The sequence below is a fragment of the Chelmon rostratus genome, chromosome 16, assembly GCF_017976325.1.
Source record: "Chelmon rostratus isolate fCheRos1 chromosome 16, fCheRos1.pri, whole genome shotgun sequence".
Lineage (NCBI taxonomy): Eukaryota > Metazoa > Chordata > Actinopteri > Chaetodontiformes > Chaetodontidae > Chelmon > Chelmon rostratus.
Genome location: NC_055673.1, coordinates 1,972,581 through 2,116,759, shown reverse-complemented (window position 1 = coordinate 2,116,759; position 144,179 = coordinate 1,972,581). Strand labels below are relative to the sequence as shown.

Here is a 144,179-nt window from a genome sequence, read left to right as displayed (position 1 = left end):
CAAACACAGAGCGGCCGGGGGATGGTGCCTGTTTAACGTGTTACACTGAATTAAGAAGCTGCAGCGTTCTGCAGATTTGTCAGCTGATCACAGAAAAACTTCCTCTTCCTGTCAAAGTCCAGAACTCACATCCGTCCTCTTCAGTGCATCATCCTATTCAACATTTAAGAACAGGTTTTACAGACAGCAGGACTCTGGTGTTGAGCGAGGTTCTCATACAGGGTTCTTGTTTTAGGCCTAGATTTAGAAACTAAACTGGATTTGGTTTTGGTTTGACTCTTTGTGGGGATCTGCAGTAAAACCCGGAGCGGACTGTTCAGTTGTCTTTCTCTTTATGGTTGTGAACTGGATTGAATTAAGCTGTTTTTGGGGTTATGGGGAAGTGGATTGAACTCTGGACTGTGACACACACACACACACTTTCCTGTCTCTCTCTCATTTCACTTCCATTTCTCTTCTGACTTTGTGACGCTTTACATTCAAACAGAAATATTTCATGAGTGATTGAGTTGTTTGTCAAACCGTGTCGGCACTGTAACTAAAGACAAACAGGGATAACAGTGATAATGTGGGTCATGGAGGCTCTTTTGAACAGGTGTGCATCCAGGTGTGGCTTGTGGATGTGATGAAATCATTCAAACCAGTCTGAACTCTCTCCACAGTGACGTCACAGCTTTGATAATAACGACTTTTATGATATTCGTGTGTCACAAATGATTCTGTAGCATCATTAACGTGATGATGAACTACTTTTCATGAATGAACTCATCGTTCCTGTTTCAGCAGAATTTGATGTGCAGCTTTAAAAATGCATTAAGTTACTGGTTGTAGCTCACCTCAGCCCCCTGTTGTGTCGTCCCACTGGTTCATTAATGACACTGACCCTGATTCTCGGGTTTATTTGTTCATTTACAAGTATGACACACCACTTCCTGCATATTGACCTAATTGGATGTGTCTCATAACAGAAGAGCTGACTGTTGATGCTTCCAGGAAGTGTTCGAAGCAGAATTAAATCCAAACGAAGCGGTCTGCAACTGAGCGAGCCCCACATTTCACAGTATACAGCAATTATAACCCCCCAACATACAGTGAAGCCAGCCTAAACACTGTGGGACACTGGTGGGTGTCTTCTTCACTCTGAAACATGTCCAGGCAGGTCAGAGAGAAGGTGTGATGAGCATAGTTATCACAGTCTGCTGCTCATCAGACAGCTTCAGCTGTATTACTGCCCCCCTGTGGCCTGGAGAAGGACCACCCCTCTCTGTGCAGCCATGCAGGAACTGCATGCATGTGGTTGTGTGTAAAGGGAAGCGTGTAACATCACATCTGGATTTTATTTGGATTTGAGACACTTGAAATAACAGTCAATGGATTAAGAGCCTCTGAGCTGGTTTTAAACAGGAAGTCAAGCCTGCAGTAGAACAGATTGTGATTTGTCGGCAGGTGTTTGTTTAAATCCAGTCACCAGAATAACACCTGTGCAAACCGCAGACATGTTGAAGTGTTTATTAATGTTAAACTTTCCGTTTCCTCCTGTTTCAGTTTTCAGTTCTGTGTTGTGACAGCGCCATGGTTCAGCTGCGGTGAGGTTTAGGCACAAAGCCGCTTAGAGTGAGGAAAAGATCATGTTTTGGCTTGAAAATCTCGGGTTTTCACCTGGAAAATGTCCAGACGTCTCGTTAAAAACACCCGGTTTTGTTGGAGCGGGCTCAAACAGTGGGGTCACACCGCCGTCTGAGAAGCTCAGCTCATGTTCCGCTAATCTGAACGACATCACTTTGACGCCTGTTGTACAAACATTGATATGACACATGTGAGACACACAAATTCCACGATGGGCTCTGCGATGTTCAATTGCGATTGTCCAATAGGAGCAGAGAGTCCTCTTCAACTGTAAACATGGAGAAGTGACAGAGGAATGATGTTGGCGCTGCGAGGCGGCCATCTAAAACAAAAACACGTCTGAACCCAGCGTAACGGGTTTAACAAGCACCTGTCAGCTTTTATCCTGGAGGTCTGACCCCATCCGGCTGTACGACACTTTACATCTGTCCCTCTTTAACTCTCCCTGCATCTGTCTCCAGGGCCCGACTGGTCCAGTTGGTGACACAGGTGTACCCGGACCTCAGGGACCCCAAGGACCACAGGGACCCAGTGGACGCACCATCATAGGACCCCCAGTAAGACCCACACACACTGAATGATTCTACTCACCACTCCTCAGTCTCACGATAGAGCTCAAGTCCACATCACTGACGGAATAATTCTGATCTGCCAAAGAAAGAAACCGAACGTTCCTTCACATGCCGACACGTTCAGCACATTCCTCTTAAAGAACGTGTTCCAGAAAATAACACCTACCATCACGTTTTTTTCGTATTCGCATGCAAGTGCATGAAATTTAGCAAGTATATTCCATGTTACATTACTGAGATGCATCCGAACAGAAAGTCATTTGTCTCTGCAGGGTCCTCCAGGAGAGAGAGGACAGAAAGGTGACGCCGGACAGCAAGGAGCTCAGGTAAAAAACACAACGTGTTGATTTGATGTCAGTACCGCGGCGTTCGCTCTGCATGGTCAACGTCTGAGTGTGCATGTGAATACTGTACATTTTGTTCATATTAAACTGTGTTCTCAGTCAGCTGATTATTTGATTTTCACCTTGTTTGGGTCGATGATGGGTGTGAAGTCCTTTGCAGGACTACATTTTTCAGTGTGTTTGTCAGAGATACAAATGAATGAACATGTTGGGCAGCGTGCCGTAAAAAGAGCCTCACGCCATTAATTACTGCCCTGCTCTAAATTACCAGGAGTAATACGACCTTTTGGAAGCAAATGGTTGGCAGATTTTGAATAATGGTGGCATTTGCAAAAGGCTGATTTCTGTGGTTGAAATGACCCTGAGCTTGTGACAGCGCAGCAGAGTTTGTGCAACAACAGCCACACGTTGTCTGTTTTTTGCTGTTACTGGACAGTTGACAGGAAGCGGAGACGTGGTAGTTACATGAAAATATGTGCTGTGCTGACTGCATGTGAATAATGTCTGTGTTAGTAGTGAAAAATACAAATAAAAACACTGAATACACAAAGAAAGAAAGCAGTGATGACTCTTATACTGTACACACACACATACTACAATCTGAGCTTCTGTTTAGTTTCACCAGTTTCACCTTTTGGTTCTTGACATGTGTCGCTTGCTCGCTCGCTGGCTCGGTCTGTGAAGGTTGACCTGCAGTGACCTCCGCTCTCTTGGTGTTTCAGGGAGTTCCTGGCCGAGCTGGAGCTCAGGGCAGAGAAGGACCTACAGGACCCAGAGTGAGTCGCCTCAGAAATATTACCCGTACTGGTTCCACTCTAACGCTGCAGCCGCTGCTAACACTGCACATGCTGATGCTGTTAAGACAAACACGGCTGATGCCGCAGGTGACGCAGATGAACGAGGTTTGGAATGATCCACCACAGTGCGGTCAGATGGTTCAGAGGACCCCTCCACAGCTCCTTTCTTTGTAAAATCCTCTTTACAAACGAACAAAACTCTGAACCAGCAGAAAGACACAAAGAACCTCTGAGCAGCACTGAAAGAAGAAAATAAGAGTAAATAATAAAATGTGAATAATACCATTATGACTAATTCTGCTTTTACTATTATTACTTCTGCTGCTATGATGAGAACTCCAAAACCTACGACGACTGTTAAATCTCCTCTCTCGCTTCACGAGCGCTGCTTTAACTTGCCGTAGCTGAGCTTAGACAGCCTGAAGCCGGCTGGTGAAGTGACTCCTTGACTTCGGGAGGAGGACCGATGGACAGAGGGCTGCATCTGTCCTCAGTCAGACAGCTGCTGTCCACAGTCAGCGCTCTGCAGAGGGACATGAAGTCAGGTTCATACAGGAGATAGTAGCAGATAATAACTTGCTCCGTTGCTCAGCTGAATAATCAACCTCAGGCGTGTTTCTCATGAGGTGGCAAAGTTGGCATTTATCTGCTGAGAAGAGGCCATTTAACTGGATATATTCCATTAGAGGAGCTATACAGACCCCACCACCACCTCTGCTCCTGTCAGTGCTCCCACCACGGCCTCCTCCACTTTAACTACAGCTGCTTCCAAAAAAAGCCAGGATGCTGTTTTAAACAGTGTGAGTGTTTGCTCATCCTGTCTGACATAAACTCGATTAAACAAGCAGCCCGTATCTAATGTTTGACCTCATCAGCTTCATTGGTTTTTGGAAATATCTGCATTTTGGAACATAAAACAGCAAACTGAACAAACTGCTCAGTCCAGTAGGCCAGTGCATGATGGGAAATGTGGGCCGTGGCCACAACCAAAGGCGTGCATCCTGTAGATGTGGTAGCGGAGGATGCTAACGCTGGACTGGAGCTCTGTGGTTACGACAGCTGCAGACGGTGGAAACACGGAGGATCTGTGCTACAGAAACATCACAGACGCATCTGTTCACGCTCGCCGCACAATTTCTTACACTTTATTAACAGCACCAGAAACATCACAGCCGCTAACCTGCAGCGCCCCACAATGGTCAGAGGATGCCATCACACAAGCACGAGTTCATGTTGTTCTCACATGTTGTGTTGTTTCATACTGGAACTTTAATTCCTTGTGAAGTCTTTGCTGCATTTAAAAGGTTTACACTTGAGTCAAGCCTGATGTCCCACACAGCTTATTGATCAAGCACAGCTGTCAGATCACTACTCTTTATGGGCAGATATCCAAATTCATAGCATTTATTTTACCCCCACAGTTGCTGCTACTCTCCTACACGTAATTCTAGTTTTCATTGAACAAAATGTGTTGATCAAATCAAATACGTGTGCATCAAACACATTAGAAGCTGTAGAAGCATCGTGATGGAGCATTTTTCTCTTCATGCACTCAAACACCAGAGTTTCAATATGTGCATCTGCTTCCCTCCACAGGGGCTGCCAGGCAAAGACGGCCCGCCGGGCAGACAGGGTAACTCGGGAACAATCGTAAGTGATCATTACATTTTGACGTTGTTTAGCTGATGTGTGTGTTCGTTGAAGGAGAAATGGAGCCGTGACTGATCCAAGTGACGTTCCTCATATGTGTCAACTTACACGGCCAATTGATCGATTGAGACATCGATTGATTCTGATATCTGTCTGTGTCTGTTCAGGGGACTCCAGGAGCCCCCGGGGCCCCAGGCAGCACAGGCCCTCCAGGAAAGCAGGGAGAACTGGGACCACCGGTGAGTCAGGATGACACTGTAGAGCCCAGTCTGTGTTTTCTGTTCCCATCACCTTTGTGACGAAAGCTGCTGCAGGAATGTGTAAATCTCCACAACACTTAGGCAGAGAGCAGTTTTCATGTTGACACCTGAGGAGACCAGTTTGAGGGGAAAAAAACTCCCTCCCTTTTTGACTCACATCACCCACTGGAACACAAACTAGGTGTTATCAGAACTCTACAACACAGAGCTGATAATGTTCCAACCAGCCAACAGGCAAGGGACAAGGAACACAAACACCTGAGAGGGGCCCTCAAAACCTGTGGTTATCCCAGCTGGTCTTTTGTGAAAAGTTCAGCTGCTTCCAGAAAGAACAGGGTGACAGAGGAAGAAAAGAGGGACAGACGACATAACATCGTCATTCCATATGTGTCTGGTGTATCAGAGAAGCTCAGGCGAATTTTCAACAAACACAACATCCCGGTACATTTCAAACCCGGGAACACTCTCAGACAAAGGCTGGTGCACCCTAAAGACCGGACGCCTCACACTCAGAAGAACAACCTGGTGTATGCAGTCCAGTGCAGTGAGGACCTGGATGAATGAGAATATTCACAGGCATGCCTCTTTAAAGATTTAAAGATTCACAGTCAGTGCACTAAACTGCTAAATGAAGAGTCTGCAGGCTCGGAGCAGCAGCTGCCGGTTAAATCTCCCTCGCTGTGTTGTAGCATTTGCAGAAAACTACAGAAACATGTGCCGTTTAACAAAGCCAAGCTAAGCCCTCTTAGCCTTTAGCTTTACTGTGAAGCAAAGCATGACTGCTGCATTAATGTGCTGGAGATGTTTCAGGTTGAGCTCATTTGAACGACTTTATATACTGTTGGCTGGTTTAATCTACAACGATGCATCATATTCTATAAGATCTTCATATGTTGTAGCCTGACTGTCCTGTGAGAACCTCGTATCTCAGAAAAACAGCCTGTTTTCAGCTGTGTGACGATGCATTTTCAGCTGATCCAAGAGGCTTTTTAACAGTTTATTCAGCTGAAGAAGACATGAAGGAAAACTTCATCCTTCAGTTTATCAGAAACAGTCAACATCAACACATCTGGAGATACGAGCTTTTCACTAGACAGGAAGGGTATTAGAAATTGTAATCTGAAAAGTAACTACAGCTGTCAGACAGATGCAGTGGAGGAAAAAGTGCAGAGTAAAGTACAAGCACCTCAGATTTGTACTTAAGTGCAGTACTTGAGTAAATGTACTCAGTTACATTCCACCACGGTGACGTCAGGTTAATACATATATTCATAATATTCATATAAGACAACGGAAACTTTCAGATCATATTAATATAGGTCATGAATTTCCAACTTGATCTTTCTGTTGTTGTAAATTAAACATGACGTGTTTATTGTAGACGTAGAGCTGGACAGTGAATGTGTGTGTGTGTGTGTGTGTGTGTGTGTTGATGGTGGATAACAGTGTATTTAAACATGTGACCACTCTGCGCTTTGGCATTTATCGCTGATTAAATGAAATGTTCACAGACAGTAAATCACATTTGGACTGCGCCGCCAGAGAAGAAATGAGATTCTGTGGGAGGTGAAACAAACTGCTGACAAATTACTTTGCATCGCTGTGAAAAACTGTTGTCAAGCATGTAATTACAGAGACGTGGGCGGACTGCAAAGAGCCCTGCTTAACTAATTACCACGCTATTGTCAGTTGCAGTCCTTAATGTGAACCTACTGGAGGAAAATGCAGTTCGCTTTTTGGTAATGACGCCGTTTGCATAAAGATTGTTTTTCTAATGGCTGAAATGCGGCGTTACAGAGAGGTTTGTCAAGATAAAAGCTGCAATTTGTGACAGTTTTTTTTTTTAACCATCTGTTCTGTTTTATGAGCTTGCATTCTGTCTGATGAAGACAAAACATTTCTCATCGTCTCCGCTGAAGGTTGAATTCAGTGGCGTTGAATCCAGCCTTCGTCAGCGCTCCGCATGTGTTTTTCCAGAAGGCTGCAGTCCCCTCAGCTGAAGGTCGTCGTGGTTTTATTCCAGCAGCAGCGCTGTGGACTTCGACTGGCGTGAAGCCTGCGTGTTTTTCTTTATTTTTACATGACTGAAGCGTAAAAGCTTGTCAAATGTCAAGCAGCATGTCCAACCTGGACACTGCACAGTGATTCAGCACATGTGTGACAAGCCCGGAGGCACGAGGTTTTCAGGACTCAAAATGCAGACCACAGACAACTCAGCGAGGTTTCAAAATAAAGGAAATTTATTAACACAAAACGCTCAGGATAAATGACCAAAATGCAGACTGGGTAATGTGACAAAGTTCAACAGAAAACGCTAAGGATTATCTTAATTTGGTGAGGAACAAAAACAATCAACGGATCAAAAATAGCTAGGTAAAAAAGAAGCAAACAAAAGATTCAAGGCTGGACTAGTCACAAAAACTAGATAACAAAGTAGCAAACCAAAATACTAAGCTAGACTAATCACAAGACTTACAGGGAACAGGAGACAAGGATCATAGAACGCTAGATATCAAGGCAAGTACAGGACAAGAGACAATCTGGCACAGGACAAAGGGAGACGCGGACTATATATACATGAGGTAAGAATGAACAGGTGGAGATGATTAGGGCGGGGTAGACAGTCAGACAGGCGGGGAAACACACCGGGAAGTCAAGGGGCCTGAAACGAGAGGAGAGTTAGGTTTCACAATAAAACAGGAAGTGCAAGACAAGACATGACGCTCGTGAACAAAACACATTAACGAGACATGACAATGTGTGATTGACAGCTGCAGTCAAAGCCACAGGTCCCTCATCACAGAGCTCACAAAGTACCCCCAAACTACCCCAAACTAGCCCAAGTGGGTCCAGAAAAAGGAGAAACAAAATATTCCAGATCTGGATATTTTGGAGAATCCTTGTCGTCATCGTTCTTTCAGCCTGAGGAGCATGAAGTCTGAACACTGTGTGTCTTCTGTGTTGCAGGGTCCTCCTGGAACCAAAGGGGACAAAGGTGAACGGGTAAGTGTCCAGCATGTTGTGACTCCTTGTTAACAGAACGTGACTGACAACGTTTCGCTGCCTGCAGACCTGTGAGCTGACTGAACGCTGAATGTTTTACATCGTCTGTTAAAGGTTTGTTCGGATTAAACAAGCAAGTGAGATTTTCAAAGAATGCAAACATTGCATCATCCTGCAAACAGCTACAGACTCAGTCGAGCTGAGTCCGACTGAGAGGGTCCATCCGTTATTATTCATTTACTGTATGAGTAGGTTTAGACTTAAATCGGGGTCATTTTGGAGAAAATAACACACACACTCACACACCCTTCGTTATGTGTTGTAAGGCCTGTATGTGTCTCAGCTGCTGAGCTGTGAAGCTGTGAAACTTCATTCATGGAGGCAAATAAAAGGGTCATTAATATTTTGAGCTTGTGCAGCCGATAATCAGAAGAGAAGCAATAAAAAGAGTGCGGTTAATCAGAGAGATGAAATATTCCAGCGTCTTCCTGCCGCGGCTGAATTTAAATGACCTGAAGGTTTCAGTAAATGCTCATTTAACCACCGCAGCTGGAGGCAAATGGCTCTTTTATTCTTTTGTTTGAGGGGAAAACTCACAGCAGCAGTTAGCTGTGGTAGCGACAGCCCACCTGTGGGTCAAAGACGTGTGTTTGTGTGTGGGACAGGTGAGTTTTTTTTATGTAAATCTGCAGACAAACCGTGTGTATGTGATGGACATCATCAGCCGTGTGCAGGAGGACTCACGATGATGCATAAAAGCAACGCTTTAAGAAACATTCGGTCTCTGTTTTGTCATGAATTGACTCACTTCCTGTCTAAATGTCTGCTGTCGGTTAAATAAAGCGATCGGTTGTAGATCTGGTCATCAGGTGAGCCATGGACAGGAATCAAACATTAACCGTGCAGTGTGTCTGCAGGGCGACCTCCAGTCGACAGCATCGGTTCAGGCCATCGCCCGGCAGGTGTGTGAGCAGCTGATTCAGAGTGAGTACAAACACTTCCTGTTCATTTCTCACGTTAGCCTGTTTGAGGGCTAACGTGGCTTTAGGGCCGAGGTTTAGTGTTCGAGGCTGAAGGATGACGGTTCATGTCTCTCCTCCATGATGGTCCTGATCCATGATCCATGATCACCTGGGCTGTCTGTAGCTTTGAGACCTCTTAAGACTGTGAAACTCCTCCGGTTCAGTTCATCCCTTTCCCTGTTTTCAGGCCACATGGCACGCTACAACTCCATCCTGAACCACGCACCCAGTCCACCGATCTCCGTCCGCACTGTGCCAGGACCCCCGGGAGAGCCTGGCAGACAAGGACCTCCAGGGTCTCAGGGAGAACAGGGACCCCCGGGAAGACCCGGCTTCCCAGGCCAGAACGGACAGAACGGGCAGCCAGGAGAAAGAGGTGAAGAACAGGAGACACACAGGCTGATTCCCACCACGGCTGACTCTCCTGACAGGTGGAGGATCACAGCTACACCACCTGTGATCCTCCACCTGTCAGGAGAGTCAGCAGGTTTCACATGTTGATGTTCGAGGTGTGTGCCTGCAGCAGGAAGGCGCTCTGAGCTTTAACGCACAAAAAGGTTCAAATTCAAAGACTCATGTGGACCTCAGGTCGGGTCAGATCAGGTGTCCCACCAGCAGACCAGGAGAAACTTCCTGCTTCAAGGAGTTAAAACAGGAAGTGGGACAAAAAGACATATGACAACACTGCTGTTTGTGTGTGTGTGTGTGTGTGTGTGTGTGTGTGTGTGTGTGTGTGTGTTCAGGTCAACCAGGTGAAAAGGGTGAGAAAGGATCTCAAGGTGTTGGAGTCCAAGGCCCCAGAGGACCTTCAGGACCCCCTGGTAAATGAAACCATGCTAAGCCGTGTCACGCCATGCAACAAGGAGTTTACAATCTCCTCTTGCTGTTTCATTCCTTTTTACAAATTCCTCCCCCCAGGTGCTCAAGGGCAGGGAAGACCTGGCAGCCAGGGTCCCTCAGGGCGACCTGGAAATCCTGGCGCCCCTGGTCGGCCCGGGGTCCCTGGACCCGTGGGCTCCGCCGGGCCTCCGGGCTACTGTGACCAGAACGCCTGTGTGGGCTACAATGTTGGAGGTACGTCGGGGCTCTTAAATACGGCAGGAGGTTAAAACACTATGAACAATTGATTAGTCATCAGTATTATATATCAATAAGTGTTTGACAGTGACGGATCAGTGCGCAGTGACCGACGGTGTTTAATTCATCTTATCGTCAGCGGCTCTGCTGAACTAGCTGTTCGAACACAGAGAGACACCACAGACCAACCAACAGACTTTAAACTTTTCATATATAGAGATCCATTTATCTCCATCTTTCTGCTCATGTATTGAATTATGACACATCTGAATACGTGGCCGCTGTGAACTGTCTGACTGAGCATGAGAGCTTTTCACCGCTGAGTGCGTCTTTTGGATTGAAGGTCACGAAATGATGTTTAATTCATCTGGTTCCTTTTCGTGTTGAAAAGCTGCCGCTGAGTTGAACAGGCTGCATGTCAGTGAAGTCATCGTCGGGCGCTCAGGTGTATTTGAAGGTGAAGCACCTTGAAATACAGTCGCTGCTGGGATGCAGAGTTCTGCTTCAGTCTGTGTGTGTGCAGCTCGCGTCTCTGGAACAAGACGTTCAGACTCGTGTGATGTGATTTTGAAATTTTGTACGATTTCAAACATCATGTGATAGTTTGAGCTTGTTTTTGGTGGAAGGTGAATGCAAACATCCAAACAACAAGGTGTGCGCCTGAAAGTCACCACATTAAAGGGCCAGTTCACCCAAATCATTAAAAAGATCAGGGGCAAATATTTCTGGACAGACCCAGTGAGCAGACAGCGAAGCTTCCTTCATGCTGTAAAGGAATATTTCAACATCTTGCTAAATACGCTTTCTTGCGTCTCAAAGCTTGACGCTGCTGACTGTGTGTTGGCGAAGTCCTCGCCTCACCCCCCGAAACACACTCTCACAGCGGAGATGTTCCGGCTGCCATCCACACACACCAACACGACATGTCGCTGCGCTAGCTGCTACAGCCCACAAGCTAGATGTCAAGTGCAGCTTCATGATTAAGTTAAATCAGTGAACACCTGAGAGATGTGTGGTTTTCATGCCACTGGGTCTTTAAGTGTCATTTCTGATGTATTTACTTACATCACAAATCATCTTAGTGACACGAAACCAGCGGTGAGGAAACCCGTTCATTATGATTTGGGTGAATCAGCCCTTTAAGTTGAATTGTCCTCCTGCAGGATCTCGCTGCACACATCCTCCAAGAATAAAAACAAATGACTGTGAAGTGAATTCTGCATCTCAGCATTTTATGACTTCTGTTGAATCACTCAGTGTTGTGAGCGTGGGTTCAGTCGATCGCCAGGAAGACGCTGCATGCAGGGTTTTCTCCGACTGTTAAAGGATAACTTTCGTTTTTCACAACCTGGACCTTATTTGTAGCATTAAATACGACCATTTAGACACCCAGACAACTTTGGTGGCATTTGGAGTCGTTTTGAAGAAATTAGCCCCAGAGGAGCGGCGCGTATATCCGTATAATGCGAGTACTCGGGGCATCCATGCGCAGCCTCTATATAACGCATAATCTGCAGAAACTCGTTCATATTCCAATATTTTGTTCTGATATGCTGGTGCTATTCCCCTCTGAGCCCGTGGTGGCATGTTATCAACATCCGGCATCTCTAGACAACTACCTCTGACGTGGATGATGTCATTACCGAACTTCGGGCGCTGCGAGCAGCCAGCCACAACACGGCTGACTCTGCGGCGGTCGGCTACGAATACGCAACAATGAACCATAGCTGTGCCAAACTACAGCTAAACTAGCCGACCGCCGGCTCAGAGGGGAATAGCACCAGCATATCAGAACTAAATATTGGAATATGAACGAGTTTCTGCAGATTATGCGTTATATAGAGGCTGCGCATGGATGCCCCGAGTACTCGCATTATACGGATATACGCGCCGCTCCTCTGGGGCTAATTTCTTCAAAACGACTCCAAATGCCACCAAAGTTGTCTGGGTGAGTAAATGGTCGTATTTAATGCTACAAATAAGGTCCAGGTTGTAAAAAACAAAAGTTATCCTTTAAATACACAAGAACTCAGCGAAAGTGCAACAAATCACTTGTTTCACAATTCACATAAAAGCTGCAGGTGATGAGTCCGAGCTGGCAGTTTTTGTTTCTGCTGCGCGTTAATTTGATCTCCGGCGTCCAAACAGCTCAACTGTTTCCTGCCCGTCACAGGAAAAAAGGCACGTTATAGTTAGCGGCTTTTGATCTAGTTCATTGTGTCGCTGGTGTTCCTGGAGAAAGCCCTGCATGAGCCATCCTCACCCCTTTAACGCATGTTAACCCCTGACGTGTGCTGAGGTCAAAGGTCACACAGCAGCCTGAAAGGTGCGGCCTGCAGGGTCGTCATGTGAGTAACGTCTGCATGTCGTAATCACTCCTCTGTCTCTGTCTCTGTGTTTGTGTCTCCTTCTCTGCCTGTCTGTCTGTCTGTCCTCGCCTCGCCTGTGCATCTTTTCCTCTTCCTGACTCTCAGCGCAGTATTTCAGTGACTACTGAGCCTCGGCCACACGCTCGGGATTCATAGCTTTAGCTGCTGCAGAGGCTGCAGTGCTGTAGGTGCTGGACGTGGTGTCCCTGCATCAGCTGACCAGCTTCAAGCCTGGCTCGCGTTACCGTCACCTGATGTAGCATAACATCGCTGGAAAGTGATGCACAGAAACAGGAATGTCAGAGTCTAAACTGGATTTTCACCAAAACGAAGCGGACGAACAGACTTCCTGTTTTTCTTTATAGTGGATCAAACCAATCACGTAGCTTTACTTTTTTAGGCTTTTCTCAGACCTTGAACAGTCGTGCTGTCCTCCAGTCATCTCTTTCACAATAAAGCTTTATAGTTCTTAATATATTTTTTAATGAACATCTGAAAGGGTAAGGCTGCCGTTATTCCATATTTTCCTGATTGAGAGGAAATCCCATGAAAAGACCAAAACCAACAAAGTGTCCAAGTCTTCCCACTGAAGACATAAACCTTTCAAACACAGTTTAAAAGCTTCAGGAGTTTCCTCAAACAGCTGCTCGCTGTACTTTCTATCACACAAACAGGAGGAAATAGAGCATTTGTTGGGGACTATTTTCAGCGGCGGATGAATTTGTGTGTTTGTGATCTCTCAGGCTGCGATTCACGCTGAACTCTTTCGGTTTTGGTCTTTTCATGGGAAAAATGTGGTCTATCATCAGACTTACCTTTTCGTTGGATGAACAGGACCGAGTGCAGACGTTTCATGAACTCTCACTGACTCGTTCGTCCTCTCCTGACTTTTCTTTCTAGACTACGATCATCCGGTGCCTCTTTTTTAAACCACAGGCTTCACTGACTTAACATAAAATCCTGTAACACCAGAAAACTCCTCTGAGGCCGTTAAAGCTGCACGACAACCTCTGAGCAGAAAATTTGCACGTTGTTTTAACATTAAGTTTGTAGAAAATACCACTCGAAACCCTCAAACGGCTCAAATGGTGACAGTTTGAATGTGAATGAATAGAAACGAATCTCCTGGTTAATCTTAGACAGTTTTGCACAAAGTTTCTCTAATAAAACTCAAACTTTGCTTATTTTAACTTTGCATTTGTGGTCATTAATCCTAAATTTATCCTCCCCTCTAACTCTGCCTTCAATCCGTAATCTTGGTAACCCTGATTCAGTAACCCTTGGTAACCCACGGCAACCCTTGGTAACCTTGGTAACCCTTGTTCCTCTGTGTCTCTTGCTCCTTCCTTCTTCTCCCGCCCCCTCTTCCTGTCTCGCTAACCCAATCAAAACCCAACAAACCAATCCAAAACCCTTGCTTCCTGTGGTGGTGGGGTCGGCCATCTTTGTTTTGGGCTCTCACTGACTGTCTGCCTATGTGACCGGCGCGCTGGCTTGGCTCGCTGCCTGGTTGGTTGGCAACGCAGAGGGTGAGGATGTCATTGACGCCGCCGCTGTCCCCGCAGTCCAACTGCCACCCAACGTCTTCCAGAACTATGGCGAGGTGGAAGAGGACGATCCGTACCGCTACTACCAGCCAAACTACCCGGCCCCGCGGCCCGTGGCCCCTGACGACCCCGCGTTCGGCCTGGATGACTTGAGTTCCCACCGCGGCGCCCGGAGCCTGAAGGGAGAGGAGGAGACGGTCGGGCCGAAGAGGAGACTAAAGAGAGGAGCGAAGACGCTGTCAGAACTAATTAAATGAGAGGAAACGATTGGAGGACGGAGGGCCGCTCGCTGTTTCTGATTGGGCGGCGTGGAGCCGTTACAGACTAATCAACAAGTGCCTGATGTAGAGGATTTCTTATGGACATCGTAGAGGGGGCGGGTTGGGGGAATGGGGTCGGGACTACTTTAACTCATCTATGCTATTGAATTAATTTACGGAGGTTCGTGTCGATCGATCAGTTTTTGTTGCGTTTGTCTCAGAAGAGACAATTGATTAAAAATGGACGCTCGCAGCTGGAGGTCGTATTTCACAGCTTGCTTTCAGTCCCGTGACGTCTCTCCGTTCACAGCTTAACCGTTTCTCTCATCAAATTCAAGTTTCTCTAATGTTTTGTCATCAGATCGAGCAGAGAAACGTCGCCGGTCCCGTTTCGCTGTTTGTTATTTACCTGGTTGGTTAAGTGCCTCCTAACTGTCTCGCTAGAAAACAAGCCGTGCAGCAAAGCATTTATCCGCAGAGACACCTGCAGGTTACAGCAAACTGCCGAGCAACGCAGCCCCTCTTCGTCTTCTTCACTTTAGCCTTCAGATTTATGACTGCAGAGGTCTCAGCGAACATCGTGATGCGCGAAAACATCGAGCGGCGTCGGTTAACAGCGTGTGATCGGCTCGGCCCTGAGGTGTGAATCCACAGCGGGGCTGTTCACGCGACGATCAGAAACCAGCTGTGGGATCAGCGGTGTGAACAGCAGCAAGTCTGCATCGAACGATGAGACTTCATTAGTTAAATAATCTGAGAAAAACAACCACAATCTCACAGTTACGGCTCCGTTTTCTTCTCTTTACCGCTCGTTACCGTCAATCACTCAAATGTTTGCATATCTCACGCTTTAGCGCCTGTTTTACACGTCCTGTCATTCACACACTTCACCTCCGGTGCTAACAGGTAACGTTAGCGTCCTAGCCCAACGGTTGCCTCACATTAAACGGCCGCGTCCTCTCGGCCGGGCACAGGAAGTAAAGTGTGTGCGCCCGCTCTGCAGAAACCGCTGACTCGTTCAGATTTTAACGTGCCTCTATCACCTCCGCTCGTTTGTTTTAAAGGCTCCCAAACTCTGCAACCAGGTCGTGTCCAGACAAACAGTAATTTATGTAAAGTTTTGCATGTTTTTGTTCATTTACCGTGTGATGTATCATTTAGTTTAACCTCATAGAGCCATAGACACATTTTACTGTTAGATAAAAGATGATCGTCACATGCAGTTATTGTAACAGTATTAAGCTCAAACTGATGTTGCTCTGTATTTGAGAAGGTTGATAAAAAGAAATGATAATTATAGCAGCTAATGTAAGACAGGTATTATATGAGCACATGTCTTCTGGTTTGGTCGTGGTTCTGGATCTTGTGGTGACGGACAGAAGCTGTCGAGGGACGAGCTGCAGTTTAAAAAATGAATGTTGTTTTTCAGGCTGACAGCTGTTTTTTCTCTCGTGTTTGGTTTGATCTGCCTCCATCTGCAACACTTATCATGAAGCTAAGCTCAACTGGTCGCCATCTGTTCCAGGACGAACCTCTTTTTGTGTCTCCGTTCATTTTGTGCATCTTGTCCATCTGAAGTTGAAATGTCTTAAATCAGATCAGTCATGTAAAGGGAAGTTCAGTAATTGGAAATCGAGTGTGCCAAGTGTTTAGCTAAACTTCAAGCACGCACACGTTAAACTTTCCCGATTATCTTGTAACCTTTTTCAGTTCAGTGTTTCTGAGGCCTTCAGGTCCACGAGGAGAAAACGGTAAAAACAGGCCACAGTGTTTGAGACTTCCTCTGCACCTCTGACCCAGATACGTTTGAAAAATAAAACCAAGGAAGTAATTTATTTTTTACTTGGAATTGATTTTCTCAGAACAATAAAACTGAAGTACAACCGTCGCTGTCGTCCAGATGTGTTGAATGTTTGTGATGTTTTTCGTGCTCTTATAGAATATGATGCATCGCTGCAGATTAAACCAGCCAACAGGATATAAAGTAGCTCAACCTGAAACATCTACAGCAGTAAAATGCAGCAGGAATATTAATCCACAAACATCAGATATGATGAGAAACACTGACAGCAACATTTTACTGCCGCATCAACACTTTAAATACTTTTTGCTGATGATACTTTTTACTCACGGAGGGTTTTGAATGCACTCGTGCATACGTACACACAGCCGAGTATCAAAAGAATAAACGTTAATTGTTGGTTCATCAGCAGTTTCCTTCAGCTCAGCATCGCTGTCAGTGGTCTCAGGTGATGTTGTGTTCAGGGGATCAGACGAAACCCTGGATTTTATGACTCTACTCAAGAGTTTCTGGCTTAAAATGATGCTTTTGCTCCACTAGTGAGCAAAAAAAATAAATAAATAAATAGAGAGAAAACATGAATGAGCTGCCGATGTTTACTAAAGTCTGATTTAATGTTTGTGCTGTCGATGATATTTTGAATTTATAGTGACTCCAACACCGGTCTTTTTCTTTTTTATACGGAAGGATTTCTCTTTTAATCCTTCAGCCCACAAACAGCTAATGTGAGTCATCCTCCTCATCGTCGTGATTGAAGAAAACATGATGAAGTGGAGTCGAGCAGCTTATACCTGATCTTTAATATATCCTGAAACAGGGCAATGACTATGACTACATTTCCCATCATGCTTTGGGGCTTCTCCAGTTCATTAATATGAGATTGAGTTTACACTGAACATGTTGAAGGAATCTCTTCTGGACACGCTGGATGTAAATGCAGCTTCACTGGTTGATGGAGGAAAATAAGATGTTGAGTTTGATTTATGTGTCATTTCTGTGTGTTTTTATTGAAATGTGAAGGATGAAGAGGTTAAAATGAGATGATGGAGGAGGAAGATCTAATCAGAGGAAGGAGGAGAAGAGCTGAGAGAGGAGCTCCGGCAAATCTCCTTTTAGGACTAATAAATGATTATTAATTCATTCGTCCACTGAGGACGCTGTTTAAGAGTTAAAAGAAGATTCCTCCTCAGTTTAATCCCCCCCCCCCCCCCCCGTGAAACAAAACTCCCTGCAGCTCCGTCGCTGACTCCTCTTCTCCTCCTCTTCTCCTCCTCTGATGTTTGTGGAGCCGCAAAACAGCCGAACACGATGTGTGATCAGCATCAGCGTCGCAGCAGGAGACTGAACAGCAGCTCAGAGTCTGAGCAGAGCGCGCGCACACACACACACACACACACATACACACACATACAGAGAGAGAGAGACACACACACACACATGCAGAGAGAGAGAGACACACACACACAGACACACATAGAGAGAGAGAGGGAGACACACACACACATACAGAGAGAGAGAGAGACACACACACACAAACACATACAGAGAGAGAGAGATGGACATACACACACAGAGAGACAAACAGAGAGAGACACACACACACTCGTTTTTCTCACCTTCTCTCCTCTTCAGGATGAAGATAATTTAATTTATCACCTCCTATAACAGGAGAATTCATAAAGTAAAGATTTGTTGCATTAAACGCTCTTAATTAAAAACTCCGCACACCACAAACACCAGTTTGAACTAAAGTAAAGACAGCGAGGAGGGAAAAGCTCTTCCTCTCGTTTCACCTCCTCGTGTGACACTGAGGGGACGTTTTCAGGTTTGGTTTTTTGGGCTTGAAGTTGATGAAACTCCACAGACTGTTTTTCTATGAACAGAGTTTAACGAGCTGCAGGAAACTCCTCATTCGCGGAGCTCAAATCAGTTCACTTCATGTCAGAGTGCACTGATGCAACCAGAGCACACAGCGGGAGCTCGGTGTCCTCTGCAGGTATGTCCGCACACCCAGCATCAAAGAGGGACATGTGAGCACGGGGACGGTGCCGTTAACCGTCCACCTCCACGGTGGAAATAATTCCTCTGTGTGGTTGAGGAAAGGAGAGTCAGCTGGAGGGGAAGAGACGCCGTACGTTTAAAAACACGGACGCCGCTGCACCTTGACGCCACGGCGGGCGGCAGCTGCTGGTGGAGCGCTGCCGCCGTCCTGGTTTGTGTGGAGGACACTGCAGAGATATCCTGTCATCATCATAAGAGCTCAGAGTGCTTAAACACAGTAATTACAGCTCTTTAGTCCTGATGAGGTTGATTATAATTACCTCGACAGTGAAATTACAATGTGGGCTGAAGATGCTGGTGTTCTTTGTTTGGATGTGATGAGCTTTACTGGAATCGGTCTGTTCTGAGAACTGATATCAGATCTGCTCATGTTTGTCTTTTCCTCTCGTCTTTATTTTCTGTCTCACGGAGAGACTTTGTCAAAACATCCGCTGAGAAGACGTTCAGAGGGTTTTACCCTCATCTGACCTCCCGCTTCTCCTTCCAGTGACCTTTGACCTCTCCTGTAAGCAAAGCTGTATGATAAACTGACTGGAGTCAAACCTCCTGTCGCAGCACTCTGCTTCTACACTGATGAAATGCTGCCCTCATGTGGTGAAGATGATGTATAACAGTGAAATCTGATGGAAGCAGCATCTTTGTGAGTCTTTATTGACTCTGGAGATATTTCAGATATTTAATCTCACAGCATTTTGAATGGAGCATTTCCTCCTCTGTTTACTCTCCTGATATTATTATACTTTCCTTTTCATGAGTCTCTATGAAGCTACATGTTTGCACGTCAATATATTCTGATAAAATGATGATGCCTTAGTATGAATTAATCAAAGTATCTTATGGAGGAGACAGCTGGAAGCATCTCAGTAAAGGCAGCTTGTGTTTTTGTTGCTTCTACACGTCAGATCAAACTTTATCTACAGCTGCGGTTATAAAATGTTCCAGGAAAGATTTGAAAACCAGCTTTTCCGGGTTTTTGCAGCTGCTGATCTCCAGCGGTTTAACTCTTCGCTGCTGTGAGGTTGAAGTGCACTCAGGTGGTGTCAGTACACTGTGACATCACTGTGGTTACAGGTGCAGTGGAGAGCTGACTGCTCTTTAAAGCGTCTCACAGGCCTCTTAATACATTTGACACAGTAAAAAATGACAGAAGTTCAAGCTCGAGGTAAGTAGGAGCTAATGTAAAATACACAAAGCAGCAACATAAAAAACGTTAAACTACATTTCCCATCAGCCCCATTGTTTCCACTTCTCTGAACACGATCTGTGCTTTTATTATTATTATTTAGTTTTTTACTTCAAACTATCGTTCCTCCTCAGGAAGCTGGACAGGCTTCAGGTGTCAGTATTTACATGTTTTATGTTCTTCTGATTGTAGAATCATTATCCTCTGATCCTGATTTAATTTTTTCAACCTTTATTTATAGAGGGAAGTTCTGCAGGAGCCTCCCGATCACTCTCTTACCTGGAAGCTGCCCAGTACAACCCGTCTGGCCTGCTGGCCACTGAGCAGCTCCACTGGTGCAGTTAGTGTTCAGGGTTTGGGTTAACAGGCACTCAAGCTGCTTTTGATCTTCTTGTGATCATTACATAAATATAATGATTAGAAAGTAATTCTAATATCTGTACATTTATGTTAATGAATGATGATAAGAAGCAGTGATCTGTGCAGCCATCTGAGCGACCACAGGTGAGATCCACCTGGACGAACCCTGAGAATTCACCTTCAGCTGCTGCACGTCTCTGCACTAATGCCACAAAGACAGTTTCCTGTGCATTCATGCATCGAGCAGGAGCGAAGGTGATGACTGTGACTCCTGAATCAGACGGCATGTGTGATATTTAGAGGCAGAGAAATCATCTTTAATCTGACACATGTGGTTCATATTTGAGTCCAAATCTGCCAAATCAAATTACATTAGATCAGATTCAGCGTGAAATGAAATCCGTGTGACTGAAGCTGCCGAGCGTCACCGAGAGTAAAGACAGAGCTGAGCCGCGTCAGGCCGACAAACACGGCACAGTGGATGTCGTGTCATGTGAACTCGAGGGTGGACGGTTCAGAACAGACCTCTGTTGTTATATTAGACTCTGAGTTATAATATGAGCTGATGGCTGAACGTCCACAGAGAGGAGAGGAGGCTCGGTGCCACGTTCTGTTCGTCAGATCACAGGGACGGCGGATCAAACGTCACTTTAAACACCCTTCTTCATAAACAACGACCACACAAACATCAAGTCTGCGTAGGAAAGGGTGGAGGAAGAAGAGGCGATATCTGCGACGCCCACCTGCCGACCGCAGGGCTCCGCAGGTCAGACCGCCGCAGCTGAATCCACGTTTTAGCCAAAAACCAGTGGCGTACACAGACTTTTTGAAGGGCAGGGGCGAAATGACTTCACTTGAGCACGCGTTTTGGTTCCCAAGAGGGCACTTCAGCACACGTTTTGGCGTCCAAGAGGGCACTTTAGCGCACGTTTTGGCGCCCAAGAAGGCACTTTAGCGCACGTTTTGGCATCCAAGAGGGCACTTTAGCGCACGTTTTGGCATCCAAGAGGGCACTTTAGCGCACGTTTTGGCATCCAAGAGGGCACTTTAGCGCGCATTTTTCAACAATTTGGCCACGAGGGGGAGCGGTCACCACCCCTGCCCCCCCCTTGTGCATGCCACTGCCAAAAACAGAAGAATTACTAACAGAGATTTTGGTGTCTGTGTCAAAGAGGCTGTCCGGAGTTTGGTTTTACATAAGGTACAAAGAAGAGGATCCCCTGGATCACAGAATGAACACGATCAATACATGATCAATACATTTATTTTGCAGCGTCACCTTGAAAACAGCAGTTCTGGAGCTTTCCGTCCCGTCGCATGATCTTCATCAGGCAGGTGGTCAAATTTATCCACCAGCGATTCTAAGTTGATCAAAGTCCACATGGACAAAAAGGGGCAAATTTCATCACTGATGAAGATCATGCCTGTGAATATTCTCATTCATCCAGGTCATTGTAAGCTTTAGGGCATTCAATCGTTCGCAACTGGACCTCGTCATTTTGTCTTAGAAGACTTTTCGCCTCTCATCCGAGCAGGCTTCATCAGTTCGTACGCAACCAGACTAGATAGGACAGCTCTAGTCCAATGCGATCATGTGATGCGACTGAAAGCTCCAGAACAGCTAAAGGTGATGCTGTCTGGTTGGTTATTGTGATTACCTCGTATTGATGTTTCAAGGTGGGCTCAACGTGTTTCACACACAACAAACTGCAGGAATCCAGCCTGGGGGAGAGGAGGACCAGTTTTTCAGCGTCTGACTGGGACGAGTTTGGTAAGTGTGGCGTAGCCCTGAGCCTGAAGCAGAGGTGCAGACCACAGAGGTCGGGCACGATCAGATACAAACAGGTGTCTGATAAGAAAAGGTGTGGATAGACTCACGTAGTGGAGTCGCCCGACGCTCTCACGCTCTGTGGCAACGCGACTCCAGGAAGTAATGTGTGCTGGATGATGTTCAGTAAACTGTTTCATCAGCCGACACCCCGAGAAACCACACGCTGTTTTTTTACATTTCCAATTTAACAGAATAAACAAACGAGACACAGCGTCTCAGTTAGCGTCCTTCAAACCTGCAGTAGCTCTGCAGTGACTCGCGTTGTCCACCGACACGTCTTCACCTTTTAAAGGTGTGCAGGAGTCAGCGTCACTTTGAATACGCTGCCTCTCCTCTTCTTCTCCTGCAGGTTCTACCTAGACAGACAGACAGACAGATAGATAGATAGATATAAGCCTCTGTCTGATTAGCAGGTCATCTATGGGATGTGAAATGTTGAGCATCCTTCTAATTGCCACAACAGGCTGGTTCCTGCCTCCTAAACATATAGTTTGCTCTGTGGCTTCCTGTAAGAGCCTCAGAGTTACACTTCCAGTCCAGTCTGTTGTCAAGGTGAACTTCTCTCCACGACCTTCACCTCTTCTCCCAGGATGGAAATGGTGCTGAAATGACCCCCGGTCCTCCTCAAGTCCACAACCACCTCCTTTGTTTTGGTCACATGTAGAAGGAGGTGCAAAGCAGTCCACCAGTTCTCTGTCCTCGGCATCGTCTCCACCACTGAGTGATCCCGGAGGTCTGAGGCGTCCAGTGGAAAGAGGACAGGTGAGAGTCCGTCATGCTGCTCCTGTTCTCTCACGGCAGCAGCATAGGCCAGACTGTGTTGAAGGTACCAGAGAAATCAAAGAGCGTGACCCTCGCAGTGCTGCCAGCTTCGTCCAGGTGAGTGTGGACCTGCCGAAGCAGGTGGATGATCAACACCGACCTCAGCGTGGGTCCAGGGAGGCTGCACCTGAAGTCTGAGACGAGCCAAACCCAGTTTGTCCAGGACCTTCATGATGTTAGATGTTAGGCATCCAGTGTGTAATCACTGAGAGCAGGTGGAGAAGAGTCCACATCCCTGAAACCTTCCCCGGGCTCAGCTCGAACAGGTCCTGTAGAACCCCACATACGTGGTCTGCACAGGCCTTCAGGACCCACCTGCTTAGCTCTTCCTCTTTGGTGCTCATCAGTAAGCCACCTGCCTCACCCTGCCGCTCCTCCTTGATAGTTTATTCATCACGAGGGCGAAGACGAGAGCGACGCGCTGTCTGGACACATCTACATTCAAATGAACTGAGGGTTCATTATTAATGCACACACACACACACGCACACACACACACACACACACACACACACACACTCCCGGTCCTCTGCTGCAGAGAGCGTCAATAATTACAAACATCAGCACAGAAACATGTTAATTCAGTGTGTGTGTGTGTGTGTGTGTGTGTGTGTGAGTGAGCAGGAGTTTATCCGATTTTGATCGTCCTGACTTGTTTACACACTCGCCTCCTTGCGAGCTGACGATGCCGAGGCGGGGGTGGTGGTGGTGGTGGTGTGTGGGGGGGGGTTCTGCTCGGCTGCCTTGCCTCTGTTTTGGTGTTTGTTCAGATTCAGAGGAGAAGCTGAGCTGCTTCACCTGCTCTGCATAATAACAGCCAACTCAAACCTTTGGGCTCATTTACACACAGATGAGTGTTTACAAAGCTACGGCGCAGGTACGCGGAGGTGAGCGCGAGAGGTCGGCTCGAGGAGGCTGGAGGAATCTGTGCGAGTCTGGGTGTGAAATCTAATAACTCAATAATGTTGTGCACAGTCGCTCGGTTCTGACCACATTTCACTCGCCGGCGTCCTTGTAGAAGTTTGAGGATGCCGCACCATCACCAGAGGGTACAAGTCCGGTTTATTTAAAGCAGAGGCGATCAATATTTATCAGGAATGTATCAGAAGATGACGTGAAAACAATATGACGACGTGAAAGAGGTCGATCAAAGTGACGACGCTCCGGAGGATCATCAGCTGAGTCGGCTTTACGGAGCTTTGCAGCAGCTTTCGGCTCATTGTTTAACTGTCCTGAGAAAAACCTTTAACAATCCTCTGTGCTGCCTGCTGCATGGTGCAGCATTCAGAGCTAAAGGGCCCTCAGGAGCAGGAGGAGACCAAAAACAGAGCTAAAAGAGGGAGACTGTGGATGATTGTGTTGCTCTGTAACTGCAGAGAGTGGAAATAAATTCAATATATCAACTTAAAGCTGCAGTGTGCAGGCTTTAGACCAGGCATCTCAAACCGGTTCCATAAAGGGCCGCGTGGCTGCAGGTTTTCATTCCAACCCAGGAGGAGCACATCAGGCCAACCAATCAACATCAAGGGATCACTTAGTTATCAGCTGAAGACTGAGATCAGCTGATTAATTGATTCCAGCCTGGTGTGCTCCTCCTTGGTTGGAATGAAAACTTGCAGCCACGCGGCCCTTTATGGAACCGGTTTGAGATGCCTGCTTTAGACGGATCCATCGGCAGAAATGTAGTGAGTTATGTTTTCATTAGTGTAGAATCTCCTGACAGTGAGTCTGTACCTTAGAATGACACAAACCAAACCTGTCTGAAAGAAAAGCTGGTTTTAAAGGATAACTTTTGTTTTTTACAACCTGGACCTTATTTGTAGCATTAAATACGACCATTTACTCCCCCAGACAACTTTGGTGGCATTTGGAGTCGTTTTGAAGAAATTAGCCCCAGAGGAGCGGCGCGTATATCCGTATAATGCGAGTACTCGGGGCATCCATGCGCAGCCTCTATATAACGCATAATCTGCAGAAACTCGTTCATATTCCAATATTTAGTTCTGATATGCTGGTGCTATTCCCCTCTGAGCCGGCGGTGGCATGTTATCAACATCCGGCGTCTCTAGACAACTACCTCTGACGTGGATGATGTCATTACCGAACGCCGCACGCTGCGAGCAGCCAGCCACAACACGGCTGACTCTGCGGCGGTCGGCTACAAATACGCAATAATGAACCATAGCTGTGCCAAACTACAGCTAAACTAGCCGACCGCCGACCAAAGTTATCCTTTCACTTCTGACATTTCACCTGTTGGCTGTTGTAGCACCAATAACTGAACATGTATATTTTAAGGCCATAATGTGTTTTAATAACTGCTTCAACGTCCTTTCACTCACTTTGTGGGAAGGACGGGTACAGCTGATCTGAATACAACACTCGCCATGAAGTCTCTCTGATTTTGTCTGCCGTCTCTTAGATTTGAGAGAAAACTGTTAAAAAATCAGAGCCCGTCCTTTAAGTTTTGTGCTCTTTCATTTGCTTCGTGAGCGACGCTCGCAGCGAGCTGACCGCTCGCAGGGCTTCCTCCAGGAAGTTGGTTATCAGAGTCTGTTTTCATGTTCTGCTCTGATTAACTGCAGCACACACGGGACGTACAGACAGAAGTAGAGACGGTACGGTGGCTGGGAGGGGCCAATCTGTCAACGCTCTGGAAGACTGATGTCACCTGTAGGAAATAAGACATGAGGACAGTAACTGACGCAGGAAACGAGTATGATCCCTTTAACCATGATGCACACGTCTGATTGGACGTACGAGGTTTCAATCCAAATGAAAAGCAAATTTTATTTACAGAAAATCTGCGAAAACAAAATGTCAACGAGCATTTCCATCCTGCTGTTCAGACGCCAACTTTTCCTTCTCAGCAAAGCGTAAAGAGAGATTCGAAGTTTGTGGATGGAAGCGCAGCTACTGATGGAATATAATACTCAACAACTGTCATCACGTGAGCTGAGTCTGATCCTGATGCAGCTCCTCTCCTCCTCACTTCTGTTACTAGAAGACGATCCTAACTGTTGTCTCACATCCATAATCGTGTCATTAAAAGCAGAGAGTCCGCTCGGAGAGACAGGAAGTGTGTGTTTTAATAATGATGCACGACGCACAGCGCGCGTTGTTCGCTGACAGGAGGTGACTTTGAACGCCTCAGTCTGGAGCTTGTGTTCACTGTTAGTAAAACAAAGACTCTCAGTCATTTTGGCTCCGGTCATTTCCAAAGGTTTTGACTTTCTGGCTGAGACGCAGAGTCAGCAAAGACGATGCGAGCAGTGCAGCGCCGCCACGAAGGCCCGGAGCCAGAGCTCATAACCTCAATGTATACGAACAACAGTTCGCTCGGTGGATGCTGACCCGGCCGGAGGTCTCTACACTCTGCAGCTCTGCAGCTCTGCAGCTCTCTGCCTCTGAAACACTATGAGCTGTTTTTTGAGTGTGGCCACTCAGAACAGGTGTCGTATCACCTGCCTTCAAACATGGTCCGACCCAGTGGCGTGCACCCCCCCTCGTGGCCCAGTTTTTGAAAAACGCGTGCTAAAGTGCCACCTGGGAGCCAAAATGCGCGCTAAAGTGCCCTCTTGGGAGCCAAAACATGCGCTAAAGTGCCCTCTTGGACCCCAAAACACGTGCTAAAGTGCCACCTGGGAGCCAAAATGCACGCTAAGGTGCCCTCTTGGATGCCAAAGCGCGTGCTAAAGTGTCCCCTGGGAGCCAAAACGTGTGTTAAAGTGTCCTCTTGGGAGCCAAAAGACGAGCTAAAGTGCCCCCTGGGAGCCAAAATGTGCGCTAAAGTGCCCTCTTGGGAGCCAAAACGCGTGCTAAAGTGCCCCCTGTGAGCCAAAACGTGTGTTAAAGTGTCCTCTTGGGAGCCAAAAGACGCACTAAAGTGCCGCCTGGGAGCCAAAACGCGTGTTAAAGTGCCCTCTTGGAAGGCAAAACGCATGCTAAAGTGTCCCCTGGGAGCCAAAACGTGTGTTAAAGTGTCCTCTTGGGAGCCAAAAGACGAGCTAAAGTGCCCCCTGGGAGCCAAAATGTGCGCTAAAGTGCCCTCTTGGGAGCCAAAACGCGTGCTAAAGTGCCCTCTTGGGAGCCAAAACACGTGCTAAAGTGCCCCCTGTGAGCCAAAACGTGTGTTAAAGTGTCCTCTTGGGAGGCAAAATGTGTGCTAAAGTGCCCCCTGGGAGCCAAAACGTGTGTTAAAGTGTCCTCTTGGGAGCCAAAAGACGCACTAAAGTGCCGCCTGGGAGCCAAAACGCGTGTTAAAGTGCCCTCTTGGAAGGCAAAACGCATGCTAAAGTGCCCCCTGGGAGCCAAAACGCGTGCTTAAGTGCCCTCTTCAGTGGCAAGGACACGCTATATGTGCCCTTTTTTTCCTTTTCGCCCCTGCCCTTCAAAAAGTCTGTGCACGCCACTGGTCCGACATGTTCTACTTTTGAGCATCACGAACCCTTCACTTTGTTTATGTTCTTTTTAACCTTAACCCTGACCTTGACTCTAAACCCCGAATCCTGACCTGACCCTGACACTAACCCTAAACCGTTTAGTTCCAGAGGTTGTCGGATCTGGGGGTGTATTCTCAGCTGCACAGATGCTACTGAATGATCATAGAGATGTTGTAGGAACACTCCGGGCGGCAGTGTGTCGCACTAACCTGAGTCAGATACCTGCACCGTCTGCTCTGAGGGGATGGAGAGGGGAGGTGGCATCCACCTGCTCATAGCTACTGACCAACAGCTGCATCACACCACCGCTGATCCATTGGCTTAAATTGTTGGTGCTATAAACCCTCTTCATTGCCTTTTAACAGCTAATATCAGCTATTTTTGCAGCTCAGTCACTGTCACTGTTATCTAATGAAGCCTGATGCATCAAAAAGTCCCAGAATCTCCTGACTGACTTTAACATGAACATAAACTCTTCAAACCTTCTTATTTTATAGCACAGCGAACTAAATTAAACCCAGACGTGTTACACCGTCACAGCTTCTCAGACGTTTTGACTCTTAAACCTAAAAACCGGTGAGAAAGCCCCCCCGCGGCCCCTCGGCACAGACACCCCCGACACAGCGTGCTGAACTGTGACTCCAAATAATGACTTTGATTTTTTCTTCTTTTCAGGCGGCTTCATTTGATTAATTGTGGGAGGGAGGCCAGCGGCTGCAAACGCTCCTGTCACAAGACAAAAAAGGAAACCGCATGACTGCCGTCTGTTGTGCTGTTCTTACTTTTCAACGTGCAATTTGAAAGTTTACATCAGCAATATTAGAACTTTTATGACCGCTGTGTGACTGAAAGCCTGCTAAAAAGCCTCTTTATATTGCTGATATTCCTTTTTACAGGTGCAAGATTTTATTTTTTATTTTTTTGCATAACCACGGTGATATGCAAATTCTCTCCCAGGGTGTGTCACTAATTCTCCTGTGCTGTTGTGGGCCACAAAATTCAAATGGCCACCTGATTAATGAGTGAATGTGCATGAAAACAATAAGAGATTCCCGCTGTTTCACTCAGCCGCTTCCAGTTTTTTAAGTTCCGAGCCGCCACTTTTCTCATTTCGCTGTGTGAAAGTTTTTTAAACGGACCCTGGTGGATCGCTGCTGGGTCGGAGCCTCGGTCTGGAGGGAAGTCGTCGTTGCTCTTGGGTTCTGGGTGTCTTGCTCCCGTGCAGGAGGAGCAGGGGGCCTTTTACATGCCGGTGTCCGCGGGCCCATTGTTCTGTAATCCATTCATTGTCTTAGAGGTAAACATTTAATTATTAATTCAGCTACAGTCCACTTCTACAACAAGAATCCTTTTTGTCGGGGCGGGAGACAAACTTTTCTTTTTCTTCTGTTTTTCAGGAGGCCAATTCTTGCCTCCGAGGCTTTTTATCTGCAGACATTTGTGACACTGTCGGCTCTTGATTACTATTTTAAAGACTATTTTAAGCCTTGAGTGGTTCAGTTTTTAACTTTTGTTGCTAAGCAATGTTGGCCAAAACTCTGCTTATTGGCTAGAGCTGGCACTTTTGCCTGGCAACATTACCTGATTGTGTATTCTGGAGACACTGGCAAGAGCTTCCAGTTGCAGACAACTCTTCTGCAAAGATGGCTCTGGCTGTTTCTGTTTGGACGGCCCTGTATTATTTTCCTCAGCTTGTCCCTAAATGAACCGCATCTGAGCATAAAGACGGCGTGTTTTGTGATGTTATAAAATAAGCAGTTCACTTAATAAGCCATTTCCTGAGAATACTTGACTCTTTTGAAGGCCTCTGGTTCGAGGATGAAAACCTGCCGCAGGAGGAGGGTCAATTAAGAAGCTGGCTGGCACACCACATTTTAACAAGGGGGAAATCCTGGTCCAGACCACGACAAGTTGTGATTCTTTAACAAGAGACAATCGGAAACCACCTGGAAAGCTGCCTGCTCTTCTGCTCAAGCTCAGAGGTTCAATTTACTTGTCCATTAAAACACGGAAATTACAGCGCTCCCGTCCTAATTAACCGACACTGATTACCAAAACACCCGAAAATAATATCCACAAAATAAAGGCAAATAAAAACAACATAAAGCTTTGGTTGGTTTGCTGAGGAGAGAAGTCGTCTTTTGACCTGGATATTTATAACAAATCAAATCCATCAATCAATCACATTTTCATACAGGTGAGAAGTGTTTTACAGGTGACTGCTTGAGACTAAAGTACATAATTAGAGATAGATTAAAAGAGATAAGAGTCAGTAAAACAAACTAATCAGTGGACTGCTGCTGATTTAGACTTCTGATCATGTAGAGCATTTTGATTATTTACTTGTAGCAATTAATGATTTTTTTTTAAACTAATGACTAGCAATTTCATAATTTGTTGAAACTGTCACAATCTCATCAGAATTTTGGAAATGGTATGTTTAAGTGACTTGGTAAAGGCCAAAAAGTGGATGATCGGTCGCAGAATTGATCTCAGGAAGTTTAACGCTCATCCTGTCGTGAATACACACATTTCACCGCAGATTTCAAAGGTCACTGACGCAGCAAGAAGTTCTGCCCTGATCTTGAAATGACTCGTGAACTGAACTCACACACCATACAGCATCACAGGCAGGCTGCAGCTCTCAGAGCCTCCTGTAGGTGTCGCTCTCTGTCACACTTTCACAGAGCTGCGTGGAGATGTTTCTACATTTATTGCATCTGATCGGCTACAGCAAGCCCATTTATATATTTAAAAAGAAAATACACGGGCCTGATTAAATGCCGACGGCTGTGTGGCGAACGGGGAAACTGAACTTCCACTCCCACACCTCTCTCCCCTCACAGCCGCCCCACGGCTCCTCAGATGCTGGTCGGAGGGTGTGATGCTGCTGCACCAGAGCAGGCTGCTGTTTGTGAGGTCAGCTCTGGATCAAACAGGTGTTCTAACAAAAAGAACACACTGACATTTTTATGTGCTTTATCGCCACACCGCGCATTTATTTGCATTTACAGGAATGTGAGCAGACGTTTGATTTTGACTGGAACAAGAGTCAGGAAAATTAATCAAAGTTAGATATTGTAAAACAAACAAACAAACAATAAAAAAACAGGATACTGTATATAAAACTATAAGTTCCGTGAGAGGTGGTGCAGAGGCAGCGTGCTGATAGCTGATAGCACGCAGATAAAAGTGGCTTTGCTTTAAAAAAAAAAAAAGTCCTTATAAACTGGATATAGAGCACCGCATTCGTGCTTTAAGCCCCCACAGGAATGTATAGAGAGGTTGGGCTGATGGTTAGAACAGCCGCCCATGCCGTAAGTCCTGAATCGGCACACCGGTGCAGATCAGGGCTGCAGGAGGGGGACAGGGGTGCGTGGCTGCAGCATGCCTGCGCCTCTCCACCGCAACCCGACCAGCCGTGCCAGCGTCCGGCTCCGCCATAATCAAACTTTTCTGTACATTTTCACGTCACCTGGACGCGAAACATAAATTTGGCATCCTATGCAAATATATGCTGACGTAAAAGATCATGTGGTTTTTGTCGTCGATCCCCCCTATGAGCAACGAGGAGGTTTTTTTTTCTCCTCTCTACTGTTGTCTTTAGGTTAGCTATGCTACAATCTTTACTGTACCCAGCGCTAGCTATATGCGCCCCGCACCGCACCACTCTGGATATCTGGGAATAATCAACTTCCAGGCTGTCGCACCCTGCACCAAGAGACTACACACAGGTAGGACACAAGGGAAACTTCTTATTTATTTAACTCCTGGAGAGAAATTTTGACCAAAGTGACCGCAAAAGTGAAGTTATTAAAGCGGCTTGGTTGCAGCCAGACTAGCCGCCTGGCGGGCTGGCTGTCTCTGCCCAGGCTGCTGCTGCTAGCGACCGTCCCCTCCATCACAGGCTCTCAGAGTGGGAATCACCTTGCTATCACCCAGCAAACCTCCACGGCAGCCAAACTAGAATTAAAACAGTTAGACACCTGGCTGTCAGGCAACTTTAGTTGCCGTGCGACCGCTCTCGGATTATATTTGAGGATAGTTGTCTGACAAGTGAATGTCATCCGGTTCGCGTTGTTTTTTTGTGGTAGCCAACTTTTGCCGTGCCCCCTCCACCCCCGGTGAAAGTGCACATAATAAATTTATTAGCCAGCGGAGCTAGCCGCTAGCCAGTTAGCCCCTGCCAATGACGGGCAACCCGGTGGAGCTAAGTGCTTTAGCTTTAGCCTTTCCCCGCACACAGCAGCGCGAAACGTGGCTGCCCGTCTCTGGATGTTATGCTTTCATGTCGGGAAATGCGTTTGTTTTGGCTGGCTCCGTCTCCCCTTCTTCCCCGCGAGTTAGCGCTACTCCGGCGAGCCAAGTAGAAAATGGTCCCGGTGTATTTTACCGTGGCACGGTACCGACAGAGCGAGTGACAGCTCGGTCCGTAGCGTCGGTTAAGTGTTGTTATTGCCCGCTGTATGTGAGGTTCAAACGGGGCTAGCTAGCAGACAGCCAGTCTGGCTGGTTGGGTCATCTGAGGTGAAGCCGCCGTCAGCGGGCTGTATAGAAACACTGGCTGCTAACGGCACACTGCTTTTTAACTGGTTTTGTAGAGACACGAAGCAGCAGATAATGTGGTTGTTGGTATTTAAACTGGTTTATACGTTTAAAGGAGCTGTCTTTAACGCTGCAGTCGCTTTTTTCCGCCTGTTTTGTGTAGATACGGACCGTAGGTGTCCATACTGTAACGTTACTGTTGACACGAACTGCCGACGACTTTGATATTAAACAGTTTCATATGGAAACGGGCCGCTTCTTTAGGATTTCTACACCTTTAACTCTTTCACACGGAGACAAATAAGTCGATTAAGTTTGTTAAATGATGTTGTTTTATTCGTTTAATGTTATATACAAACTGTCGGTCTGGTTCAGAGGACTGGCTGCCTGTTTGGTGAACAGACGTTGACTCTATGCCAGTTAATGGCAGACTGGTTTTCTACTGGTTTATATAAGAAGCAGACTGTCCGTGTGCACAGTATTCTGGATTTAAACTGTTTTATATAAGAAACAAACTGTCAGTGTGCACAGTATTCTGGATTTAAACTGGTTTATATAAGAAACAGACTGTCAGTGTGGACAGTATTCTGGATTTAAACTGGTTTATATAAGAAATAAACTGTCAGTGTGCACAGTATTCTGGATTTAAACTGGTTTATATAAGAAACAGACTGTCAGTGTGGACAGTATTCTGGATTTAAACTGGTTTATATAAGAAATAAACTGTCAGTGTGCACAGTATTCTGGATTTAAACTGGTTTATATAGGAAATAGACTGTCAGTGTGCGCAGTATTCTGGATTTAAACTGGTTTATATAAGAAATAAACTGTCAGTGTGCGCAGTATTCTGGATTTAAACTGGTTTATATAGGAAATAGACTGTCAGTGTGCACAGTATTCTGGATTTAAACTGTTTTATGTAAGAAATAAACTGTCAGTGTGCTCAGTATTCTGGATTTAAACTGTTTTATGTAAGAAATAAACTGTCAGTGTGCACAGTATTCTGGATTTAAACTGGTTTATATAAGAAGCAGACTGTCAGTGTGCACAGTATTCTGGATTTAAACTGGTTTATGTAAGAAACAAACTGTCAGTGTGCACAGTATTCTGGATTTAAACTGGTTTATATAAGAACTTGGCGTCAGTGTGTGTGGCAGTCTGGTTTCTAACTGTAAAGAAACTGACTGTCACCTTAATGTTGGACTGGTTTAAACTGGTTTGTATGGAAACCAGTGTGTATTTAGGCTGATTTGAATGCATTGCTGGGTATTAATTGTATTTAAAGCAGTTTTTTTACACATAATTTTTCCAGAAACTGGCTGGTTGTATGAGGACAGACTGGTTTATGTGGTGTGTTCACTCAGATCGTGCAGAAGCAAGCGTGTTTCCGTATTGTCTGTGTGCAGACGAGCGTTGGTGCTTTATAATATCTGAGTTTTCTCACATTTCGGCTCAAGATCAAACTTCTCTCTTTTCCAAGTTCATCCAGTTCCCTCTCACTATGTTCTCCGACCTAATTTTCTACCCAAATCTTGTTACATAAAATCATGAATAATTAGGTGTGCCTTGCAAGCCGGTTCAGGCCATACGCAGTGGAATGGTGGCGCACGAAAAACCTGTTGACCTACGACCCCCGTCAGGAGAGCATTCCCAACAGAAACCCCTTTGTTTTTGTGCTTTCCTGGCTGTCCTCGCTTGACTCCGTACAGTTTGATTGGAGTTTGAAGGACGTACAGAGGGGAGATTTCCGTCAGGCTCAGAAGAACAGGTGTGTAAACTGAATTTGGGCAGGTTTTAGCCTCCACCACATCCCTGACAGTGTGACTGAAGTGTGTCTTGGCTCTTGGAAAACACTGGAGAGGCTCGTATTTGGCAGCAGCTCCTCCTCTTCCTCTTGCCTCTATACTGCCCGGTGACAGCGTTAACATTCACCTCCTCCCAGCTGCTGCACTGTATGGCTCTTTTTGAAAGTGTGTCAGATTTTTTAATATTATCTCCCTCTCTGTTCTGGTTCATAATCACATTTCCTTTCCCATTGACCGACTTTTTTTGTCTCATATTTTGCCTCTATTGTATCGCAGCCGTGTCAGGCTTTTTAATCCTATGATATGGATGCAGGGATCAGTCAGTCATGCTGCCAGTCTCCGAATCAGAGCGCGCTCGCTTGCTCTCTGGCTGCTATTTATTTGTCACAAACGCCAACACACACACACACACACATCGCACAGCTCTCGTGCGCTTTCCCTTCCTCGCTCGGAGACTTCCACACATACCCTCACATCGCACACACACTCTCGCTTTTCCTCTTCCTGCTCTGACACGCTGCTATTTCTTTGACACACACTCACACACATTTTGCCAGTTCCTAGGAAGTGCAGCTGTGATTTTCTGTTGCCACCTGACCTGTCACCCCAATCCACCCCCCCCAACACACACACACATGCACACACGCTGCAGCAGCAGCGAGCTTTTATTTCACCGTTTAGACTGTTCACATCAGTGGTTTTTATCGCTGAAAATTGCCGCTCAACGCATGTTTTTTTATTATTTGCGGCGATTGAAATGGACCCCATTCCGGGTTTCTGTTGCCCTCGATGGCATTCAGTCATGAGGGTTTATGACAGCTATACGAGCTGGAACAAACACACACACACACACACTCACACACACACTATGCGACATCACACACACTCTTTGTTGCTCTGTCAAACTGCTATTTATTTCACACATGCACACGCACACACATGCAGAAAGCATGCTTGACAGCTGCGTCTTGCGCACACACACACACACACACATATTCAGACCTTTTTTTTTCCTCCCCCCACTCGCTCGGTCTTGCTTTTATTTCACACACACACACATATTTTCAGTGCTATTGGTGCTTTATGAAATAGTGAGAGGCTGTGTGTGTGGGTGTGTGTTTGGGAAAGAGAGTACGAGCGTGCCAGGTTGTGTGTGAGTGAGTGAAGTGCCGGTGATTTCGTGCATGTGGTGAGTCACTGGAGAGCATGGGCTAGTCACTGTGTGTGTGTGTGTGTGTGTGTGTGTGTGCGCGCGCGCGTCCACCCTGCCTCTCTGCTGGAGCTCTTCATGGGGAAACTTGACACACACACACACGCTGCACGGCGCTGCTGTTGGACCAAACCCACCTTCCACGTCGACTCGGAGGGTTTGGGGCGAAGTTCCCCCAGACGTGAAAGGAGCTCTGGTTTTGGTGCTGGATCAGCTTTAACGATCTGCGCTCGTCGCTGCTGAATGTGACGTCTGTCTGAAGGACATTGTGTAGCTCATGATTTCTTTCTGTATTTGGAAATCTGCAGAAATGAATATGCTTTTTTTTTATTTTCCAGCACTCATGTAGAAGCTTTCACGACAGACCATGAAATCTAATTTTTTTTAAGTTATGTGCAAATAATCTGCACCAATATTTGTTCATGCTGCGAAAGGCTTTTACCCATGTACGGTGATTTTTGACTTGGACTCCAAAGCTTTCATATCTTCCTCTGAACTCTTGGTTATTTGTTTCTAATACTATAATATTTCCTGTTACATCATATTCTGCAAAAATGTCAGTTTTATCCTTCCTAACGGCAAACCTCTGGACGCCCAAATAATCACAAAGCAGTGTGTAAAAGCAGATATTAAAACTACACGTTGCTGTAGTCGGTAGAGTCAGATCAGAGGTGACCAAACCTTCCTCTGTGGAGCGCCAAAACTGAAGCTGATGATGAGCCATGGGCCACCTGTTATGTTGTATCGTATTGTTAAGATGCAGAATGGTTCTAGGATCTACTAAGATCCCTTAATAGACTCACTTACTTTTTAAAGTGTCTTTCTGCCCGCCGTGCTCAGATTATGAAAAGTAATTAATAATTATGGATTCGACATATTTAAAGAGCTTTTTACCTCACAAAAAAACAAAAAACAATAGCATGAACAGTCATTTCTGTTATGTTTCTGTACATTGAATTTTTCCTTTTTTTGTTCACTAGAAATATGTGGCGGCCTAAATGAAACCTTATGGCGGACCATCTTTGGACCGTGGGCCTCACTTTGGGCCGCCTTGAGCTAACCTGTCTCAGCTGATACAACAGCTGATCTGAGCTCACTGCAGATGTGTCGTATCTTCAGTTTTCTCCAGCACAGACTGAGCTGCTTTTTCAGCTGGATGTGAGATATTTTAACTGTAAAATGTCAAATGTGTTTATGTAAAAAAGTATTTTTTCCAAACTTAATATCAGTATTAGCCTTAGAAATAGTCGTTATTAATACATCTGGACTGCTGCAGCCCGACCAATCGGTAGCGGATGACGTCTCTGTCCCGCTGTAGCCGTTTCCGGTCACACAGAATCTGCGGTCGCTATCAGCAGCGATTTTCACAACAGTCGACAAGTTTTAAAGCGGCTTCGCGACGAGCGCCGAATCCAGGGAAGCTCAAAGTGGACCGGTCACAGAAATGAAAGCATCCTTCAGGCTCGGTACAACAAGTCGGCGTCATTACACCGCTGACCTCCGCTGTCTTTACGGAGCACCGAGTGTATAATCTGTTTCCATCAGCGCCCGCTGAAGGCCCTGTGAGGTTCAAACCGGCCTCTCGACTAAATAAAGAACGTTCCTCTTTGTTCTGCCTGAAAGTGCCTGAAGAACATTTTTTCTTCTGTAACCAGTTGAGGAAACATGTTGTTTTAAGAGTTTTTACTCTGTAAACTCGCTCACAGTAATCTGCACTGCTGCGTCCGTCCCCGTCGTGCTTTTTGGAACGTTTGGAGCCGTTTTCTGTATTTTTCTAGCCTAGCACAGAAAGATGACATCCTCATTATTAATCCCGCCTAAGCTCTGATTGCTTTTTTGCTTGAGGAAACAGGCATCAGTGAGCACAACACCAGACTTCTTTGAATCACTCAAACAATCTGAGATGTGGTCAGTGATTCAGAAGACTGGGAGGGGGGGGGTATGATTTATCACCCAGCCCCAAAGATCTGAGTATGTTAACATGAAGCTCAACATACATCTGCTAATAATAATCCTCCACAAACCCGTTTTCATCAACAGGACAACTCTGACATTCTCCTTCTGGAGCTCAGAGATCCAGCGTGGAGCTCAGAGACCCAGCCTGGAGCTCAGAGATCCAGCCTGGAGCTCAGAGATCCAGCCTGGAGCTCAGAGATCCAGCGTGAAGCTCAGAGATCCAGCCTGGAGCTCAGAGACCCAGCCTGGAGCTCAGAGACCCAGCCTGGAGCTCAGAGATCCAGCCTGGAGCTCAGAGATCCAGCCTGGAGCTCAGAGATCCAGCGTGGAGCTCAGAGACCCAGCCTGGAGCTCAGAGATCCAGCCTGGAGCTCAGAGATCCAGCCTGGAGCTCAGAGACCCAGCCTGGAGCTCAGAGATCCAGCCTGGAGCTCAGAGATCCAGCGTGGAGCTCAGAGATCCAGCGTGGAGCTCAGAGACCCAGCCTGGAGCTCAGAGATCCAGCCTGGAGCTCAGAGATCCAGCCTGGAGCTCAGAGACCCAGCGTGGAGCTCAGAGATCCAGCGTGGAGCTCAGAGATCCAGCCTGGAGCTCAGAGATCCAGCCTGGAGCTCAGAGATCCAGCGTGGAGCTCAGACACATGAGGCGGTGACGGCCAGCGAAACACTTTTCACTCACTCAGAACCTGTTCATTCATTCGTCTCGTCCGTTTTGCCTCAGAGCATCTGGATCGGTCGTTAAAAAGCAGATATCATGACGTGACCCCCTCCACACGGCCTCTGTGGCATCGTTAATCTATATGATCCAGTTTGTCCCAATGATCAAATAGTGATCCTGATTGTGGAATAAAAGCTCTAACAGCAGAAATATCGATGGTTAATATGGTTTGAGAGTCCTGTGGCCTGCGTGCTGCTTCAGAGGCTTTTCCACACTGCCAAGAATAACTGGGGGAAACACTGAATACTCATAATTGTTTGAAATGTTTTGGCAGGAGGAGGCTAAATTGTAGGATATTGAATACTGGCACAAAACAGCAGATTGAGTCCAAAAATATCAGCGTTGACTCGTTCGCTTCAAAACCTGCACGGGTCAAACCGGAAAACCGAGAGGATGATTTCGGTTAACTGCGCGTCCAGTCGACTGCTCCTGGAAATCAAATGTGCGCAGGAATGAAATCAAACTTAAATGCAATGACAGAAAATTAAAAAAAATCGAATGCAAATGAGTTATTTTTGCAGATGAGATAAAACGAGCTCAGCTGTGGCTGCGTGCTTGTCAGCTGAGAGCTCTGTAGAGTAATTAATATTAATGCAACGTGCAAATAAAGCAGCCAGACATCACTCCTGTCGTCTGCAGGAGGAGCGCTATAGAAAGCCGGTGTTCATCCAGCGCCGCAGGAGGCCGCGCGGCTGACGAACATGTCGTCCTCCGCACGGTGAAGCGTCTGTCTGGACCGACTGTCTTGTTTTTGAGCAGCGGCCGTCGTTTCCCCTCCGGGCCAATCAGCTCAACATCGATCTGTGGTTCAGTCCCGCCCACAGCTCCGTCGGCGGGGACAAACGGCACAGAGGGAGGTCACATGATGTCACAGTCACATGTCGACACAACACAAAGCCGCATTTGTAGAGTAAAATGTACGTACAGCCAGTGTTTGAGCTGCGGTCGGCGGGGAAACGGGCCCGGCGGCATGTTTCTGTGGGTCTCTGCTCCGTTCACTGTGAGAGCTGAATCCACTGAAATGATCCCAGAATTTATATCACACTCATATAATTCATTTAGATATCAGAGTCTTTAAGATGCTACAATCAGCGATCAGTGAAACATCGGTCCATGAAAACACATCTCGTCCTTTAACGGTTCTACTCACAAATATTTTAATCAGCGTTTTTCTTCGAGGTCAGTCTGGAAGAACTTCATTTGCATTTCATTTGTATGTAGAAAAACAGATGTACCGTATCTGCTCTGCGGCGAGATTAAAGACAGACGACGCTGAGATATTTACCATCATGTAAATAAGAGACTCGTGAGCTGACAGTTATTTCTGTTTTCAGTTTATAATTTATAATTTGGTGACAGTTTTCCTGGAGCTCACTTCACTTTCAGGTAGAACAGTTAGATCAGAACAGTTCCTGATGAATTTTCTGATCATGGAATAATTATTTAATCTCTAATTACGTTAAAAAAAGGTCATTATTTAGCGGTAGCTGCTTATTGTAATAATGATGCACATGCTGCTCACGTCTGACGGTAAAAGCTGAAGGCTCGCTCAGGTATTTGGCAGCGCTACGTTAGCGATGCTGCTAATTTAAATGACCACCTCCTGAAAACGAGGCATTATAAATACTGTTAATTATCTGCCAGCGTTAGACGTGTGCAGCTGCGATGCGTGTGGAGCTAGAAGATGCTAATGCTACACTCTACATGAAAGTCAGCACTCTGTTTTGTCCGTCTTGTGATGCAGCGTTAGCACGAAACAGCCAAACGCTTTGCAGTAACGTTAACTGAAGCTAACGAGTGTTTTAATAAATGATTGTTTTTTCTAAAATGTCAGAAAATGGTGAAACACGTGTGTGACCGCACAAGATTTCTATTAGCATAATGATCACGTCTAAGAGCTCGAGGTGACGTCTGAACAACACGAAGTGATTCAGTTTTACATCATGTATGAGGAAGAAAAGGATGGAAGCAGACGGTTAAAAACGACGATTAATCGGCTGTCACAGTCGATTCTGATTCATTTTCTCTCAGTTTAACATTAACAGCATTGATTCTGCTGTTGATTTAGGGCCCAGCCTTCCAAAACTGTGTCTGAAATGACACGCCCATTGACCCTCTGATTGGCTGGGTAGATGATTAGGGTTACAAAACAAAGGCTCAGAGCCAATCAGAGGCAGAGGAGCAGAATACGTACAGTGCTGGGCGGCAGGGGGGCGCAGAGACACGACGTGTTTTAAAGAGGTCGCTGTTGTAACGGTGCTCAACCGAAACGCTGCTGATCTTTTCTGCAGGAGGAAAATAATCTCCTGAATTTCCGTCCTGAAAGACACGCAGCCCCGTCGCTGAAAGTGTCGTTTTGACACAATTTACTGAATGTCCTTTAAAAAAACGGCCCAGATTGTGTCTGTTTTATGCCATCAATCATCGGCTGAAAGCAGGTGTTTTTCTGCAGATATCTTGTATCTGAAAAGCAGACTGTGTTTGTTATCACTGCTTATATTATTTAGATTTTTCCCCTTAAATCTCAGAGAAGTCATTTTTATTCATGAAGAGAGAAAACAACGTTATTTTCTCATTAAAGTCTGTTTCTCAATTACTCAACACATGAGTGACCAGCAGCACTGATGGGCTCATCAGACTAAACAATGTCTTAGATTACCCCCCCCCACTCACACACACACTCACACACACACACACACACACCACCCGGACCGTGATTTGTCGAGGAACCCCCTCCCCTCGTGTCTGGATCGTTAATTTGAACCTTGTTCCAAACCCTCATTTATCCAGAAAAAGCTTCCTGAGTGCGGTCCCCCCCCTTTTCATCAGCTCCCTCATTGATATTCATATGTTTCCTCCCGTTCACACCTGGGGGCCGCCCGCCAACACCGCGGGCCCGTCTCGGAGGGGACGCCGCCTTGCTCAAGAGAACTTCAGATGTGTGCTTTCAAGGCAGAAGAGGTGATTCTCATTCACGTTTTGCAGCGTTTCCAGATCCCGCCGGCTGGTCCGCACTCTGCAGGCGGGGGGGGGGCTGTTTGTCTGAATTGGCCCATTTTCTGCGTCTGTTTGACAGCGGCTCCTCAGCTGAGCTGCTTCTCGCCGCAGAGACTGAGTGGAAAACTCAGCTGCTGCCGCTAATGAACAGGTTAACGGTGTGGCGAGAGAAACAAATGGCTTTCCCAGATTCTCTGCCGGGCTCGCCGTGGATGTACGGTGAGAGCGTCGGTGCTGTCGGTGCTTCTCCGCTCAGTCTGTAGCTCGTCTTTTCTATTAGATTTATCAGTCTGGCTGTATTTTTGAAGCAAGCACATTGCCTCCAAACAGCTTCAGTCAGTATATCAGCAGCATCATTTCATTAAAATGTTGGATCAACCTGTAGAGTTTGCTGTGCTGAAACACTCCAACGCGATGGTTTTGTGATTGTTTAAATGTGATTGCGTCGCCGGTGGAGTATCTTTGACTCTTGGCCGACCAAAACAAAGTATCCTGACTTAAAACGAGCGACGGCATCGTTGAAAAAGACTTGTTATTTGCAGTTATTATTAGCATCGTTGCGTCAGGATTTCAGCTGAATGTAGTTTCTGAACTCGGCGCTTGGCTTCGCCTGGTTCACATGATGCCAGATCTCAGGCTGCAAATAGTCACATTTTTCATTTTCGGTTTAATAATTTGAATTATTGAGAAGTTCATTCATTTCCTTGTCGGTCCAGTAACTGTCAGTCTTTCAGCTGTCAGGATAAAGGACTGCTGCCCTTCACATTTCCAAAACCCAAAGAGATCCTCAGATTACGACTGAGCCAAGTGTTCATTTCATAATTATATGGAATTCAAAGAAATAGCACTCACTTCTCCTTTATAGAGCATTATCCAGCAAATATTTGGCTTTTTTATTACCTGATGAACAGTAATGAATGAATTACCTGTGGGACGCGTTCATCTTTCTGCCGCGGTTTCCGTCTTGGCTGCCAGGTCGCTGCGGGTCAACTGGCACTCGATACGGTTTTTATTTCCCAGCCCGGTTTTGGCAAAAGCTGGTGGGAATTAGAAATGAACCCTAGATAATAATAAGAAATGGCCCGCGCACGACACATTTTATCACATTCGACTTGAATTTGAGGCGAATGGGACTGCAGAGCACAGTCTGGACGCCGTCCTCGCAATATGCGAGCTATTACTGCAATAGCATTATAATTACATATCATTACTCAACTAACCAGGTTAGATTGAATTATGTGATACACGGTGTACCAAAACATCAGCAGCAGCTGTTCTTTGTGTGACACAGAGAGAAACAGGTGAGCAGATGTGTTTTATTTACTCTGCCTCCAAAGACGATTTTATACCAAATGATCAAAGTGTGAGAGATGGAGGTAAATTTTACCTGGGGAAGGACATTTTCTTTAGAATATAACTTCTGGTCACACTCGAGTATTAACTCCTTGTCGTTTGGTTTCTATTTTCATCGTGAACGGGTTGAATTCGCCTCATCCTGCCGTCTTACTGCTCTCCAAAGAATCTGGAGCTCACACACACACACACACACACACACACACACACACACACACACACACACACACTCTCTCAGTGTAAATAGGAAATAGTTTCTTGGCAGCGCCACTCTGAGATACAAAAAAAGCTCTGTTTCCAGCCCAGGGAAGGTTTCTGTTTAGGCGGCATTTCGAAGAATCCAAACGTAGCTGTCGTCTCCTTCAGGTAGGACGCATGGGAGGAAGGAAGCGTGCGGTGGTTTCACAGGCGGAGTAGGAACGCCCACAATACATTGCAACAACATCACCGAATGACAAGGGGACTCCCTAAAAATGTGCTCCTGCAGGACGCAGCAGCGCACGCCGTGGCGAACTGCGGGGCGTGCACATTCGTCGGTTTTCAGTGATGGAGGGGGAGTTATGTCTGTTTTGTACAGTGATGTAGGTCACTGCTTACTGATGTGGAACTCCACACTGAATGACACACAGAGAGCAGGTACGGCCTGTGACCACGCCCACATCAATGATGTCACAACAGGTTTTAATTAGTTCTTAATCACGCTTGAAAAAACAGTTTCCAACGCTGTAACGTGAAGCTCTGATTGGATGACGGAGAAAACACTACACCTTCAGTGAGGAGATCAGTGTTCGCTTATTTTAACATTTTTCTGCCATTTTTAAATATCCCATAATTATCACCGGGGAAGCAAGAACAAACGTGTCGTGTGTTGATCACGTTGCAAACTTCACCCAGAGGAGGAGGAGGAGGAGGAGGAGAAGAAGAGCAGCCAGATTCTCTGAATGTGAACGTCTTCAGGACGCCGGAGATGAATCCGTCCGTGATGCACTTTCCTTTAAAACCTGCACAAACTAACACGACGGCGTTCTGCCCCCCGTGTTACCCCGGCTCCTACCGCTGTAACTGAAAGAGCCATCATCAGACATTACTCACACCGTCCCCTCACTCTGAACAAACCCCCGCTGCTCCCGAGGCCACCGTCACACCAAACGTGCCGAATGTGATACTCCCCGACGGAGGCTCATTCATCTCTAATGAAAGAATCCGTTTCACACGCAGGCGCCGAAGACGTTCCTCCGCTTTCCAAACCGTCCCGTTTTGGAAAGGAAGTCGTCGCGAAGGCTAAAATAATATCAGGGGGATCAAAGGCGGGGGTGAAAACCGACGCCGCAGTTCCACGATCGATCACGTAACCCGATCACTTTCATCTGAGTGCATCGGCGCAGCAGGATTCCTGAGCCGGGCTCTGTCCGCCAACAGAGAACGTGCCGCTGGTTTGAATCCCTGAGCCAGCAGGAAGTCTGCAGAGAGGACACTGACGACCTCCAGCGCCTGAAATCTGCTGTCAAAGCTCAGAAAGTAAAGATCTGACTCGTAAACCGGGTTTTATTTAAAACTGCGTCTGTGTGCGAACCGTGTTTTCTCTCAGGATCTTAGGATGGTCTTCATCAGCTCTTCATCACGCTGCTGGAGTTCATCAGAATCAGCTTCATCGGCTGGTATTTTGGATCTGAATCTAAATTGCCGTTTTTTCAATGAGAGTTTTGAATAGCTGAGCTCACTTCTGCAGCACGGTTGAGGTTGGTGTCAGTCCCACGACGTGGCTTTTGATTGACAGCCCGGCGGCAGGTTTCACCTGTTGAAATCACAGTGAACAGGTGTGTCGTGCACGATCAGGCCGCGCTGCGCTGTCACGTCTTTCACTGGAGAATCTGTATTTACAGCCTCTGAACCTCATCGTGAACACGAGCCTTTCCTGCGCCGCCGGCGTCTTTATGTCGCCTCGTTTAGAAACGGAGAGCGCCGTTTGTGTCGAACGCGGCGCTGAAAAGGAGAAGATAATTGAGCCGGCGTTAAGTGTGCCGTCAAGGTGGGAGAGTGCGCGAGGAGGATGGACGAAGGTGGTTTTGTTAAACAACCCGCTGCATTTCACTCCCATTTATTTTGGATGAAAAACGCTTTTTTGTGCGACTTTGAGTGTCGTTAATACAAAGTGATTATTACACGAGCAGGAGCCGGCTCTTTGTCTGCGCGTCGAGCCGCGTTTGAAGCCAGCAGAGTATTTTTCTTTTCCCGGCTCCCGCCCTGCAGAGCCGTACCGTATGCAGGTCGCCGTACTGCCGGTATTTGTCATAGTGACCTCTTTCTCTGTCTGCAGAGCCGCCGTTACAGAAATGCGAACAGACAGACCCGGGGCGTGCGTGGAGAGGAGGGCCCCCGCTGTTTGCTACCTAACATCCACATTAATATTTCACACTGGGTTTGTGCACGTTCGGAGTGTGTGAGCGGGGATGAAAAGCAATTAAAGCACACCGGTTTTCTCACTTTACGTCAGAGAGGGACGCTGTCAGCTCGTGTCCGTCAAAGGAAGTGAATGCTCTTCAAAATAAGAGTTTTTATCATTGAAAACATCTAAAATCCTCACGTTTTTCTTACATAGTGTAAAATCTCAACACAATGGCCTAAAACTGCCTCATGTGCCACCTTTTGAAGTAAGTTTTAAATACTCTTTTTGATGACATTGATGATACACGCAGTGGAGATGGAGCAGGTAAAGTTAAGCTTCAAACAACTTGAACACAGAGGTGCTTTTGCTGCTTTTCTTTGTTAGTTTTACAGCGTTTCTGCTTCATTAGGCAGTGTGTCTGCAGCGGAAAGGACACAGGGGGAGCAAAATGTAAACTTGGAAAGAAAAGCCGTCCAACGCAAACACAAAGACGTCGTCCACCTTTGCTGCCTTTTGTCCCCGTGCTCTCTGTTGCATGTGTGCTCTCGTCAGACAGTTTACAGAGACACGGGGAGGTATAAACTGAGGCAAAGAGCAGCCAAACTCGGGCTCGTTAGTTTCCCACTTAACGTTTTAATGTGGTAGAAAGTTCCTCGTTTTGGTGAGGTGTAGACAAGGCGTAAACCACAGGGGCTATTTTTAGGCGTTGGCGGCACAGGGCTTGCGCCATCCTGCCATTTCTCTGCCTGACTCATCACCACGGAGGGAAATGAAGCGCTGCCTTTCTCCACCAGTCGCAGCAGCAGATGGTTTTCCAAATTCAGCAGCCACTCCTTGCTCTTTTACTAGCCAAATTAATTTGATGTACGCGGAGTCTCGGAGTGGTTGGTTTCTAGCCAAAATGACAGAATCACCAGTGAAGCAGAGAAAGCTACCAGATGTTACCAAACTGAACCACTTTTGGCTGGTGGGACATCACTTCCTGCTCATTTGCATCAAAAACCAAGTACACTCTGATTATAATGTTCAGATGGACCATTGGCTGCTTATTTTTAGCCGTTGAGTCGAAGATAAAAAGGAGGCTTTCAGTTCACGTCTGGTCAGATTGCAGCCGCCTGGCGCTGGATTCTTGACGCCGATGTCTGTAGTTAAGAGTCTGTGAGGCTCTACTTCGGCACGGCCATGCTTTAGCTAAATGCTAACAATGTTAGCAGGTATGACGTTTATCATGTTTGCAGGCTAAAATTTGCTAATCACTGAACACATTTGGATAAATTCACCTTTTCACCTGCTGAGAGGAGTTATTACAAGTCATGCTGAGGGAACACGAATGTTTCAGAGACCTCACGGCAATCTAAAAATATAATCAGCTAATTATTGATTATAGTTTGCGTCACCTTTCGAGCAAATATGGCCAAAAATCTCTGGTTGCAGTGTCTTTTTCGCTGTTTTTCTTCGTCTTCTGTGATGCTGAACTGAGCATCTTCGGCTTTTGTTTGGATGAGGATGAGGATCTCACCTCTGGCAATTTATATGCATATATATTATGATAAATTCTGTATTTTCTGATGTTTCATAGACTCAATAATGTGAGGATAAATTGGTCATTTTTACTGCATATCTCGGGGGTTTTGAGTCACTGGTCAAATAAAATAAAGCTTCACTTTTTACAGTATTTTCTGACGTGTTTTGGACAAACCTGTTGATGAAAAGTCGTGACACCGTCCCCTGTAAAGTCTTTGTGATGGCTCGTCATTACCTTGAACACTGCCTGCACTGTTGCCTGTGTGACCCCCCCAGCGTCTCTGTGAGGGGACAGACCGGCCGCTAACGGAACACCTTCTCCAGTTTGTCTCGGCTTTGGTAGAAAATGAAATTGCAGAGACCGACCGGAGCCTTATCTCCGTCTGCGAGCGGCTTATGAAACTTGACTTTTTCTTCATCAGTGTGCCCCGGTCCTCCCCTCCTCTTCCTCCTGCCTCCTCGGAACTGAAACGACCTTCCCTCTCCAGGCGGAACAGCGCAGTCACTCTGAGTGTCAGAGGCTGAAAACTCATCTGTTCAAGAAGTACCTCGCGTCCTCGTCTTGTTCCTCCTCAATCATCCTCCCTTCTCCAGTTTCTCCCCGCTCTCCTCCATCCTGCGACAAAAATAAAAAACCTCCTCTCCTCAGCGCCGATGCTTCTTTCTTTCCTTCGCTTCTCTCTTCCTCGCCAGATTCTCGCTCGTTCAACAATACGGAGAGGACGCTATGACCTTGACCTTTGACCTTTCTAATGCCTCTTCGGGACTGTTTCTTGTGCTGTGTTCTTAGTTCACAGATCCTTCTAGAAAACCGGATCAGGATCTGAAAGAGATCTCCTGCAGTGACTCAGACGGACATCAGACGCACTGACAAACGCTCTCAGTAATCAATCCCTGCGGACTACTTTACCCATAACACCCCTCTGCACATGCTGAGCCGACTCCATCCTGTCTCAGGTTTTAATCATGTGACCTGGCTCCACAGCAGCTGGAGTCCTGTGAAAGTTTGATTAAAAACCAAGAATCGACTGATTGTAAGAAACGGGAACGTTGAAAGCGAACTAAGCGTCGGGGAAAGAAAGTTTTAGCTGAACGTTGGAAGGTTTTGAAAAGAGATCTGACTGATTTTACTCTGTGATGGCGAGACTCTGCCTTCTGATTCGTGTTTTCCTCTGTGGCGTTCATTTCTGCCTGGCTACCTTTCCCTGAGGTTTTCAAACATGCATGTTCGTGCCACTGCTGCCCCCCCCGTGCCTGTCGGCCCCCTCCCCTCCGCCCCTCCTCCTTAGTTTCCCACAGTTCCCTGCTTCACCTATTGAACCCAGTCGCCAGCCCAGGAATGGAGCAGGGAGAACGGCAGGAATGTGGATCCCAGTCCGAGCCAAAACACAAAACAAGGAAGGCAGAACTCAAACCCCCCGCCTCCCGGGAGCCAGAACCACGCTGTCATTGGCTGCCTGCTGTAGGCTGACCGCTGATTCTTTGTCCCCATTGGCTGCTTTTCCATCTTCACTCCCTGCTGCTCTCTGGCCTATCAGAGCGCTCTCATGCTGTTAAAGTATGTGTGTGTGTGTGTGTGTGTGTGTGTGTGTGTGTGTGTGTGTGTGTGTGTGTGTTTGGCATCACTCTGATCCTTACCGACAGCACCGTCTTGAGTCTTGCCCGGTTTCACCAACAGCATTGTGGGATAATTATTGTGGCGCTCAGGACGTTGCTCTGTATTAGCTCTTGTTAGCTTCTGTGCAGCCATGCTAAAGCTGTCACACACACGTTGATGTCGCTCTGCAGAAAAGCTGCGTTAAAGTGCACGAGGCAGGAAACGCGCTTATTGTGATGCCTTTTGTTCCGCCGTTCTGTGCAGTGCGGCATCGAAACCAGGCCGAATGTGTGGCTATAGGCCAAGTTTCTACAGCGCTATTATTAGACCCCACTTCATCCTACAGGGGGGAATGATAAAGATAAGTCAGGTCAGTCGGCTGCGTCATCTGGGACGCTGGCTGCTTTTTAATGTCGCAAAGCAGGGAAGAGTGAGCTGGAAAACCAAATTCAACAAGTAACCATGACGAGAGGGGGTCAGAGGTTAGAGGGAGGGGGGGTTTGTTCGAGGAAGGCTGGGCTGACTCTTCCAATTTAAACGCCAGTTTAAATTCCAGTTCATTTATTGCATGAAAACAGAAATTACAGACAGGTTATTTGCAAGATGTTTCTCAACAACGCAATCCCTGAAGCATTGTGGAGGATATAAAGGCCTGGATCGGAATCAGATGGTCTATAACCTTTGTAATGAAAACCATCTGGGAGACGAGTATCACATTTTCTTCACATGTAGGAATCTGAGTGTTGTGGATAAGAGGAAGAGCTCTGGCCCGTTCAGAGCACCACTCAAAGTCGACTTAAACGGTTTGTTTCTGTCACGTTGTGTTTGTAGTTTGTGCTTCGTGTAACGTGAGTGGAATCACATCATCAGTTTTTAATAACGTCCAACAGCGAGGCAGAACAGATGTAAAAGTTTGCCAAAGTCGACAGCTTTCACTGCATCTTCACCCCAAACTGAAAAGGCCTGAAGTGTCAGAGCGCGTCCGTTCAGCGTGACGGACACAAAGCACGCTTTTCATGCTGATGAGTGTCACACTGTTCCTGTCGCGGAGCTTCGTGGAACACTTTGCGAGTCAACAGTTGTTCTGACCGGCGCCACTTAACCCACTTTCAGGCCGTCTCTCCTGGAAGACGCTCATCACGCCGCACTCGGTCGCTCACGTGAAAAAGGGACAGAAGCAGTTCTGTAAAGAAGGAAAGAAGAGAAGCTTGAACCCTGAGGCTGATGACCAATCACGGCGCGTTGCGGGTGTGAATATCTGATACAGGAAGTGGTCACACATCGTCGGGGCACCCTGGCCCTTATAATGCTGTTGTGTTAAAGTCGCCCGGATTCGTCGTTTCTGTCGTTGTCGGCTTCCTTCGTCATGAAATGAATCAGCGTCTTCCTCTAACCTGCGTCACTGGTTGTGATCAGTTTAACCAGAGTCATTCTCGCTTGTTTTCAGGCTGAATGAGCGTCTGAAAAAGTCATTTCCGAACCTGTTTTCAGATTTATCTTTGCCAGCAGGACTTCAGTTCCTTCTGGAACGTGCGCAGACATCCTGGTGGCGCATGCCGCTGCAGCCCGAGCCGGCGTGACTCGCTGTTTCGATCGTGAGCGCGCGCCAGTTTTGTTTTTGTTTCGAGCAAATGTCCATTTTGAGCCGTAGTGGTTGCGGAGGAAAGACTCCACCCTCCTGATCTGCTGTCAGATCCGTCCCGGCGGATCATCGCGTGCAGGCGGAGGAGAGGCGGGCGGAGGCTGGCGCTCTCGCCGCTGATGGTTTTATCGTATTAATTTCTCGAGGTGAAAGCGCCGATGATTAAACGGTGTGAAAACGTTACATATTCTGTATTTAAACAGCCGCACTCTTTGCCTCCTCTTAGCGCCAGGAGGCGTTTTGTCAGAGGAGGCGGCCCCCCAGCACCTTCATTAATTGTGTTTATTTAACTAATGTGATTTGGAGAAACAAGCTGTCGGAACGGCGAGGAGTCGCCGGACCTCCAGACTGCAGGGCCGGGCTCGGCTGCAGTCCGGAGGCTCCTGTCAGGTTTCTTTCTGCTGGTGAGGGGGGAGGTATTTGGTTGGAGCCTGGCTCCTCCACTCATCTGCATCTTATTTGAATTTCCTGCTTGCATAATTCCTCGGCTAATGGGGAACTGCTCGGCACCGCCACAGCTGTTTTGCCTTTCCTGCCTGGCAAGAGCGGCGCTCGCACGGCGAGAGGAGGGAGCGGGGGGAGGAAAAATGTTTAAAAAGAAAAAATCTGCAAGTCATGTGGTGCAGAAATACAGTACAAACAACGTGTGATCCCCCGAGGACGGAGGAAGAGGAGCGGAGTCAAACACCCACCCACTCCCTGCTTCGCCCCCCCCTCCTCTCTGCATGTACACACACACACTCTAACAGCACCACACCCCCTTCACCAGCGGCGCACTGAGCATGTGCAGCGACGAGCCCTTCCCCCTCTCCCCCTCCTCACCCGGTCCTCAGCTCTGCCATGCTTGTCCTGTAATTGGTTGGTAACAGGCTCGAGCAGCACCACGCTGCACCGGGCGGACTTCAACCAGCCGCATTAGTCTGTTTACGCATTCGCGGCCCTATTAGAGGCTGTTTGTCCGCTCATTAGCAAACCCGAGCTGGAGTTTGAACCCTGCCACAGCCGCTTTAATCACCGAAAACACGGCGAACGCGCAGGAATGCGCCGCGCTGACGTCGGCATCCAGGCGCGTTGACAGCTGATGAACTGAGACCTGTGGGACACGTTGTCCCGCGGCTCTGAAGACGTCTCACGCTGTTTAAGCTTAAAGCCCGAGTGAGCGCTGTAGCACTTCCTGGATTCAGCTGTTGAATGTGTGTTAGCGGTACAGTCCGTCCTGTCTCAAACACAGCGGGGACGTATTACTCCTCGAATAATTAACTCCCTCCTCTTATTTTTCTCATTTTCAGTCAGACATCGACTGCTTTCCACTGATTGGCTGATGACACTGAAACTGTCTTACCAAGGTTTGGCCTTTTAGGCCGCTAAGTCGTTGGATTTAACAGAAAATTTAAATCTTTTGATAATTTGTTAATTATTAATCATTAATCAGTAAAATGGTGAAACATTCTCTGGTTTCAGCTCGTGTGAGGATTGATTTAGTTTTTCTGTTTGTTTCTTTTCATTATAATTTGAATATCTTCAGGTTTTTGGACTTCTGTGAAAAACTGACTGCTGTTTTCTGTTCTTTTCTGTAACACATTCATCAAAAATGTTGTTAATAGATTAATTGATATGAGAAGATAATAGTCTGCTGTGAATGGCCTGGTGATCGTGTAAGATTAAAGCTGCATTAGCTGATCTTTATTGGCCACTTGGGGGCAGCAGAAGGCTGCAAACACAACACTGACATATTATCAGCTTTTAAAGCTGAAATGGCGAAGCTGATGACAGAAGATGCTAAAAATCTGCAGAGAGCTGAGAGGAACTGCAGAGCCAGGTGATGATCCTCACCATGAGCGCCTCCTGTCACATGATGCATTGTTAATATCAGATGATTGATTATTGCATGCATCAGGGCTGTAGATCCGTTCTGCTGGGTCTCCAGACTGGACCAGCGAGCCTGAATCTGCTCACTGAACCGTTGACTCTCAGCGGCGTCAGCAAACACTTTGACAGGAAAATGTTTGTATTCGGAGTTGTAGTAAAGTGTAGATGCCGTTTAAAGACACTCTCCCTGATTTTGTGACCACGGACGTCTACAAACTGTCGCCGCGTGGCCGCTGATTTGGCTCGTTCATCAACACGGTCAGCAGTTGGAGCTGCAGCGGTGCGGTGGTGATTATGGTACTTTAAAACCCCTCAGCGCCTGATTGCTGCAATTTGCATTGAAAATCCTCCTTCGACCGAACACGCAGCCATGATACGCATCTTTTCAGGTTCACTGTCACGTGCGCAGTCTGAGGATATCGCCATCCGCGAGTTATCCTGTGACAATAGCTAATAACTGCTAATAGCTAATTCAGCACGGTGACATGCAGCGAAGGGGCTCAGGCCGGAATCGAACACGGCCGCTGTGCCTCGATAAAAGATGCCAGGGTGCCCACAAACAGACGCTTCAAAGCATGTTCAAGATGTGACTGTGGACATTTGAAGATGAAGCACTCCTCTTCATCATTACGCCGTCTCTCTGATTGTTATTGTGACAAATATTGGTATTGGGTTTATGAATTCATGAACAACAGAAACAGGATGTTGACAGGACTGCAGAATCCGAGCTGAGCTCTGATCAGCACCGAGAGGATCTGCTCGTAGTGTGTGTGCGTGTGTGTGTTTTTGCGTGTGTGTGTGTGACAGAGAGAGAGAGAGAGAGAGAGAGAGAGCTTTTGCACACTTCCACAGCCTTAATACAATCAATGAAATCTTATTAGATGTTTTTACTCTCACTTTCATTTTTTTGCTCTGTGTGTGTATGTGTGTGTGTGTGTGTGAGTGAGTGTGAGTGTGTGTGTGTGTGTGTGTAAACCTGATGTTTCCAGATCAGTCACAGCTGTTGTGTCTGTTTTTATTACTTTCTCGGCAGGTGGGGGAGTTTTTTTTTTCTTTCCAATCTTTATTCAGCTCCTCGCCTCTTTGTCCCGCCCGTTATTAGCTGCTCGAGCGCTGGTCATCCTGACATATTGAGTCCTCACCAACACGAGGCTTCTGGTGTCCTGCACCAATAACTGGGCGGGAGTTGGCCGCTGTCCGGGTCATAATGAAATCTGCGCTGTCTTTGTTATTCGTCGTTCTGATCTGAGGTCAGAAAGTGCAGCTTGAGAAGCTCTAATCGCGGCTTCGTGCTCGTGAAGGACGTTGAAATGAGTTCCACGTTTGTTGATCTTTGCATTCAGGTGAAACAAACCTTCGCAGACGGCTCCAAAAATTGGATTTGTCCTCGATTTTTAACTTTAGTTTTGGAGTTTGCTTCATTTCAGCTCCTCAAATCATAACCGTGTCACACTGTCACAAGGACACTCTGGTTCTGTGGGGGGGTCTGGTGTGTTAATACAAAGCAATTGATCGTTGATTAGTCGATCAGCAGAGAGGTAATCTGCAGCTGTTTAAAATTATGGTTCCGACTTTTCAAATGTGAGGATTTACTGCTTTCCTTCATATTAAATCGTAGAAAACTGAATATATAATTTAGACAAATCAAGCAATATGAAATATGACTGAACGGAACAGAAATAATTGTTCCCATCGTAACAAATGTGACATCACCCGTGTCGTTAAGAGCTTTGTCTGTTCTGAGGAATTTAATGACGTTTTGAGGAAATGTGTTGAGTTTGAGTTCGTATTTTAAGTTGTGGATTTATTCTTCACTTCAACATGATGCTATATGAGACTCTTCTCAGCGTGTCATATCAGCCCATGTGCACGTCAACATGTCCAGCCTGCATGGGACGCCAGAAGCTGGGACCAGAGTGCAGCATCCACATTGACATAATTCATAAATCACTTCCTGCAGTATGTAGGACTGGAAGGATCTGAATGGATACCAGTTTAATGCTCTTTTCCAGGCGTTCGAGACGAAGTCAGCATCTGTACAGCAGAATACTTCAGTGTTTAGTTGAGCCGCTTCCTTCCAGCGGCATCACATGTGGCTGAAAGCTGCCGGCCGGAAGACGCCGTGGACGAGCCGGCCCTGAAGACGTTGTGAAAGCGCTCTGATGACGTTAACCTGCAAAGGAAGAAGAGCGAAGGAGTTTCATCACACGAGGCCACATACACTGTGGTGTGTTACCTCGACCGACCACATGAGCTTACTGTTAAAACCCCTCTAACATCAGCCACAAAGTCTTAAAGTCCAAACACCTCAAAACCTTTTACTCATTCTGAGGCGCTTGCAGTTAATTCCCGTGACTGTGCAGACAAGCTCCTCTGTGTTTGACAGATATTAGGCTGAAAGACAGATTGTCGTTGGAGGTGGTTACGTTACTGTAATAAAATGAGAAGCTGTCCATCAGCGGCAGTGAAAAGCGTTCCTGCTGTCGCCTGCTTCGTGTTGGTGGTCGGCCCTGAAGCCCGAGCGGCAGCCTCCGACTCAAACAGGAAGACGCGTTCTGCCACGCAGCTGCTCTTGAGCAAGGCAGGAGGTGCTCCCCCGGCTTTGCGCGGATTTGATTGGCCGGGGCCTCGCCGGCCTTCCTGTCGGCCTGCCTCTGCAGCATCGGTCTCGCTCGGCTTTCACTCATAAATTTGAGCTCGTTGTCTCTGCGTGTCGCGTGTTGCCGGGGAGTGGAAATCCCCACAGTTCCCGTAATGTGTTGTCATTAAGCCACAAACAGACACGCACACTTTCTCAGTTCCTTCACATTTGATTCTGGGCTTACACTTGACATTTTGTGTAAATTAAAAGGTAAAAATGACGTGTTAATCCTCCGCAGCTCTGACAGACTGTTGGTCAGAGTGGGTTTTAACTAAATGTGTCCTCTGAGCTCTGCGGCCAGTGTCCCTTCACTCAGCTACGACCCAAACAAAGCAGCAGCTGAACGCGTGAGATGTTTTATTTTAAAACCTAAAACTGTGTCTTAAAAGCACCAAGTGGCTCATCCGCTCGCGGCCTCTGAACGCCGTCTTTAGCCGTTAGCTGTTGGTCAACAATGGGCTGAAAAACAGCCAAACTAGCTGAGCTTGATAGTTGAAAACAGTAGATTCACCACTAAGATCTGGTTCTCGTCACACAGTCTTCCTCAGCAGATGGAGTTGTCCCGGTTGTCCTGGAATTGAATGAAAAATGAACATAAAATCTCATCTTTTAAGGCAACATGGACAAGAAATCCTCAAAGTGCTTTAAAAAATGGAGATTTCAGCATCAAGCCGTGACAGCTGGGCCAACTCCATCTGCTGAGGACGGTTGTGTGATTCAGTCAGAAGCTCCGGAGCAGCTAATACGTGGACCTTGTGGTGAGATTGTTTTTGTCAAGAGAGTTTTGGAAAACGCAGACAGACAAAGTGAACTTCAGAGAAACAGCAAACTGTCGGAGCGCCGGTCGCCGCGTCGCCACGGGAACAGAGCCCGCAGAGCAGAACAGGCTCGCCGGGAAATCCTGCTCGCACTTGAGTTGTTGAACACGTTGTGCAACACTCCATCAGTTGAAATATTTTGTTCTATTTATTCTTTTTAATTAGTTCGTCTCCCTCCAGGACCAAGCGGTCGTTCGGTTTCACCGTCCCGTCTCGTAATGTCGTGAAGGGTCATCTCTGAACCCCGAACCTATCCTCACTCTCTTTTTAGCTCTGTTTTTGGTCTCCACCAGCTCCTGAGAAAAAACCTCTGGCTCTTTAGCTGCTAAATGCTAAATGTTCGTCGCTAACAGTGTGTCTGCTGTTTGCTGCTGGGCGGTCAGTGAACGCATCCGAAACAGCCGGCGAGAATCCTCCCTGAGTTTACGACGAAGACGAGCGATTTAAAAAGTCATTCGATTCATTGTTCACATAAAGACGTGAACGAGTGGAGCTGTAACGGGAAAATAAAGGGAATTCAGAGTCAAAGCATCACAAAACGACGGAGAGAAATTGGAGGATATTGCTGGTAGCGCTTCTCGTCCAGGCCTGCAGCTTCAGATCCGTCGCCGTGAACACGGATCCCTCCTTTAATGGACCTGATGGATTTTATTCAGGTTAGGACAAAAAAAAAGCAGACAGATAGACACCCCCTCACTACCGCCACTTAAGAAGAAAACCCACAAAGCTAATTAATTAGGGTCGACTGGCTCATTTGCATGTTTTGTAAGCACTAATTAAGATATGCAAAATATCCAGATGAGCGCCGCAGCCTGAACGTATTTGCAGCGACTCGTAGTGCGGAGCTATGGACGGGAAAAGGGACTGAGGACGCGTCCTTCGCCGTCGCGCTAATCTGAGGCTTCCCCGCGTCAGAGCAGGAAGTGCAGGACGTACAGGGATTTGTCTCTGTGGCTCTGGCACTTAAACGTTAATACAGCAGGAGGCCAGGAGAGTCCAGGAGGGGACAGGAGAGGACAGGCTGGGACTCGCTCACAGTAGATCTGCAGGGTTTCTTCTCTTCTGTGGACTGGTCGTGTGTTTTGGGCTCAAATCAGTGAGATCTGAGGCGTGAGAATGACATCCAATCAGGTGGCAGCAGAAATCAAGCACACTGATTTATTTTTAAAGAATATTTAATTTTTATTAAACAAAGCGTCATCAGTTAAAGTCTAAACGAGTGTGAGGACGAGCTGAGGTTCACATGAGCTCGGGACACAGGCTGTCCTCTTCACGCAAACTAAGAGACAGTCGCCTGAGCACAAACCACACCCTTTTTTTTTTTAGGTTATCACTTCCAGCACAGATACAGAACCTCAGTGCTGATCGGCCTTTCTGAAAAAAGTTCAAAAAGGACACACACACACACACACACACACATACACACACACACACACATACACACTCACACACACACACACACACAGCTCCAGGTTTACGAGCATCCAGAGACCTACAGACACTGAGTGTGTGTGCTCTCAGCAGAGTGATGTACAGTAAGGCACAAACGTTCAGTCGGGTTTATCAGTAATAGTTGTGCAGTGATGATCACCTCTGGGCCTCAGGAGCACCGTGAGGCTGAGAGTGCTGCACACACACACACACACACACACACACACACACACACACACAGTCCCAGAGCAGGGCTGGTTAGTATCAGGTTGGTGATGGATGGAGGATGAGGTCAGTCCTGAGGGGGATCCAGACTCTCTGGAAAAGACCTGTTGTTCTCTCTCTCTCTCTCTCAGTGTCTCTCTGTGTCTCTCTCCCTGCTGCGCAGCAATCCTCTGATGATCTCATCCACTCTCTCACAGAGCCTCAGTAACCTGCACACACACACACACACACACACACACACACACACACACACCTACACACACGTGCACTCATCACATCCGGGGGAAAACACTGCTGGTGATTCCCCTCTTAAAGGCGCTGGGTGGTGTTTACGTGTCAATCTAAATAAACGGATGCATCAGCTGGAGATTTGAAATCCAAACGGCGTCGTGAGAAAAACAAATCCGAGGTCTTTGTTTGGAGGTGAGCTGCCGTCAAAGCTGCGTTTTGGTTGGTTGGATTCGTACAATGACGGCGCTCTGCGGACTCAAACAGGAAGGAAGGACTGCAGTTATAATTCACATTTAGTGCTTTTATTACTCACGTTATCACGGCTCTGTTGGTCTTTTCGTCATCGCTGCCTGCTTTACTTACCCTTCATTCATTTACTGCTCCTGCGACTGATTGACGAGGCTCGCCGTTAGCTTGGCGGCTAGCTAGCCTCATACCCCAACTTACGCTTCTTCTTTCACTCCCGTTATAAAGTGAATTCATTTGTATTTATGATGTTTTACTTTTTTTTCCTACCTCTGGTGTTTCCTCGTTGCAGATTCATGAAAAGTTATGATGCGTTTCCTCATTTCCTGTTTTCAGTCAGTCGTTAAATGTTGGTGTGTGGATTGGGGTGGCGTGCAGGAAAATGACGGAAGCCATCTTTTTATTTTCCGAGTACTTTAATTGTTTAGTTTGTCCCGTCTGCTAACGTGGAGGGTGGAGATTTATGAGCTGTACTGCGTCCAGCCACCAGGGGGCAATCGAGACCTCGAGCTTGCAGTCATTGTGCGATTACTGTGTTAACTGCTGTCGTATTATCACGTGACTGTAAACCAAACATTAGCACGGGGGTCTAACTGTGAGTTTAGCCTAAAGATTATTATAGATTTAAAATAGCAGGAACTGCAGCACAGGTGGAACTGCTAACGTCAGCGAAGGCTCTGTTCCATTCAGTGAACCATGAAGCCTCACCTGAGTGGAATGCAGCCTTCATTAATCTTATTACTTACACCTTTAACATTTGTCACGACGTCGGCTGGGAGAAGGTCAGTTAGGTGAGTTTTGTGGTGCTTTTTAAGAGCTTTTTGTTAAAACTGCTCTCAGAGCAGATCAGATGAGTCGTGAACTCCTCGCTGAGAGATTTAGAATCGGAATTGAATGGAACCGGTTTTACCCCAAACCGTCCACTGTCTGCCACGATCTTACTACACGTCTGCTTTGAGTAACGAGCAGTGGCTGAATGTACCGAGACTGAAGAGTTTATTTTTATCACGAACTTCTCTCAACTTATTTTTACTGAACTTGAATTCATCAGCCGGCGTCAGAGTCCCACTTCAAGAACAAAATATCGATTTCACATTTTCTCTGTTGTACATGAAGACCAGACATGAGGAAAGAAACAGACGCCGGCCCGTTTGGCTGCACCACCTTTTTACATTAACGGCACATTTACAGTGTGGACCTTTCAAAATAAAACACTCGGCTTTTCTTCAGCTTTTTTATGTTGTTTTATTAGCTGAACACATGCAGCTGAATGCGGCTCGTAGTGACTGTACTTTAGTGTGTGTGTGTGTGTGTGTGTGTGTGTGTTAATTGCATTAAGGCAATGCCTCACTATAGAGGACACACACATACACACACACACACACACACAGAAACTCCTTTTCCAGATGTTCAGATAACTCTCCTGAACGTCCTCGTCTCTCTTCTTCTCGTCTTTCCTTCTCTCTCTCGTGTCTCTTTCTTGTCCTCTCGTTCATATGTTTAAAAGACAGTTTGTAAACCACATGCTCTGCTCTGATTGGTCAGTTCCTCTCTGGCATCCCTCCCCGCTGGAGAAGGAAGAAGTGGTTCGTTGCCCCGCAGGCGTAGTTACCTTCTAGCACGTCCTGTTGAATCTGTCTCATACGACAACAACAACACACGAACTGCTGGGATCAGCTCGCGGTTTTTGCGCCCGCACTCGAGCTGGTCCTGATCCTGATGTTGTTCTCGTTAACGAGCGCAGTTGGCTGCACATTTGCATTAAGCTGAAGCTCCCCCGCGTCGCACCGCTGGGAGCCTTTTGACTGCCGGAGACTAGCGGGCGGCACCAGCATGGGCATTGAGATTCAGTTCACAATGACGGTTGCCTCCCCAGTCTTTGACGCCGTCTCACCGTCTCTTACTGGGGGTTCAGACCAAAAGCAGTTTAAAAAAGCAAGAGGCAGCGCTGGCGCCGCCATGTTGCTTCAGGTAGCAGTGATTCAACGAGGTATCAGCCGAAACACCGCAGAGTTTTTCAGCTCAGTAAACTGAGCCACGGGTTTTTCTTTTGGTTCACTGTCTTGACGACTGTGAGGTAAACAGCAGAAATACAACGCTGACATCACAAAATTTGATTGGCCACCACAGTGCGCTGCTGGGTGAATGCAGCCAGGTTCAACCCTGACATTTTACCTTTTCATGCAGCATTAAAGCCACTTTGAGTTTGCCTTAAACTCAAATTCTTCTGTACATAAATGTAATATGTCACACGTTTTGATTGCACCACATAGTGCAAACATTCACAACCAAATGAAGTGTCTGTGGTTAATTTACTGCAACAGGTAGCGACTTGCTTTTCATTTCTCAGGGTCACTTTCAGGTAACACGACATTCAGCTGTGATCTCGTTGAAAGATCACAACAAACGACAGCGAAGGAATGAGGACGAAGATTTACTTCAATAAAAGGACTGATACCACACTGTGAAAGTACTCCAGTAGAAGTAAAAATCCTGCATTCGCAGCCTTACTTCAGGAAAGTAAAAGTACTCATGTAGCAGTAAAATGTTGCTGTCAGTGTTTCTCATCATATCTGATGTTTATGGATTAATATTCCTGCTGTAGATGTTTCAGGTTGGGCTCATTTGAACTACTTTATATCCTGTCGGCTGGTTTAATCTACAGCGATGCATCATATTCTATAAGATCATCATATGTTTGTCCTGTGAGAACCTCGTATCTCAGAAAAACGGCCTGTTTTCAGCTTTGTGAAGATGCATTTTCAGCTGATCCAAGAGGCTTTTAAACAGTTTATTTAGCTGAAGAAGACATGAAGGAAAACTTCATCCTTCAGTTCATCAGAAACAGTCAACATCAACACATCTGGAGATACGAGCTTTTCACTGGACAGAAAGGGTGTGAACAAGTGTAATCTGAAAAGTAACTAGTAACTAAAGCTGGCAGACAGATATTTACCTCTGAGATGCAGTGTGGTGGAAGTATGAAGCTGCATACAATAGAAATACTCAAGTACAGCAAAGCATGGAGAATTTGCAGTAGAGTACTTGAGTAAATGTACTCAGTTACATCCCGCTGACAGACGAGGTCAAAGGTGAATCAGGGAGAAGTTTCAGCTTCGTCTCTCGTCTCCTGGCGCGAGGCCGACGCCATCGTTCTGTCTGTCTCATTGTCTCTTGCTGTCTGTCTCGCTCTTTGTTTTTCTCTCTCGCTCTTTGTCGCTTCCTCCCTTCTCCGTTTTGGCACATGTTGCCACGGTAACCGCTGCCTCTTTTTTTGGCCAAGTTGTAGTGGTGCAGTTTTTAAGGCCCATACTGGGCTCCACCACTCCTTCATTTACGCACACACACGCTATCACGCAATCGAACACACCCACCAACACCCCCCTGTTCACACACACGCACACACACCATCATCATCAACACCTCTCTGCCTGCATCTGTCTCACACACACACACACTGTCACACTTACACACATGTACAGTAGGTCTGATTTGTCTTCTCTCACACACTTTCACATACACCCACTCCTCCGCTGACACCCCTCTCTGCTTTCAGATTCCACAGGAGATTACCCAGAGTGCCGCTGGCCTGAGGATCATCCAGACGAGGGGAGAGACGAGAGGGAGAGAGAGAGGGACGAGGGGGACACGCCGTGATTGGAGGAGGAGGTGGAGCCTCAGAAAGCACCTCGCCCCCTCAAGTGAAGCCCCTCCCCTTTGAGGAAGTGCAGTGAGTAGAGCTTTTTGCCTTTTCTATCTATGCGGGAGGTTTCATACAAGCAGTCTGAAAAGCTTTGTGCTTTTATTTTGAAATCTGTACATCAGCACATCCTTTTGACTCTGCAGCTGGTTTAATTAATTTAATTAAACGAACAACATCGAGATGTTTGATGTGTTTGCTAACTTTAGTTTAGGAGTGAGGTCCAGAACTTCTTGTGTAGAGGAAAAACACACTTTCAGTCTGGTTGCACAAGCTTGAACCGCCCTTTAGCCACCGGTTAAAAGCTCCTGCAGTACACCTGACAGGTGAGCTTCTTCACAGCCCGCTGAACTTCTGTTGAAATACAGGGAAAAGCCAGTTTGGCATCAGAACTTGCCACCCAGTCTCGAGTCTTGTTCGTTTGACCTGCAGACCTGCAGGACTGACGAGCTCGTGGTGGGAGCAGGAGTAGTGAATAGGTAACTGGTCATGTGACATTGCAGAGCTGTTGCAGGTGAGGGCGTGTGCAGGTGAGCACTTGTTGGCAGCTCCTCTGGCGTTTTGTCTGTGGGATCGTGTTTGTCTGCGGAGTCACGGCTCCTGCTGAGGTCATTGTGTCGTCCAGCGGTGTGAAAACGTCAGCGGGTTAACGCTGGTGTCTGAACACACGTAGCACAGGACATCAGAAGGTGACTCAAGGACAAGGAGTCGCATCACTTCATCATCTGCCTTCATGTCACCCAGAACAAGCAGCCGTAGAAGAATGTGGGCGAAACAAACTGCCAGAAAGTCTCCACGTTTTGTAGCGAAGAGTGACGACTGCAAAGCCGGCTGGTGTAAATCCCAGAGATTTGTTCGGAGCGATGAGTCAGTCAGAGGAGGATCTGATCCGACGCTCAGAGGAGAAAATCCAGGAGGAGAAACCAGATCCTCAGTGGAGCTGTGGGAGGAGGAGGCGAGCGGAGATAAACCAGGGGAAATACTCATATTTACGTATATATGTGAGATCTCCGCCTGTGATCCTTTTTATGTTTGTTTAAAGAAACAAAAAACGACAAGAAGCTCGTTAGGAATCACCGCGTTTGGTTAAAAGAGCGTTAAAACTGGGAGCTGAAACAGAATCATCCCGTCTTCACTGACTGAGACGCCGCAGGTTTGAACAGGAAGTCCATCAGACTTACAAGTGGAATCAAACTCAGCTCCACGTCTTCGGCCTCTTCTGTCCCCTCGGTATCCTTCGGTCCGTCAGAAAGTCGGCTGAGATGAAAAACACAGTTTGGCAAAACTCAAGGCCCTGAAAGCTCGTCCTGGATCCAGTCAGAGGAAGGTCTCGTTTTTTCTGTTTGGGAGTTTTTTGTACAAAATATTATTTTCATCTTCCTCTCTTTGTTGTCGAGCACAGCTCCGCATTGCTTAGCAGTCTCATTCCTGTTTTCGTTTCTGCTCATGCTTCGTGCTCTAATTTGCCGTGCTGAATTTAAAACAGGCCGCTTCTCCGATCCATAATTCACATGCATTTAATTCAAGGTAGGATTAAAGAATAAACATGAGTCCTGAAGATGTTAAATCGGCGCTTCAGCAAGTGGAAACCGAGCTGCGAAGGCTGTTGATGAAGTATAAGAAAGAGAAGTGACATTGTTAAGAGAAGGAACGCAGCGAGGGAGTCGCACCTGGAGAGCTGAGAGGCTTTCAGATGAGCGAGAGAAGGCCGAGACACCTTTCTGTGTGCAGGGCGGCTCGAGAAAAAGTCACCATGTGACATTTCATTCCCAAAATTCAAAAACAGACGTACGGTTTTCTGCAGATTGGCTTCACGGCACTGAGCGCGTCGATGGAGAGAGGAAGAGCTGGTCTGAGGGAACAAGAGGAGAAAAATCCCTTCAGAGAAAAGTATCGAATGCACAAAATGAGAAGGTGAGTTAAGAAAAGGAGGTGATCTGATACCTGCGGCAGAAAGAGACGCAGCCTGTACGTACGGCGAGAGCCAGGAGGGACGGCGGAAAGGAGACACCCCAGGGGTTTCCAATCCGGGAGAAATGTGTGTGTGCTCGGCCGGATGGCGGCGTAGACCGTCCTCAGCTGGACCCGGCGCGCTCGGTCCAGCACGCTGATGCAGCAGCCTCCGGCGCCCCCCGCGGCACTAAACCAGCCCGACTTTGTAGTCCGGGCCGCCGCGGAGGCCGCTGCTACGCTGCGCCGTCGTGTAATTTGGGACAGGACGCATTTTCAACAAAGCTTGTTTCAGTTGAGGCTCTGCAGTTTGTGTTAAAAGTTTGGGAAACCACATCTGGAGCTGTCACGGAGGTCCGGTGCAGAATATTTGTGTCACGACCAGGATAGAAGCAGACAGCGGGCCCAGAATAGCTCACTGGCGACTGACAGTAGATTCATTCAGTGCAGAAGTGGACGGTAATGTAAACCTGTTTGCTGCGTGGTGCTTTCAGATTGTCCACGTTTATTCACAGGCCAAACACGGCACGAGCTCTGGCCCCCACAGCACGAGGTGCATTACAATACAGCCTTCAGAGGAGGTCACAGTGAACTAGCCGGTAGACTCGTTTACTAATTCCAGCGTTCAGTATTTAATATTAACGATCTGTTTGTAGCTTCTGGAACTACAGCTGAATTCTTGCTGCCAAACTGTCTTCAGCTGCAGTTCCTTTGATGGCCACTAGATGTTGACCCCAAAAAGCTTCACAGGAAGTCTGAACATTTCTCTCTGAATAACACAAAAACATTTTCGTTCACAAGAAGTTCGGGTCTTGATAACTTACTGACTTTTTTAAAGAACTGTGCGATTTGAGTAACGTCCGCTCAGGAACGTCAGGCTGATGGCACAGACGCTGTTTTCATGTTTTTCTACAGTTTCATCTGCTGGCTTCAGATACCAACACACCTAGAAACATGAGCAGAGAAGAAATGTAACGTATTTAGCTTTTCATTAGCGTTTAATCACCTGAATGGTTGTGTTTTCGTGATCTTGGAGTGAGCTCTTTGTGTCTGCAGAGGGAGCAGCTCCTCGTCCACAGGCTCCACCGCGTTGCACCGCCGTGTTTCTACAGTAGCCCAGAATGGACAAACCAAACTGGCTTTTTTGTATGGTTTTCGTGGTTTTTGTCGCAGGTTTTCATAGCTTCTCCTGCACACTTGGAAAGGGAGGGTGACGTGAGAGTGTTCAGTCACTTGCAATCTGCAACCTCACCACAAGATGGCACTAAATCCTGCGCACTGGACGCAGTGCAACTAGAGTTATCGTCCTATCAGGGACACTCGCTGTATCCCCTGTTTGATGAACATTGCTGCTGTACTCCCATTGGATAATCCCATTTTTGTATCGTGCTAAATTAGCATCATAGTAGCTCGTCTGTTCATTTTCATGGTTCTTTCTGTTCTGTGTTGACGTTTTAATTCTCTGTTAACAAGTGGTGCATAAAAAGCCTCAAGACAACAGCTGTTTGAGTAACATTAGAACCAGTCCGGGATAGTTTAATACTAACTCACGCCATACTCACACAGCTCAGTGACGTAGGATTTGTTGGAGTCTAAAATATGTGTAAATGTTATAAAAGAACTGCTGAAAAGTGCTTCCTAAAACCGAACAGTGTGGAAAATATCGTATTCATTTTGTTTGTGTGCATTTCTGAACGCAGCGGTAACTTTTACCACCTTTACTTGTGTATATACTGTAACAGTTTTCCACTGCAGCACCAGCACCGAATCAGTCACCAGTCTAAGAGCTCGCTTGTGCAGAAAACCTGACCATCCAAAGCCAAAACTTACCAGCGTTTGGCTGCCGTCCAGTCAGCTTTTTCAGTGTTTTCCTGGGCTCCAGCCAGCCTGCAGGCCGGTGCCAGCCCCACTGGGTGCTCGGGAAGGTTTATTTTCCCGGCCCTTCTGCTTTATTGAATGGGTTCTATGCAGCTCAAGGGGTGGAGCGCTGTGCTAACACTGCCAAGGTGATGGGTGCAGTTTGCACATGGGTCACCAATGCTATAAATATTTGCATCGAAGGTGCTGCGAAGCACCTCGAATGGAAGCATCCAGCAAACACGGCAGGTTGCTGGGGTTGCAGGAACGGCTCTGCACCTGATAACTCGGTGGGTTTTTTCTCTCTTCTTACTTGCTCGGAGACTTCCTCTGTGGTTTTCATGCTGAGTGAGTTTCATGACCCTCAGGCCTTTGAAACCTGATTAAAAAGCTACTGTATCATCTTTAAATGAATGGGCATTAAGGCAAGATAAGGCTGTTTTCTCCTTTCCTAGAAAGCTTTGCAGATATGCGGCTTTATCGCCACTGAGATGTGTCACTGTATGTATGGCTGTTCGGTTCAGGCTTGCAGCTATTTACACGCCTGTTGTGGATGAGATTATTAGCTTTAATTATGTGAAGACTCAAAACATTTAACAGCACATCGACATTTCATCTGCAGCAGATCTAAATGTTTGAATCCGTCTCGTTATTAATTGTGGAAAACAAAGGCTGCACGATTAGTGCGATGCCCTAATGTTGTCACTCTCTGATCACACTGTTGTTAATAAAACCGCCATCTGTTACCTCCAAATGCTGCCGCTTTAGTCTTAAATCTGAGCGGCGCCGGTGTTGCTGCAAGAAGCGAGCGGGGATCTGAACCAGCGGTGGGAGTGTGAGGAGCGGTGCAGGTACTGTATGGGGGCTGATGGGATCTCCACAACCGCTGGTGGAGGTATCGACTACGTGGGAGAGAATGACTCACCCTAAAACTCCACACACACACACACACACACACACGTACACACCTGTGGAGGAGGTGTGTGTGTGGGCAGTCAGTGTGGCCGGGCAGATTGCTGCTCGCCTCTCTCGCTGAGCTGTAGTATGAAAGTGTAGCCTCGCTGCTGCTGAACTTCACCACCACAACGCTCGATTCCTTTGCTTTTCCTCTGTTTTTTTTCGGTTGCGTTTTCCACCAACACACCTGCGCCGCAGCCGCTGCCGTGGCCGGTCGTAGCGGGAGACATTTCACTCGTGGTGATTCACTCGTTTCGGTGCTCGTGTGTGATTTCTGCTCTTCCTCTGAGGTCTGGGCTGTTAAGTTTTCAACTTTTAGGTTGTCTTTTTTTTTTTCTTCCTCTGCTGTGAAATGTTGTGTGGTTGTGGTGAGAAATGTGTCATCCCCCCCTTCTTCTTTGCAAAGTTTTGTCCAGATCCTGAATTTCTACAAATGTGCACAAATTAGCACTGAATCCCAACACAGTGAAAGAGTATAACTGCTTTTAAAGACACTGAATTAGAGTGTCAATCTGCCATTGTTAACTACACAGCCTCCATGGTGAAATACATGTCAAACATCACATCTAACACAGCGCTCTGCTGTGTTGTTATTAATGTTTGGTCTCCAGCGGTGAAGAACAGCTTCTAGGCTGCGTTTAGACGTCGGACTGTTGATCTTGAACAGACCGAGTCGGTTAAACTTCGGTTCGGCGTCGCAGCGTGTGCTGGTCGGTCGGCTCGTTTGTTAGCGTCAGAGTTCGGGGCTCTGGGTGATGGGTTATGAAGTATTCAGTGAATAAGAGGCCTCTCATACTTCCCAGGCTTAAGGAGGCAGTGATATTATCTGTTTACAGTCTGCTTCCCTCTTTAGCCTCCGTCTTCTCTTTAGGCTTTCGGTTCCTGAGTGTCTTCAGCAGTTCAGCAGCAGAAAAAACTCAGAACGAGCATCAGAACAGCGAAGGTCAGGAGAACAGCAGCTCGGCTCGTGGACGTCGACTCCATCGCAGAGTTAGAATGCATCGTGATAGCATTAGTCTGGTTTCCATCTAAATGTAGCACAAATTTTAGCCCAATTTTAAGAAAATCTGCAAAACAAAAATGCAAATCAGTGCACGTGTCCATCCACGACTGCCGTGCTGTTCTTAGGAGTCACAGCTGGTGGCGCTATTCTCCAGTCGGATTCCATTAATCGACTGCAGAAGAAGATGGTGTCATTAAAAGATCTGCAGCCAAACCTGAAACGGTCAGAGAGATCTCGGTCATGTGTTAATGTGAGGAAGGTCACAGTCTCGTCATCGCTGACGTTTCGGCCCCTCAGTGCAGCTGAAGCCTCATAGGACGTTCAAGTCACATGATTGATGGAGGGAAACCCACCTGCTGTTTACTGAGTTCATGTCGAGAAACGTCCCTGAATCTGTGTTTAAAAGCTAGTATCTGAAGCTGCAACGACCGGTTTGCCCGAGCTGAAGGGGGGGAACGGTAGCGACAGAGTAGGCGAAAGCAGCCGGGAGGATGGCGGAGCCGATGGCGCCGTTAGTTCGTTGATGGCGTTTGTGTAATTACTGTCACTGCCTGAATCAAACAGTCAGATCAGAGTTAAATGAACTCTGTTGGTTTAAAGTGGCTTCTTGTGGGCCCCTCCCGGCTCAGAGACACTTAAGATCCCCGTCCGTGAGATATAAAGAGGTCACGGTTTAAGCCGCAGTGAAGCACTTCGCTTCCAGACACAGTTTTTGGATTTTTAACCCCCCCCCCTCCGTTCGGCGAGAGCAGCTCAGTAACACTGGAGTTTATCCAGCACCACGTAATTGAGGCCATGATGAAGTCAAGTGTTTTCAGAGTAATGAGTGTTACACTGTTTTAGACTGGAAGGTACAGTAGATCCACCTCACAGCCCCCCCCCCAGTCAGCCACCCACCCACCCACACATTTGTTCAATTTTGCTGAGTGCCACTCAAGAGATATCCCTCAAAAATAAAAAAAAACATTCTCAAATTGATTTTTTTTTTGGAGGGGGGGGGGGGTTAGAAAGGTGCAGATTTTACATGTTTTTAAGGGCTTCGAGTGACAGAAAAAAATGAGATTTTAAAGGTAACTAATCCAATTACGGTTGAAAAAAAATGTTCTCCGCTTTGTTCAAAACGGAGAAAGGAAACAAACTAATTGCAGAAGAAGAAAGCACCTGAGTGACCCCCGTTTAGCCCCCCGGCTAATGATCGACAAAGTGTTCAGCCGTTAGACGCTTCAGTCTGAAACACACGAGCCTGTGGCTGAAACCTGCTTCCACATCGGTTGAAACCACATGAGACAGAAGTCTGACGCCTTCACAGTATCTTCTGTAGCTCTAACCCTGATGATGTCATTGTGATGTCATCGGAGTATCTTGAATTGAGCTCAGGTCTCCAAAACTTTACGAAACTGTGAAAATGACCCCAAAATAGTTTCCTCGATAGAGACTGCGTACATGGTGGTGGGTTGTGCAGCAGTAGTTGAACTGTGGGATATTTTGGGGGGTATTTTATGACTTTTTAAAGAGTTGACAGGAAACGAGGAGAGAAAGAGATTCAACATGCAACCAGAGTCCCAAGCCGGACTCGAACAGGACGCTGTGGTCACGGTCAGCGCCTCAGCCCACAGGCCACTGAAGGGAAAGAGGATGCTAATACTTTTATAGTTTTTGTTAATATTTGGAGGGGGGTTGTGTCACAGAGTCTCCCGTAGCGTGATGACAGGAAATGTTGGAAGGGAAAGCTGCAACAAAGACATGCAACAAAGGTCTCATGCAGAGGAAGTGGACCTGGTTTCCCCCCAGAGCGAAGCCTTCAGTTCTCCCCTCCGGCCGCACAAAGCTCCACCTACGGAGCAGGCCAACCTATACGTGGACCGAGAGGCGACCTCTCGGCACAGCGGGACGGACGATATTTAGAGAAACGTGAGTCAGAAAATCAGACTGGAGCTGTGAGAAGCTCGTGGGTTTACCTGGAGCGACGGCGGCAGCTCACTCCCGCAGTCATTAGAAAAAAGATGTGATTATGGTGAGATTCGGCTTGGCTCTGAGCTGATATAACACCAAAAGAACTGGAGCGTTTTGTCGTATTTCAGCATATTCCTGCTTCCTTTCTTTCTCTTTTTGTGTGTTTACAGAAACACTTTCATGTTAGCGGTGTCAGCGCGGGTCACATGTCACAGCAGCGTACACATTTCAGAAACATGTGTGAAGATATGTTAAGGTGTTAACCACGCTGCCGGAGCGAGGGAAAGAAACCTTGGTGTGGTAACTGGGTTATGAATAAAAACAGATTTTAATGCAGCTCAGGTGTTTTTCTGAAAGTGTAGTGAGAGTGTTTGGTTTCGCAGAGCTGAGATCATATTTCTGCCGTTCAGAGGTGGTACGCTGCGATACTTCACTGATATCAAACAGTACTCCCAGTGAAGGCCAATTGGAGATAGACTGCTGGGAAATTTCTAAAATTACTATTCCAAATTTACAAGGTGGAGCGCTGCCACTGTTAGACAGTTTAGGGAGAGCCGCGGTGCGTAAACCGTTTTAGTTCGTCTCCTGCTGTGATGCAATCTGTTACGAGCATCAGTCAAATCACCCTCTCTGTTAGAGGATAAGAAAACACAGCCGTCAGCCAAGTCGGTAAACTCTATAAACAGGATTCCCCAACCTGCGTTTACACTGCAGAGCGAGCTGCAGCGTTTCTGCGCTCTCAGAGGGAGCGTGCAGCAGCAGGGCAGCGTTCAGAGGACGCCCAAAGGTCTTTAATGTCCACATTTAAGGGTTTAAATCAATGCAGGCGTTTAAACATGGCCGTCAGAGATCTTTTCACCGCGCAATTGGAGCCTTCTTTTCTCTTTATGTCCACTTTGATTAATCCAGAACAGAGTTATAAACACAATCTGCTTCCTGTCTGCTTTAATGAACACAGATGGGCTTTATGTCCCCAAATATTTAATTTCCTGGTGTTCGTTTCTGTCGTATTCTGCCCGTTTATGATTTGATTACAACCGATGGGTGAAAAATTAAAGGAAAAGCCTTCAATAAATGAGTGAAGACACATAAAAAATGCCTCCACATGGGGTATCGCTGAACGGTTTCATCAAAATTACGTCAATCATCTTCACAGTCGCCAGATCCCAGACCAGCTGAACTGCTGTAACCACCGCCATCGCTAAACCGACCAAATGAAGACATGGCTTTTTCAGTAGTTCAGAGAATCTCTGGCAACTGGGAGGCTTCATGTTTGTCCCCAACCAGGATGAAATCTGTTCACCATCTTAGTTTGGCTACAGCCGAGGCTGATGGGAACGTCAGGTATGATGATGGCGGTAGACGAAAAGTCAGGGTTTCATCCTCTGGGGACCATGAACGCCAGCATCAGTCTGGACCGAAGTGGTGGGCCGACCAACGCCGCCGTCTGTAGAGCCACGCGAACTTGTCACAACACCCGGCAACGACATGGAGATGATGCTTCAACGCTATGCAAATATCCTCAGGCTTGGTAGCAACAACCCGGCATCAACCAATCACAAGGCCAGAAGAGAAGAGTTGTTTTCTACTCCAACACAAGTACATGAAAGTACTTCAAAGTTAGGAGCAGATATGCACGATGGTTTGTGAAAGGTCGTCTTTAAGACAGCTAAACTTTCTGAAAACCGAGACATCCCACTGAGAGACCGGACGCGGGGATCGAGGGCGGAGAAGGGTTAAGGATGTCGAGGATGGGGGAGAGAGGATGGGGGGAGCGGAGAGACTCTCTGATTTGAACTGAATGCTCCAACAATCCATTTGTACTGCAGGATTTTCCAAACAATTCCCAGACGACAGAGGTGGTGTAACAGAGAGAAAGAGAGGAAAACGGCAGAGCTGCCATGAAATCTGTGTCGTATCAGAGCAGCTTTACTCCAGTTTATGAGTACGATACTCTCCTCCTGATGCCAGTTCAACACTGTCATCAGAGCGATGTTAGTATTTATTATTTTCTGTTGTATAATCACGTCAAGACCGGAGCTTGTTTGGATCGACGCTGAACTCGACCCCCCTCCAGCTCTCGTGCTTTTCCTCTCGGAGCACGAACAGTATCAGTGTAGCGAGCGTGGAGAGGGGGGACTTGGACTGCGGCTCCATCTGTACAGTATTATCCTGGTTCCCTCTTTGCGAGCTTGATTTCTGAGAGTCTATTTTGCATTAGTGCTGCATGAATGTTTTCCATGAAAAATCCTCAACGGGCGAAACAACAGAAACAGCCGGACCTGGACCGAGTGTTTGTGTGTTCGCCTGGAGCAGAAATCCACCCTGAACACTGTTACACAACTGCTGGCAGCCTGCTTCACAGCTGTTTGACATATATGTATTCGAGATGTTCGGCTGACGTGTGTACGCATGGCTGAGCGTTGAACCTCAGCACCTTTGGTTCCAACCGAATGTGCCCGTAGCCGAGAGCGTCACGGGCATCGTGTATCTATCTATTGGATTTGTACGAGGGTTTTATTCTTTACATCAAAAGTTTGCCAGTTTTAGTTGATTTTGTTTGGCAAATATTTGTACTACCGACCGTGTACAGTGTGATGTCATGTCCAGATGTGCTTCATTAATGGCTGAAAAACATTTCAGTGGTTTATAGAAAAGTTTGCTTGACATGAAGCAAACACAAAGATATGAGACAGAGGCCACTGTAGGAGAGAGGCTAGCTGTGCAGCCTTGCCCAGTCGCAGTCCTTTTCAACCATATATGATTGTTGAACATCTAAACTCAAAGCTGTGGTCATTAATCTGGTGCTCTAACAGCCCCCACTCCTCCGGTTCCAGTCTTTCCACCAGATGTTGAACCCGCTGCAGGGATTTTGCTCCCATTCAGACAGGAGCATTACTGAGGTCCAGCACTGATGTTGGGTGATCAGGTCTGGCTCACAGTTCATCCCAGAGGTGTTGGATGGGGTTGAGGTCAGGACTCTGTCCAGTCCAGTCCGGTTGTTCCACAACAAACATTTCTTTATGGAACCGGATTTGTGCAGTATGGATCCTGGTACTGGACTGATACTGACTCAAAAGGCTGGATCTGGTGACAATGGGCTGATCTGGTACCGGATACCAATTCAGTACCTTTATATATATTTATTTATTACATTTTGTTTTACCAGGTTAGGAAAGTGAAGCCTAATGTTGTCTCAAATTAAAGAATGATCCCAGTCTCTCCCCCACACTGAGACATACAGCTTATTAACTAAACACTGGATCCGGATCGGTACTCAATGTGGGCCGACGCTCCAAGCACAGGTGTTGGTATTGACCTCAGCATGGGTATCAGGACTGAAGGAGTTACAGTGGTCGTCCTAGCATGGGGGCAGCGTCATGTTGGAACAGGAAGGAGACAAACTCTTGATGTACGCTGTCGTCTTAAGAATCACTGTATGCAGCAGGAATATTTCCCTTCGTCAAGGCCAAACCATGGAAAGATGGCTGGGATCTTCTCCATTTGAATCAGGTTGAAGCTTGCGAGAACTTTATTTCCCAATTTAAAGTTCAGCGAGCAAAGCTGATGAACAAACTGCTGAACTGTTGCTGAATTATGCGGCAGCCTCTACTTCTTGTCTTTGGGAACACTGAGGTTACTGAGTTTAAAAGCTGGCTTTCAAAATCAATTTAGCTGCAGGGAGAAACGCTTCCCTCGAATAAAGCCAAAGAGTTCAGGCACTCGTCGCTGCATTCGACGAAAGGGATTCTGGGAAATAAAGTAGTAAACCGGTAGCAGAAGTAGAAATAAATGAGGCCGGTCAGAGAAAGCAGAAAAAAATAACAACCCTTCCTGACGTGCGATGAACAAACTGATGCTTCCTAACAGTGTCACACAATCTGTAGAAACATTTCTCAGTGTTTGTATATGTCTTACATTCATGCTCCGGAGCAGAGCAGCGAGTGGGAGTCGAACAGAGCCTACATCTGTACAGCATTACACTTGTTAATCTTCTCTGAGAGACCAGAGCCTGTTTTCTCTGTAACAACATCTTGATTCTCTCCAACTAATTCTTCCCTGGGGGGCCGCGAAGAGTTACAGCAGAGCAGCGGTGCATGTACAGAAACTTTGATATCGGCCAAGCGCTTCCTCCTGGGTCGGCGGGTTCAGTTTAACCTCGCGGTGACGGCGGAGCAGGAGGGGCGGCGACGTTTTAACAAACTGGTCGCTAACCAGAAAGTCCGCCGTTGTTTTGGTGAGCAGGCAGGGTGTGTGCCGCTGGAGTGTGTTTGAGCAAAGCGCTCATCTTACAAAGTCGCAGGTTACCTTCTTTCAGGGAGTCGAGTAAAATAATTGTTCAATGAGCTGAAACAACTGAAATGGATTAGTCGATCGACACACGACTGACAACAAAGCTTTTTTCGTGTCGTCAGCTGTCGTTCCATTAACGTGTTCGTGCATTTTGAAGTATCGCATTACAATTTGCAAAAACTTCCGAAAATATGCAAGAACACGAAAAAGAGTTCATGCAATAGCAAATGTTTCACTCACGCGGCTGATTGTCTGCTGAGGAAGAAGAAGCTCTTCCTGCAGATTAAAACGTCTCCTCATCGCTGATCTTTTCTCACATTCATACGTGAAACCTTTTTTTTTTTCCACTGTTTGAGGTTCGACTGGCGCTCTCGTCACGTCGTCCTCTTCTGCAGTGGTATACCTGTTTTCCAGCTGCAGAGTTGACACCACCCTCTGCTTATCTCAATGAACCAACTCCTTATGATTGTATGAGGGACCACCCTTGTCTTCTTTAATCATCTTAGAGTCTGGAGTAAAATCTCTGGAACATGTTTCATTTGACAGAAAGACCTGTTGAAGAGGCAAATGAGAAAACCTGTTCAGTTGCAGATGCTAGTGGAACAGATGCTAACTTGGCGAGGGTTGGGGCTTTGGCTTCTCAGCTTTAACGCCGGTCCAGGCTGTAGTCGTGGAGACCAAACTGTTGGGCCCAGCTAGCGGCTACCAGGACGCCAGCCGCTTTCCAGAAAGCACGTCTGAAAAACCAAACCTGTAAATCTGAACCAACTGCACGTGTCACTGCAGGTTTTCCACTCAGCCTCTCCGTTCGGGGGAATCCTCCATCATATCAGGCGTTGACCCGACGGACAGATATCCCAGATTTACTGCACAGCAAATGTATCAGCACTCGTGCAAAGCATCGGTGGGCGTACATGTACAGCGTGCAGAGAAAAGGCCTCCGATTACCCGTACATCTGTGCAGCATTAGCTTGTTTTCTGCTCGTCTCTGTCTGAGGCCAGTGTGTGTGTGTGTGCGCGCACGCTGGGGGCGACTCAGAGGAGTTTTGTTGTTGACGCCGTCGTAGGAATTAACAGGATGTTAGATGACAAGAAGTTACACCGACACACAGTGGTCTCTCGGTCTGCTTCTTCGAACGCTTTGTGTTTGTTTATGGCAACGGGAGATTAGGACCCATCTGGTGTGTGTGTGTGTGCGTGTGTGTGCGCGTGTGTGCATGTGTGTGAGAATCGGTTCGAGTTTTGGACAGTAAAGAGCTGTTTGAGGGTTCAGGCTTGGTTGTAAGGATTAGGTTAGAATTGGATTAGGGCTGAGGTTTAGGCATTTAAGGTTAGTCCAGGAGGCTCGGGAATGCTTGTCAATGAGCGTCCTCGCAAGGATAGAAGTACAAGTGTGTGTGGGTGTGTGTTTGCGGGTGGGTGGGTAGTTGGTTTGGTTGGGAGGGCGTGTGGAGAGAAGAAGAATAGAATTGGCGAACGAGTGTTTTTCCAGCTTCTCGTGTGTAAACGAGAGAAAGAAGCAGCAAAACAGACAGCAAGATGGATATCAAGACAAAGGCTGTGTGTGTGTGTGTGTGTGTGTGTGTGTGTGTGGGGGGGGGATGTGTTGCAGATTAACCATTGTGCAGTGTGTGTGTGTGACTGTTTTGTTTGGCGGTGTGTGAATGATAATGACCTCTGACTCTGTCGGTTCTCTGTTACTTTACTGGATTAGCTCCCCTTCACTGCACTGCCTCTGGACACACACACACACACACGCACACACACACACACACACACACACACACACACACACACACACAGCTACATGCACACTTGGTAAATATCCGACCTTACAAGCAGCCAATATTAAGCAGCGTATTGGTCGGCACCGCAGAGCCCTGACAACAGATACTACACAGCACACACTCCTGTTCGTGTACTTGTACTGCTGAAGTACTACGACCGGAGATGTAGTCACAGTACAGGAAAATACCGCGCCGCGCTCAGACCGAGACAACGTGTGCTGGATGGATACCAAAGTGGTTTTTTAGGTATCGTGTGTGTGTCATCGTGAAAAAATGTGGTCCTGGAGACACCAGGAGGAAGACTCTGCCAGGTGTTTGTGGACAGATTCTGTCAACATGGAAGCGACTCAGCTGCTCACGATGCTGCGGCAAAAATTCGCAGGCGTGCGGCCGAGGTCGCGGTAAAGGCGGAATTCAAAGACGGCCGCCGGTCAGAGCGTCGGCACGTTCAACGGCCTCATTGCTGATCCAATCACAACACGGCCTCTAGTTTGTTTTGACGCTGAGTCGTATTCTGACTCACTGTATTGATCCTGATCGACGCTGTGACTCGCTGCGTTGTTGCTGAGTCATCCTCACTTAATGTATTGTTTGTAATGATGCTGTGACTCGCTGCGTTGTTGCTGAGTCATCCTCACTTAATGTATTGTTTGTAATGATGCTGTGACTCGCTGCGTTGTTGCTGAGTCATCCTCACTTAATGTATTGTTTGTAATGATGCTGTGACTCGCTGCGTTGTTGCTGAGTCATCCTCACTTAATGTATTGTTTCTAATGATGCTGTGACTCGCTGGATTGATAGAAGATGACTTTCTGATACTGAATCCTGGATAATATCCAGACTCACTGTATTGATACTGAATTATAGTTCAGTTCAGTTCAGACTCCCTGCACAGTTAAATATCATACCGTGTATTGATATCATACTGCGTATTGATACCATACTGTGTATTGATATCATAGTGTGTATTGATACCATACTGTGTATTGATATCATACTGTGTATTGATACCATACTGTGTACTGTACAGTGTATTGATACCATACTGTGTATTGATACCATGCTGTGTACTGTACAGTGTATTGATACTATACTGTGTATTGATACCATGCTGTGTACTGTACAGTGTATTGATACCATACTGTGTATTGATACCATACTGTGTACTATACAATGTATTGATACCATACTGTGTATTGATACCATACTGTGTATTGATACCATGCTGTGTACTGTACAGTGTATTGATACCATACTGTGTATTGATACCATGCTGTGTACTGTACAGTGTATTGATATCATACCGTGTATTGATATCATACTGCGTATTGATATCATACCGTGTATTGATATCATACTGCGTATTGATACCATACTGTGTATTGATATCATAGTGTGTATTGATACCATACTGTGTATTGATACCATGCTGTGTATTGATACCATACTGTGTATTGATATCATAGTGTGTATTGATACCATACTGTGTATTGATATCATACTGTGTATTGATATCATACTGTGTATTGATATCTTAGTGTGTATTGATACCATACTGTGTATTGATACCATACTGTGTACTGTACGGTGTATTGGTATACTGGGTACTGTACTCTGATTCACTGTATTGATATTGAGTAGTTTCATAAACACATATACAAATAAACTGACTCATAAGTACATTGCACATTCATAACACACCCACCAGCTGGCAGGCTCTCACACACACACACACACAAATGCATCATAAACGCACACACATGCACACATTACCAACATTCACACACACACACACACACACACACACACACACTGGGCAAAGATAGGAGTGGGTCTCTCTGCAGGAGTCCCTGGCTCTGTAGGACATGTCCACATGTGGAACACCAGCTGGTCAGCACACACACACACACGCACACACACACATTCATCTCCCCTGCTGCTCTAACACACCGCCTGCTAAGATTCTTTCCTTTTTGCATGTGTAATAGTACTCACACACACACTTTGTCTTTCTCTTTCACACTTGTTTACACACTCGCTCACGCACCAACAGTACACACATTAGCGGTAGTACAGTACTCCCTCACTCCCTCTCTCCCACACACACACATCCCCAGTGCCAGTATATCTGTTTATTGGAGTGTGTAGCTGCTTTCTGCTGGCTGCGCTGCATGCACGTTGCATCATACTTCACACACACACACGCACGCAGTACGTATACACAGACACAATCTATAGACACACACTCACACACACATTTAATTCATAATTGCATCATATTAAGAGGCTGTGCACGCGCACACACATACTTACACACAGATTGCATCACAGTCTGGCAGTAAACGTTCTGTATTGTTCTCTAAACTTTCATCACAGAGACTCAAACAGGCAGCAAATGCAACCAAACCGAATCCTGCAAGTCTGAAATTCAGTCAGCCAGCAGCCCCCGCAGGAGCAGCCACTCACATTTAAACATCAGTAACAGTCAGTCAATCTCAGACTTCAAAAATCAGGTGGTAAACATGAAGAGGTTCAGTCATCCTCAATGTAAAGTCATTTAAGCCATAAAGTCAGTCAGTCAGACAAAAAAACATAGAAACCAGTCAGCCAGCCAGCCAGCCAGCCTGACCAGCAAGAGGCTGCTTGGCCTTTCTATCCATACCAGTAAGCCTGAAAACCAGTAAACACCACAGTCCACCAACCAGCCGTAACCTCAAAATCAGCCAGTGGTTTGTTAGACTTCACACCTCGAACCTGAAACCAGTCAGTCAAACCAAAGCAGGGGGAGTTTAGATCAGTCAGACCAGGAAAAGTTAAGAAACCAATCATGACAGTCAGCCAAGGGACTTTACCCGAGCTATCAGCCAGCCATGCCTCAAAAGGGGTTTGTCAGGTTTAAAGACTGCTCGGTGAACCTGAAAAACAGCCAGACAACCGTCAGCCGACCAAATTTAAAGATTTGTCAGGCTGTAAAGCAGAAAGTTACGCCACGAATCAGTCGGTCAGACCAAAAAATTGGCACTAAAACAAGTTCGAACACGTCAGTAAAGTATGAAAATCAGTCTGGCCAGGTTAGAAAATGTCAAAATAAAAACCCTCAAAACAACCTAAAACCCCCCCCCAAAACAGTCCGATCTAAAAACCAGTCAGTCAGATCTGGATCAGCTCCTCAGTCTCATTGTTGAGTTTCACCAGCAGGCCGAGCCGCTTGACCAAAACCTCCACTGAATGAAGGCTTTGTCCACATGGAGAGCTGTGTGTGTGTGTGTGTGTGTGTGTGTGTGTGTGTGTGTGTGTGAGAAAGTAAAGTGTGTGAAAGAAAGAGGGACAAAGAGAACAAAATGGAGTGAAAAAGAGACAGTGAGACAAAGAAACAGAGAGAGTTTGGTGTTTCTCAGTGTGGAGCTTAAACAAGCAGTACAGGATGTGCAGCCAAACTATTTTCTCTGCTTGGCTGCAGCTTCGCGGTGTGTGTGTGTGTGTGTGTGTGTCGTTGGATATGGGGGGGTTATGGTGAAGGGTGCTGATGGGATGTCACTTGTTCTCTTTACTATCACAAGTGGGAGGGACACACACACACGCACACACACACTTTGAGTTAATGATACACAATGAGCACACATGTACCCCCCCCCCCCCCCCCCCCCCCCACACACACACACACACACACACACACACACACACACACAGAGCGTCAAGGCTAATCCACACTAACACAGTTTTGTGAGACTTTTCAGCCTCACCGAGCGGAAACACCTCACCTGAAACACCTTCAGCAGTGTTACAGTGTTTATTCGTTGTCCTCTCAGAGACACATTTCATGAGTGTAAAACTCCACAGACAACCTCTCTGATCGCACAGACCTGATCCATACGATCGACTGGCCTGCATGCATGTGTGGTTATACTGTCTGCGCTGACTGTGGCTTCAGGAAACCTGGACCACTCACCCCTGAAAATGTGACTTTTTAAATACTGAGGGTTCTCTGTTGCTTGCTAGTGACTCCTACTGGTTGGAGGAGGGCGGAGGGCTGCTGTGATGCAGCAGGTGAGTTAGTCCCAGTGGCCAACCACAAAACTACAACTGCAGACCTCCTTCACAGGAGTGTGGACAGGACACCTCCAGCTGCTGCAGCGCAGAAAAGCTGTTTTTAGGTGTATTTTTTATTTTTACGTGTGTGATGCACCTCGCGGAAACAAGCCGGGAGGGAAGAAAACTTTACTGGCTCGTGTGCTTGTGATCTTCTGTCGGTGGAACAAATGTGTGCCATCTTTGGGTCTGGTTCCCAGCTCTCGCACGCCACACTGCACCACATGCTGAGCCCTGCAGGTGAACACTGGCAGGTGAAAAGAAGCGTCCAATCACAGACCGGCTGCTAATGTTCGGCTGTTCAGCTTTGGTCTTTCCACCAATCCCAGCCGAGTGTTTTGGTTGTGTTACTCTAACCGGATCTCTCACTGATTAGACCAAACTGTCAGCGGCCGAGTTGCATTGTGGGTAATGTAGGCTCGATGACACACAGACGGCTGTTAAGGGAACATTTTGTTCAGTCTTTTGTTTTTCTTGGTCTTTTTTGTTCTCATTGAGCTGTTTGTCTTCTTTCCTATGAAAGTACATCGAGTGTGATGATTGAACCGGAGTCACATCCCTTGTATGTGCACACATGCTTAGCCACTAAAGCTGATTCTGATTCTGGTTCTGGTTCTGATTCTGATTAGCATCGCCCCTGAAGACTTTTTTTTTTGTAAAACTTTATTTCATTACACCTCTGATGGTTTTTGTGGGACTTTTTGGACCTTTCCAAATTTTATTTCATCTTTTTAAAATCCTTCTTTGTCTGATTTTTTTTTTTTTTTTGGTAGGGGGAGGAGTATTTATCATAACAGACAACAGGAAAAGAGACTTGACATCTACCTGTCGAGGTAACCGCTCGCTCCACAAAAAAAAAAGCCGAAATGAAAAGAAGCGAGAAAGCGAGCGTGTCAGGCTTCAGGTTGGCATGCGAGCGATGAAAAGGCCGACGTTTGTCACCAGAAATTATTGATGTACAAACAAATAGACGCCGCGGGAGGACGCAGGAGTTGGGGAGGCTTTTGAAAAAGGAATCAAAGAGGAGGGAGGGAGGGAGGGAAGGAAGGAGAGAGGGACAGAAATAAATGGGTGAAGATTATGAGACAAAAGCAGCAGAAAAGTGATGGAAAGAAGAGATGAAGAGGAAAGTTGGAGGAGAAGGTGGAGAAGTGGGAGAAAATGAGAGAAGAAGAAGGAAGAAAGACTGACGATGATGATGATGGGGAGAAGAAGGGAACGAAGAGGGAACAAGGGAGAGCTGAAGAAAGGAGGGATGAAGGGAAATGAGACCAGAGAGGAGAAAGAGGAATAAAATGTTTCTTCCTCTTGTTCTCCCCTCTGTCTGTCTCTCCTCATCTGTTCTTCATCACCAACCTGTCCACCCTCGCTCTCATCTTTTTTATCCTCCTTCCCTCATCGTCTATCTCATTCCTTTCTTCTTTCCTCCTGCCCTTCTTTCTTCATCCCCCTCTTTTTATCTTGTTACTTTATCTTCCTTCATTCTGGTTCTTCCTTTTCCTCTTCCTCACTCTTTTTTCTTCTTCATCTTATTTCCCCTCTCACTCTCTCCTTCTTTCTGTTTCTCCCTCCCCCCTCCTCCCTTATCCCTCCTCTACCCTCTTCCTCCAATGCCTTTCTTCCTCTACTCACCCTTATTTTTCTTTTTCTTTCTTCTGTCTTCGTCCTCCTTCTCGACCCTCCTCTTCTCTCCTTTTTTCTTCCTCTTCACCGCTCTTTAATTTCCTCTCTCTTACTCTCGCCACCTTCCTCCTCTGTTTTTCTCTTCCCCCTTATCTTCCTCCCCTCACTCTTCCTCCTCCACTTCCCTCCTGGAACCTTTTTTCATTTTTCTCTCCCTCCTCTCTCCATCTTATCTTTCCGTCTCATCTCCTTCATCATTTACTTCCTTCCATTTTCCTTTAGCCTTTTTTTTTGTCTTCTTTGCCGCCACCTCTCCTCTCCTTTTCCCTTTTTCTTCACCTCTTCCTCCCTGTCCGGCTTTAGCGGTCTTCATCATTCTCCTCATCCTTCTCCTCTTCTCCCCTCTCCCACTCTTCGCTCTTCTCTCCACCTTGTCTCCGTCTGTTTTCTTTCATTATCTCCACCCTGTGTCCGTCCTCTCCGGCTGCCTGTTGAATGAACAAATGAATAAAAATAAAAGTGAAACAGATGATGTGCAGCCATGCTCCTGCTGCGACAGACACGACCTCCTTTTCTCTATTTTCTATTTATTTTTCCTGCATGCCCAGAAAGAGGCATATGCTTTAATATATTAATATTGATTATGATGTATAAAATAATCCGTCATATCGCTTCATCGCAGTTTGATATTAACTCTTTTTTTAAAGGCAGCATTTTCTTTCTGCCAGTATGCTGTGCTTTTATTCCTCTTTGTTACAAAATTTGACCATTTTCAAGCTAAAATCTCATTTGCCGTTCATAATACTTCCTGAATGTTCTTCTTGTTCAGGTGTGAAAACCATCACGGGCCCCCGAACAGAAAAACGGGCCGATTATAGTAAAAATATTCATTCATAAACATGTGAAATCTGATCAAAACTTTCATTAGATTCAGTTCAGTTCACTTCCTGATCACATTATCACCAAATACCAAATAAAAAAAAAATATTAGACTTGATGAATTATGGCAGAAATGTCTGAAATAACCCAGAGTGGAACTGAGAATGTGTGTAAATCAATAATCAATGATGATCAATATGTAAAGCGGCTCAGAAGTGTCTGTTTCTGTGTCTCACAAAGACAAAGACTGAGGCAGACAGAGTGAGGATGGTGTTTTTTGGTAGCTACTCCAATCATTTGGGAAAAATAAAACACACACACACACACACGCTCACACACACACACACACACAAAGATATTATACTCCACAGTTTGAAGGAGTGTTTAGCAGATTTTTTTTTTCTTTCTGTTTTTTGGGCAGGACGAGCAGGGTAGCACTCTCTCCCTCCAGCGACCATGGGACTCGGCGCGTTGCCATGGAAACAGCCCAAACTGCACCAGAGGAGTGATTGAGAGGGAGAGGGAGAGAGAGGGAGAGAGAGGTAGACAGAGACAGGAAGAGAGAGAGAGATATTTTGCTCCAAGAAGAAGGCCTTCTGATGGCGACTGTTGTTCTTCTCCACTCAATGTGAACAGTTTAGTGTGTGTGTGTGTGTGTGTGTGTGTGTGTGTGTGTTGAAGAATGAGGCGAGACAGAGCAGGGAGAGAAAGAAATGCAGGTGTGTGACTGTCTGCGTTTGTGCGATTTTGTGTGTACTCGTCTGTGTGTCCTGTCTGGTTTCTGGTGAGTGTGTGTGTGTAAATGTGTGTATGAGCATGTGTGTGTGACTTGACTTCATGCATTTCTGCTCCTTGTGTGTGTGTGTGTGTGTGTGTGTGTGTGTGTGTGTGCGTGTGCGTGTGCGCGCTGTACATGCTGTGATTGTGTTTCTGATTAGTTTTAAGTTGCTTGTAGTAGTAAGTAGCACACACGCATTGTGTGTGTGTGTGTGTGTGTGTGTGTGTGTGTGTTTGTGTGTGTGTGTGTGGGCGATTGTTTGTGTCTGTGCGTATGCATGTGCACATGTATCACTCCTTCAGTATCCAGTTTAATTTGTAATTTGTGTGTGTGTGTGTGTTTGTGTGTACGTGTACGTGTGCGTGTGTGCGTGCGTGCATGCATGCATTTGTGTGTGTGTGTGTGTGTGTGTGTGTGTGTGCGTGCTCGTGCGTGCTCGCTCCTCCCTGGGCCAGTATCAGTGGTAAGCTGTGATTCAGGCTGTGAAAACACTGATTTGGCAGCCAGAGCGTCTTCCTCCGTCTCCACCCGGCTCGGCCAACAAAAATCCATCTCTTATTAACTGACGCTTTATTACAAAAGAAAGTGTGTGTGTGAGTGCGTGTGCGTTTTCTGTGGGTCGGTGTCCTCAAGTCTGGGCGTTCGGAAAGGGGGCGTGTCTCTCTGAAGCTGACTCGAGCTGCAGGTTTTCACCATTGATTCAGTCGTTAGCTGTCAGCTGGATGTTGAGGTGCTGATTGTGGGCTGGAGCGGTCCATGAAAACCTCAGGGAGGGTGTGTGTCTCTGAAGCCTGAATGGACCGAAGGTGGTTTGTGTTGTGATGTGCAGCATGCTGGACTCTGTGGATACAAAGAGCTCGTTCTAAGGCGACAAAAACACTAAAAACGTTCAGGTGATTCTCCACTGATGAAAACATGACCATGAATATTATATTCCACTACTGCCAATCAACCCTGCACACTGGACCTTTAAAAGCAGGTCTCTAACAACGTCCCGACAGATCGCAGAGTGTGTCAGGGTGTGTGTTCGGGGACGTTGACCAATGGGAGCGCAGAGCGATCTTCAGCTGTAGACACGGCGAGGAGGAGGAGGATGTTGATGCTGTGAGGTGAAACACGGTCACAGTCGCTTTTTCTTTCTCTTTTCCCAACACGTGACAGCCTGTATCAGACACATTGTTCCTGGAGGTCAGACCATAGCACCTCCCTCCCAAAGGTGTCACGTAAGACTCCAGCAAGCTGTGATTGGTTGTGGACCAACGTGTCTTCTGTCAGGTCACGGCAAGAATTTTATCTCCCATTGACCATTTTAATGTACATGAAGATGGTGTCCTCTGAACGGCCACAGAGGGCGCTGTCACTGGAGTGTAGACTGACCCATGATGCTGTTGGGAGGTTTGCTGTGTGTGTGTGTGTGTGTGTGTGTGTGTGTGTGTGTGAGAGAGACCCAGGTGTGTCTTATCAGTGATCATCAGTGACCCCTCAATCATCAATCAAGTCCCTCTCAAGCTGTAATCTGTAACTTTCCACGCGTTTAAACTCCTTTTCAGCCTTGTGTACATTTCAGAAATGTTAATTTGTTGATTTCCTGAATTCCCGTGTTTGTTTCCTGTAACCAGGTGGTGGATGTGTGCACAGAAACGATCTCATTCTTTTTCTCTGTCAATTAAAATAAGCTGAATTTATGTGATGTGATATTTCTGAGGCAAATCAAGCCCTTTTCATCGCCGTGCGTGCTTTGCCTCCGACCACATTAAATCAAATGGACAGTGGCCTTTTTTCAGAGGGAGAAACTCGGCGAATAAATCCTCAATAACTTGTGGTATTCACTGAGAAATTCAGATCTTTGATGGAGTATTTATCCTCGCACAAAGACATACTCTCCTTTTAAAAGATCTCTTTTTAAACCGGAGACGTGACCTTTCGGGGAGCTCATCCCGCCTCGGCCGCGGCGCGTCCTCAGAAAACGACGAGACCACTAGAAAACATGTAATTGAACCGCATCAGGCGCGCTGACGTGCGTCCGCTGTTTAAATGCACAGATGCCTGCCAGCAGCTTTTTGGACGGAGAATAAACCGTGCAGTTTGACGAGCTTGTACACACTCGTTATTGGCTGGTTCATCGGGTCACGCACATGTGCTTCGCTGTGCGAGTGTGTGTTTGTGTGTGTTTTTTACACTCCCACATACAGTAAACAGCAGTCCGTCTCGTTGCATAAGACCTTCGAAAGTTCATCTGGTTTCGATGAAAATTTTCCAACCTCAGAACATCCTCACCTGCCAGCCTCGAGACGAGTGCTATTCCTCTCCCCCCTCTCTTTCTTGGAAACTGTTTTCACTCTCGAGCCAGTGAAGTAATCCTCAAATATGCGTCGTCTTGTGCGTTTTTAAATGATGCCACCGCAGGAATTTACTACGTGAAACAGTAACTCGAGGACGCCTTCGTTTCTGTCGGAACGTGACGTGAGGGCAGAGACAAAACTCCCGCCGAGAGCTTTAAGCTGAGGATGACGACCTGCCTCCCACAGACAGGAGAGCCAGGTGTGGGAAACAAAAATCCTTCAGTCTGACGATGTATAAGTACAACATCAATGTGATTTTACATTTCCAGAATTTAGATTTAGTTAGAATAAAGGCAGAGCAGCACGATCGTCCCATTGGAGTCATGTTTGGAGTCGTGGACTCTCCTTTTCGCTCCGGTTTGGTCTCTCCTGGGGGAGATATGTGGCTCTCCAGCTGCCAAACGCTCCACGGTTCACCCGCTCGTCTCTGACTGCGTCGGCCTGCTGTTTGCTGCTGCGCAGGAGGCGTTCGGTGGCTTCATCGGAGCTCGTTTGATTCAAGATTCAAGAGTCTTTATTGTCACTGAGCATGTCAATGAAATTCTCATTGCAACCCCCATGTTAGGATAACATGGGGGTTAGGATAACAGATAGTAAGAAAGATAAGAAGATTAGAAAGAATAAAATTAAGATAACTACAATAAAATAAAATAAACCAACATGCAATAAAAATATTCGTAAAGCAATTAAAAATATAACAGAATGAAAATATACTAAGGCAATAAAATATACTAAACAATAAACAATAAAATATGGAAGTGAAATGTACCGACAGAATAAAATATATGCAGTGGACAATAAAATATGCCAATGGAAATGAAATGTGCCAATATACTAAAATGTATATAATTTAGTTTAGTGTATGTGTGGACATAAAAGTTAAGTACACAGAAGGTGCAGGTGCAGGTGGAGGTGATGGAAACAGCTGCTGCCTAAAAGAGGCTGTAAAGCTCCGCAGAGCTGCAGAGTCCAGCGCTAGCGTTCAGAGAGGTGACCCTCTTCACGTCACACAGTCGTTTGATCCATTGTTGATCTAAAATATCGGCATTTGTGCGGCTTTAATTCCGTTTGCACACACGTGATCGTGAGCTGAAACGTCTGCAGGGAGAAGCTCTGTTGTTTCTGTCGTACATGGAAACTGCGAGTAAAGATTCTGTCAGGAGGAAGAAAGCTAAGCATCTGTTTTCGATGAAAGGGGATTTCTTTTTCCATCGGCCCTCCTTCGAGGAATTCAGAGAAGCTCGCTCGCTTTTCGAACCGGTCGAGCACTCGCCGGCCTGTCACCCGTTGTCTCGGTGCGAGTTTTGACTCGTCACTTCCTGTTTGCAGAGAAGGTGAACAGAATTGTTTGATGTTCAGCGTCTCAGCTCAGTTAACAATAAACTTAAAGCCTCATCAGCGAGATCTTTCCAGACCGCCGTTGTTTCTGCAGCAAACAGGACGTCTCCGGAGTCCCAGCGGTCCTTCTTCTTTGTCTGACCTTTGACCTCCTCCTGACACTCGTTGGCTCTGGGGGTTTGCTCTGCTGTTGCACTCATGTCGTATTTAGTGGCTCAGGATGAGAGCGTCTGAGGTGAATTTGCGATCTGACCTCGACATGCTTTTAGATTCTGCTCCGATATGAAGACAGTCAACATCAAATAAATTCCGCTTTATTAACTCCACGTTTGTTCCTAATGAAATCACTATTTTCTTCCCTCAATATTAAAATAATTTGTTTCAGGGCCAGCAGCTTTTAATTTTTTGCCATTTCCTCTTGGCTTGAAGTGACATTTCTGAACAAATGATAATTAGTTGTACCGTACAATTTAGTTTGTGAAGAGGCTGGAAAAACGCTGCTGCGTTCAGGTGCGACCTCGCCTCGCAGTAAACCTGTTGTTAAAGCTGTTTAAAGCTAATCCAAAGTGAAGTGCTGAGCGTCTCCCCGCACTGCACCACAACAGACTCTGTGTGACTTATCTTACATTTAAAAAGGCTTTTCTCGCCATTTCTCCCTTGAACTCCTCTCTTTTGAATTACGATTCTTATTTTCAAACGTGCTGTTTCCTGATTGAAGAGTTCAGCTGAGTTAGTTAACCCGCGTCAGTGTGGCGACTGCAAAGCGCAGATTTATGGCGTTTTCACGCAGAAACATGGCCGACAGGACAGACGCCGTTGCTTCTTGTGTTTCTTCGGTGGAGGGAGGTGGTCGGTGGCGTTCTGGACGCAGCGCTCCAGAGTGTAAGGCGAGACAAGTGTTGATGTAGTTTTGAAGAGGAAGCTTTTGAGGAGACGCAACACGGATCACCTGTCAAACCGCGAAGGGGTTTGGGAATATCAGTGTGAACCAAAACCAGATTCTGGTGAATACTTCAGCCAGCGTGCAGTTCGGGTGCAGTTCAGGAGCTGTTCTGGAGCAGTTCAGGAGCTGTTCAGGTGCAATTCAGGAGCAGTTCAGGTGCAGTTCAGGAGCTGTTCAGGAGCTGTTCAGGAGCTGTTCAGGTGCAGTTCAGGTGTAGTTCAGGAGCTGTTCAGGAGCAGTTCTGGAGCAGTTCTGGAGCAGTTCTGGAGCAGTTCAGGAGCTGTTCAGGTGCAGTTCAGGAGCTGTTCAGGAGCTGTTCAGGTGCAGTTCAGGAGCTGTTCAGGAGCAGTTCAGGAGCAGTTCAGGTGCAGTTCAGGAGCTGTTCAGGAGCAGTTCAGGAGCAGTTCAGGTGCAGTTCAGGAGCTGTTAAGGAGCTGTTCAGGTGCAGTTCAGGTGTAGTTCAGGAGCAGCGTGCCCTTCATGAAGTGACGTAGACAGTCATGATTTGGAGCTCGGGTGGTGGATGGTCATGCAGCACATCGACTTCCTGCAGGAGGCCGGACTCTGCGTCTGCCATCCCTCAGTCGTTCGACGTTCATCCAGATCACGGTGACAGCAGCCTAAGCAGGGCACCCCTGATATCCTTCCCTCCAGCCTTGTTCTGTAGCTTCTCCTGGGGGGTTCTGAGGGGGGGTATGTAATCCTTCCATCCCTCCTCAACCTCTGCCATAATCTAGTTACCTTGAATAAATACTTCTAGTGTGAACAAAATGCAAGAACTGCTCCAAATTGCCGGTCTGCTCTAGAACAAGTGTTTTCTGATCAGAAACAACATTTGTTTGTTCTTTCCAGAACCGAACAACATGTTGAACAGTGAATCTGTTTTCTAGCAGCCAGTGTTGTGACAGGGCTTCAGTTAAGGTTTGGTTAGGTTCAGGCACAAAAACAGCTCGGTTAGCTTTAGGAAAAGAGCGTTTGGGTTAAAAGAAGTGCTTTGTTGAGGTCAGGGGACCCTTGTCGTCATGGTTACAGTAATAAATGTGGTTAAGGAATGATGGTGGTTAAAAGTAAACATTGTCTGCTGTCTGTTTGATTACAGGAAACAAACAGTCTGATGTTTTGTTGAACCTCCGTCCACCCCGACGTCGCCATATGTGGACTCTATATGAACGTCACATGACTTCAAAACGTGCAGCTTCTGCCTCATGTCTGCATTCTCCTGCTCCGTCCTCGTCTTCGTCTCCATCCTCGTCTTCTGCTCCGCCCTCGTCTTCGGCTCCGCCCTCGTCTTCTGCTCCGCCCTCGTCTTCGTCTCCGCCCTCGTCTTCGTCTCCATCCTCGTCTTCGGCTCCGCCCTCGTCTTCTGCTCCAGTTTTCAGTTATTTCTCAGCTAAATGCTTAAACAGCAGTTATTTCATGAGGTATCTAAAATTTGCGTTGAACCCATTTTGACTTCAGTTCCCTCACAGAGCCGTGGTGCGTTCAGGTGCTGTCTGTACATGCAGGTGGAAAGCAACAGAAACCTGCATCTCTTATGTAAAAAAACAAAGTTCGAACAATGATCACATACAAGGCCGTGATATTGATAGAAGTGTAGAAAAAACCTTTGTTTGTTGACTCTGAGGGACTGACACTGAAACATGATGCGTTACTCTCTGGAACAGTTTCTGGGATCAGAGTCACATCCCGAAAAGCAAACACGCCGAAAACAACCAATGAGGCCTGAACCTCCGTCAGCAGCAGCGTCCGTATGTCCGGGTGGAGTTTTCCTTTCTTCTCAGTCAGAACAGAAAAGCGTTGCGGACTCTTCCGGCCATCTTGTTTGGAGTGTGTGAGTTAGTGTGCGCGGCCTATAACTCACCCGCCATCTTGTTTAGAGTGTGTGTGTGCGTGAGTTTTTGGCAATAGTTGAGGTGTGTGTGTGTGTGTGCGTGTGTGTGTGTACATTTCAGCGTGAGTACGAGGAATCGGCGCCGTAAAGCTGCTCGTCCTGCTGCAGCCAATGTCAACAGCCGAGCGCATAACTTCCCATGAGCCTTTTCCCCTAGAAGGTAACTGGAAGGCTGCTGCGCGAGTCCAGCTCCATACGACTCTGTGTGTGTGTGTGTGTGTGTGTGTGTGCGTGTGCGTGTGCGTGTGCGTGTGCGTGTGTGCGCGCGTGCGTATGTGTGTGTGTGCATGCTGTGCATTGTAGCACCCATGGGTGTGTGCTAACATGCTGTGTGTGTTTTAGCCCATCATTTATTACTCTGTGTGTGTGTGTGTGTGTCTTTACATGCATGCTGTTGTCTTGCTGGTTTGTACTCGTGGGGGCATTTCTTCACGCTGTGTGTTTGTGTGTGTGTGTGTGTGTGTGTGTGTGTGTGTGTGTGTGTGTGTGTGTGTGTGTGTTTTGGTTTGAATGCACGTGCACACACAGCATGAAGTCACACACACACACGCGCACACACACACACACATCACCATGACAGCGTGCTCACCAGCACAGGCACAGTGTGTGTTTGTGTGTAAAAAGCCACACATACCAGCACAGGTAGTGTATGTGTTTATCTGCTGGTGGGGTGTGTGTGTAGTGTGTGTTTCCTGTGTGTGTGTGTGTGTGTGTGTGTGTGTGTGTGTGTGTGTGTGTGTGTGTAGCAGAGCGCAGTAGAGCAGAGTGGCGGGTCTAATGCGATTACGTCCCTTGTCTCCGTGCAGAACTGATAAGGTATTAGAGGGCGGGCCGTGATGAGATTTAAATTAATTCAGCCTCCATTCAAATTCACCATGAGATGAGCTGCTCCATTATTTGGCCTTCCAGCCCAACACTTCTCCCTCCTTCCATCCCTTCTTTCTCTTCCTTTTCTCCTTCCGTCCTCCTCTTTCTGTTTCTCCTCTTTTGCTCTGTCTCGTGACAGACCTCCTTTCTCCCCTCCCTCCTGCTATTTTTCCCCTAATCCTCCATTCCTCTCCTCCTGCTTGAGTAATCTCTCTCCCTCCCTTCTCTCCTTCCCCGTCCCTCTATTTCTTTTACTCTTTTTTTACTTTATCTCGTGACATATGATATCCCCTTTTTCTCTTAATTTATCCTCATTCTCTCTCTTCTTCCTCCCTCCTCCCTTGTTACTTTCCTCCTTCCATCATTTCTTCTCTCCCTCTTTCCCTCCCTCCTTAATTTCTCCCTTCAGTCCAATTTGATCCAATCGTCTTCCTTCTCTCCCGTCTTTCTGCTTCCCTCCTCCCCTCTTCCTCTTCCTTCAGCCCCAGCCTCCTTTCTTCCTTCCTCCCTCCTTCTTTCGCACCTCCATTCCTCTCATTCATCTGAATCACATCTTCTCTTTTTTCCTCCCTCTTTAATTTTTCCTCTAAAATCCACATCTTCTTGTTTACCTCCATTCCTCTCCTCCGGTCTAAATCGTTGCATCCTCCGCCCTTTTTCTTCACTTCAATCTTTCCTTCCCTCCCGTTCATCGTTTTTTCTTTCATCCTATCTGAAACTTCCTTTCCTTCCTTCCCTACTATATTTATTTTCTTACTTGCTTCCTCCCTCCTTCTTTCCTCCTTTCATTACTTCATTCCTTACCTCCATTCCTCCTTCTATTTGTATCACCTCCTCCTTCCCTTTTTTCTCTCCTCTTAAACCTGATGATTCTTGTTGTCCTTTCTCTCCTTCCTTCCATCCTTCCTAACCCCTCTCTTCCTCTTCTTCTTCCTTACTTCCTCCCGACTTTTCCTCCCTTATCTCCTCCTGCCTGTGTCCACCCACCACCCAATCCCTTCCCTCCCTCCTTCCACTGGTGTAGCTCTTCTTTAACAAAACATTTAACCAAATGGAGTAAAGCTTAGCTTATTAGAATGGGCAGCTTAGCGTGTGTGCGTGTGCGTGTGTGTGCGTGTGTGTGTGTGTGTGTGTGTGAGAGAGCATCCCTGCCTGTTCCCCATTGCTTGTGCATATTAATGTGTACATGCATGTGTTTCTCAATACCTCCCTCTGTGTGTGTGTGTGTGTGTGTGTGTTGGTGTGTGCGCGTGTGTGTGTGTGATTAAAACCAGCCGCCGTTCAGGGCCGTCCTCTGCTGTGTGCAGCCTGCCGTTTTTAGCCAAAATTACACCAACCGCTCAGTAAATAAAGTCAGCGAGCGTCTCCTCGTCAGGAGAGGCGCAGCTCGTTTTCATCAAATGGTTTGATCGCGACTTTGGCTCATAGTGATGCACCTTTGTGCTTCATTTCAGTGGTGGGGTCAGAGGTCGCAGGGGCTTCAGCGTCCGGCTCAAGGACGCCCGGCAGGGACCGATGCTCGCTCTAAAGCAGCTCTGAACCTTTGACCCTCAACATCGACTGACAGGCAGTTCTCATTCTTGGCTCAAAATGAGTTTTTCCCCAAATTTCGGCTTAATTTTGGAGGGATTGGCTGCGACAATTAGTAAATGACTTGATTTGCATATCCATAATCACTTTATTTTGATTAAAATAGCTGCGGCGAGCCCAAACCGCCGGAGCGCGCTCACCTCACAAACCTCCAACGCCGAGCGGCTGGAACACCGAAATCCAGAACGCTTCCAGCACACCTGGAAATGAAACATTCCTCGAGGCCGTTTAAACGTCTCATTACGGAGAACACCACGCACCGCTGTTCTCCTGACACAAGAAGACAGACTGTTCCTTCAGAGGACGTCAGCCTCGTTAACCCTGAACCCGCGGATGCGCCCCCGGGAGTCAAACTTCAGTTTACCTTTCCGGTGAAGGCGGCGTGATGCACAGGATTTTCCATTTGATTGAACAGTGCAGCCATTAAAAACATGATGTTCTGGGTTTGTTCCACTCAGCTGAAGAGATCGAGGATGAAGGATTAAAGTTAAAAAGTGTTAACTTCACTTTGGAGCGACTTAAGGAGAGATTTAAGGGAACATAATACTTTCCTCGACAGAAACTTCCTGTAACACCAGGTGGAAGAGCAGCGCTTCACAGTCCACCTCCGACCGTCACTGATACCTGATGCACGCGAAGGCGAAGGGCGGGGGCTCTGCTGGGAAGGCTCAACAGCGCCCCCACTTGGCTGTCTGTGGCAGCTACGCGGAGTCGAGCCTGCCCATCGTTCTTACCCGCAGTCCTTCAGAGACTCGTGCGCCTCCATGTTGGCGCGTTCGTTGCAGTTTTCAAGGTTAAGAATGAGTCTCAGCTTTGACGAGAACATGAATGAGAAGTTGTTTAAATGCTCCGAGGAACAGAAATATGAACATCTACATTTCTGTGAGAACTCCATCTGCTGAGGAAGATGAAAAGCGACCGGACAGAGTTTGTGCTGAGATCGTTTCATCAGTTTAAGATGTAGCTTCCTCTCAGGCGTCACATGCTTCGTTGGATTATTCTGGTGTCTGTGAGGGACGGATCCTCCGAGTACACTCAGAGTACACGCACACGTATGCAAACGGTGTCGCTCGCAGTGCTCATACTGCACTTCCTCGTGTGTTGGTGTTACTTGAGCTTGCGCCGTCTCAGAACGCTCAGTGTGTGGTCGTCAGCGTGCAGTCAGCTCTGCAGAGGAAGCAGCAGGTAGAGGCGTCGAGTTTTAGCTGCCCGACTGAAAACCTGCAGCTTTGGTGCTCTGAGTGTGTTTAAAGTTCGGGTACTCAATCAGTGTTTAACACGCTGGACACGACCAAGTCACAGTGTGCTGATCTGTTAGTTACTGATTTATTTATCTATATAAATATTTGCCGGTTTTAGACTAAAATCACAGTCCTTTATTTAGGATTTTTTGTTTTTGTGCTAAACATTTATTCTGAAAGCGTTTCAGCACTTATATCCAGAAATATAAAACAGTAGCCTATTTCATAATCATTTATTTGCTCTTTTATCGTGTGTATTTATTTGTCTGTGTGTATTAGAGGTGGCTGATTCGACCTTAAATGTATATCACAATATTTTTTGTTTTGTTTTTTTACTGTGGTGGTGTAATATCACCGTATTCCAAAAAAAAATGTGTTTATCGGCTCCAAACAGAAATGAAATGAGACATAGGCCTACATGTGTTGTCTGGACGTTCTGTAAAACGCGAATTAAAACAGAATCAATCATTTCCAAACAAACTGAATCCACCTGTTTACCTGTGGAACGATCCAGACAGGTGTTTCTGGAGCGTTCCACATCTTTCCCAGTCTTTAGCTGCTCCTGTCCCGACTGGTTTGAAACGTGTTGCTGCGTCAGATTCAGAATGAGCAAATATGATATAAAAATCTATGAAGCTGATGAGCTCAAACAGTAAATCTATTGACTTTGTGCTGTTTTCAGGTGAGTTTATGTCAGAGAGGATTAATGATCACATCCTGCTTTGTTTATGTTTCACTCTGTTTTGGAATCAGGGCTGCAAATGTAACATGATTCATTCTCAGAGTCAGATAATCAGCAGGATCAGACTTCTCAACAACATTGATTTGGCAGAAAACCCGGCGTGTGTTACATAAATACAACAGTCAGCGCATCGCAGGACACGTCTGTGGAGTACATTCACATACTGACACAGCAGAGGAGGAGCAGCTGAGCTTGTGGAGCTAATGTTGCTGCTCTGGCTTCAAATGAGGCTTCACACTGTTGACCGTCCCTCAGTTTTAAATACTCCAGCCGTCGCTCGCAAACCTACAATAGATACTAGCTGCATTAGCATTAGCCGCGGAATGTGCTAACGTCAAGGTTAACCAGCTGATTGAACTATAAAACAACATAAAAATGGCAAAACTAACAGGTTCTAAGTTTGAAGTGGGTCTTGATCCGTCCTCGAGCTTCAGGTGAAGTGAATCCAGGTTCATATTGACCCTCAAAGCAGCCGGAGGTGAGTTTTCCAGCTGCTGGGGGGACGTTTCCATCAGTTTCCATCAGATGGTGGCAGTAGATGAAGATGTTTGTTGGTTCTTGCAGCCAACAACAGAGAAATAAACATGCATTGCTCACATTATTACCTTCACAAAAAACTTTTATGACAGTAATGACGGCGTCGTAAAATCTGTGTTGTGTGTGCGGCGGTGACAGCGGCGGTGACATCGCCGCGCCGCCCGCGCCCGGTGTGTGCATCACGTGCTGCTCTGGAGTGTTTCCTCCTGCTGTCAGATGGTCATGCAGGTGTTTGAGCAGGAGGAGCAGGCTGTTACCATAAAATGTAATGGGAGATAAAACTGAGTGGAAAAGAGTGTGTGTGTGTCTGCGTGTGTGTGTGTGTGACCGACCTCGTGTTTCTCAATTTGTCTTCCCTTTCTCCTTCCCCTCCCTGTTTCCTTCAGCCTGATTCTCCCCCGACCTGTTTCCTAATCGCTCTCCCCTCGTCTCTCTTTCTCCCCCACCTCCAAATCAAAGTGAGATGCAGCTCCACGCGCCGCTCGCCGGTGTTTATTTATCCTCCTTTCATTTTCTTTATTTAACCTTGATTTCCCTGGTTAGCTGTTTGTTGAGCTGAGTGGGGAGCACGGAGAGGGTCTTCCACCGGAGCACTCAGGTTTAAGCCTCCTGTATGGGCAAAGCTCGCTGCTTAAGGGCCCTTCAGCAAGGCAGTGAATAACTGCTTCGACCTCCGCCCGACGCCACGCTTAGCGGAAGGGAAATTTCACAATAATGAAGAGAAAATCAAAGAATGAGTGAGAGGAGAAGGCAGAAAGGACGGAAGAGGGGAAACAAACACATAAAGCTTTTTCGGAAATCAATGCAATCGGAGCATCGGCAATATCCGATGGATGCACACATGAATTAACAATATTCAGAATATTTCAGCGTGGAATAATCCTAATATTGCCATGGAAACAGAGCGCAGGCACACAGCCGAAGCCCAACGGTAAACAAGATAAGGTGTGTGCGTGTCTCGGCATCCCGGCTAATCTCGGCCGCGCATCTCTCTCAGGTTTCTCATAAGCGAGATAAGAGCTTGTCCGAGTTATTGCCAACGAGATACCGCGTTCACATGCAGCCAATCGAATAAGAAATACCCGAACGTCTTCGGTAATAATTGGATATCGATGCTGAAGTGCAAAGTCACGTAGTTTTGTCTGGAAAATAAACTTTAAATTAACGTGCACGTGTTCACCGTTAACGAGCTGCTTGGCTTCAAAATAAAAGCAGCATGTTGGCTCTTTGTCATTATAAAGCACTCGGGGTTGTTAAGGGTTAAGTTATTGAGATCATAATTCATGTGCATCAACTTCCTTCCTCACTATCAGTGAGCAGTAATTAACAACTCTAAGTTCATGGCCTAATAGTTGTAGAATATGGTCGTGCAGAATAAGACGTTAATAAGTGCTTTATAATGACTCATAAAGAGCCGATATGCTGCTACTAATAATAATAATCAACTTTAGTTGTACAGCACCTTTCATACAGGAACTGAAGCTCAAAGTGCTTCACAAGAAAGAAATCACATGCAGCAAGTGAGTGATTTACATAGAAAAACACACAAAAAATGACTGTAAAATAAGATGGAGAATAAAACCCACTTAATAATGATAATGAGGATGAAAGTAAAAATAAAACAATGCACAAAACCACACAATGAAACATTAAAAACTAGATAGAAATAAATTAGAATAAGTATGAAAATGAAAATAAGGATAAAGCATCAAATCACAGCATAAAATAATAAAACAGGTAAAAATAGACCACATAGGATGCATAAAATCAAGTAAAATACAACATTATAAACACTTGCTAATATTTGATGCTAATAAGCAAGTTTTCGTCTGGCAGCTCTGTGGTCAACTTCACTTTTCCAGCAGCAGCAACAGCACTTTGCTTGGCTTTAAAGCGCGGAAACAGGAAACAGCGCCACCTACAGAAACCTCGAAGACACCACTTTAACACCCGGACTGTTCAAGTGGCCACTGGTGTCTGAAATACTTAAAACAAAAGAAGCTTCTGGACCAATTCAGTAAACAGCAGCTAAGCCTAGCCTCAGCTAAATAATGCTAATAATAATAGTAATATATTTGGTCTATGACGATCCCTGATGATAAATCTGCTGTGAAATTGAGCCATTTTCGGCAACGATCATCGACTAAAAGATTAAAAAGCATGATTGAAGTCCTCTGATGTCCACAGTGGACTGCTGTAGAAACACTACTTTCACATTTATGTCATTAAGCTGCAGAATCGTGTTAATATTTGTCCAGACTGTTGACGCTGCACGCGGCCGTCATGCAGGTGATTTAACTCACATTCCTTCTCTTGTCTTGTGGACATTGTCCATAAGCAGTGTGGCCCTGACCCCCTTCAGACCCAGACCCAGACCCACTGCACTGTAAAGCAGCGATAAAAGGCAGAGTGGAAGTCGAGTAACGTGAAGGAATAAATCCGGTCTGGAGCGAAGCTCTGTGACTGATAAAAGTTTATTAGAAGTCCTATTGTGGAGCCCTGAGCTTTTTTTTTTTTCCTCAGCAGGGTTTCCTCCACAACGGGCTCCAGAAATTTTTCTTGGCAGGCCGTAAAGGCCCTCTGAGGCAGCATTACAGTCCATGTGACAGTAAAACCCTCCACAGAAACCAATACTAATGGAATTCTCTTCGGCGAGGTGGCCCATCCTGCCTATTCAGAGGAAGAGGAGGAAGCCTTTTCTTTTTCCCCCCTCACAGCGAAAGAATGCATTACACCCCCAGCAGCGCTTTTATGCACACAAGTGCCATCGCTGGACGGTTATTTACATTTACATTTGCATTTGAGGCAGTCTTATCCGGAGTGACTCACAATGAGAGCAGCGGCAGACGAAGCTCGAATTCCTCCAACAGTGATCGTACGAATAAGCAGCAGGAAGGAAGCAGTCAGCGATGTTCCCGTAATCCCTGAGCGAGCGTGTCCGAGGGAAGTCCCGGGAAAACAGACAGATGGACGGCTTTGTTTCAGATGATGACGAGTGTATCTACAATATAAGGATGAATGAGCCGGAGTCTGTTTTCCATCTGAAAAGGGATCTTTTTGTCCTGCGTTGAGTCTCCCAGGCAGAAGACTCTCTCAGGTCCTGTGCTGCTCCTAACGAGCATCAAATGCTGGTTTCAGTCTTTCGCCACATGTTGAACCTGGCTGTGGAGATTCAGTATCACTGAGGTCTGACCCTGATGTCGGGTGATCAGGTCCGTGTTCATCCCAAAGGTGCTGGATGGGATTCCTCCACATCAGGCTGAGATAACCGGCGCAGCTTTAGTTAGTTTGTCCTGCATCGCCATCGTGTTGAGAAGTTTCCAGCTTCAGACAGTCTGCAGGACGTTTTCTGGTTGTTTTCCCCACAGCTTGACAACTTTCATAGATAAAGAGCAGTAACAAGGTGGCAGGAAGTAAGTCTGCAGTGCTGCTGACTTCACCAGCGTTACTGAAAAGGACAATTCTTAGTCCTGATTTAAAGTAGTCCCACAAGGCTGGACTACTGTAACAGGCTCTTCATCGGGATACCTGGCAAAACCATCCAGAAGCTGCAGTACATCCAAAACAGCGCCGCCAGGGTCCTGATGAGAGCCCGTAAATACGAGCACATCACCCCCACCCTTAAATCCCTGCACTGGCTCCCTGTTTCATCCTGGATCAATTATAAATCTTGCTACTCACCTATAAATGCATCCATGGACTTGCACCCACTTACCTCCAAGAACTCCTGACCCTACAGTCCACCACCCGCACTCTCAGATCCACTAGCCTCCTGCTCCTCCAAGTCCCCAGCACCAGGCTCTCCACCATGGGAGACCGAGCCTTTTGCTCGGCCGCACCACCCCTCTGGAACAGCCCCCCAACCCAGCTGAGGGCTATTCAGAGCCTCGACTCTTTTAAATCAGGCCTGAAAACTTTTTTTATTCAGAAAGGCCGATGAATGTTGATTATGAACTGATTTTAACCTGTTTACTGTTTTCATTGAGCATTGCTTTAACTTTTTTTCTTTTTTTTTGTCTATCTTTTTAACTTTGCGGCACTTTGAAATCCTGCTGATGAAAAGTGCACTAGAACTTAAATTTATTACTATTATTATTATTATTCAGAAATAAGAAACACTTTACACTCAGGCTGAGTGATAAAACTCACACACCTGGTTTGTTTTCACAGACAAACTTTATGCTAAAGGGCTGAAACTTAGCTCGCTTTGTCTTCCAAAGCTGAGGAAAATGTACCAACCAAGACAGGAAACAACAAATTACCATCGCCTGAAAAGGTAGCATCCCAGCAACCACACCTCTATGTTAATAAGCTACAAGGAAAGCTAGCTTGTACTGTCAGCAGATAAAGATAAAGCATGCTAGCAACATTAAATGTTAACATTTAAATGTTAGTCAATTTACACATGCATCAGGGTTTACATTAATATATTAATGTTCTTGCATTTTTAAATAAAGGTTAATGAATTACGTAGGATTTGTGATGAGGTGCAGGTCAGCAGCAGCAGGAGCCTCTGTGCACATGTGGAACAATCACATACAGATAAAGAGCAGCTCGATGAGGAATAATTCAGACGAGAGGAGCAATAAAACATGAGTTCACTCAGCTATTTCATGAATTTCTCGTTTAGAATTGTGCGGCATGAATAATGAGAAAATCCTGTTTGTGCGGCGAGACGCCGAGGTGACAGATAACAGTCATGATTACTGTTTTCAAATGGCACAAAAACTCAATATTGTGACAATTTAAACTCCAGTCAGAACATTTAAAACAACACATGCCAGGATTGTGCAAATACAAATGAAGAAACCCGAATTTCACTGGATGCCGTGGTGGCTCGATTGTGCAGCTTTGCGTGGATATAGAAACTGCTCATTCTCAGGGCTGCTGTTATGTCTCTGCTGTATAGTGTGTGAAATCACTGAAATACCTCCAGAATAATGTTTCATCTGTAGAAGCTGCAGGCTGCCTATGGCTGAGCTCATCCTATAAAAGACAGGCCAAAAATAAAATGATTTTTTTTTTAATAGAAAGTTCTAAGTCCTTTCACTAAATCCCCATAAAGGATTTAACTTGTCATTAAAATGTGCCATTTGGTGGAACCTTTTATCCAAAGCGCCTTACAGGTCCCTTAGTGCATACGTTCTTAGTAATGGTAACCCTGGCTGTGTTAGAGGCCCGCAGTTTATACAGGTAGCAGAAAACTGACAGAGGAAGTTAAACTTAATGTTCTGTTCTGTAAACTGTTAATAACATAACGATAGCTACATAAATTTTGTACCTTATTTATTTAACTCAAATGTTGCTAGGCTACTCATCTAGCTGACAGCTAAATGTTTAGCTTGGAGTCTGCTGTCAGGTTTTAGCATTGGGTCCACAGTGTTAGCATGAAGTCCACTATCACTCAATAAACTGATTGCTAAAATGTTAGCGCGCAGGCTATCATTACTCAGCATAGTGATTGACATAGCTTACTGCGCAGCGTTAGCATTGCGTCTGTCGTCGTTTAATAGGATGAATGCTGAAGTAAATACTAAAGTGAGAGCAATGACTGCTCTCACTTGACATGCTAAAGTGTTAGCATTGAGATTAGATTAACTCATTTAGCATGGAGTCTACAATTGAACATGTAGGTTTCTAAAGTGTTAGTGGTGAGACTACTGTTACTCAGCTAAGTGAATAATTTAGCATCAAGTATAATGCAAAAATGAATGTGCATGTTAATGCTAGCATGAATGCCAAACTGTTGCATGCTAAGATGTTAATGTAGATCTTGTTTTCGTGATGTTTGCTAAAATGTTTGCAACTTTGCTACTTGATATAGCTTATGCTAAAAAGTTTACATTCAAATGTCTGTTAGCATAGATTTTTAACTTTCAACCACCATATTCTAAATTCAGAGAGGTGTTTACGATCAACCTGCTCAAAATCAGAGTGAGTGCTAAAGCTAGTAAGTGTTAGCATTGAGTCAGCTGTCATTAAACGTGGTGTCAAGGAGGATGCTGTCACTGAAGATAATACCAACGTTAGCCTGCAGCCTGCTATACTTCACCTAGTGAGTGCTAAAGTGTTAGCACTGAGCACAGGAGTAGACGCTCATGAATAATTTGGGATGCATCTTTTATTCCCTCGTGTATGTTGACGTATGGGCCCGTCTCCATAAAAGTGTTTCTGTTCCTTTAACATACATTTCATTTTTTCATCATGACATAAACGATGTGAGTCGGGCGCCGTGAGGCGGCGCAGTGACTGTTAGCATGGACGGGCTGCGCTGACCTATATACAGCTGAATATAAGTCTGTGTCGGAGCACAGAGTCTCTCAGGCTTATAGCAGCTCATGGCTGGATGGAGACGCCGCTGTGTTAGCTGAGGACACACGCACGCACACACACACACACACACGTGAAGACACACACATTCACATATGGAGACGTTCATGCACGCGTACACTCGGAAATACTTACACGTGACGTGAGGACACGGGTATACACGAGAGGCTAAATCAGACACGCTAAACACGACTCGCGCATAGGCAGACACGCACACACAAACACACACGCACAAACGCGCACACACACACACACAAGATGACGCCACGTAGGACAAACAGACAAAGACGTATAGACGAAGACACGCTTTGCGCTCATGAACACACACACAGACGTACACAGAGCAACTGCCTCATACATGTTTTATTGACCTCGCTCTCTTTCTACACCTCCTCCGTCTCGCCTCCCCTCATCCCTCCATACCTCTGTAAACCTCTCTTTTCATCTCCTCTTCCCCCTCTGCCTTTAATCATCCTCCTCTCCTTTGTTTTTCCCCTCTCCTCCCTCCTCTGCCTCTCCCTCTTTCACCTCCCGTGTCCTCCTCTGACCCCTCAGAGCAGAACAGATCAACCTGACGGGCTCGGAGGAGAGGAGCCTCCCGTGATTCTGCTTCCTCTCCTGTGTCTCAGTGCTCTCTTCCTCCTCATCTCTCCTTCTTTCCTTCTTTCTCCCTATGTCTCCCTCAACTCCTTCTTTACCCTTATCTCTCCTTCCTCCTATTTTCTCCTCATCTCTTTCCTGTTTCTCCTCATCTCTCCTTCCTCCTCACCTTTGCCCTATTTCTTTTTTCCTCCCTTCTATCTGTATCTCTTCTTCCTCTCCTCCTTTTCTCCCTATCTCCTCATCTTCTCTCCTTGTTTCCCTCCTCTCCTTTTTTTGTCCTCATCGCTTTCCTCTTTTCTCCCAATCTCTTCCTCTTCTCTTCTTTTCTCCTTATTTCTTCCTCCTCTTTCTCTTCTTCTTGCATCTCCACTTTTCTCCTCACCTCTCCTTCCTTTTTCTTTATCTCCCCTTCCTCTCCTCGTTTCTCTCTGTCCTTCTTTCTCTTTTTTCTTCCCTTCCTCAAGTCTTTTTCCTTTTTCTCTGTCAATCCTCTGATAAGAAGGGAGGGTCGTTGTTTTCTCCTTTTCTTCTACTCCTCTCCCTGGTTCACCTCTTCTCACCTTATCTCTTCATTCTCTCCTCATTTTTCTCTCTTTTCTCCTCATCCCTGTCCTCTACTGTTTTCCTTTCTTATCATCACCACTCCTCCTTTTTCTCTCTTCTTCCTTCCGCTTATTTCCTTCCTCCTTCTTTCCTTCACTCCCTTCATCACCTCCTGTTTATTTCATTTTTCCCTCCTCTCGCCTTTTCTTTACATCTCTCTTGTACACATCACTCCTTCTCCTAATTTCTCCTCATTTTTCCTCCTCCAATATCTCTCCCATTCCTCCCCCTTTCACCTCACCCCACTTTACCTCCATCCTTCCCTCCTTTTGCGTCCTTTCCTGGTTTCGTCATCTCCTTCCTCAACTCCCACTCCTCACCGTTACTCCTTATTCCCCCCCTCCTCCTTCTTTGCTCGCGTTCTCCTCTCCTTCCACCGCTCCTCGTCTTCATTCTCAGATCCTCTCTTCTCCCCTTTTTCTTTGTCTTCTCCTCTCCTTCCTTCCTCATCCACCCCTGACCTCCTCCTGTTCCTTTCTTCTTCACCTTTCCTGACCTTCTCTCAGCTACTCCTCCCTCTTGTCTCCTCCTCCTCTTCCTCCACTCGCCACCTGTTTCTCCTTCCTTGCTCCCATTCATCCTCTTCATACCCTGCCCCCTCCTGACCTCCTCTCTCCATCTCTCCCCCTTTTCTCCTCCTCTTCTTCCTCCGTTTGCCACCTGTTCCTCCTTTCCTGCTCCCACTTCTCCTCCTCCTCTCCATCCTCTGCCCCCCTCCTGACCTCCTGTCTCCACCTTTCCCCCGTTTCTCCTCCTCTCACGTCGCCTCTTGTGTTTTTTCCCTCCCTACTACCCCTCCTGACCTCTCCTCTCACTCTCTTTTTCTCACTCTCATCCCCTCTCCTCCCTCCTGACCTCCCTCCTCCTCACCTCCTCCTCCCTCTCCTCTCCTCCTAATTAGCACCTGAGCATACAGGCCTGGTTAATATTCGGCGGCGAGGCGCTGCGACGGCAGAAGGGCACCTCGCCGTCTCTCCTGCGCTGCTGTTGCCATGGTAACGCCATGGAAATGAAGCACCGCTTTCTCTGTCTCTATCTCTCTCTGTCTCTTTCCTAATTTTTTTGCCCCCCCCATTTCCCCACCCTCCATCCTCTCCACCCCCCCACCCCACCCCCTTCACTTTTTAATGAGTCACTGCATCCATTAAATGTGAGGATGGAGGGATGGCAGGGGAGTCACGAGGGCGAAGCTGCGCGCTCCGAGACAGAAAACTAAAATTTAAGAGCTGCAGAGAAAAGTTTTCATTTCTTTTTTAAAAAAAGCCGAACGTCGGAGTCCGTTAACGTTTCCCGTCACCGTGAGCCGTGAATATTTCTCTGCTGCTCCGACAGATGTTTGTGATTTGTCGCTCTGTCCAAGGACAAAGTTGTTATTTATTTATTTATTTGTTTATTTGCTTTTACGACAGAGTTCACTGAGCTGTGTGTGTGTGTGTGTGTGTGCGTGTGTGTGTGTGTGTGTGTGTGTGTGTGTGTGTGTGTGTGTGTGTGTGCGTGTGTGTGTGTGTGTGTGTGTGTGTGTGTGTTTGTATGGAGGCCTTGGCCTTGATGAAGTTCTTTAAAGCTGCTAATTGTATTTCATTCATATTTCATGGTCACAGGGGGCAGACGGTTTGCTGAAGGAGAATTGATAGATTATCGTGTGTATGCATTTCTAAACCATGGCCATGTGAAGCCGGTGGGTGTTTGTGTGACTGTGTGTCTTGCATTCGTCCATCATGACAGCTGGAGGTCACAGGGATTTTGTGTGTGTGTGTGTGTGTGTGTGTGTGTGTGTGTGTGTGTGTGTGTGTGTGTGTGTGTGTGTGTGTTAGTCAGAAATGTTTCAGATATTCTGGTTGAATCGAAGCAGCACAGAGTGTTAAACACCATTCAGACGCTTCGCTTCAGTGTGGTGTTGCGAGCTAAACTTCTGACCTCCCAGCGGAGTGGAAGGATCCATTCCCTTAAAAAAATATTGATAATAAAATAGTGCAAGTACAAAAAGTACAAATCATCGGTGGCAACTTCACGTGCAAACACCTTCATCCAACCCACGTCACATGACTGTGGAAACTTGTGTTTTGTTGTAACATGAAGGTCATCAGAATAATAATAAAACTATATTATAACAGTTAGAATTCAGCTTTGACGCATCACGAGGAGCAGAGCCGACATGATCTGTTACTGACTCACAACCTGTTTCAGCGGTCGAGGATGCAGGTTTCCATCACTTTTATAAAGGTGGTTGATCCCTGACACATAATCCAGGCAGGAAATACTGGGTGTCGAGTGAAATTCCACAGACTGTAGGAGCAAGTCAAAACAACAGAGAAATACCCCATAAAATCTGCAAGCCGTGCGGTTTCAGCGCGTGGTGTTTGGACAGCGAGAAGAACCGAAGCTCGCTGTATTTGACTGAGTCAGGACATTTTATTGAGCAGAATTGGCAGACGGAGGCCTGCGCTCTTCAGACCGTCCGTGTAGCTGTGGAGCAAACGGCAGGCAGCACATGTGAAACGACCGCAGCTCTGCCGGCCGGGTCCGTGCTGTTATCACCGACCGCGGAGCTGATGCGGTCTGAGCTGCGCTGGAACCGACGCGGGTTTACGACGCGGTGCTGTCGTTCTGGAGGAGAACTGAACTGCACGTTCGGTTGTAACTGCCAGAGCTCAGACTGATTCAAGCCACAGAGAGGCGATGGAATTCAGTATTTCACATGCTGGAGAGACGATGAGTGAGGACAAGCGACTCTAGCTGCGGGAGAAACGCTTGGTGCTTGAGTTTGAGGAGGAACATTTCAGTAGAGCAGCATTTAACCCTTTCTAAGGTCACTCCTCTGCTCTCGGGTTGCAAGTTTGAGCACTTTGAGCGCAGCTACCCCTGCAGCCAGCACCTCTGTGGCTCATTGTGAGATGCAAGCCCAGGTCAGAAACAAGCAGCGAACCCTCTGTTGCCGCTTCAGCCGCCTCGGTGGCCACCGGGTCACCGGCTGCAGACGTTCGACAGAAAGACGCAGACTGTTCAGCATCCAAGGCAGGACGGCGGCAGAACATGTGCGATGGCTTTTCAGGGGAATCGCACAGCCAACACAGGTGCGCACAGTCAAATGTGCAGATTCATGGAAGAAGAAGTGATCCCGAGGAGTTCGCTCCTTTCCTTTGGTGGGAAATAAAAGAGAGCGCTTTCCCAGCACTCAGCAAAGCGGCAGAGAGATAGCTTGGAACTTTTCCAGCCTGGCTGTTTAATAAGTCATCCACACAAATGCGTTTGAGTAGATTCTGCTACGTTTACATCGAGCGTCCACGCCGCCGTTTGCAGCTGCGGCCTCTGGAAACTGCTGACCCAGTTCCAGTGAAGGACTGCGTTGTAGTCCGGACGGGTGGAAACGGTGACGCAGACACCCGTGTGCGCTTGTTTGTCGGGTCCTTTTCAGTCGTGACGTGTCCTTCCCTGATTCGTCATGCCCCGATCATGTGACCCTTTTCTGCAGCATCAGCTGAAGACCAGCAGTAGTTCGACATGGACAGCAAATTACAGATGTTGCTGTTGTCTATATTAGCAGATGTGCAGTTAAACTCCAGAACGCATGTCCAGTGTGCATGAATGGTCACATGGTCATGTTTTCAGCCGTGTTGGTGTCGACAGAGATCATTTTCATTTCAAAATGAAGACTTATTGCTGTGAATGCAGACAAATAGGAGAAGAGACAATTTGCCAGAGGTGAAATCGACTTAAAGCTGAAAATCTTCCTGAACACCAATCTGTAGCACGAGTAAAAGGACAAGATGTATCTCTTGAAAGCACTAATGAAATATCAGAATCAGATAAGACTTCATTGATCCCGCGCAGAACAAACAGACGATGAAAACGATACAAAATAAAATCAACTATAGCAGCTAAATACATTTTATACAAAAGAGTATAAAATATACAGAACCCCTAAAACTTGCGCTCGATTTAATGCACTCGTTCATTTTTACAGACAGGAAGCAACAACAATAGACAGCCGGGCTCCGTTCATGACTGAATCTGATTTTAATATTTACCGTATTTTCCGCACTATATGGCACCTAAAAGCCTTTAATTTTCCCAAAAACCCACAGTGCGCCTTATAATCCGATGCACCTTTTATATGGATCAATATTGGTTAATTATGGCTATCGTAGTCAGGGGGCGTGGCCGAAGTGGAACTCAATATGGAGGAAGATGTTAATTTATTTCATATTTATGTCAGAATAACTTATTTTATTATTTAACCATGATTTCTTTAAATACTGGACTTTTTTTTTGACACAAACATTTTATTTAATTGTCCTGAACATTTAATAACGGCCGGTGTGTCTCATGAGATTTTTTTTTTTCTTCGAGCATTTGGAAGAAGTTCTGTTGTCGTGTGGCGTCATTGCCCGTCGTCGTGGAGACGTTGTTATCAGCTCACAGATCGGACGTTTGTCTCGCTCTCCTGACTGTTTGTGTCTCCGCCTACTTTTATTCAAACGTCAACGGAATCGCAGCTGAACGTGAAAGTGAAATTAAAGTGACGTCCAGCGGATGGAGAATGTCAGCTGATCGTAACGTGGCTGCTGATCGTGAAACTTTTGTTCTAAAACTAGAATCCACACCGAGGAATCGACTGCTGACATGAAGCTGAACGTCTGTACGAGTCGGTGTTTGGTCAGTTTTTTCTGCGGGGGTATTTTATGGTCCCATAGAGACCATAGAGAGGTGACAGGAAGTGAAGGATGGGAGCGGAGGGACGCCGCCGGACGCCAACCACACAGTCAGCGTCTTAAAGCACGAGACAGCAGGACGTCCTTATTAAACCAACTCTAAAAAAAATTAAAGTTGCCTGATGTGTTTCCAGAACGACTCTGAGAGAGAAGAAGGAATAAATAAAGCAAACTCGCTGGCCGAATTAGTTTTTCCTGAATTTTTTTATTTCTATTCTTTAAGGTTTCTTCCTGCCGGGAAGCCGCTCGTTTCCATTTATTTCCCTTCAGCGTGAAAATCAACTTTGTGAGACGTCTTGCTTCTGGGAGATAATCAGCCGCAGCGAGCGTCATATTGTGTCACAGTCATGTTTCCAGTGTGTGAATGAAAGTGCAAATTGATTTGAAAAGTCCATCAACACGGAATAATAATGGAACTAAATGCAGGTATTTGTTCTTCAGTGGCCTCAAGCAACTTTCAAGTGTGTGCAAGCCGATGTCACAACTAAACTGTAGTTGTGCAGCAGTTTTATACAGGAACTGCAGCTTCACATGCAGCCAGTGAGCGTTTTACATAGAAACATGCAAAAACAGGTAAAAAATCAATGTAAAAAAAGACGGAGAATAAAACCCACTTCATAATGACAATAAGGATGAACATAAAAATAAAGACGATGCATAAAAGGAGACAATAAAATAAGAACATCTTGGTAAAAACAAAGCAAATAAAGGATGAAAGTAAAAAAAATGATTAAGCATCAAATCACATCATAAAATAATGACATCTAGGTGAAAGTAAAGAACATAGGATGTATAAATTTCAAGAATTTAGTAAAAGGGTGAAGTGAAGAGAGAAGTCAGCTGCTTCCCTGATTATTATCATTATCAAATACACCAGTATTATTTCAATTAATGGATTAATTAATGGATTAATGGTAGTTAATTGTAGTTGTTTTTAGAGGCCAAAACCCAAAGATATTTAAACACCAACCTCCCACAGGAGGGGAGGTGTTGCACTGCTGCTGCTGAATGTAAAGCTCTGTTAGACCACAGATGATGGACAGGTAATTATCTACAGTCGGTAGAAATCATCGTTACGTCTGCCGGCGAGCTCGCGGCTCGCACACAGCTGACGGCAGGTCAGCGGCGGAGAGGGTGAACCAGAAGAGCGACGGGCGGATGAATGGAGCGATTCCCGTCGGCCGCATTCAGCTCCGCGGACTCGACCTTGAGATACTCGGCGATACGAGAGCTTGGCCGGCTCCGCTCGTCGAGAGCGGCGCTCCAATTATCCGGCCAATCACCCGAAACCTAAAACTCTCTCAAGGTTCTCTGCCAATGAAAAGCCAGCTTTGTTCTCATCAGCACATCAGCTCACCTCGCAGGATCCATCAGTCACTCAGCTCTGCTGCTCTCTGCCGCCATTTAACGCTTCCAAGTTAGCTAATGCTTAAAGTGCCATTTGGCCTTGGTCTGAGGTTCCCAACGTGGGGCGCCGGGACCCATTCAGGGCCACGACAGGGATTCCGTAGGGTCCTCAGTGAAATTAAATACACCCCTGCTGTTCTCTTTGAGTTCTTATTGGCATTTTTAAAGTAACAAGAAAAGTGTGTTCACACTCCTGATGACTCAAATTAAATCCAGTCCTGAATGAGGCTCTTACTGAAATCTTCTGTCTCATCTGGAGATTTAAGTCAGATGATAAAACTAGGAGCACAATCCAGATGGTTGTTACCTGTTACACTTTCCACTAAGTTTCAGGAATACCACCTGGAGTTGTATTTGGTGTCCTCTGTCCTCTGTCCTGCCCAGCACTTGTGTTTGTCGTGTACATAAGCTCAGACGTCATTTTTAGAGCTGGAAACTGGAATCAGGCTGGAGCTTCGTGGCGCTCGACCGTCTTAACGAAGGCGCCACGAGTGTAGAAACTGATTTCATGTATCGTGCATCATCAGGCCATGTCGTGTTGTAATGAGTGACGTTCAGCAGAGCAGCGATGAAGAGGGTTTCCGTATCTGGTTACTGAAGATGAGACTGCGTCGTCTAGGGAACAGATAGAATAATTGTATTTATGTGTTTTCTTGATGTGTTTTTCTCGTGTCTCCATCGTGTCAGTCAGCAGCTACATGTGATGAGAGTTCATCAGGTTTAGAGCTGTTTGTCCTGAGGAAAGTTGTAATGGGGTCATGAATGTTTATCCTCTTCAGAGCCTGAATGTGTTCAGGAAATTTAATCTCTCTGCTGCTGTTTAGACGTCTGGAAAGTTGGCATTCCGTCCTAAAGGTGGCGCTAGACGAGAGCACCCTTAGGGTCCAATAAGGGCTGAAGCATGGATCTCTAATTTCACGCCACGGTGATGGAGTAAAAGCATCATATTTGATTTTGTCGGTATCACCCAGACCCACTCAGCGCTCTGTTAGGACGGATTATCTTTCAGGAGGAAGTGATTTTTCTCTCCGACCGTTTCTGTCTGTAATTTCAGTCCCCTGTCAGTAATTCCTACAGACTGCAGCTACCAGTGAAAATCAGGCCTCTTTCCCCTCCCGTTAAAGGCCGGCTGAAATAACCCGAGGTAAAACCAGTCATGACGTGCTTTCGGTAGGTTTCGCAGAACTCTTATATAACAGGAGTGAGATTTGGATTTCTATAAGCTTAAGAGGAAGCTGCTGGAAATAGAGTGGCGCTCTCAGAAGAGCTGGGTCATACTACCAGCTGTGTTAATGATGCATTAGCACCACGAGGTGCCCACACAAAGGCATCCTTTGATCAATCATTTAGCATCCCCCACACACACTTACATCGAAACACACACACACACACATGCATCTGGCAGTTTCTGTGCATGATGACTGTGTGCCTGAGGAGGAGGGGGGGGGGGGTCACGGGGACTCCAAAACCGGGACGCTTTTAGTTTCCAAGCGACGTGGCCTGTAAAGAAATCGGCCTCGTAACCTTCAGCCGCTCCTTCGGCCTGGTCGTCATTCCCGTTCATCCGTTCACGTCTCCTGGTTGTGACACGGCTGTCTGATGAGCGAATGAGCGATGAAGCTGCCTGTGATGCTTCGCCACGTTTTGTGCTTCACAATAAATGCATTTTAACGGAAAAGGAGCAGACCTTTACTGTGAAACAGGAAGTGCTGACATCCAGGGTGTCACTGTTCATGCTAGGTGGGTTGCGGTTGCGTTGTGAATCATTGCGTTTCATTTTAATGCATGATTAATAAAGCCTGACGGAGGCGGCCGGCTCGGAGACGAGTGATCTTACATCTCAGTGAGAATAAAGTTGGAGCCGCTGCAGTTAAAAACATGACAAAGGAGCCGGATTGTTAGCAGGTTTTGGCTTGTGGGGAAAACGGAGCCACACACAGCTGAAGTGGTTTTGTGACGCGATTAAAAACATGTAATTACATTCAGCGAGGCCTCGTCCTCCCTGATCCGTCTGTTCTGTCTCTGCACGCGGCTCCAGAGGCCCGAACACGCTCGCCGCGCTCTGACTCGCAGTTCCACAAACCTTAGAATTAGAATTTGCTCGCGTCTAAAGGGCTGTGTTTGAACGAGTGAAGCCTCGGGTCACCTTACACGTGGAGCGGTGGGGGGGGGGGTTGGATCCGCAGCATAAGACGACACCCTGAGAGAAAATGTCCGATCAGCTGAATCAGCCGAAATCTCTGGCCTCCCTAACTCGGAGCACGACACGAGCGTCGGTGGAGTTTGTTTTCGGTGGATCCTTTTCTGTGTGGGAGTGTGCGCCGCCTCCTCCCCTGCGAGCCCCCGTCCACCCCAGTTTGCCCTTGTTCCAGTAAAACGTCTTTAACCCCTCCTATTAGCACAATTGGCTGCTTCCGATCTTCCTGTCGTCCTCCTAATTTGTCATTTCATTTCCCAGGATATTTCCTCATTACCTTCTTTTCCGTCTCCGAATTGTTTCGCGGCTTCCTCGACACCCTTTTCTCTCCGGTTTGCCCTCGTTCACCTCCGCTAACCGAGCCGCCTGCGGTGGCGTCGGATAGATGGATGGATACAGTTTGTGGTTAGGCCGATGCTGTGCTTTGCCCTTGACGGAGGAGAAAATCTGATCTGTTTTTCCTCATCGCTGTCTGTGCAACCTGCAGTGAACCCTGCCTCACCCGGGCCGATCCACTCCGGTTACCGTGGTGTCGCTTTCAGCGGGGAGTGTCGGTGTCCCGTCCCGGTCTAGGGTTCGGCCCCCCGAGGATTCAGAGGAGGGGAATCCTGGGGGAAAGCAACAATTATCAAATAAAAGGTTTCTGAATGTCGGATCTGTGTGGAATTATTGGTGCTGGCCTTGAATAATCATGTCAGTGGCTCGTTTGTCTTTCGGCTGAGGAGCTGATCTCACCTGCCTCTCGCAAGGAAAATCTGCTGCTTCTCGCAATTTGCAGATCACTGTTATCGCTGCCGCATAATTACGGAGCACTAGCGTGCTCCGAACAATCCCCTGCACACAAATACTGTACAAGTAATTACAAGGATGCGTGGAGGCGAGCCGAGCCCGACGAAATGGGACGCAGCCAAGCGGCGTATGACTCGGCTCGTCAGAAGTTGGCCCGGAGTCCTCGAGGCCGATCCAGTGATGCAGCAAAACATGACACTGTTGTAGTTTTCTTTTTCCTTCTCTTTCTGTCTGGAGCTGGCAGAGGCAGCGCTGCTCCTCGTCGACACGCAGCGAGGCCGTCGACGCGCTTCGGCCCGCAGCTCCGTCTGCCTCCACACTTCTGATTTTCCATCATCCAATCTGTTTTCTCCATCTTTCTCTGTGCATTCAGACTCCCTCCATCTCTCTGTTTGTCTCATTTCTGTCCCTCCTCCTCCTCCACGCTCTCTTTGCTGCTGATGAGCGGGACTCTTTTGCTCCCTCCACCTCTTCCTATACATCCACCCTCGGCTCTCCTCTCTTCAGCTCCTCCTACACTCTTTTTTTTCTTCCTGTTGTTTGATCTCTCTTTTCCCATCTGCCTCTCTGTCTTTTTCCACTTCACCTCTGGCAGCAGCTCCGTCTCTGGCAAAGCGTTTTTAAGCAAACCGACATGTACAGAAGTCGAACATGTGAATGGAAACTGCGCTGTTCGTTCGGGCTGTTTCCATCCTCTGTGAATCCAGAAATGTTTGTTTCAGAAATCAGTTGATTGGACGATTTCCTGGAGCTCAAACTCTTTAAAGAGCAACTTTAAAAACAAGAGATGCATATGCAATGATGTTACCAGAGGGGGTGTGTAATACCTGGATTTCCACCACCTGTCGAGGGATGCAATAAAACCACGCCCCTGAGAGTTCAGTCCACCTCTTTGATGTCCTGAAAGATTGGAGAGAGCGTTTGTCTTGTACTTTGGGCCTGTGGACAGATTTCATTTCCTCCTGGTCTTGAGGAGTATTTCTGGATTTTCTCTGGACAAAGTTTGTACAATAGTGACTCTTTAAATAGCTTTTTTTTTTTTGGCCCAGGCCCTAAAATACTGATTTTAAATGATTTAACACCACGAGAAGTAAGATATCCTCGGAATCAGTGAACGTTTGGCACCTTCTTGTGTTCCTCTTGTGCCGATATAATACCTGAGATTAGAAGTGTTTCAGTTTGAGGATTAGAAACCTCTTTTTCCAATTAACAAAATATCCCAGACTAAAAGTCTGCTGCTGCATCGATCCTGAGGTCTTTCTTCCGGGCTCATGTCGTAAAACATTTGATGCCGACTTGACGGTTTTGGATGCAGCTTCGAGGCCTTCGCCGTCCCTCTCGTTTCCTCGTAAAGGCCTGACCCAGGACCCGGTAACGACCTGGACCAGCTCCAACATGGTATCCGGCTTAATGAGGTCGTGTAGGTCCTGTTGGATTGCTGCAGGTTTCTGGCCTGAGACGGAGGGTGTGAACTGTAAAGTGCACAGTTTCTGCTGTTTTTCACTACAGCTGCTTGTTTTTGATGGAGCGCCATGCTGCTGCCAGCGCTGGGGCTCTCTCTGGATTTGGTCCACTATACCTGTCCTCATTGGGTTTGACTGCCTTCAGGCCTCTTTAGGATCAGGTCCTGGTAGGTGTGTAACATTTTGAACTTGGTTCCCAACAAGTTTTGAAGTTCAGTAATCAAACGTAACAGTTATTCTCTGTCAATCGATCAATCGACGTATTGTCTCTCAGCTCTGCTCTGGCTTTGCTGCTCGGGGAGTCTCATCAGATGAAGCGAGCAGTAAACAGCCATGTAAATGCATGAGATTTATAATAACATAGGATTAGTTCAGTCTCATTGCACAGTGCAGCGATTCAAACAGGACCGTGGATCCTGTGAAGCCGTAAAACATGTCTCCTGCGCAGGCGGCGAGAAGCCGATCAAGAGAGCAGGAAATATGTCCAACATTAAGTGACACTTGGGACAAATAACAGCTTGGCCAATACTAATTAAGTGTTGAACTTCTCTCAATTTTTCTGGCAAATGTGTTTTTCTCCCAAATGACTGGGACACCTTTTCAAAGCTTCAACTTTGCCGATGCACAAAAGCCTCATTTTATCGTGTTATTAGTGATATTTCAGCGCTCTTCCTCCTCTCCTCTCCTCTCCTCTCCTCTCCTCTCCTCTCCCTCGTCCTCTTCATCTGCTTTCCATTCTGCCTCTTGTCCTCTTTTTTTCCTCGCTCTCTGTTTATCTTTCCTCTCGTTGTCTCCTTTTTTCAGCCTCTTTAAACTCTGTCGTCCCTTTCCCCTCCTCCCTCTTTATGCGCTCCTCTCCCTCGTCTTCCTCTTTCTTTCCCTCTTTCTCTGTCTTCTCTCTCTTTCTGTCTGCCAGGCCATGGCCTAGTTAAAACGTCTTCTGCTTTGTGCCTGTTCTCTTTCATCAGCTGGAAGTTTTTACACTCTCCTCCTGCCTCTCATTCTCTTTTAATATCGCTCTGTCTCCCTTCTACCTGCCTTCTCCTTTTGTCCTCCTTTTATTTTCACCCTTCTCCCTCTCTTCCCGTATTTATTCATACATTTCTCCCCCCTCTCTCTCTCCATCTGTTTTTACCTCGCTCTCTCAGTTCCATTGTGTGGATGATAGCTGTCAGGAGATCTCATCACTGAGTCTCTCTTATTACATGATTACAGGGTAATTATCCTGTGAAGTTGTCTTTGCCCGAATCTATGAAAGACGCTTAATGTCTTTTTAATGGGGTTTGGAGTTTGGAGACTTTTTTTTGGCTTTTGTAGTTACTGTGGACTCTTCCATTTATTGCACTTACATGTGATTGGCCTGGAACAGCGTGCCCTGATTAAGTGGCACTTGGAACCGTCGTGATTTTCGGGCGCGTCGTCTCGCTCCGAGTCTTCAGCCGGACCGGCTTTATTTTTAACTTCTGGCCTCGGCTTTGTCAGCAAACGCCGTCATCTGTCAGCGTCTGATTAAGACGGACCTGATGAAGCTCCTGTGATGTTCGGGGCGATGACGGGGACGGCGGGCGAGCAGAATGTCACGTTGCTCATCAAACCCAAACCTCCATCTTTGATGTTGAGTCGCGTAACGACCCGAACGAGTCCGGAGAGGACATTTGTGTGATTATGGACATCATCGATATCTGTTTCTCCCCCAGACATGAGATAAATGTCGTCGATACGGCATCACATTTCCAGCAGACACTTCTGCAGCCTGATATTATGGTCTGTTACACAACTGTACTTCAAGGTGAATGTAGTTCTGGTTTTGTTTTCTGTTGATTCATATTTTATTCACTTATATGCATTATGTGTATTTATTCTTACAGATGCCATTGATTGGCTGCAGCTACTGATTATTTTCATTATTGATTAATCTCTCTTATTTGTCCATTTTTTAATTAATAGATGAATCGACAAGTCTATAAAATTAGTAAAGAATCAAAACGTGCCCAAAGTGACGTCTTTAGATTCATTGTTTTGTCTGATCAGGAGCTATAAAACTGATCGTTTTCCTTCGTTTTCCTCTAACTCATCGCTGTTTTATAGAAGCTGGTTTGACCAAGGCAATTTTATTGGTTAATGGAAATCATCTGTAAACTATCCTTCCTCAGTATACATCTTTGTCACAATTTTTTTTCAAATCAATTGTAAGAGCCATTTAATGGGGAATTTATAGAGTATAATAATTTAGTTAAAAAATGTATAAATATGCTTAATTTAATTCATGATGTGTATTATATTTCATAGGAATACATAACAGTTAATTCTAAAAGAACCTTTTACTGTGAAATGTAATTTTGGCTTCCATCACGTAATGGTTCATACGTCTTTTTTAATATTGCATGAACGTCAAGGCAGATTGCAGCTGGTTGGAAGGAAGCAACACAGTTTTTTGACCGTACTGAAACTACAGAAACGATTTGTAACCCTTTTATTTTCTGTAAAATGTGTATATACGTTCTTTAAGTAAAAAGCACAAAAGGAAGACTTGGTTTCAGTCGAGTGATTCAAATACTGGTTGTAGACAAGCTGCAAAGGTGACACATGAACTCACACACAGAGTGCCACTACATCAGTGAGTCAAACTAAATGAATCATTGACAGAAATGTTTAGATTTATTTTTCTGTGAAAATTAAAATCATCCTTTTGTGTCTCAAATACTTGATATCTGCCTCTAAAATCCACGATCGGTCAGGTTTTAATCTGCTGGTATCAGAATCTGAAGGTTTTTTGGAACGTTGATGTTGCCACTGTGAACGAAATCTGATCAAATCCTCGTCCAGCTCTGATGATGCAGTTTTTGAGTGTTAATCTTTACGAGCTTTGTTGCTTTTTCAGTTATAAATATTTAATGTTGAAGAGAAATACTTAAGATTTGAAGTTCAGGGGCTTTAAATTTATTACTTCATGTCTTTGAAGGACCAAAGCTGTGCATGTGTTTTCAGTACAAGTGACCCCAGTAAGAATAAATCTCTGTTGATGTTTTATCCTTGATCTCACATCGCTCGAATGAATAGATGTTTCAACCAAAAGTGTTCATAAAAGTGCAATTTATCTGTTTTTCTCCCTTCTGTTGTTGCCCATCATGCATTTTCTTCATTCTTTGTCTTATTCCGGAGCACATCACATCACATTCAAACAGTATCAACATGACTTCTCTGTTTTTCTAACATGTATTTTTCTCAGCTTTTAGTTTTCCCCAAGTGACTGAATCGCAGCTCACTGAACACAAACAGTATTAACATGTAATTTTCTCTCTCTCTGTTTGTCTCCGTGCAGCTCGAGCGCCGCTGCTGTCTGTGATGCCCTCCCATGACGCCCAGGTCGGTAGCTGACACTGCCGGTGAGCGGGAGACGCCACTGCACGACCGGTCCTGGGCCAGCGCCTTCAGCCGGTTCTCGCCCTCCCTCTCGCACGCTGGAAACTCCACCTCCACCCGCCTACCAGCATCCACAGCCATCAGCTCTGACCCGCCCCAGTGAAGTCCCCTCAAAAAGTGACACGCTGACGTCCTCGGCCAGCACCAGCAGCAGCAGCAGCAGCCAAAAACCACGGTATCTTCAACGCAATCAGCGACACCAGCACCACCACTATCACCACCAGCAGCACCAGCCATCATGTCCAGTCGTAGAAAGTCCTCCACGCCCTGCATGGTCCGGGTCATCAGCGACCTGCCTGAAGAGCAAGATGACCCCGAGGAAGTAATGGACATGGAAATACAGGCAGACAACGATTTGACAGAAAAAGAACAGTCAGAGTCATTTGAATCTGCAGAAAAGAGTCAAGACCCCCAGCAGGAGAATCCAGAGAATCCAGACCAGCAGACGTTTCCAAAACCAGTGGAAAACCAGAATCCTGAGCCATTAGAACAAGAGGAGCAGCTGGGGAAAGGAGACCAACCCCCTGTCATTGAAGATGTAGAAGCCAGAGAGGAGAAGGACAGGGAAGGGGCTGAATCTGACCCAGCATCCCAGAAAAAGCAGCCCAGAGGCTACGAGTGCAAATACTGCCCGTTTTCAACGCAGAACCTGAATGACTTTAAAGAGCACGTGGACTCCAGCCACCCTAACGTCATTCTGAATCCGTTGTACCTCTGTGCTGTTTGCAACTTCAACACCAAGAAGTTTGACTCGCTCACAGAGCACAACGAGAGCCACCACCCGGGCGAGACGAACTTCAAGTTCAAGAGGATAAAAATGAACAATCAGACTATCTTAGAGCAGACAATCGAAGGCAAGGACAATTCAGTTGAATGCGACGTGACAAATGAACAGGGTGAAAGCAACAGCAGTTCTGTATTTCCACCTTGCATATCTACCACAGTGAAAACCCCAGAAAATATCCAGTCCCTCTATCAAGGGAGCGACCTGAAAAGCCAGCTGGATGGCCTGATCCAGAAGGATCAGATCACAGCAGTGAACATCAACGGAACGGTCATCATCCCTGAACCCACCATCCTCCAAGGGCTCTCCCATGTCACCCCGATGCTCCAGCGCCCGCCCAACTTTAACTCTGTACCAAAAATAGCTGTTCCCTTGAACACCACCAAATATAACCCTTCTTTAGATGACAACTTGACGTTGATCACCTCCTTTAACAAGTTTCCTTACCCGACACATGCAGAGCTGTCCTGGCTGACGGCTGCCTCCAAACACCCGGAGGAACAGATTAAAGTCTGGTTTACCACCCAGCGGCTGAAGCAAGGCATAACCTGGTCCCCAGAGGAGGTGGAAGAAGCCAGGAAAAAGATGTTCAATGGCTGTATCCCTCCTGCTCATCATACGTTCACCGTCCTGCCTACGAGCCCCATCTCCCAGCCATCTGTAAAATCCTCCCAGCAGCCCCTTGTCCACACTACAGTCAGGCATCCAAGTCATGTACGCACAACTGCGTCCAATGGGTTAAGTTTAGTCGCCACTACAAACTCTCCTGCTGGAATTGCCACAGGCTCTAGCCTCACCCTTAAACGAACACACCTTACAACAGTGTTTGGCCCCGAATCTAAGCGGCCAATCATGGCAGTTGCCCCCCATTCTGGCGACCCTAAAGACAAGGTCCTTATGGCGCCTCCTCCACCCCCTCCTCCCCAGAAAGACCGTCTCCCAATGGCTCCACCTCCTGTTCCCATGGAGATGAAGAGACCTGTAGCAGTTCCTCTGGTCACCACAGAGATGAAGAGGTCATCCGCTACTGTGCCTTTAATGCCACCGCCATCATCATCACCATCTTCCTTGTCCAAAGGGAAGATTTCCTCTACGTTAGGAAACCCCAAAACAAAGCCGGTGGTGTCGCTGCACTCCATAGTCTTTCCAGAGTCTTTAACGAGGCCAATGATAGCTCCTCCACCTATCTTTGCCCCGCAATATAAAAGTACATTACTTATTCCTCTAGCTTCGTCCATCACTTCCAAAGAAAAGCACCCGAATACCCATGCTATGCCAGCTGCTGATTTGAAGCTGCCAAATTCCCCTCCACTTATTACCCCACAGATTAGGAGGCCAACCATTATCCAGTCCATTCGCGCTCCAGCCAAAGCCTCCTCCCAGATTCCAGGGTTCCCCTTGGATAGCAAGAAGCTAAAAGAGCAGCAGGGAGTGGAGCTGAAAGCCAGCTACCTCAGAGGAGACAAGGTACTCACTCCTCTGGCAGAGGCCAATGGGACATCTCGCACAGACGGCAAATGGCCCCACGATCAAACCCTCGCTCACAACAATGGAGTCAAACATTTGGATGGTATTGAGTTGCCAGCAGCACCAAAACTAGACTTTCAGCAGAAGTCCTCGGTGCTGACCCAATTCCCCTTGCTGGAAAGGATGAAAGGAAAGACAGCTGAACAGCTGAAGATCTTGGAGGAGAACTTCCTGAGGAACAGCTTTCCCACACAAAGCGAGGTGGACAATCTGGCGGGCACCACCCGCCTGTCTCACCAGGAAATCGACAGCTGGTTTGTGGAGCGCCGTGCACTACGCGATAACCTGGAACAAGCCCTTCTCAACTCCATGGGTACTAAGAGAATGGGCCCCGGTGGCATCACTGCTATCACTAAGAAAGGACTAAATCAACAGCAACACCAAACTCTACAGCTGAATGGGATTCACAAGCCAAGCACCGGCATGGGGCACCTTAAAAGCCCTCTTCCACCCTCGCACGCCATGCCCATCATTGCTCCTGGCACCGTTGCCTCCTCCATCCCCCACCCGAATTCCTGCTCAGTGCCTCCTGATAGCCGATCCCTGGCACTCCTCAAGGACGATTTTGCTCAAACGCGGTGGCCTTCCCCTGAGGAGTTCAGCCAGCTGGAGGGTCGGACAGGACTGGCTCGCGCCGACCTCACCCGCTGGTTCAATGACAGCCGGCTGCAGAGCGGCAGCATGGAGCTGACGGAACTTTTTCACAACAATGGAGTGAATGGAGGGCAGGGGCCGCCCGTGTGCTCTCCTGAAAACGCTCCCCCCAGCATCATCCGGCACTGTCAGGAAGGAGTCCTGACAAACAACAGCAACAGTAAGGTGCTGGAGGTTGAGCTGGGCTGGCTAATGGAGCAGCGCGCTAACAGTCTCACCAGTCAACAGCACGATGAGCTCCAAGATGGTTTTGCTGGCAGGTACTGTATCCAAATGGTGTCGAAAGTGTCTTTTTAATGTGTTTTACTGTTCAAAGATGTGGATTTATGAAGACATTTTAAATTTTAGTGGGTGGCAATCCTCTTCCATTGTTAGTCACATGTGGTCTGTTAAGACGACAGAGTCCAGTACTTAAATACGATCTGGAGATTTTTCTTGTCATGGCACCTCAAGCCATTCAACCCCCAATACAACATGCATATACGTACACAGATGCTTCTTGGTTTTAGCGATTGCATATCTAACATCATTAGATTAGATTAGATTAGATTAGATCAGATAATGCACAGTCCTGTCAGTCCGTGTTGAGGGCTGTGATGTATCATTCCTGCTAGACTGTGTTGGGGGCTGAGATGTCTCAGGTCTCCTTGAGTTCTGTTTACAGTGTCAGATCTTTCCATCGCTGCTCTGACAGCAGTTCTTTTTGACAGTGAGTTTGATATTTATCGCTGATTTTCTTCTTTTTTTTACATGTTTAAAAAAGGAACACAACACCTACTTAATATAAATGTCACACACGTTTTTTTTATCTTGTGAAACTTTATTTGAAACACACAGTAAATGAACTATGATATGATGAATCTCGTGGCATCCTTGACCTGTCCTCAAGAGACAAGGATAATATAATAATAATAATAATAATAATAATAATAATAAATAATAATAATATTTATTTATATAGCACCTTACAACATCAGACAGATGATCAAAGCGCTTTACAGAGAAATTACAAAAGATACAAAGCAAAAAAAAAAAAAAAACAGATCAAAGGGTAAAAGTTACACAATATTAAAAGCCAGTCTAAATAAATGAGTTTTAAGATGTGATTTAAAAAGTGCCAAGTCATTAATAGAATGCAATTCAGGGGGTAGCACGATCTCCCCACTGTTTAAAATTAGAAAAAGGAACCTCCAACAGGGGCTGTTCTGAGGGCCGGGGGGCTCTACAGTGTTGTCTAAGCTTTATACGATCAGACAGATACTCTGGAGCAAGACCGTGGACAGCTTTAAAAACAAACATTATCAATTTAAAAATGATCCTAAATTTAACTGGGAGCCAATGTAGTGCAAGAAGAATGGGAGTGATGTCACTGTAACGGGGGGTGTTGGTTGCTGCAGCATTTTGTTACCAATTGAAGGCGAGAGAGAGACGATTGCTTGATGCCGAAGTACAAGGAATTACAGTAATGTAACCTAGGACTGATAAAAGCATGGATAGCCTTTTTAAGATCGTTCCTGCTGAGGAAGGGCTTAACTTTAGTTAAAAGACGTAGTTGGAAGAAACTCAGCTTCACTACAGAGTCAATCTGCTGGTCAAAACGTAGACCAGGGTCCAAAATAACTCCCGAGTTCCTTACAGCAGGTTAAAAAAAAAAATAAAATAAAATAAGGATAAGGAACTAGTGCACTAGGATTAAAATTTTGTGCAACTCAATACCCCAACTTCACCACATCCTGTTACTCAATTACACAAGTTGTAGCTACTAGTCACAATAACACAAAGTATGTGAGAAGCTCATAAAAATTATGATTCATTGTCACACGTTAAACCACAGAACAGTATATAAAGTAGTTACAGTTGGCTCCAGCTACAGCATACAGTCAATCTTACACATTGATGAATCAGTAATTCAACACTCTGCCATTCCTTGTAATTAGAGACCACACCCAGACTGGAAACCATGTTTGTTCTGACATCTAGCTGCACCCTCTGTCAACATCCTGTGCAGTACGTCACCTTACAATGCACCACAGTGCAGCGCTGCATCAGGATCAGAAAGAGACCAACCGCACCTGGCGGGAGCGAACATGCAATAACCCTCCTCGTCCACACGAGGCGTCGTGTGGATGTTTGCTGCTGACACTTCTGCTTCGGTCAAAGTTGAAAGGCAGGACTTGTGAATCAAGTTCTGTCTTATTGCTCTAGTTGTACATTTACATCAAGGATGTGAATAATTTGGCTGAGGAACGCAGCAAGTCGCATAGTGTCGTGAATCCTGTATCACCATCTCCTTTTTCATGTCTGATATAGAACAGTGTGTGTGACCGACACCTGAGCACATCAGTGTAGTTTTATTTGTATAATTCAAAATCCCACCAATCACAAAATCCGGTCGACAGAAGACGTCCTCCTCTGTCCTCGCTTCCTGTCTCCAGGACTTTGTGTTAGCTGAACTGGTTTCACCGTCTTTAGCCACTCACACCTTCTGTGGTGACCTGAGCGTCCAAAATACATCTGTGCTTCCCCAGGAGGAGCTCGCGCTGCTGTTGTCTCGTTGCCGCATTAACATTGTTCTCAGGCCGTTAACATACAAATCTACGGGACTTTATTTAGTCTGCCTTCCTCTCCAGGAGCTTGGGACATCTTTGGCCAAATAACGGCACCATTAGGTGGGAAACCAATATCTCCACAATAATTTGGGCAAGAGCTTTATTCGTCCCTCGAGCCAGCTCTGGTTCAGGCTCCGTCTTTGAAATGCACCGGTACGAACCGGCACTAACGGCACGTTGAGACGCTTCTGGCTCTTGTCGGTTTTATAAACTCTAAACAACAAAGCTCAGTCAGTGATGAAGAAAATCTGTTAAAGCTGCCAGAGACGACGTCAGCGGGGGTTCAGGTCGGGACGATTCGCTCCTCATAAGAGCTGACAGTTAAAAATGATCTTTTTAATTTCGTGAAGTGAAATCTGATTATTCTTTGCATAAATTGGAGCCCCGACATGAAGTTTGTGCCAGTTTTCATCAGAGTGTCTGACGGTCTCGTCATCTGCGATCTCGATTGTTCCGGCTGATTTACGACCTCGGAGTTCACACCGCATGAAGAAGAGCTTCGTCCTTCAGAATGAAACTGTTCGGGTTGTTTCTCCTAATTGTAATTAAAAAATGTCCCACTTATGACCCACTTTTGTTAAATCTGATTGTGAGGAAGCACTCAGTCACTCAGATATTGAGAAATGATTGACAGCTCCGAAACAAATATCTTTAAAAAACAGATTTTTTTTGTCAGCCTGCTGATTCTTCGTCCTGCTCCTTCATCTGTGACACGTTTGTTGTTTTTATTTAGCAAAAACAGAAAGTTTAGCGGATCGGCTGAAGCTGCAGAGACAGTTCGCTTCATTCTCCGTCGTGTGTTTCAGATAAACTGAAGAGTAAAAATAAAGACAATAAGGAAACTGACGTTGACGTTTAAATAATTATTCAGCAGCTTCAGTTCTTGCGCTGTGGCTAAACTCTGACAAATTAAATTTAAACACGATAAGAGCTGCGAACCAGGAGTGAAAAAACGAGAAAAAAACGTTAAGTTAAGTAAAATAAAGGAAACGTCTTCGGTTGAATCCATCAACGAGCACGAGGAGGCTTTGGTGCATCTGTTTGTTGAGACTGTCTCCATGACTGTGAGGCAGTTTCCTTCTCAAAGTGTTTGTATTTAATATCTACGGCCCCCGACTAGCAGCCAACACAGAATATACATATATTAAAAAAACTGAAACTACTAAAAACTGATGAAGACAAACTGTATTAACTCTGGAACAGTTTTATATACGTTCATGCTTTTCACTAAAACACGCCGTCCGCGTCCTCGAGGTCTAACAAACATGCTGAGTTCTGGTGAAGTCTGATGGAAATGTGCGTCTCTGTGCAGTCGTGGTGAGACAGGAAACAGCTGCCGGCGCGCTCTGGATCAGATTCAGGGGTCGGTCGTCGGTCGGTGAGTATCAGCGCGCCTGATCTGAACGCTGTTCTCCGCAGACTGAGGCAGCAGAACGCGGCGGAGCTGAAGAACGGGGGGCAGAACGGGGGAGTCGTGGGAGCGGCGCGGGAGGTGTTCGGGAGCTGGCTGCAGGATGGACAGTCGAGGAGAGGACGGGAGCTGCTCCTGGACAGAGAGAGGAAGATGGCGGAGGACGCGTCCGGGAGGCTGACTGGATAAACGGTGAGCGGGGTTCGGTCGGCGTGCTTCGTCCGCACGCCGCCCTTCCTCTCCTGATCTTCGCTCAGATGTTTTTCTGCTTCCTGATGTCGGTAAAGCTGTCGTTCAGTCGTTCGAGTGACGAAGGCCCTGAACTCCCCGAGCGCAGACAATGCTCTGAAAGCTGCATTCATGTGAAAAATAAAATATTTTTTTACATGTTAAAAGAGCAACGTCTTTTAATTAGACCTGCATCTGAATTACATCCTCTATCAATACAAGCGTTAATTATTTCTCAGTTACATGATTAATCGCTCATTCTATAAAACGTCAGAAATGACAAACGGCCTCCTTTCAGCCGATTAAATGAAGTATGAACGAGGTTTTTCAGCCGAGCGTCTCTGATTCGACGAGTGCGAGCAGCGAAAGAAGCAGTGGGGGGCATTAAAGATGACCTGCGGAGTCTTTTTTACGTTTACGTCCATCGATGTGTCGCGAGAGCTGCATGCTGGACGCAAAGATGGCGTCAGTTTGTCATGCCGGATCCAAAATCTTCGTGCTTTGAAACTGCAGCATGCAAAGTGAATCGGCTTTGTTTGCTCCTGCACAGGAGGAAAAGTCAAACTGACACTTAAATTTCTAGAAAAAGATTTGACGTTGGTTCCAGTGCAGTTCTAAACTTTTCCAACCGTAGCTCCGCCCCCGCTGCTGCCACTCGGTACGTTCACGTTCTTAATATTCGACCATAACGAGGCCAGAAAGTGTGAAACCTGCAGGCTGCTCGGCATGATGAATGTGCGGCTGCGGGTCTGTAGAAGGGGAGTGTAGTAGGGGAGTGATTTAAGGCCCCGATGGTCCCCCGTGTCTCCCCTCCACTCCACAGTCCGTCAGTGCTGAAGCCAACACCTCGATCCCGGGCAGCAAACAAAGCCTCCGCAGCCACTCGCCGTCTGTGTGTGTAGCTGTGTGAGTTTTGGCTACAACTGCTCCGCAACAAACACCAACTTCAGGAAAATTTAGGGGAAAAAAAACCTTATTGGAGGCCGAAAATAGCAGCAGCCCCCCCGGTGTGGTAAAGTTTGATAGATAAAAGGCTCCGCCTGGGGCAAAGTGTGACGACAGAGTCTGCCGCTTCTTCCCTCGACTGTCTGTTCTGACAGAAGATTGAAAGTTTTAATGTTTCCACGCGGCTTCTGCTCATCAAAATAGATTCTGTTCAAATGATTTCCTCAAGACGAGCAGCCGTAAACAAGGTGGAGGCTCGGCTTCTGACATCGTCGCGTTTGAAAGATTGTCACCACTGTTGGATGTCTTCAAAATCAACGCTTGACAGCTAAAATCAATAATCAATATGCAGCATTTTGAATAACCAACAGTAAGTGTGGATTCAGTAAACAAGAGTCTTCCTGTCACTGACGTCTGGGAATGTTTTCTCTTTCTTCTTCCTGCTACAGTCCGACACTTGGACACTCAGAAAACTCTTCAGTTAATCTGGTTTTCAAACCAGAAACCAGTTCACACACAGAAAAACAACGAGAAAACAGAAAATATCAGTAAATACAAAACGTAAAAACAAAAGTTCACGATAATGTTCAAGTGTAAAGAACCGTGTAGATCTGATTTTCTGTTTTCATACTCTGACGTGGCTGAGCAGAAAGTTCTGCAGAATAACAGCGATTTATCAGCGCAGGTTGAGCGATCCTGACCTTTAACGTCCTCGCGTTGGCGATCGACGTCGTGTTGCGTAGCCTCGTTCAGCAGGGTGAAGTCAGTCTGAGACACTGCAGTGTTTTTAATGGCCAGCAGGGGGCGACTCCACCGGTTGCAGAAAGAATAAACCAAACGAACGAAGTGTAAAGACTGAGTGTTTGCAGACCATGCTGCAGCTGCTCCACCTGTCTGCTCCAACCTGCACTTCGCACCATGCGCTGCGTTTAATGTCAAGAATCACACTGTCGAGACTTTTAGCCAATTAACGACATTAGCAGCGGCGAGGCGAGGCGTGTAAAAACCCCGCCGTTACAGTAGATTTAACAGGCGCTGAGTTGTTTTTGGTAAATCTGATTCAGTTTGTGAGCAGGAGGATAAATGAACATGAGCTGCTATCTAAACTCTGGCAGTTTGTGACTGTGGCCACACACTCGTCGGCTCTGCCAGACGCTCGGTTCAGGTGCCAGTTATCATCGCGGGCTGAGTTCTGCTCTCCAAATCAGTTTGGCTCCCAGATTACTGACTGTGGCAGGTGAATGCTGGAATCCGCCGAAGCACTGTTGATGGAAAAGCTGCTCCAGTAACGAGTCGCTCCCAACTTACTCCAAAATTCAATATGTGGTGGGAACGGAAACTGGGAAACGTGGCTAAAAAAAGACGTTTTTCTCATCAGAGTGAAGCCTTTAACAAACACCATTAGATTTACACTGAGCAGAACGAAGCATGATGACAGTTTTACAAAGATTTACATAGAAGTCTTAAAACTAAACCAAGTCCATCTTTTAGTTTCATATTGAAGTTATACTTTAGAACATTGATCCCCAACCCGTGGGCCGTGGCCCACTAGTGGGCCGTGGGTCATGGTTGGTACTGGGCCGCACAGAGAGAAAAAATATTTTCCATTATTTTGTTTTTTCACATTATTTGTTTGATTTATTTTTCGAGTCTTTCGAGACATTTTATTTCGAAAAGTGGCCGGATTAAATTAAATTAAATCCCAAGATAACAAAATTAACAAAAAAACAAAGTTCTGACAGTGGAGGTGCCTGACAGTGGCAGTCTGCAGCCAGGTCCTCTGGACATGATTAAAAAGTGGATTTACGTTCATTATTATTGTTAAAGAGGAAATACCACAGTTTTTAATGCCGATCTTATCATTTTATTTTGTTTTTATCTGCTACACCTTTAGGGCCGTGAAAATATTGTCAGACATTAAACTGGGCCATGGTACAGAAAAGGTTGGGGACCACTGCTTTAGAACATTTACCCATAATTTAAGTTTCTCCACCTCTTTCACAACCTGAATTTTTATTCAGTTTCTGTTCACTAAATGTCATTCTTCCATCACTGTTTTTTAGCATTTTTTCATAAAATGATGATTCTTAATCCCGTCTGCAAAGCTCTGATTGGCTCAGCTGTTTTTCTTGCAAGGGACACAGCGCGGGTTAATTTAAACCAGTGTAACGATCTGACGCGCAGGCAGCAGTTCAGAGGTTAGTGGCTGCAGCGTCTCCACCTCTGGATCTGTTGCCGTCCTCCATCCTCACTTAACCAAAGCAAAGTAAAAACCAGCCAAGAGAGAGAAATAAGCACTTTAGGAATATTGCCTTGAATTCTTCCTGGAAGTTGAATCTAAAGGCAATAAAACACATCTTTGCTGAGTGTGAAACTCTTTCTGCTGCAGACCTGTAGCTTCTGCAGTTATATATGACTGATATTTCCTGAGACTCGTGTGCTCCTGCTTTTAAAACGTTCATGTTTGGAGGAGGTATTTAAGTATTTAACTCAAATATTTCCAAGCGTTTCTTTGATGCCTTCTTTGTTTTTCCGATGCCGTCCGTCTGCTTGGCGTTCATCTCTGCTGCACCAAACACTCAAGTTGTGTTTGTTTAAAGCGCCTCCAGCGCCAGACGGGTGGGGTTTGTTCAGTTGAATGCCTGTAATGAGGACGTGGAGCTGACAGTCGGCTCACCTGGTTTCAGTTATGCGGCTCCGGCGCTCCGGCGGGGACAGGAATCGAGCGTCGGGTCTTCTTCTGGGTCATCGTTCGGCTCAGACTCTGCTGAGGTTCCTGCCGCAGACGGCGGACGATGAAAAGGACTTTGTTTCGTTTAGATGTGATTAAATGAACGACCTCGTCCTCGTCTTCTGCCAAAACCTCGAAGATTAAATTTGTGTCAAAATTTCTCGCTTGTCTCCTCTCACCTCCGTACACGAGCTCCGGATATGATGTCGGAGGAGCGCCTTCCTGCACACCACAAACAACATGAATATATGAGTTTTACACTCCTCATTGTTTTTAACTGATCTCCAGCATCACATCCGCCATCCAGCACCGTTTTCTCCTGCTTCCTTTTTAACACACATCCAGCAGAAAACAGCAACAACAAAGTCACATCACAGCAAAACTCATCACGGCCAAGTCAAATAAAATAAGATAGAAATACAAAGAATAGAAATATAAGAAGAAATGCTCTAAGTAAGGGGTCACCAACCTTTTTGAAACTAAGAGCTACTTCAAGGGCACTCAGTAATGCAAAGGGCTACACTTTGATAATACACTTCTGAAATAACAAAGTTACACAGTGTACCTTTAATTTGATATTATTATTAATGAGATTCTATATGAAGACACTGATGATCCATCACAATAGTTATTCAGAATGATTAAACAAGGTTGGAAACAGATACATTTCAATATGCAATATCCAATTGTTTCATTTTCAAATTATCACTTCCACATTTTGCAGGAAATCTTTTTCAATTTTTACGAGCCACTAACAGTTTTTATCAAATCATAAACTCTGAACCATGTTTGTACAAATTATCAATTATGTGAGATTTAACAAAAATCGACTGGGTAGTTAGCATGGTAGCTTTTGTGACGTGTACTGAAGTGTCTCTCCACGTTGTGCCGCTTAGACACACACAGTTTTCTTTCACGTTAGTAAAAAAGAACTCTTCCTCCCATTCACTGTGGAAATGAGAAGTTTTCTTCCTTTTTTCTGCTGTTTTTGTGGGTAGAAAACGCGTTTGTCTCCTCGTCTTTGCAGCGCTCACGAGCTCATCTCAGCAAAGCTGGTTTGTCACGCGCACTAGACTGACCTCTGACCCAGACTACGTCAGAGTTCGTATATTAAACTTTTTTTATGATATACATTTTTTTTACGTTTTTATGTATTTGTTTTTAAATTTACATCACTGTAAATGTAATTCAAAAAGAATAGCAACACAATTAAATAACATTTTAGACAGAGCTAATTCGTGATTAGTGCTATTTTTAGAACTGGCTTACGGGCGACTGATGTGGATGCTGCGGGCGACCTGGTGCCTGCGGGCACCGGGTTGGTGACCCCTGCTCTAAGTTGTAATACTGTATAAACACGGTGAAGCAATGGGCTTAACGTCAGAGTGGCTGTACACAGTGCAAACAGGAGGCACACTGGTGATGATGATGATGATGATGATGATATAAACCGTCAGTGTTAGTGATTTAAAGTAAATCAGGAAACATTCAGCCTCATCTCGCTCGTTAAAATATAGATATTATTCAGTACTGATTTCATATTAAACTAATACTGAAGGTTCAAATGTGTAAGAACGGAGTGAAAATAAAAAGATATCCAGTGAAACTCGTTAGATTATTATTATTTTTTGGGGGGTCATGTGGGGGCAGCAGCAGCATCTGAGGACGCTGTATGAAGTCTTTATTGTGGCGAACGTCCGCCCACATCCAGCAGACTCAACAGGATCACTCGGCTTTGGGTCCACCTGATCTCAGTCCAGTGTTCGCTGTCTTTTAGCTCCGTTTTGGTCTCCGCCAGCTCCTGAGAAAACCAAAACAAAGCTCTGAAACTGGCTGAAATGCTCCGTAGAGCTGATTATTCTCTGTTAGTAGAAATAAGAAATAGCGGCGAGTTTAAACAATTAGCAGCAGAATAAAACAAATGAAACCTGATAGGAGGAAAAGCAGAAATGATAAATTAAAAGCAGCGTTGGTGACGAATCAGTCTCCTGTTATAACGACTCAAAAAGAAAAGGTCATTTCATGTTGAGCTCTCAGAATTAAAGAGTGTAAAAACTTCATAACTCAATGAAAAACATTATTCAGCCATTAAGCAGCATCATCAAAATGAAATATACGTGGCCTTTTATCATCGCGTGTTAATCCTAACTCTGCGGAGGCCAAGGTGGCCGCGGATAAATCACAGAATAACCAGAGTCTGACAGGAGAGGGATGAAATGAGGCTTCTTTTACTTTCCTGTTTCTGTTTCCTTCAGTCTGGCAGACGCTGAATCTGACTGCCTGACACTCAGCTGACGAACACTGACGACGTCTCATTTAATTATCATCATGTATGACAAAAATACCAATAAAATAAGAAATCATGTTTTTAATTTGATAGATTTTTGGAATTTATAGTTGAGTTTTATCGATTGCTGCCGAGAATTTTTAATGTGAGTTTGAACACGGGCGTTTTTCAGAGGTGTCAGATGTTGTAAAGACCAGTTCTGTATGGTTGGAGGTCCACCCGCCGACCCCGCCCCCACCCCATGAGCCCCAGCACCGCACGGCCCTGCTGCACCCACAAAAGCTGCCCGCTCTGGCTGTGCTGCCGGAAGATTAAAACCCTTAGCGTGAGTTAACAAAACGCACCAGATTAGCTAAACTTGCTCGGCGTCGGTCTGACTTCGAGCGCGCTTTTCGTGGCGGTCGGGGTCAGTTTAGGGATCAGAGGTCACGGCGGCAAGATGATGCTCATAAAGAGGGATGAAGAGCGGTGGTTTCAGACAGATTATATTACAGCGCTGCGACGATTGATGCAGCAAAAACAAATTCCTGCAGTGCAAATTGATGTGGTACGATGTCTCCAGCTCGTCTTTGTGTTTGTGTTAATGGTGTGTGTGTGTGTGTGTGTGTGTGTGTGTGTGTGTGTGTGTGTGTGTGTGTGTGTGTGTGTGTGTGTGCGTGCGTGCGCGCCCCATCCATTGTCCTGTCTCACTAATCACAGCAGCTCGGGGCTTCATTTAATCAGCAGAGCGCGCCGCAGCGTCCCATAATAACTTATCAACAGTCGTAGCTTATGGATGAGGGCTTAATTGCCAGAATGCTGCAGCGCTTCTCCCTCCCCGCCATCATTATGATGTAAAACACAGACGCAGCAGACACTGAGAGTTACCTGTTACCAGGTTACCACGGCTTTAGAATGGAAATCATAATAAATGGGTTTTAATTTTCTGTCATCAGGGTTACTAAAAATGAGTTTATTTTGGTTTTGCAGGGTGAAAAGTATTTGATTTGCAGCCACAAACATATTTTCAGGGCATCATCACCCAAAGCTGCGTCCTGATGTTGCATCAATCCTCCTGTAATAACCGTGCAGCGCTTTCAAATAGCAGAAAGGTCGATGTTTTACACTAGAAAGTGCTGAGGGAGCTCGAACCAGCTCCAAGGCTGCACAAGCCTCAACATTTAAGCTCAATGCACTTTAATTAAAAAAAGGTGCTCAGAATACTTTTATCTGCCTTCAAAACACACACAGTGACGATCATGACGGTTTTCATTTGCATCAGTGCAGCCGCTCATGAGGAAACAGTCAAACTGGTTTGTGCAGACGCTGGAATAAAGCGATCCGGATGAAATATCACTATTTTAAGGCTAAATGTGGTTATTTGTTTGCAGCACATGATTCGTTCAAGGACCAGCAGAAATCTGAAAACTTGATTCGAAGATAATTTGTGTTTTTACAGTTTCTGGCGATGATAACGGCGTAATTTGTTCTTTATTTTTTAATTTTAAGGAAACGTGGTTTTCAAACCCGCAGGCGGGCTGTGTGGTTTTAAATGTGAGCCAAGGTTGATCTGTAGGTGTCCCGTGTGCTGCTGCTGACTATGATTTTTAGGTTTTCCACACAGATTAATCCACTCTGGACTTTTAGCCAGATTTGTTTCAGGCTTAGCACCGCGCTAATTAGACTGTTTATGAATAATTAGTGCTGCGGTGTTTCTATCTGGGAGGTATTTTTCTGTCTTTGTGTGTTGTTCTATGTCGTCTGGCTCTTCTGCATGATTTTGCACCATTGACTAGAAGAGTTTTTTTTTCCGTTTAGTAAAAGTTGAACTTTGAACTTTGGACCCACGAGAGTTGAATAAAAGTCTGAAAAGTCTGTAAACTTCAACAGAAAATTCAAATATTCTGTCTCGTTTCCTTCATTGTTGCACTTCATGGTTTTGCTCCTCCATCGCTCTGTATATTCTGCTGTTTGTGTATGTGCGGGTAATGAAACGCACCCTCTGTCGGCCATATTGGGCCGTCAGCTGTTGTGTAACAGTATCTGATGGTACAGCTGATTGAACAGCTGTTCGCAGCTCGCCCAGCTGAGCAGAAATGCTTCATTTTTCTCTTTAACTCGCAGGCGATGATTCCATCAGCGCTGGTTTTCAGAATATAAACAGTGGGTTCAGAGGATCTGGAACAAACGGAGAGCGGAAAAAGGCTTTAACAGCGAAACTGACGGCAGATGAAGCGCAGGCAGAAAGATGATTGGTCAGAAACGCTGACGTGAGTTTCACAGCGCAGGAAAGCGAAGTGATGAGAACAGGAAGAGAAAAGCAGCAGAAATTCAAAAAAAGGAGAGAAAACATCTTCCAAACCTTCATTATGACGTATCAGCGAACATTTCCTCGACAGCGAAGAACACCTCGGCTTCGATTTGACGTCACACCACAGGAAGTGTGACGTTTTACTGACGGCAGCTTAATGAGCGGCGAATGAAAACCATGTCGGGATCAGACTACGCGATGGTCACTGTGTCAGATCGGACGATCTCATCGCCAGAAACCCTCGCCGTGCCTCGTCAGGTGACTGGCAAGCGGCGAGTTAACATGAGTGCTGTGGAAACAGCATTATTCTAAACCTGCTACAGCTGATTGCTTTCGTTATGGGGAAACATTGACGTATCACCTCCTTTTAAACTGATATGTAGGACTTGTTAGCAAACAGCTGCGTATTTCCACTCTCAGCGTGATGATTCACGTGGAGTCGCGTCACTCCAGTATTCTCTCTCTTCTAGCTCTGGTTTTGGTCTCCTCCACCTCCTGAGGGAAATAGCTGCTAAACGCTGCTCTGTGTTCACCAGCTGGTCTCTGACTGAGTCTGTCTGCTGTTAGCTGCTCAGCAGGAAGTGAACTGTGCATCTTTACATCGATTAGAGCTGCTTTAAATGACCGACAGGTTGATTGAAGTGTTGAGTTCAGATTAAAACAGGTAAAACAGGAAAGGTAAACGTGTTTCTGTTCTGTTTTCTGACAAAGGGAATTCATCTGCGTGCGTCTCTGTGTTACCTTCCATTGTCCTGCTTCTGTAATCAGCCGCCTCGTTTAATCACTCCCACACAAAACACAAGTTCAACACAGTTTCCCTCTTACGTGGATTAGGAGAGACAGCGCCGGCCGGTCAGGTCTGTCGTTATTTCACAATGTGTCCCAGTTCCCAGCGGCGCCGGGCCGCCAGGACCACCAGCTCCTGGCACAACAGCTGCTTTTTAATCCCCCTCTCCTCACTTTTTTTTTTTTTTTTTTTTTAGCTGGAAATGATCCCAGTTCTCGTGAAACTGACATTTCTCTTGTGCCGAGAAACGTTTGACGGTTTTTAACGCATTGTCCCTCCCCCTTCTTCTTCCCTCTTCTGTCCACTTCAGGTGCGAATAGGATTTGCCGCCGCTGCTGCTGGAAACATACAGGAGGAAGGAAAACGAGGTGGAAGGAGAAAGGAGCAACAAAAGAAGAGTTTTTTTAATCATCAGATAATGTATTTTTATTTTCTTTTATTTTTTATCGATTTTTATCGCTTGATTGTCGCATCCCAGATCACGCACAACATCCTCCGCCGTCAAGCCGGAGGCGACGCCGTCGGCGTCTCCACCTGAAGTGACCCCTCCACAGGTGTGACCCTCACAATGAAGAGATGAGTTGACGCACTTTCTCCGCGCTGCTTTTACTTTGGCGAGGCGTAAACGCGCTTCCAAATTAAAATCAGTGCGAGGAGAAATTCAGGGTCAGGCTCGTGAAGATAATTCAAATCGTCCTCCCTCACAGTGAATCTCGCTTCTTTCCTCTCATTTCTCACAGTAATGTCAGTTTTAATAGTATTACGATCCAAAACAGAAGCAAATCTCCAGCTAGTCTACGCAGAGACAAACACCATCAGAGATACGGCTTGTAGCCGCGGAGACGCCGTCATGGTTAATGATCAAAGGTACGACAGAGTTCCTTTTAAGGTGGAATTTGGCTTTTCATCAGTAGGACGTAGATCATGATGTCACAGGAAGTAGGATCGACCTTCAGCCAATCAGAAAGCAGTTTTTGAATAATGCAACAGTTTCATCAGAGCCGTTTGTGCAGATCTGGGGACAGTTTCTTACTCATAACATTTTATCATGAAAATAAGAGCGTACCGCCCCTTTAACAACCACCCCTTTAAGTTTGTTTATGAACATTGGGTCCTGAGCTTTTCCTCCTGGTCCGCTGTGTCTCAGTCTCATACGTCATCCTGGTACTTCAATGCAGCAAACATACCCTTTTTATTCCATGCATTCTTCTACCTGACGCCTACCCACAATGCAGTGTGACCTCCGCCAGTTAGAGTCTGAGTTTCTGGTGTGTTATGCTAGTAGCTGCTAACGTAGCGTGGAACCTGCAGACCTCTGGTCAGCTCACTTCTCTGATGTGTTTCAGTTTCAAACTTGTAGTCGTGACTCAGGTGACATCACTCGAGGACGTTCGTCAGACCTCACGCTGCTGCCTCTGCAGACGCTAAAGGCTTTACGCTGCTTTAAAACAGCTGCTGTAGTGCTTCCCAACACGTGGACACGCAGGCGGAGGTGAAGTTCCCTGATAATTGAAATGGAGCTCAAAGTGCAAAATTTAAATACAGAGTCAGTGTGCACAACACGTCCTGAAAATCATTACAGCTGCTGAGCTCACATGTGATGGAAACCACGTGACTCGGAAAGTTTCAAGTTCGAAAACTTTCTAAAATGTTGTTGGAATCTCGTTTTTTAAGGATTTCTCCACATTGCTGAAATCGTTTCTCGTGACAGAAGCGCCTCTGTTTCTGTGCCGTGTTGCATTGTGGGGTGATTGTGTCCTTGAACGCCAGAGTCAAAACTGACCAATTTGGCATGCCGGAATTTTAAATTAACTTCCTACGTTATTTTTCCAATGGGAATATGTGAAATAATCAAGAATGAGTAAAACTTAGTGTGTAGTATGAAACTGGGACACAGTGTTGGTTAGTAATCAGTCACAGGGCAGCCTGTACGAGTGGTTAATAGACTAAATTCCTCAAATTTAACCTTCATCTAATCACTTTTAGATATTGAACATTCTCTGTCATACAGAAGCCTTCGTTAATCATCCCTTTAAGAGGAGGCTTGATTAGAATCTAAGTGTGTTTCTGTCCTCCTGCTTTTATGCACATTTTCAGATTGAGCACAAACAAACCTGCGAGAAGAAAAGTGAAATTATTGTATGCATCCATAAATGATGATGTGGATGAAGCACGTAGCTTTAACTTCCTGTGAAGAGCTGAAAACATCAGGTCTGCGTGAAGCGATGAGGAGGAGGCTGTAGCCTTCCTCCATCGTGTTTGACTGCAGCAACAGTTTGACGACACAAGCTGGAGATTTCATCCTCCATCCACAAATCATCGGTTCAGGGCTTGGTTCCTGAACCGTAGTGATCCAAACAGTCTGAACTTTCCCTGAAAGAAGAAGTGAGATTCATAACCGGCCCTGAACTTTTCCTTTAAGTCGCTCTGAAGCAAGCAGCGTCCGTATCGTCTGCTGCGGGGGGGTTAGCAGGTTGTGACGGACGGATGTTTGTGTCCGAGGTGATGTTGTGCGTGACCTGCCTTGCCGTGGAGACGGGAGGAGGAGGAGGGTGAACCGGAGCACTGAATGTGTGCCTGCAGCAGCAGTCTGACTGTACACAGCGAGCGATCGACCGACAGACAGGGTGGATTTCAAACAAACAAACAAACACGAAAAAACAACAACAAACAAAAACGCCGAGTGCCAAAGCTGGGATCTGCTGCATTCTCACTACACTTTTAAAAAAAGGGTTCTTCTTCTTCTTGTTGTAAATAGGATATATATGTTTGTTTGTTTTGTTTTTTCCTGTATTGCTACAGATTTGTAAAATTTTGCGGAAAAAAATTTTGTTACATTTTGTAAAATGGGAGCAATTCGTCCCCCCCCCCCCGACGCCCTCCTTGTTTTTTGTTTTTAGGCCCCCTCTCTCTCAGTTTCTCTCGGCGCTTTTACATCTTCTTTTTCTTTTTTTTGTCTTTTTTTTTGTTGTTGATGGACTTTAAAAAAAAAAACGGTGCCAGCAGTGGGGTGTGTGTGTGTGTGTGTGTGTGTGTGTGTGTGTGTGTGTGTGTGTGTGTGTGTGTGCGTGTGTGTGTGTGTGTGCGCGTGCGTGCACTTTTTTCTTTCTTTCGCTGTCTCTCTTTCTGTTTTTGTACTGAACCAGAGTGGAACCACTACAAAAAAAAGAAAAAAAAAAAAAGACGGACCAGTTGGCAATACTTCAGTCACTTCTTCTTCATCTCACCGGCACTGGACTTCCGCCCGCCACTTCCCTGCTGAGAGGAGAGGGGAGGTGGGAGGAGGAGGAGGAGGAGGAGGAGGAGGGAAGGAGGGAGGAAGAGGGGGGACTTCGCTTCACATCAAATCAGATTTAAAAAACAAAACACAAAAAAAGCACCTTTGGACCTTTTTTCTTTTTTTTTTTACTGTGCTGAAGTGAAGTCAAGTGCTATTATTATATTATATTATTATTATTATTATTGTAGCCACTCTGTCTGGAACCCTTTTTTGAAAAAAGGAAAGGAAAAAAAACAAGAAAAAAAAAAAAAAAAGAAACTTAAGCCAATCTGCACTTCTTGTTCCGACGAACATGCTTGTATGACCAAGTGACTGTCGTGGATTTTTGTTTAAAACCGATAAGGAACAAACAAACAACAACAACGTGAAAAAAAACAACAAAAAAAAAAGCAGTTAAGAAACTGTCAAAACGGTGGCAAAGCGCAGAAGGATTCAACGGTAACGATCTCACAACACACGCTTGACAGTAAAAACCCACAATCCAGAATCATGCTGCCTGAATCGTACTTTAATCTCTCTCTTTCTCTGTTTCTCTTCCTCGCTCTGTCACTTTGTCCCTTCTCACTTTCCATCCTTTCTGTCTCTCTCGTCTTCTTCCCTTTCTTCCGTTTCTCTTCTTCGTTGGTTTCTCTCTCTCTCTCTCTCCCTCTCTCTGTCGTCCTGCACACCATCATACACACCTGTAATAAACGAAAACAAACAAAAAAAGATAAATAGCCTTTTATTCAATACATAACTACATGTTGGCTTGGTAGGCTTAGTTGAAACTAGTTCCATTCCGACAAAAAAGAATAATAGTAAAAACAAAATATGAGCTTCTTTATGTATTGCTTCTGCCGCTGTAGTGTCCTGGTCAGATTTAAAGATGATAAGACTACATATATCTGAAATACTGTATTTACAAATGCATACCAGGGCTGGCCTCAACAAACAACCACAACAGCAGGGGGAGGGGTTCAACTCCGTCCACTGGGCGAGCGAGCGACGGCGGTCAGAGGCTGCCGGTTTGAGTCCATCGAAACGCTCGTTCCATCGCTTAAAGTCTGCATAGTTTTTTAAACTCGTAGCGTTCTGCATCCCTGAAGCTCTCGGCGGCGCTGCTGCGTGTCCTTCTGCAAAAACCCTGAAAAGAAGCAGCGCTGCAAAGAGAAGCTCCTGGTGGACGCACAGCCTTAGAAAGCTTCCAAGAGACTTTTATTTTTGCAAGTGTATAGTTTTAATTGAATATTTTTCTGATGAATGATTGAATGTATTTGCTTTGAGGAGTTCAGTAAATGTCGTGGGTTTACTGTCTGAATGTCTGAAGAGGAGCTGAGCACACTGGTACCAGAGCGGGAAACTGTGACGAGTTCTCCGAACGGCCAACAGTTTAACATTTGTCAGTAGTTTGGTGAGAAGCAGCCGGTGAATAAATTAACTTTTTCCTGGAGGAGGCTCACTGGAGAGGAGAGTCTGCAGGAGAAAAGAGGGTCAATCTCTAACATCCAAAAACTGTGACGCATAATCGGAGAAAATGTCGGCTGGCATCAACGTAGAATTTAGGTTTTAAACATGTGGTGCATGTTTTTAGCCGTCTTGAGCCCTTTACTTGGAAACCAGCAGCATTTTTAGACGTCGAACCATTGCCGTGATATGATATCGCCATCGCCATGATATCGCCATCGCCATGATATCGCCACAATCGGTGGATTTGCAAAGAAGCTGCACAATTTTTTTATGTCAAGGTCAACTTTGGTGGATCCGAGGCTTGACTTTGCACAATCAATAATAATCAAAAGCAGACTGTTTTGGTCATTCTGGTTCGGTGTTCCCTCAAAGGTTAGCGAGGCTAGGCTATCGTAGCCTGTTAGCTGTGCTAACTTTTACTGTATGAGCGTAAAATACTCCATGAAAGGTTCTTTACAGTTGTGAGACAGGAGTCAAAATATATGAACTTCTCTTGTATAAAATGTGAGCTAACTAACTAACTAGCTTGAGAATAGACAGCTAGCCAGCAAGGGAGCTCGTGTTCCAGCGTGTTCCCGGTTAGGTGGAATGTTAGCAGTAAGCTCGGCGGCTGCGGGAGTTCTGGAAACATGTGAGGACAGACAGATGAACGTCACTGCGACACTTTGTGGTGTGACGAAAGCTTGAAGCAGCGAGCGTCTGGTCACAGTTTTTGGATGAAGGAACAAAACTTCCAGGTTTATTCGCACTTTGATAAAACTCTTTGTCCTCAGAGGACAAAGGTTTGTTGCTACAGGCTCCGTTTTGGAGGAATATTCAGGACGACTAGTGTGCACGAGTCCCTCTCTTGTTTCATTTAAAGTTTCTCTGTTTGCTCACTTTGAAATGTACCTGTTGCACCTGGTTTCCACAAAAAGATTTCACCTGGCAGGAGGCCGAGCTGCGGTCAGTACGACCTGCTGTTTCAATGAAAGATCGGCCACTTCCAACTCCAACAACGGTTGACTTTCAGTTAGAGTTTGACATCTTACCATCAGTTGACCCTCTGAAAACTTGATTTGACATAATTATATTCTTTATTTCCAACCAAAAGTTCCTTTTCAGTCCATTTTTGATGGTCTGCTAAAGTTTTCTGCTTTTCTTCGTAGCTCAAACGATGTTAGTCACCGTTTGTGTCCAAACTGCAGCGCTGTGTGGACAAAATGCTGTCGTCTGATCCATCATCCGTGAACTTCAGGGGGTCGTTATCCGTCCTCTCTATTCAGCTGTCTTCAGTTTTTAAATCGCACTTTGGCACTTTGATGTTAACGGCAAACGAGTCACCAGGGAAACGGAACAAAATGTAGAGAAACACACAGTCAAAGGTGAAAGCTCTGGTTGTTTTGTGAATTTCACACTTTCAAATTTGTCACTTTAGAAGCTTGAAGGAGGGTTTTTTAAAGCTGAAGTCAATCATGACATGAAAAGCACTTCCTCATCGGCGTATTCTGGATTTCTGCTCGATCGTTCTGTGGAAGCTCGATAGGTGTTCGTGCTGTCACGCCGGATTCAAACGCAGACTTTCTGCAAAGCGGATCCACATGCTGGAGGTACTGACAGGGTTCAAGCTGCGTCTTCAAATCAACCAGGAGCACTGATGTACAATCCTGCAAGATTACAATCATTGACAAACAGTAAAGAACCAAGAAAGTCTCTTCGTATCTTAGTTATTGTGGTTTGATTAGACAGCTCAACCTCTTCAAAAGGTCTCAAACATCAAGAATAGGACAGACAGAATCAGTCAGGAGGCCTGGCCACGTTTTAATGAAAGGTATTGTGGTTTTCACAAGTCAGACACGTTTCCCTTGAGATCGGATTGTAGATTAAAATGCTGACTGATGACGATACAACCAGCAGACTTTTCTATGTACCACAACTGCTCATGAGACCATTTTTCAGAGATATTGGAGTTGTTAACCATCGCCGTGGCTGCCTGAGCAGCAGCGTCTCTTATTCTGTAATTTTCCCTCAGACAGCAGATATAAAAATCACAAAGATGATCAATCGAACTCGATTCCCGTGTGCGAGCGGGAGCGCAGTTCGTGATTTCTTTCTGGGAAAACCAGGTGCACTAAATGTCTTTTTAAGGGGAGTTGAGGCCAGCCCTGTTTCATAACTGAGGTTCTGCTTCTTCTACTACTGCTACTATCAAACAACCAGCCCTGGGCACAAAAACAGGCCTGAACACTGTTTCAACCCCCCCAGAACTCGAGGTGCGCTTCATTTTTAAATTCATATACCAGCATTTTTGAAGTTCTAAGTCAGAACCCAAAGTGGAGCACCGGCACGTGTTAGTTCAGTTCCCAACACGACAAAGACACTTCTGTCAATCAGCCGTTGGTCTAAAACGAGGCTGCGCTTCCTCAGTTTGGGCACCAGGTTGAAAATGCCTTTGTAGTTTTTTGACTTCTAAAGACAAAAATAGCCATCAGTATCTGTTTTTTGTTGATTGAAAAGTATTCAAGCTCTGTTTCTGTTGCCCAGGTCAGCAAAACAACCTGTTGATGTCTGCTGTATTTCAATAAAACACAGCCTTTTTCAAAGGGTACACCTCTTCACTGTGTGCGTTATGTGGTCTACATGCACCTAAACCAAACCCACCCACATTATCTCCAGCTGTTGGTACCAATAATTTCAGTCTTTTGAAATCTCATCTCTTATGTCTGTGCTGAGTATTGCACGAAAGCCCGGAGGTGATTAGCCTAGCTTAGCATAACTAGACTGCAGGCAGGTGGAAGCACCTCCACTGGCAGAAATGTGAAAATCATCATTTTTGTTTTTAGGGGGAGAAACGGGGGGCAGGTCCTGAGGCTGTTCACTACAACTGTAGTGAGCACAGATTATGGTCGATTGTTTCGGCCCACAGTCACCAACATAAATGTTGGACCAATGTTTCACAAGCCACATATTTTCCAAACACTCTGACAGTAAAATGGCATTTTTTAGATGGAGAAAATGACCTTTGTTTGAGACCCGTCTGTCTCAGCAACACTCTCATAAGATCTGGCAACCGATATCTCTTCCGAAGATGCTGCACCGACGACAACATTAAGCGTATCAAGATAACAGATAAGAAAAGTCAGTCCTCTGTAATGCATTAATGTTAAAAATGTCAATGCTTTGTGCAGCATAAGGCTGTAATAACAGGAACAAGTTGTCGTAGGATAAAGGCAGGTATGTAATAAATTAGCTGTGAGCTACTGTCATATTTTATACCAGCTGCCGTTCTAGCTAGCTGATGCTACTTACCAGTAAGTACATGAACATATTTATCCTTTATCAAAGTGTGTTCACGCCAAACATGAAGTGACTTCTTAATGTTTACATACAAAGTAAATGTAAATACAAAAATTAGCATCTATTTTTTTAACAGGCGATGCAAAATTCATGTTGTCTACGTAATTCACATGAGTTGCTAATAATCGGACTCGAGTCAGACTGCATCGTGGGGCTTTGCAGAGCGGTGTTGTTGGATGCCGGGGTGGAGCTGCTGTTCACAGAGAGACAGATGCTGCACCGGGTCGCTCTCAGGAACGACCATCCGGAGTCACTCCGGATTCTCTGATCTGGAGCCATTTTCCACCAGGAACAGTCAGGAGAGGGAAAAAGAAGGAACCGGAGTCTTTGTTGAGTGCTGAGTTCAGTCAGAGACTTTTTTTTGAAAGACATCGGCAGCCTTAATGAGTCTGGCTCACCTGTAGCACCTGTCTTCTTCATCTGTCATGTGAAGACATCAGATCCTGCTCAAAGTTCAGTTCATCCCAATGTCTGTAGCCTTCAAGTCCAACTGAAATCATGTGCTTTAACCCTGACCCTGAACCCGCCACATGCCCATCTAACAACCCTTCCTCACTCCTACAAAAAGAACAGTTTGATACTGGAGGTCCCGTCTGTCATCGTTACCTTTCAACGGGTTGTTTTCCGTCTTGTTTTAAACACTTAGTGGTTTAGCGGTTTCTTAAGAAAACCATCTTGGACCCTCATGTTTTTGTCCAACTTGTCCAGCTCTCATTTCCATCTAAAATTCTGGAAAAAAGCGTTTAGAAGGAACTCCGGACCTTTTCAAGCAAGATTGAACAATCTGAAGCATGTCGGTCTGGTTTTTGGGAGCACCACAGCACAGAATCAGCTCTTTTAAAAGTTCACGATGATTTGTGACTTGCAGCAAACAGTGAGGACTGTGCTGTTTTAGACATTTAGCGTGGCATTTGTTCGTCCATCATAAGCTGATTATCACCAGAGTTGAACAACGGTTCATTTGGTTTAACTGGAAAATAGAAGATTTTCTGTCGCTATGGGGGATGCTTCTTCCTCCTCACCACTTTCTGCCTGTGGGGTTCCTCAGGGCTCTGTTCTTGAGCCCCTTCTCTTCTCTCGCTCCGGACTCCTTGATTAGGAAGCATGGTGTCTCCTTCCGTTGTTTTGTGAACGATATCGAGCTACATATATCTCCCACTGACGTGCTGCAGCCGTCCGTCTTTGCAGCCCCTGTTTGACTGTTTCCAGGACATTAGAGACTGGATGTCCCAGAACTTTCTGATCCCAAAGGAACTGAAAACTGAGGTTTTCTCTGGTACTCATGAATCCACCAGCACTCTTTCCCTTTCACGCTCACACCTTCAGTATGTGCAGAACGCTACTGCTGCCGCTGTGAGGTGGTTAACTGGTTCCTGCAAGCCGGCACATAAATCCTCACCTCCCTCCGCTGGCTTCACGTCAGCTTTAGAGTCCGGTTTAAAGTCGAATCACTTGTTTTTGAGGGACTTCATGGATTGGCTGCCTCTCACCTATCTGACCGTTGAATTCCTTACAACACCGTGGAGAACGCTCAGATCCTCTGACCAATCATTTCTGGTCGTCTCTCAGACTCAGTGGAAGCTCGGGGTGACTGCGGCCTCTCGGGACCCCAGTCTGTGGAAGGAACTGCCCCCCCGCATCAGATCTGTCCGTTGAATTGAGTCGTTCAAAGCACAGCTCAGGGCCCACCTCACACACTCTGATATTTCTTAAATTACTTATTGATTTTATCTTGATCTCTGCTTGATTGATTTTTGCTGTCTGCTCTGTTGTTTCCTCCCGTTTGTGGAGCGCTGCTGTTTTAAATGTGCTGCAGAAACACATTTGACTTGGCTGTGGCTGCTGCTGATTGGCTCAGTGTGACAGTCCGCTCTGCCTGAACGATGGCGTTACTGCTTTGATTGGCTGTACTGAAAAAAGGCCTGAATCTAAAGTTATCTTCACCCTTATGAACAGTTTTCTGACAAATTAATGAAGCAACTGAAAAAGGAAACAATCCTGAAAGCAAAGAATGTAAAATATAGATCTCTCTCATTTGTTTCCTGATTGATTTCTGGAGGAGAGAACAGCGACTTACAGAGCAGATTCACTCTGCATACTGCAGCACACAAAGACATTTAATTTCATTTGGGCTTTAAAGGAGGACGGTATCGATCTTCTCGTCTAACTCATCCAGAACATCTATTTTCCCAAATGTTGAACTGTGGTGGTCCTTTTGTGATGACAGAGGATGATAATTTGTCCACACAAACCAGAAGAACTTCTTTTTTTATGTAACCAGAGTAACACACACTCAAAAATACACGACAGGAAACATTTTCCGCTCTCAAGTTTGACAAACTGTCCATCCGGCGCTCAATCGTTTTTTCCAAAGTCAGGAAGTCCAGACGTTTTTGACCTCCTGCTTTCTCCATCCACAGTTCAGAGCGATGCGGTGAAGCGAGGTGAACGCCTCCAGCCTCCGCTGATTTCACCTGTTAAACCCACTTCAGTCACGAAAAAGAGGCAGATGATGGAGATGAGAGGAAGAAAAACAGCTCAAAGAGAAAAAAAAAAAAAAACTTGTGCGGCCTTGAAACCGCCGAAGCCTGATGCAACTGTAAAAGATGAGGGAGGCGATTCCCGCCCGCCGCTCGGCTCTTTAGCATTTCCATCGCGTTCATTCTGGATGTTCTCCACGTCGCTGAGCCCATCCCAGGCAAGCTGTAATATCTGGTCGGTATTCTCAAAGGATATCACGGTGCTGGTGTTAATTTAAGATAAGCTCTGCCTTTGGAATCACAATGAGAATGAAGGGGGCTGTAAAAAAAATTAAAAATGAATAAGAATAAAGGTGAGGAATCACATTTCGGGCTGATAGCAGCACAGAGCCGATTGAAAGCTGTCGTGCCCTCAGAGCGCTCGCTGTGTGGAAGTGTGTGCTTCTTCTAGTGATGTGTGCAGTGTGTGTGTGTGTGTGTCTAAATATTCATATTGTGTGTCGAGTGTTTGGGCTTTGAGCTCGTGTCTCAGCAGATAAATCGACCCACGAAAGATGAACATTTCTACAGAAAACACTTTTTGTGTATGATGCTGCGTTTGAGTCCCGTGGGAAATCAGGTAAATATGAGCTCTCTACTTGAAACACTGTTTTTGTCAGCTTCCCAGTGGTAAATAGGCTACGGCTCAAAAAATTCAAGCCTTGATAAAATTTGTATTGTCTCCTGTAAAGAAACTTGTATTTGTTATTTTTTTATACTATTAGAAAACATGAGAAGCTAAGACGTTTCTGTATTCATAGAGCTAAAAAAAAATAACTTTAATATCACAATTATCTTTGACATTGTGATGTTAAAGGAAATTACCACCTGCGCACAGAAACAATATTAAGAAACAAACGGCTGTGAATTTGCTCAACTTTGTTTGTGTCACTCATTTCTAACCTATATTCTCATATTTTCCAATAAGTTTCCTGGAAATAACCATGTGATGCTCAGAGCACGGCAGGTGAGTTCAACATGCAAACCAGGCGAAAATGTGACAGTCGATATGTAAACACTTCTGAACATATGTTCAGATTTAGACAATTCATTTATTGATATTTACTTGGATTTTGGTTTAAATGCCATTTTTCTAATTACATTGTTCTTTCCTGTAAACTTCCTTAAGAGTTATTAGAAAATAAAATGCATGAGTCCATCTGTGAATGTGGAGACAACACCTGGAGGAAAATATGAGAAATAACTGGAGCCCCTGGTAAATTTTGAGATCTTTGAATGGAAGTTCGAGCCGTTTTCTTGCACACACCGTTGGTTTTCGCCCATTAATTTAAAATGTACACTGCGAGATACACTGCTGCCCTGTTTCAGTATCAAACACACATTCACCTCCTGGATTGGCTCATTGCAGCGACCGTATCTGGACTTCTTCTGTATGTGCATCAAATTAGTTTGTTGCCCTTTAGATGTTTGTCGATATATGAAAATATGGATCCTTCAGCTGAAAATTGGCATTCATTGATTGATATTAGTTCATATTAACTTAATCCGGTTAGTTGTGATGTCGACTTTTGTTTCATTACCTTCATTTTCTGCCCTTTTCCTCAAATCTAACATCAGTTTTGTGGAATTTTTTATTTTTCTGGTTATTTTTTTGAGTTGTGTGTAATATTTTGTTTGCATTTGACACTAAAACATTAAAAAAAAGGTGAAAAAAGGTCGAAATTCACTGCAGCTTTTGCAGATTTAAGGCTGATTGTGTTAAACACATGCTTCATGTATTGAACCGTGTCATGCAGCACCATGTGCCGCATCTTTACACCTGAAACCCACGGGCATGGTGGGCTGCAGGAGCGCCTGGTTAAATCCCCGCTCTGCCTGGGGAATCTGGACTCTGAGCGAGGCCTCCTCCTCCTCCGGTTTCCCCTCTGAGGCTCTTCAGCTGCAGGCTGCGTTTGTACTCCGCAGCTCCCAGGTGTGAGCGAGTGTAACTGTGTGAATGTGAATCAGAAAGTTGTTGAGAAACACTGCACACGCTCAGATAAGCTTCCCGGCATGAATAAAAAGAGGAAGACAAAAAAATCTTAGGCCAGAGTCTCGTGAGAAATATCCGCCTAGATTTCCTCGGCAGACTCCGGGGAGCGAAAGCAGCTTCTTTATGCTGCCGTGTCTAAAATGTTCAACACAAGCCCGGCTGTGTTCGGATGCACCGTACGCGTCAAAAGAGAGTCGACGCATCGCCGGGCTGCATCTGCTGCCGTATGGAGTAAACACCATTACATAACGTGTCTGTGTGTTAATTGGCCGGTGAGACGCAGCCGCCATTTTCTTCGCATGTCAGACGCAGATGGGACGGCGGCGGGAGGCGGCCAGCAGTTCTCAGAAAGGCTTATGCAATTTGTCATTGTGTAATTGTGTCTCTTCACGCCGCCGTTCGGCCTTTAATTGGATGTCGGTTTTCTTCAGAGCGGCTGCGAGTTGTTGCATCACCTCAGCTTGTGTAACCGGCAGCGTGATTCCTCCGTACGTTATCCGCCTATAATCCAAAACCTCAGCGCAGAATTATTCACGCAGGCTGAACAAAGGCTCCATGAGATGTTTTACCTCTCAATCTGCAGCGACTTGGCAGCAAAATCGCTTTTGTGCTGTGAAAATAGACTGAAACTAAACATCCAAAGTGGAACCAGAGAGAAGTCTGCAGGTAGGAGAGGAACTTTAACCTCCATCTGAAGGCCAAACATGAATCAACATATGAAACATGGCAGCTCGATTTGTTGTCGAAACGCCTTCAAAGGGCTGTTTGTGCTTTGACCAAAAGCTCATCACTGAACAAATGTTCCTGTAAACACAGCGAGCTGAGGTGCAGCGTGCGCATGTGAAGCAGGAATAAGAAAAAGGTGGTTGTTCATCTTTATCCTCGTATTAGCAGGGACACGGCGCTCAGACTCCCCTCACATCTACAGTTCACGCTCTGTGCAGAATAATAATCGGATGCTTTATTGATCCTTGTAGAGAAATGCTCTTTTTGGACATCTTCCACATGGAGGTCGGAGGTCAGGTTCAGCTGCCCTGGAGCTGCTGAGGAGTCGGTGTCTTGTGTCATTTTTGTTTTTTTTTTTCCGCTAGCAGGGTCTTTTGCACGATTGCTGCATCTCAATTCAGGACCAGATCCTCGAAAGGATGCGGCCCGGAAAGGCTTGACCTTTGAGACGACCCGCGGTCTGAAATGAACCGGAGCTTTCAGACGGTGGAGCCAGGACGAGACGTGCGTTCATCAGGG

The 144,179-nt window shown here is 46.1% G+C and overlaps 2 protein-coding genes across 7 annotated transcripts in view; both read left to right on the top strand.

The window, feature by feature from the left end:
- LOC121620150 (collagen alpha-1(XIV) chain) overlaps positions 1–16,414 on the top strand; it is a 149,505-nt gene extending 133,091 nt beyond the window's left edge. For 3 of the 5 annotated variants that reach the window (XM_041956114.1, XM_041956112.1, XM_041956110.1), the window contains 11 exons: positions 2,088–2,183; positions 2,471–2,524; positions 3,265–3,318; positions 4,936–4,989; positions 5,157–5,228; positions 8,217–8,252; positions 9,170–9,236; positions 9,462–9,650; positions 10,018–10,095; positions 10,193–10,348; positions 14,247–16,414. In XM_041956114.1, coding sequence (XP_041812048.1) covers positions 2,088–2,183; positions 2,471–2,524; positions 3,265–3,318; positions 4,936–4,989; positions 5,157–5,228; positions 8,217–8,252; positions 9,170–9,236; positions 9,462–9,650; positions 10,018–10,095; positions 10,193–10,348; positions 14,247–14,524 — 1,134 coding nt within the window. In that variant the 3' untranslated portion in view covers positions 14,525–16,414. Of the gene's footprint in view, positions 1–2,087; positions 2,184–2,470; positions 2,525–3,264; positions 3,319–4,935; positions 4,990–5,156; positions 5,229–8,216; positions 8,253–9,169; positions 9,237–9,461; positions 9,651–10,017; positions 10,096–10,192; positions 10,349–12,825 lie in introns of all 5 variants that reach the window. The other 2 variants (XM_041956111.1, XM_041956113.1) reach the window with 2 other exon arrangements.
- A 14,216-nt stretch (positions 16,415–30,630) lies between these two features.
- LOC121620146 (zinc fingers and homeoboxes protein 2-like) lies at positions 30,631–133,289 on the top strand. Of its 2 annotated transcripts, XM_041956099.1 has the most exons (5): positions 30,631–30,761; positions 59,777–59,950; positions 114,007–117,332; positions 121,101–121,284; positions 130,671–133,289. In XM_041956099.1, the coding sequence occupies exons 3-4, from the start codon at positions 114,346–114,348 to the stop codon at positions 121,279–121,281; spliced, it is 3,168 nt and encodes a 1,055-aa protein (XP_041812033.1). In that variant the 5' UTR covers positions 30,631–30,761; positions 59,777–59,950; positions 114,007–114,345; the 3' UTR covers positions 121,282–121,284; positions 130,671–133,289. The 2 variants fall into 2 exon arrangements, with proteins under 2 accessions (XP_041812033.1, XP_041812034.1); XM_041956100.1 differs by lacking the exon at positions 121,101–121,284.
- The last annotated feature ends 10,890 nt before the right edge of the window (positions 133,290–144,179 follow it).

Coding starts and splice junctions, on each gene's coding strand:
- LOC121620146 (XM_041956099.1), top strand. CDS start 114,346: ATGTCCAGTCGTAGAAAGTCCTCCACGCCCTGCATGGTCCGGGTCATC. Junction 117,333..121,100: donor CAAGATGGTTTTGCTGGCAG/GTACTGTATCCA, acceptor TGTTCTCCGCAG/ACTGAGGCAGCAGAACGCGG.